Source organism: Melopsittacus undulatus, chromosome 3, assembly GCF_012275295.1.
Source record: "Melopsittacus undulatus isolate bMelUnd1 chromosome 3, bMelUnd1.mat.Z, whole genome shotgun sequence".
In the NCBI taxonomy this organism is placed as follows: Eukaryota; Metazoa; Chordata; class Aves; order Psittaciformes; family Psittaculidae; genus Melopsittacus; species Melopsittacus undulatus.
Window position 1 is genome coordinate 9,020,962 of NC_047529.1, and position 143,730 is coordinate 9,164,691.

A 143,730-nucleotide genomic window follows, 5' to 3' on the forward strand; every position below is an offset into this window, starting at 1 on the left:
GCTTTCAGCCTTAGGAACACAAGACTGCATCAACACAGGAAGAGGGAAACCAGCCCTTTTCTGCATCATTTTCTCTGTTCCTACTTCAAAGTAATTATTTCTCTTATTAGTCAACACAGTTTAGTTCTGTGCACTCAGGAAGGATAATCACATGAATGACCTTACACATTACATATAACCTTGTCAGCCTCTTTCTACAGAAGAAATTCACAGGGATTCCAACTGTATCCCAACTATAAATAAGAAAAAAATGAGCAGTTGCCAAAAATATAAATAAGTAAACTTGGACAGAAGGCATTGCTGACGGTCAGTGGTGGAGGTGCCACAGCCATTACAGTGCTGAAGAACTCAAACAATCACAAAGATTGGTTCCACTGTGCTCTAACACTCACCGAATTTCTCTGTTGAAGATATACACAAGTGAAGAACCGTTAAGTTCTCCCACTGCAATCACAGAATAGTTAGGGTTGGAAAGGACCTTAAGATCATCCAGTTCCAACCCCCCTGCCATGGGCAGGGACACCTCACACTAAACCATATCACCCAAGGCTTTATCCAACCTGGCCTTGAACACTGCCAGGGATGGAGCATTCACTACCTCCCTGGGCAACCCATTCCAGTACCTCACCACCCTACCAGTAAAGAATTTCCTCCTTATATCCAATCTAAATCTCTCCTGTTTAAGTTTCAACCCGTTACCCCTTGTCCTATCACGACAGTCCCTAATGAATAGTCCCTCCCCAGCATCCCTGTAGGCCCCCTTCAGATACTGGAGGTTGTAATCTTTTGACCTGCAGTGAGTTGCACTGCTCAGGTATCAGTATGTAGATACAAACAGATCTCCATCAGAGACAAGGCTTAAAAATAATGACAGCTTTTCCATCAATGTTGATGCCCAAAATATTCAATTAAAAATATATAATTCATAACATGTGCTGTTATTAATTAGCATTGACAAAGTGTAAGGCTTTGATACTCTGTTTTTCCTCAATGCTGCCATATATAAATGCTGCATACACTAACTGTAGTGCCTTTGTTTTCCTCCCCCAGAAAACAGACACTCCTACTCCCTTTATCCCACATAGAAGGCACAGCCCGGTATTCCATCCTGTAACTTCTGTAACCTTCAAACCACCCTGAGAGAAGCAATAAACTATCAGTTGATGATGATGAAGGCAAGAACCATATGACTGTGTTGGAGGTAAAATGGACCTTCTGCCCCTTCTCTGCATGGTAACTGCAGGGCTAGGTGCCCTCCTGCTCTTATGGGAGTGACTGTTGTAATGTCATTGGTAGATCTACATCAACCTACAGTGTATGTGCTGCCGGGACCAAATGTTCTTAGAAGCTTGAACTGAATCATTATGAATTTAATGTGAACCCCAGAGGGCCCTGTCTGCAGAGAAGTGGCAATAGCATGCAACAGTATCACAACATACACTATTTTCTGACTATGATGGCACCCTTCTGCTCAATCTAAGTTGCTATGCCAACAGATTCACCCAAGATACTTCCACATTTCAGACTTCCTATAACCAAAAAGCCCTGGCCAATTCTGTATATAGAATGTATAGTTTAAAGTTGGTGCTTTCTTTTCATTTTGTGGTTTTTGGTTTGTTTTTTTTTTTTTGTTTGCTTGCTTGTTTTTAATTAAGTGATTATTTTAGTCCATCTCCTTCTTACCTTCTGGGCTTTTATTAAAAGTCAGAGAAATGAAAGTTTAAATGAGGTAATGGTCCTTAGGATGCTTTGAAAAAGTAGGCTGGCTCTATCATATCTCAGATCAGTTATGAGTTACCTGCTGTGTAGCCCCTTAGATGCAGAATTCCTGGTGGAGGAGGAGAAGGATTTAGTGCAATCTGCACCAGGTAATTCAAACCCATGCTTTAAATTACTGCAAAAGTACCAGACCATTTCTCTGCAATTATTTTATCCATGGTCTACAGATTTTCATACAAGACTTCATTTTAAGTGAGCAGGTACAAATTATTAGCCATTACAGTCAAGAATAAATGCCCAGCTCTGGTAAATTTCTCTTCTATATTTTAATTATTATTTCAATTCCCACTGCTCCAGTAAAGGAAAACTAACTGCTGAGGATTCAGGGGTTTGAAGCAATGTTCTTTCAGCTCACAACTGTTTCACAAAAATCACTGCCCTGTGAATATGAAAAACAAAGTAAAACTTTTACTTTGCCTTTGTTCTCAGTAGCATATCACAGTGAACTGTGGAACTTGCAGTGGACTGTGGACTAATTTCCTGTCCATCTCCTGTGGATTTTCTGGTGTTTTAATACTATGGTTCAACACATATTGCAGCCCCTCTGTCATTATGGACACCCTGTTCCAATACATAGTTTCATAAAATTCAAAGCAACTCAGTTACAGGACCTTAGCCTCTCTTTCAATTTCCATGAAAAAACATGTAACATCGAGAGTGGAGACAAAATGTGCTCAACACTAGCTTCAGTTTCTTAAGAAACAAGAATAGCACTGCCAGTATGAAAAAAAGCTGCAATCAAAAATACTCCAGGCAATCACTAGATGGTGCTACTTAGAGGAAACATGTTGCACGAAGGAACCTTAAGATCCAAGATCCATCTCTAAACTGGAAGCCACATCAAAAAGACTCCCCCACACCCTGTGTAACTTCGTAGGCCACTTTTCCCCACACAAACACACTACAAACTTGAAGAACCTGGTGAAACTTCCTAAATGCAAACGCAACTCCCTTTCACTTGCTCAGTTTAATTCAAACTGGCACCTGAAGAGCAGCAGCGAGAGCTCTGTGGTCCAAATGGAGATCAGAGACAGACTGAGGTCCAGGGAGCTCACACAGAACTGAACCTCTTGAATAGGGCACTTCTACCAGCATCCCTCATCACCATGACTTGAGCCTTCGGTGCTTGCAGCCTCATGAGCAGTTTCTGCTTTCCCTCAAGTTCAGCAGCATTTCTTAACATGCACTATCATACAGACTATCCACTAAAGCTACAGAAGCTTCGCAGTTCTTATAAATGAAGATAACCAAACCTGACTTCTCCATTACATGTCACAAAGAATTTGCCAAATCACGTTTCTTTAACCAAAGTTACATCCATGTTGCTGTGTGGCACAAGCTAGAACCCAGCTAGCTCTGAACAAGATTGTAATTCGGCATTTTGCAACACCTAACGTCATTTTTCTGCAGTGGGTCAGCACACTCTGTGCTGTCTCAGTCCTCTACCTGGCAATGAATCTGAGTTGGTAAATTTAATCTCCACTGCAAGGTTAAATAATCTATCTTCCCCTCCTCTATCCTACCTCTCTCTCCCCCTCCCTTCCCTCTCCCCATGCTTCATTCTTGGGGGATAATATTAGCATTTATGGAAGTAAACACCTCAGGGTTCTGCTAATGTGCTAATGAGCTACAGCCTTCCACCTTCAGATCACAAGCATGAATCATATTCAGCTCAAAGGTAAAAATACTGTTTCTAGCAGAAATTTGATATCAAGATGAATTCTAGTTCCAGCTCCTCCACAAATTCATCTTTATGCTTCTTGTGCAGTTGCATTTTTCAAGTCAGACAGGCCTTTGAGTTCAGCTTTGACCCCCAATTGCAGCAATATTGAAAATAATTTTGATACAGATTGTCAGGATATACAGAACAAACTATTACATTTAGAAAAGAGAAATTTTTTTAAGTTATGTAAATTCTATGACTCTTAATTCACAGAAGTGCCAAAAATACTTAGGTTTTTCAGCAAAGAGCTACAGAAAGCAAAATCTGTATGGAGCCATAATGGTTTGGGTTGGAGGAGACCTTGAAGATCACCTAGTTCCAATCCCCCTGCCATGGACAGAACAACTTCCATTAGACGAGGTTGCTCCAAGTCCTGTCCAACCTGCCCTTGAACACTGCCAGGGATGGGGCAGCCACATCTCCTCTGGGCAACCTGTGCCAGTGCCTCACAACCTTCACAATGAAGACTTTTTTCCTCATGTCTAATCTAAATCTCCCCTCCATCAGCTTCAAGCCATTCCCCCTTGTCCTGTCACTAAAGCACCCTCGTGCTTTAGACACCTTTGACACCAAAGGTTCCACTGTGGCCACATATTATTTAAATGATCCAATTTTACTTACAGACCACAAACAGCTACAACGGACACATATTAGAAATAAGTCATGCAAAATCTGAAGAACTTGCTTTGGGAACAATAACAGGGAACACGCTTTTAAATTCCAGCCTCTGCAAACCCCTACAGGGCTTGTGCTCTTTTTTCTTGCTAATAAAAAATCACAGTCTTACGCCCCAACGTTGCTCAGAGTCACTGCAGAGGTTGCTCTCTTCCACACGAGGGAGCTTTTCTCTTGCAAAGTTGACCAAATCTTTTGTAGTTCTCATTTTGGAAATGTGTAGGAGCCCTAAACAGTTCTGGAGTGCCCCACGCCTGACAGCTTCCACACAGCATCAGCAAAGTAGATTCAGAAAATGAAGAACACCCCCAGAAAACAAAAGATCAAGCACTTATATAAGATAAACCATTCTTGAACCTTTGTGCTACATCACACTATTACTCCTCCTCCTCATGCAATTACTTACATAGAAGAAACTGAGACTGTCAAGTCCAACACCGTTTATATCCAGACAAATCTGACATATATAAACTTCACTCATGTGACTGAAGGTAACAGCTACCCAGACAGTACAAGAAAAGAAACAATAAACCACGGCAATTCAGAGAACAGAACATCTTGAGAAGAGATCTGGCCTAACAGATGAAACAACTGAATACAAATTTGAAAACATATTTTAAAGGACACAAATGAAAACAATCCTCTATCTGGATAACCATTTATTAATGCAGCAAGTGACATAAGCTTTACACTAGGGTCAGCCTGGATGGCTGCTCCTTCCTGAAGAAACAGATCACTTCCATCATTCAAAATCCTTAAAGGGCCACACTTGGTGTGCAGCTCTGAGTTGCAATTTCTATCAAGGTAGCACTGTGCTAGCATCACATTTCACAGCTGCTACTTCCATTACAATTTCCTTAGCAAAAAATCACAAAATGCAGAGGTGACAAGCCAAGTGGGAGCAATGCTGAAGCTGTGCTGTTCTTGTCATCTAATAGCTGGAGGATTTCATACTCCCTACTGTTTAAGTTCTAGTCCAGGGGGTATATTGTCCTCCTGATGTGTATAGCTAATTCCCATCATCAACAGTGGGAATAACACATGTACACAAAGGGGACAAGGAGCCCGTGAGGCCTGTTGTAAGTAGCAATTTCAAAATATCAGGGTAAACATATTTTGCATGTGACAGCTAATAAGCCTGGGCATTAGTTTCTGTATTTAAGAACACATTATGGGTTTGTACACTCAAAGCGCTACAGATACCCTACTTGCCTCATTTCCAGCTTTGTACTAGGTTCAAGAATTGGTTCTGCTATGAGTAAGTAAAAGCTACATATACAGATTTATACACATAGATCTAATCACAGATCAAAGCTCTGTGGAGAAAACGAGGTAGAAAGGATTACGCAAACTATATCTTCTGCTCCAAAGATCTTACAATCTTGATGTATGACTAGCCACATAAAAAATAGAACATGCTGCTCCTAACTCCTTCCTCCTATTAAAGTCATAACTAAAAAAAAAATATTACAAGGCTTTCCTGTCTTCAGTACTTGCTCTATTACTGCAAAGCCAACTATGGTATAAGCATGCAAGCTGGGTTTTGGCTTACACATAACCAACACTAGTAAAGACAGATTCAGCCGCAGGCCATGGTCAGCTAAACAGAAGGCTAAATGTTGAGTCAGAGAAGTCAGCTCTGGTCTGGTAACTTAGTGGTGTTAACTTTTCTTTAATCAAAGCCCAAGCTAATATTTTATTAAAAAAAACATACATCCAAACAAGCTGTAGACCATGTCAGATCACACTCTATGTTCAGGGTAGTTTTACAGAACAAAACTTTTCCTGTTCACAGATAATTAACCCTGCAAAATGATCACGCTATATGGTAAATGAAAATTGCTAAATATCAATAATGAAACAAAACAGGCCAGACAACATAGTTTGATAAAAGATTGCAAGTCCCTACACAAGCAAAGGGAACCAGAGAGTTTTGTTTGTGTAACACTTAATGAGTCCCAGAGGGAAAAGGGACAGCTGTGTAAAGCTGCCTTAGCTGTCCCTTTTATTTTTTTCATCACGATTATATCTGTTGCCGATGTTTCATAAACTGAAATGTCCAGAGAGTCTCCTGAAAGCTCAGTGTGAATAGTGATAAAGCTTGAACACAGAAAGTAGGGAAAAAAGCATCCTCAGTGATACATTTTGGAAGGTAGCCGAGACCTTCTTGGAAGGTTCAATCTCCTTAGGTCAAGTAAAAATCTTTACTGAGGAACACTGCATTTCAGCACTCATTTGACTTAAGTACAAGGACTTAAAGTGACTGACATCAAGTTTCACAGTAGGACATTGTGCTTCAAAGTCAGTATGTCAATATATACGCTCATTCCATGACTCCTGTTTCTCTAAGTAGATTTTTCCCCCCTACATTTGACAAGAAATTATGGACTTTTTAAAGATCCTGAAAATAATCACTCTCTCACAACTGTAAATTGCCACTGAGAAATACGAAACACTGGAGTAGATCATACTTAAGATAAAGAAGGGCAGAGTACAAGGCATGTAATTAAGAGTTCAAGTCTGGGCAACAGGATTACTTGGTTTCACTCCAGTTCCAATGATCACTCTTATAAACAGACCCAGAATGTTTCAACCAAAGCTAGATACCTAGTTACATAGCTTGATTTTCAGAAATCCTAAGCATCTATCTGCTTTACTTGCTTTGAAAGAAAATGGGACATCAGAAGCATTAAATCTCAGACAATTCTGAAAACGGAACAAATGCCCCTTGTCATGAGAAGCATTTCCTGATAAAGATTAGAAAAACACATGCCAACTAACACCTCACCAAAACCTTTTCATTTTCAAGCATATTTAGTGGCAGTGAAATATTTACACACAAAAAGTTCTCTGGAAGTTTTGGATACTTAATTTGTTTGATCTATAGCTTGAAATTTTGTAACAGTGAATTTACTACAAAACCTGGTTTGGTGAGAAGAGCTTCACAGTTAGTATGTCATAACTAAGACTCTATATAACTAAATTATAGGCTACTCTGTATCATGCCTGTAAAATTACCATGGATCATAGACATAAAACTGAAACATCAAGTATGGGGTTGTTGCTTTCTTTCTAAGTACTGCTTTCTAACAAGATGAAGGTTTAAAATAATTATTTGCCTCCCTAAGGTCCTCTTGGCCTCAACTCTTTCTCTAGAAAAAAAGACATGGTAGGGTAGGATTCCTTATCAAGCTACATATCTGCTTATCCCTGAACATTGAGTACCAGATCTTTTATCCCAATATGGTTCCTTTTTGTGCCACTCTTGCAGAAGAGGCATACTACAATATTAACTAAAGAAAAGGGGATGTGACTGAGGAGTCCAACCACAGTCTCAAGAGGGCATAATTTAACTCCTGCCTGTCACAGCAAGAACACGAAGCAAGTGTAGAAAACCAGAACAGTTATCAGGATGTTTCTCCTTCAATGAGACAGCTATTTGATCGTGAAACTTGAACTTTGGCAACTACAGCACCTCTAGCTTAGGAGCAAAGACAATACATTGATTTGGACACACACTTTTATGGAACATGGAATACTCACAGGATGCCTGGATATCATTACAACATGCATGAAGCATTTACAGAAAGCATTAAATACTTTTAAAAGAAGTTTTATGATCCAGAGTGGCTTTAAGGTATTTGACCTGCTCGATAAAAGAGAACATTGCAAACATTCTAGGTGATGAACTGCAATTTCTGAGTAATGTGCATCTGTGAAATACCAATGGACACAAAAACGTTCTTGTTTTCCATACTCTGAATACAGTAAGAGCAGGAGCCTGTAAAAGTACTTGGATTGAAGCAGAAGTGTCAACAGCTAAAAATTAGAATTCTCCACAAAAATATCTGATATTTAAGAAAAAAAATCATTTAGAAAGCATATGGACATCTTCACTGAGATTTGAGACATACTGCTCCAAAGTGGAGCAGACTTGCTGGCAGGACTTCTGACCCTGCGGGGGACCCACACTGGAGCAGTCTGTTCCTGGACTGTGCCCTGTAGAAGGAACGCACGGTGGAGCAGGGAAGAACTGCAGCCTGTGGGAAGAACTCACACTGGGGAAGTTCATGAAGGACTGTTTCCTCTGGGAGTGATCTGGGAGCAGGGGAAGAGTGTGAGGAGTTCTCCCCTGAGGACAAACAAGCAATAGAGACAATTTAGGATGAACTGACCATAAGCCACATCATCTGTCCCCCTGCACTGCTGGGGTGGAGACAGTAGAGAAATCGGGAGTAAACCCATGAAGAAGGGAGGGGTGGGGGAAAGGTGTTTAAAGATTTGATTGGTAATAAATTAAACTAATTTCCCCAAGAGGAGTCTCTTTTGTCCATGGTGGTAGTTGGCCAGTGATCTCTTCCGGTCCTTGTTTCAACCCACAAGTATTTCATTGTATTTTCTTTTCCCTGTTCAGATGAGGAGGGGGAGTGACAGAACAGCTTTGGTGGGCACCTACCATCCACTCAGGATCAACCCACCACAATAAGTACTGGAATTATTCCAAATTGCTTTTAATCATGTCTACAACAGGAAAAAAACTAAAACAAAAATAGGTGAGCAAAAGTAATTGACAGTAGAAAAAAGGGCTGAGTCAAGTTGTGGCAAGACTTCAGACCCCATCAGGTTCACACAAATCATGCTGAGTCAGGCCATAACTCTACTGTATCTCCCAATTCCAATACTGTTCTGTAAACTTCTCACATGTACTTGTAGCACACCATTCTCCTAAATACCAGAAACAATGAAGTTTGGTTTTCTGGGCACTAATATTTGGTTGACTGGTCTTTAAGAAGTTGAAACCTTTTAACACAATTGAAGCTTTTAATACAAATGGGACAATAAGGTGTCAGGCCTCTATGACATTTTGGTGTTTAACAAAAATTAGGTGGATGTATCTTCCCTCCTGTAAGGATAATACAGAAATTTTTCTTCTCTGCTCTATAGTCTATTTTCACACAGGGATCTTACTATTTTGGAAAATTTTGCTGGTCAAATGCAGCTGATGATCACTGCATACACCTTGTTCCTTAAAGCTAGCTAAAAATGCTTCTCAAGATGTTAACACAGTAATACTACTTCCCTTGGCCACACTTTTTTTAAAGCTCAAGCAGTTACCGGTGTTCACACCAAAAAAGATGCAGCTGTCTACAAGATTTTAAAACAAAAAGGGGTGTGTGGGTGTGGATGTCTAATACAAAACAGTTACAATGGAAGCTCCACTGCAGCTCACTGTCAACATACCTTAACCCTCATCTGGAAGGATCACATTTAGCGTTTGTATCCATTCCTGAAGGAGTAACAGGACCCCAATGTTCCAGAAGCATTCTTTTCCACAACAGTGCCAGAAACGTAAAGTGCACAGTCCTTTTAGGAGGCTATCAGATCACTCAACCTGGGTAATAGATGAAAACCTTGCACAATACAAACACCACATACTGAGAGCTGCAGACTCCAGTTTTCTTACATCGATGTTCTTTTTTAAACAGTACTTGGAACACTCACAAGATGTTTTTATTAGAACTGCAGTCAAGGACACATCAGCTATAATGAAACAGTAAAATTTAACTGCTGCCAACAACATTCTGCTTTGGTCTACCGTCAGTTTGAGCTTCTGCCCAACATTCACTTGCCATCAGACTCCTATAGTGACATAAGCTTCTTTGTCAAGAGTCTTAAGAGTTTATTTTGCATTTACTGCAACTCTTCACTATGCAGTTGCTCAGTAGTACACATACCCTTAACATCGAGTGGAAGTTTGGCAACAACTTGATTGCAAATGTCATCTACAACAGCTACAAAAGTTAACCAAGCCAAAAGTAGAGTTACAGCTCTTAAAAACTCAGACTATAAATGGTTATACAAAAATCACATTTCATGCTGGAGCCTGCTAGCATGATTAGCAGTGCTGTTGTACACCTGCAATCATTTCTCTTTGCAAATACTGTGGAAGTAGTGTGGACCCCCCACTACTGGACTATCTTCAGATCAGGTAACAGTACAAGAAGAGTAATAAATCAGTGGTACCACTTCAAACATGCATTGTTAAACAAGTGAGCACATCTCCATGGGATCAGGACCTTGGATGGTGAAGTGATGATCTAAAGTGTGCTGCAAAATAAAATGGCACCATAATTTTAAAAGCTCAACATGAAAGCCTGGTTAATGTAGTAAATAAAAAGTAAAAGCTTCCATCAAGTTTTAAGAGAAATGTTTTAAAAGCTGAGTCAGTAAAGTTTTATAGTTATAGAACACATTCTATTGCAGTGTTTTATAAGACAGAGAGAGCAGCTGAAAAAGGAATATGTCTGAGATTTATTTACAAATAGACTACAAAAATAGCCAGCTACTCCCCTTGCTGCTATTAAAAGGAAAGCTGAAGTAAAAAGATGAGGCTTCTCTGAATGCAATTATCAAGACAGAGATGGAAAGAAGATAAAACTGAAAACAGAGATGCAGTAAATTGATTATAACAGAGCTCCTGAAGTGAACATTCTGATAAATGACTGTGGCCACTTTTCAGAGGTGAGCATATGAGAAGAGACATCAAATTCCCACTCTTTTTAGCATTTTCTTTTTTTACAACAGCACTTGGGTATAAGCAGTAGATACACTTGCCTCAGGAATATGCTCCTAAAGCCACAAAACCACTTCAAAATTAATACAGGTTAGGTAATTTTCTCACTTAAAATGGCTTAACTCCCAACCCAATACCTGGTTTTCAGTGATTTTAGCTACAACACAGACCCTAAACAAGTAGCTTCAGCAGCAGTTTTGTAATCAGATTAATTTGCAGCTATGTCTCCCCATGCTTATCACAATCACACATTATCTACTCTCCCCAGTTCCTCATTAATGTTCATGCAATCACATGGTCAGCCAGATCAGAAGAACCATTTGGTGTACACTCATTTTTTTTTGGGGGGAGGGGTATTTTTTCAGTTGCATTAGCTCCCTGTTTCCACAACACCTGCAGACACTGGAATACAAGAGTGGCACAAGGGGGAGGTCAAGAAGGTGTAACAAGGACTAGCTGTGTCTCAATCAGATGTGAAGCTGCACTCTGACACAGAAGTTCAGGCCTTGGCTCACTACAGTATTTGCAACCCTCTTCAGCAAAGCACACAGACTTGAGGCCTCAGTTACTATGGTGATGAGCATGGAATAAATGTTTATATATAATTTAATTCTCCCTGCAAGAAAGCAGTTGTCCCTCTCACAGACAGCTACTCTTTAACTAAACTGATGCAGAAAAAGCATTAAAATTTAAAGCTTAATATTCACTATTTTTCATTAGCAAGTTAACACTGATTTAAACCTATGGCAAGAACTAAAATAAAAGCACATGAAAAATTAGTCAATGACTTCTAACATCTTCTTCTAACATCTAAACTGCTAAACTCCCTAGAGATGAAGTTAAGGCTTGGTTTTATACATTTTAGGGCTTGCTTAAGAAAAACAGGAATTATTAATAAAACTCACTGTTTAACAAAGCTTAAGAAATACTTACTGAATAAAAAATTAAAGTGCAAGTACTTTTCTTCTATACAATCACTAAACTAAATCACCCCTACTTGTAAAATATAAACAGTATTTGTTAACAATAAGCTTACTGTAAAAGCAGTAAGCCAATATAAACAAGTTTAGTCAAAATGCTTAGTTCATAAACTCATGAGTAGCTTACTTCCTTTTCAAAAGATTATGAATCACTAATTACTGTAAAACCATCTGCCACAAAGATGAATATTCTGCTTAGGGTTTTGGGGAACCCTTTGTCATAACACTTATATATAACTTGGACTTTTTTTTTTGATTAAGCAAATCTAGTCCTAAAATATGATCACTAGTCATACTCCTTAGCATCTAATATTGCTTTAGATTTTAGGAATACTAAATTCAGAGTAGACAAGATGATTGCTTAGGATCAATGACTATAAAAAACAATGACAAAACTTAACCAAAAACTGGATTCCTCCCTGAAGAAAAACAAATAATTGGCAAAATGCAGCAGAAACATTGCCAGATGATGAGCTGCCTCATTCTTTCCACTATGATGCCATCTGTTGCCAGCTCTTTCCTGTCCACATGCACTACACTCCAACTCTCAGCCTGACCCAGATCCATCCCTGGTCTCAAGTCTGATAATGAAATCCAGCTTTACTCACCCATTGGGTGTCAATAACTACACCTGTGGCTGGAGATGGTGCACTGGGAACAGTGGGAAATAAAAGAGGCTTCTACTCCCAGCCATCTATTACAGCACTCTTCACCCACTTAAGTTTTTCTCTCTTCTCCCCAGCCCACCAATACAACTACACATTATTCACTCCCCAGCCCAACTGCCAGAACAATTAACTTCAGTAAAACTTTAAGTACATGAAACATTTAAGCTAAGAGGGATAATAATTTAAGAACTGAGTTAGGAAGCAGCCACATGCAGATTCATGCAAGTAGATCATATGTGGGAAACCTCCAGTATGAAGGGCAAAGCCAACAGCATATACTCTTCTTTTACAGCAGCATGGAAGGAGCCAATGTACACACCTGGTATCTACCCACACTCTTAAACCTAATGGTGAATCTTAACCCTAATAAAATCGTTGAGTAACATTTAGCTATCCTTTACAGTTAGGCTGTAAATTCCCATAAGGCAAAGACTTTTCTCTATGCCTTGCACATACTGTTGATAACACAAGAGATAATAGGAAGATGTACAGCTGATCATGAAGAAGCAGAGTGTAATTTTGACTTGCTCTAAGAATAGGCCAAACACCTTCCTACAGTTCACATGCAAATCTATTACTGAAGACAATGCAGGTATTTGAGGGAAGAAACACAGTTTATAATCTGAGTAGCTATTCAGGGATCATCCAAATCAAACCCAGATCTTCTCAAACACCAAGGTTTACAGCTTTATGATCTTCTATCAAAGGATTTTTAAGTTACAAGCATTTACATATTTATAGAAGGGATCTCTGTTTCAATGAGTATGTAGCTGTATTGCAGAAGGCAGTAACTAGATAATGAGGTCAAACTAAATCCCCTTTTATCCTTTAAAAAAATATGTGTCACTATTAATTCATAAAACATTCATTTATATTTACAAGATAATCTGTGGCAAGGGACCAGATGCCCCAAACACTGGCACAAGAGCATCAGTTGTGCTGAAAGCCACGTAAATGGTTTATTGTACAGCTCAAAGTGCATATTTTTATTAATACCTTTAATATTTTGAGTTGTTTTCAAACTTTTAGAGTTCAGAGTCTTAGGAATCCTGTTTTCATTTAAACATGAAAGAGTAAAGACTTTAGTTGAGTATTACTTAAACTGAATTCACCATGTATTTAGACCATAATACTGAAACAAATATGCAGCTTGTAAGATTTTTTCTCCCTTTTAATACCTGACATTTTATTAATGAGCTATGCTGCTTACCTCTTTTATGCAGATAATAAAAATAAAAATCCCCTAACACTGTTGCTATTACGTTTTGAAATTATTTTCAGTCAAGAAGAACTTAAGTTTTTTTTTTCCCCTTCTACGACAAAGTACTTAGGCTGGACATGTCAAGCAATGATGAATTTACCACATTTGAATATCATATACTTTTAAAAAGTAAGTATGGATTATACTTCACGAATATAAATGCACACGTAAATGCATTATGTGTTTGTATAATAATTTCCTAAACTTCCACCTAATAGTGCTATTGCCTTTGGAAAAGAACATTTCAAAAGAGGTCTTGAAGTTTACATGCCCACCTCAGATACTGAGTGTGTAAAGTCACACAGCAAATGAATGACAAATCTGGTTGCAAAAAATCCTCTATTTAAACTCGGTGATGTGAACAGTGTATTAGTGGAGGTGTTCCCAAAGTGACATCCAGAAAAAGCATGTACACTAGAAAACTTGTCTTAAACTTTGACGTTAACACTTACCCACCTCACAGATATTAAAGTGATCAATTTGTTAATACTGGTAGCAATGAATCACTGAGGTCCTGATCAAGACTTGTTATCCCCAATTCTACAAGAAGCTTAATACTGAAGTGCTTAGTAATCCCTTAAAACAGAACAGAAATAACAGGGTGTAAGCTAAACCTGATGCAGGCAAGAATGTCTGGACCTGGTCCGTGGTCTGCATCAGAACAGCACATTACTACAGATAAGCACACATTTGACTAAGGTGTGGTTCCTGAACAGAACCACACACCATATGCGGACATCAAGGATGCTGGAGAGCGTATATGCTAGCTCCAAGGGAGTGAGCAACTGGAGCTGCCCACAGCAACAGCCTTTCATTGGTCTGCTCAGGGATTCAGCATGCTTCCACCTCAGTCTCATAGCTCAGTGGAACCAAGACAATCCCTGGAAAGCTATTTTCATCTCATAACTGCTAGTTATTTGCAGAGTTATCCCAACACAAATTCTCTCAAAGTACAATTTTCATAGAATGGTTTGGGTTGAAAGGGACCTTAAAGATCATACAGTTCCAACCCCCCTGCCACAGGCAGTGCTATCTTCCACTACATCAGGCTGCTCAAAGCCCCATCTAACCTGGCCTTAAACTCTTCCAGGGATAGGGCATCCACAATTCCTCTGGAACAACCTGTTCCAGTACCTCACCACCCTCACAATAAAAACCAAAACTGTCCTGAAATATACAGAATACTGAAAGCTGGCTACTCATGAATGGAGAAATTGAGCAAACACGCTTGTTAATATAATGCCAAGAATTCAGTATTTTAAGCTTCTGTTATGTTCTATAGCATACATCTACAGATGTATGCTTTCAGTTAGAACAAACACCCACATATTCAAAACAGAATACATGTTCACTAACAAATTAACCATTTGAGCAGTAAAATATGCAGTGATTGTTACTAAAATACCAATAAATTAAAGGACCTGCCACTGGAGAGGCAAATTCTTCCTTAACAATTATACAAACCAGATACCTAATTGAGCACTGTACAAACAAGATGCACTCCCAAACCTAGAGTTACAGTACTGGAAGTTCTATAGTTTTTGTTCTTTTGTTTTCTTAATTCTTATACATTTCACTCCACATTAACATGAGTTAAAAGATGGCATAGTCCCTGCTTAAGTTTTATTTCTGTTCAGTGAAAGAACTCCCAAGAATCTAGTGCTTTATCAACAGATCCCAAATGCTTTAGAAGCTTCCAGCTCTGACTGCTTCAATGATGAATGTTTTTTATCTTAGTACCAAAAGCTTTACTGGCTTTAAACACTCTCTGTTCTTTTTTAGAACCCTTAGGGTCCTTGATCATGTAGCAACATTTCCTCTTTACAAAGACCATTTGAAGGGTCACTCAGATTTTGCAGGAACTGGGAGGCTTGAAAGGAACCCAGCTCAGATCTGAGGAAGTTTTTTATTTTTAAAACACTGCGTAGTCCACGCAACCATTTCAAAGGCTCTGACCTCCCAAGGTTTGCAATAAACAATTTTGGGCTATATCCAAAGGCCTAAAACCTGGTTGTTGACAACCAGGTTATACTGAAAATTATTTCCCTGGAGCATTAATCTAAAATATGTTCTATTTATTGCACTCAGCACAGCAGCAGTTAAAAAAAATACCAAACTAACAGCCCACACAAGAAGGGCTGCAGGTTGTTCAACATGAAAGGTAGATCTCCATTCATGTGTCTGAGAAAAAGGGGAAGCCTCCACATACACTGGACAAATTCTCTCACCGTCCCAGATGCAGGTACATCTTGCATGCTATCAATCAGGACTGTCCTGGTCAGCAGAGGAAGAAAGGGGTTCACTCCCAAAAGGATTACATACATCTCCTACTCCCTAACAGCAGTCCTTCTCTCTTCCCTGACCCTAAGCTAAATCCAGCAGAAGACTGGGTATGTATTTCCTGGTACTGAGGCATTAGTCCCTTTTATTCCATGGTACGATTGCAGGATGCAGATACAGGGAATGAAAGCCTTCAGCTGCTTGCTACTGAAGTGTTGCTCGAGCTGAAGAGTTCATATCCAGAAGGGCAAGATAGTATTGATGACCTGTATTTATTTTTTACTACATATGCCAAAATCAGCAAGCAGCATGCTGCCTCACCATGCCATGAGGGGTGTTTCTCAGAATAGTTTCTATTTGTAAGAGGGGCAGAACATCAACATTTCCCAGACATGTCCTACGCTTTTAGCTCTGCTGGTTAGCAACAGGAAGGTAGCAAAATACTCCTGTGAGCACCAGTCAGGCAAAAAACTGCAAATTACGTCGACCAAAAAGCCACTACAGTGTTGTTTATTCTAGTCCAAAATTGGTGTGAGCTATAACAAGACAGACATTGACTGCAACTACACTAAGGAGGTTTGTTAGACTGTCAGTACTGTCTCATCCACAGTCTCTACTGTTACCTTGGGAATAATGAGCCCAACAGGACAGTATACACCTCAGTAAATCTTCATTCGCTTTCAACCCATGCAGTTGTAACATTACTCATAACATGCTTATTACAACTCTAAACAAGTTGCCACCTTTTTTTAATGCTGAGATTTATATACATTACAGAGGTCTCATGACATTATGAAGTTAATTTACCTACCAGTGCACTAATTCTCCATTGCAATTTTACCAGCTATCCCCAAATCTGCAGAAAGGGTCATGTAATAACGTCAGCTGAATGGGAAAAGACATAAAGTTAAAGTCCTTTAAATCATAGCATGAATTTTTCAACACAAATAGTTTTGTCTCTTTAGTATTACCCTGATAAGAATAATCTGAACTACTCCTTTTTATGTGACGATATTTTCTTAAACCTCTGTTTGGTTATTTACATATAAGCACATGCATGAAAGCCACAAAATGTTCTGCTGAGTTCTCCACCAGCTGAAAACCATTAGAATCACTATTGGTCTTACACTTCCTGCCACAGACAAGGCTTACAGGAGCAGGTTTTTGAAAGTAAATTTCACGTTAAGGACAGGCTGGAGTATCTCTTATATGATGTAAATGCTGCCTACCTGAACAAGGGACAGCACATTTAAGTAAATTGTCATCCAGTGGAAAAACTGTTTGGGCTGTTATAGAATTCCAATGGTGGTGGGACATTTTCCAGAGAGCAGAATTCTTCCCTATTGACAGAGGGAATAAAATTGTATGACTAAGTCACCCAATATTTGATGGTATTTACTTAGGAATTTCACTTTCATTATGCATATCTATCTGCAGAGAGACAGAACTAGTGGGGCATAAGTCCAGTATGAAAATATGAGCAAATGTCTTTATTCTGATTTTTGAAATATCCTCTGGGAACTCTGCAAACCCCTCTGGAAAAGGAAAATCTCTTTTTTTCCTTGTGGGAGAGTTCAGCAACAGCATGATTGATCAGAAGCTAATGTAAAATCCACTGAAGTTACAAATCCATCCCACATCAGAAAGTAGATGGTACTTTGCCAAGTAAGTAGGAGGCAGAAGCATGACTTACAGCTTACCACAGTTACAAGCTGCACCCCATCCCTGGCAAATACCCCCTTTAATTAGGCAGCCTCTTGCAACATGGAGGCCCAAAGACTTAAATAACACAAGATCATCAGATTAACACAGATTAACATCAAGTCCAGCCAAGTTATAATTCCTGTAAGGAATTCTTTAACCTCTGTGGAAAGCAAGAGCTCCCAGCAGCTGTAATAACTCTGTAAAAAAAACAAAAAAAAAAAAGTTGCGGTCTTTTAACCACTCTTTCTCTAAGGAGGAAGAGGATGCCAGTAAACTAAATCCTTTTATGATTCCTTAGGTGACCATACTATGTTAAAAGTGCAAAGATCAAGCATTCATTGGCAGAGTCTATCCCTTCCAGCATCAGGTTGAAAGGTTTAGTGTGAGGTGTCCCTGCCCATGGCAGGGGGGTTGGAACTAGATGATCTTAAGGTTCTTTCCAACCCTAATGATTCTATGATTGTATGATAAAACCTAGAATGTCAAAACACCTTGGATTCAGAACCTGAAACCTACTTTATGGGAACAAAACATAGAATCCTTATCCAACAGCATGAGAGTATCTTCACTCTTCTACTGAAAGATGTGGAGCAGGACTGAAACTTCACCCACCACCAAACAGCTGAGGTGATTTTCTAGTCCCATGCTGCAGATCCAGAATATAAGAAGACTACCCTAAGAAAAAGGCAGGATCCAGTGACGATTCTAACACTGACAGACAGGCACAGTTGACAGACAAGGTGCTTTGCCCCTCAAGAAAAGAGCATCACCAAAACCAGTTTCACCATGCAGTTCCACTACAGTAGTAAAACCTGTCACAGCTATAAAAATACAGGCAGTATTCTGTACTAGAATCACATGAATTCCTTGGGTGTTCCTAGATGCGCTTCTGAATACCTGTGGCAAAAAAAATCACAACCTATGGCAAACTGACCTAGTTGGCAATGGGGTATTCTTCCTCCTAGTTCTCAAATTGAAACTTCAAACCAGAATCCTCAATATGCAGTCCCAAGAAAGTCTCTGCATGGAACAGAGGCACAGAGTGGAGGATCACACACGCATGGTGCTTACCCCTGTATTGTCTCATCTCCTCAGCTGAGGGGGCCTTGAATATGAATACATGTGATCATGCTGCATCATGTTTCACTTGAAAGTCCTAACAAGCAGCTTAATTTTTCACACAGATGATGGCACTATAAATTAAAACAGATCACATGAGCACTGAGATCATGGTAATCAAAGCTATGGAAAAATGCACAGCTAAGATGGATGCAATCTACCATATCATAACACAGACAGCATTTTTTAATGCAATTATTTTCTCTTCCATGACAACAAAAAGGGTTAATAGACAGAGGACTTCACACTAAACACATTCATTAAACTCCCCACAACACACACAGATATGCTAAAAGGTACTCCACATGACAACACCATCAATTTTGATTAGCTTTGAGAGACTTGGGTTACTGGTATTCAAAATTTGTCTTCAACTCAAACTGTTAGAAGATCAACAATCAAGCAATTCCCCATTTTTCTCTCTGCCACAAGAGAAAGTATAAAGAGACCTTTTGTCATTGTTTCAGTTCAGACACTGCTGTTTCACTATTAAATTGTCATAGAATCATAGAATGACTTGGGTTAGAAAAGACTTTAAAGCTCATCCAGTTCCAACCCACCTGCCACGGGCAGGAACACCTCCCACTAGACCAGGCTGCTCCAAGCCCCATCCAACCTTGCCTTGAACACCATCAGAGACTGGGCAGCCACAGCTTCTCTGGGCAACCTGTACCAGTGTCTCACCACCCTCACAGTAAAGAACTTACTGGTCTAGCTTGCTGCCTGAGTTAACACCTTCAGAACTTGTACCGGCCCAAAACCTGAAACAGTCAGCCAACACATGACCAATGATAACCATCTTAAAATTATTCAAGTGATTGTTTCCACAGACTGAAGTTACATACATCAATAGCTCATTAGTATCTTGTGCAGTCCAACCTCTTCTGAAGAATCAGCCACTAAAAAAGATAAGAATTTCACAAGTCAGATAGATGTGTATCTCTAGCAAAGTTAAACAAAACCAATAACAAAACCAACTTTATAATAGTGGTAGACAAGCACATCAGTGAAAAAATCAAACACTGTGCTGGTGCTCACAGCAATTACCTCCAGTTGCTGCAAGGCCTTTGAGCAGTCAGCCCACAGCTCTTATCAGAGTTCCCCAGAACAAATGTCTTCAGAAAGAAGCTGCCAATTATACCAATCCTAGCTATAGCTGGATGCCATCAAGAAATCTTCTCAACTGCTAGGCAAATAAGATCACCATATGAAATTATCATGCAAACAGCACAGTCTCAAGAAAAATGTAACCTTTTAGTGTCAATCTTTCTTGCAAATTATTTCCATATATTTGTTCTGCACAGCACTAGTTGATACAATGATACAATTACAGGCACAGGGTCAAATATACAGAAAGCATTTTTACCTCATTTATCCAGTTTATTTTTACCAGTTTATTCTAGCCAGAACTGGTATTAAGTCCAGGAAATCACAAGATCACTCTTTATAACCCAGTTAAAAGGGAAAAAAATAGTGCCATGCAGGGATTTTCAAACTGTGGCTTCCAGTCCTTGGGGGCTGTTAATTACCACGAAGAGCTGAAAAGGGTACCTGAAGAAATAATCCTACTGTCAGGACATTTAATTCACACCACCTTGGGCAGCAGGATCCACAGATCAGAAGCATTTACAACCACTGTTTCATTAAATGCACATATGCTAGAGACAACTATACAGCTGCACTTGCTCTAGCAATTTAAAATCCAGCATTCTGCAGTGATGCAAAATAAACCGCCAGGTAGCCAAAGACCACCCTATTAACCTACAGCTTCACAAGACTTCTGTTACCTGCACCCTTCTTTTGGTCTTAAGAACAGCCCTGTTCTTCATTTTCTAGTTAAAGAGAGCAATGTTCCCCTGTGCCTCTAGCTCTTGCATTTGACTATTCATTTTTTTTTCAGCTGAGCATTACTGGATCTGAGCAGTACCATCTCCTTCCCTCTCGAATGCTGGCAATTCATACATGCTGTCACAAATATGCAAGAAAGTAAGGGCAGACTCCCTTTCATTTCTCTCAACTGAAACGACAGATGTAGGTGTAAGAGAGATAAAATAAGAGGCACTTTATCTTTCCAATCACTTGGCAGTTCTAGTCAGCATTGTATATCTTAAGATTTGCTTATTATTCTACCTGTTGTTACAAATGAAATGAAACGAATAAACACAGTGCATCAGTTTTACAGACATTAGAGTTCATTTTAGATCATTAGAGTTCAAACATGCTGAGAATGGATGGTTTTCATTTCCATCTAAAAAGGCTTCCTTTTTTGCTCACAAAATACAGTCTCCCTGTCCACTGTAGCTGAAACCACTTTACCTTCAGGACAAAAAAAGGTGGCTTTTTTCCCTTCTAGAGCATTAAAGAAGAGTAAGAGTTTATTTATTTTTAGGACACACCTACTGGAACCCACATACATATGCTTAAAAAACATGTCTTTTCAAGCTTTACTGCACTGTCCCCAGACTTCACCTGCTTTCCTGGGAAAAGCTGCTTACAGCCTGGTTAAGGGTCAGGGCAGAAGATTATTTGATTAGGTGGCAGCCCACACCCTGAGGTTAACAGAGAGATGAATGCTCCATACAAATTGCATCCAGGGATATTTACATGAGGTACAGCACAAGGCCAGACAAAGAAGGATATGCTTAGGGGATCACAGATACATGCTGTATTAAAAAATACAAAGAACTAAAAATTTAGTGACAGATAAGACACCACAAATAGCACTTTAAAAGAGGCATTCTTAGACCTGCAGCTGGAGCCCAGACACATGAGCAGGAGCATGGAAATTGTTTTCCAAGCATTAGGTCAAGCCCTATGCAAATCACATCATTATTGTTAATAACACTGAAGAACCCAAACTGGTACAGAGTTTACATATGTTTATTTATCTGTAGCTAAAACAGCTTCCAATTATATGGGTACACATATTTATCCTAGTTTGAATGGCTGTAATTATGCTGCAGAGGAGCTTTATTAAACCCAGGAGCTGACAAAACACAGAGCTGTCTGAAACTTAGTCTAAAAAAATATCCAAGTATCAGTATTTCCAAAATTACTAGTCAGAAAATAGAGCAAATTGTTAAATGCAAGTCATGGTTTTCAGCAGACTCTAATCAACACGCTAACAAATGCCATCTTGCATTTTTAACACCTTTTAGAAGTCAGATATAAAAGAAAAGCTACTTTGGCAAATATGCACAGAAGAAAGGAATTAAAAACTAATTAGCTCATATTTGTACTGCATCTAGAGGTCCAAAACTACTAGCAGTGACATACCTGCATTAGAAGGCAAAATCTGTATTTTTTTTCCAAGTTCTTGGCTGTCCGTACTTGCAACTTAAAAAGATAACAATTAAGCTATTATATTCCTCATTTCTGTTTATTTTAGTCCCATTACATTATGCAATAGAAATTCTAGCCATATTCGTTTAGCCAACTTCATTTAGCTGATTTTACTCTAGATTTGCATCAGCTAGATAAGCCTGCAGTGACACAGATGTAAGTAGCAAGATTTGTTTATATCAGAATTTACTTTCTTTTGCAGATCTTAAGTTGTTCAGGTTTAATTTTTATCTTTTTGGCTTGAGTCCAGTCAGTTTTAATACTATCTTTCAGTGAAATCTAGGAACGTTTTATTTCTAGACATCCTAGCAACTAGAATTGGGTTTTTAGTAGTTTTTTTCCCCCAAAAAAGAAAAGTTGTCCTAGCCACCTCTACCTCTTAATAAGAAAAGGCAAGAGATCCCTTCCCTGGATCAGGCCATTTTATTATGTATTACCTCCCACTGTGGCCAGGCCCAGATTCTTACAGCAAGGCCTTTTTTGCTGACTTGCTGTTAACTTAAAGCTTACAGTCATGCCTCAGTGTTTGGTTTGCTTTTTGCTGGTGCAAATTACCTTCTATTCTCCACTGCTCAGCTTCACTCATCACCATGCTCTTAATTTACTTATTTTATTGTTAGATTTTTTTCTGCACAATCTCCTCAGTTCACTCTTCGTGTTCCTTCGTTCTTCCTGGTCAAGCTCACCCCTTTCTGCAGATGTAAAGGCATGCTGGATATCAGATTCTGAACTGAGCCCTTGTCAGTCATTAACAGTTTCTAAGAACTGCACATTTATTGCTGCAATTTGCTTCAATCTGTTAAATGAGAAAATCTGTTCTTGAACTTCACAGTCACCCTTTATCATCTAGGTTCCCAATCAGGTTTCTGTACAGGAGATGCCCTATTCCTCTCAGCATTTTGCATCAGCATTTGATGTCAAGATTCCAGGTTTCTTCAGGAAATCTGAAAGTAACTTTTGCTAGCCCTTGGCTGGCTCAGACTCCCACAAACAGGGCAACAGTGATGCAGCAGTTCCTTTTCCAGAAGAAGCTGAAGGGAGAGGAAATTACGACTTTAAACTGGAAAGCTCATGCTCAGCTATGGTCCTAAAAAAGTTAACCTGGTTTCAAACTAATAACTCAGCCTTCCCATTGCCTACAAATTACGTTGTCATTCACCTTGAACTTGGCAGAATTGATGGGCATTTCTCTGGCAAAATATGTAGCTATTGTGAGCCAAGGATCAAATGCCTGAAAAAAAACCATCAACATGATACTGAATCTTCTCTTTGGCAGTACTAACACAACCATATTTTATATATAATTATTATTTTCACATCACCACTTCATTTGTCACAGTGTTACGTACTGCATCGTGATGCTCCAAAATAAACACATTCAGCAGAAGGAGCACAGAAAGAAGGGCAAAAACATCAAAAGGAATGTAAAATCAACCAATCTTTACTTTGTATTTTGCTCTGCCCTTCACAGAGGTTTTTAAAGGTGTCATCTGGCCTACTTAAAGCCTTACAATATAGAGATCACTCCCTGAGGGGCAGCCTTACTTATGCAAGCAGTTGCATTGCCCTACATCTCAAAGGGGTTACTAAGACTGCATCTTTCATCTTCATTTGTGTTCAACTGTATCAGTCTTTTTATTTTGCAAAATACAGCATAAATCATTAGCTACCAGCATCAAACTACAAATGTACACATAAACACTTTAATCACAGCACATTTCCTTTAGTTTTATGTAATTCACTATTAGCACTGCAGAAACACAATACCCCAAAATCTGTGAAGTACTGAGCATCTTCCAACCTAGACAGCCTTTTACAGCATAACGTTAAAACCCTGAGAAAACAGCCAGATGAAGACAGGAGGCACCACTCACAGCTGTGCTTTCACTGGCCACCTGTGCTCAACATTCTGCATGAGTTTTGTTATCTTCTTCCACAGGCAGCATAATTCCACACAACAGCAAAGAGGGAAGCTCGAGCATCAAGGGCTCCAACAGCCTCAGCAGGGTGTGTGTGGAGGAACACAGCCAAACAGCAGCTCTGGAGCGCCTGAAGGAACCTCTTCCTAGACAGAGACCTAAGGCAGCAAACACAGACCTATCTTACGGCAACACTCAACATCCAAGACCTTCTAAAAAGAACCACCACCCCCCTTCTTCCACTCTTATAGAGCCCAATATTAACGACTACTACTTCCTCGCACCCCTCACGACCCGCCGCCATTTTGTCCTCCCCTCCTCTCTCTTCCCTCCCCCGCCTCGCTGGCTGGCGTCACCGTGCGCCCCGCCCCCCTCTCGAGGGCGGTGCTCGGCGCGGCTGGTGCCCGGATGTGGGAGGCTCCACCCCCGCCTCCGAGCGTTAGCGCCGCTCGCGCCCCCTCCCCCGCTCCCTGTGCGCCGTTGCGGGTCAGTGCCAGCCTCTGCCGCAGTGAGGGGAGCTGAGCCGGAGCCGAGCCGAGCCAAGCCGGGCTGGGCTGAGCCAGAGCCGGCGGCAGCGTCGGGCCCGGGGCGCGGCGGCGCCGAACACGCAACAGCGACACCGGGACTCGGTGGATTCATCTGTGGGGGAGACGCCTGACACCCGCCCGCCGCCATGGTGAGGACCCTCCCTCGTTTCCCCTCCTCACAGACCCCCCGCTCCCGCCCCGCCGGAATATTCCAGACCCGGCTGTGCCGTGCTGCGGGGGTGAGGGGCGAGGCAATGGCCCCGCGGCCTGGCCCGGCCGCCGCTCCGGTTCGTTGCTGCTGCCCTGCTTCTGACCCGTCTCCTTTGCCTCCCGCCCCCGAGCAGTCCACGTCCTCCCTAAGGCGACCGCCTCGCTGGGCTTCCCCTTGCCGCTCTCCCCGCGGGCCACCGCTGTGGTAGTCCCACGCCTCTCCGGGGGGTAGGCACGGCCGCCCGCTTCCCTTCTGCCGCCTACCGCCGCCGCCTCCCCCCGCCCCGGCAGCGCTTATGGCGCTTGGTCGTTCTATTCCCCCCGCCTCGTCCTCCGGCACCCCCTCACCTCACTCCCGCCCCCAAACCCGCTCCTCCGCTCCCCCCAACCCCCCTTCCCCTTAGTCCGGGGTTCGCCCTCCCCGGCCTGCGCTTCATCTGTTTTCCAGATGTATCAGCGAGCCCGGCATTTTGGTAGCGATGTGCTGTGAGGGTTGGTTTACAGTCTCAATGGGGTTCCCTCCCACCCCCCCGCCCTTGGTGCAGCAGCGTTTCTCTGTTCATGTGCAGACCGGAAAGCTATAATGCACGTAGCCCATGGCAGGGAGACAGGCTAGATAATGTATACTTTAATTGGGGCGCGTTTAGAAAGCTGACGCTTCAAATATGATAGGCATGTGGGTTTTGAGACTGCAGGAAGAAGGTATGCGGTATGTTCAGGTGTGTGTATTGGAGTCGCTCTGGGTTTTAAATCATGACGATTTAAATTTCCCTTTTGCTGCCGTAAAATTAAACCAGAGATACAGTATGGAGTCCTGTAGTATTTTACGTCGACACTAGGGGTGTCTCCTGCTTTTCACCGCTGCCAAGAAATCAACGCCCTTTTTTAATAAACATTTATTTTAGCCTAAATTATCCAGTACCCTGGCTTCAGGAAGACTCTGGCAATATCTTGGTTTTACAGCTGGAGAAATAGAAGTGGTGTAAACTTTTTTGTTCTTAACCCGTTAAAAGCAAGGCCAGCTGTTTATCACATTTCACATTAGACCTCACAGAGTCGAAAATGGGTTTCCTTTTGTTTTTAAGCAGGGGTTTGCAGACTTCCCATTAAAAAATAAAGTTGTAGCAGAAGCTGATGCACTATGCCCAGGCTGCCTTTGCGTGTGTGCTTTAATGTCTGTTAGGTATGTGTTTGGAGAAATACTTTGAAATGTATAAAGGTTTGTTTTCAGTTGGACACTAAACCAATGTGTTTACTGAATGCCTTCATGCAGTCTGGGATTACATTAAGACTGTGAGAAAAGACAGCTTGTATTTTGAGACCAAGATATTAGTGAAATAAAGACTTAAAAAGAAAAAAGTTATGATTAAAAATTGCACCATAGTTGCAGTACTAACTACTGTGAATATACAGATGAACAGTGATCATCTTCCACACAGCACTTGTGCTCATGCTTTCATTAGTTGGGTCTTCTGTGAAAATTTTGTTCTCAAACACTTGCCTGATACACTAATGTGCATAAATGTGAAGAAAATGTTATTTAATCATGATGCCTGTGTTAGTGACCTTTGATGAACCTAACTTTCATGTATGATTATGCTTTTTCCTCCATTCCGTTGTAACTGAAGTTGTCCTAGCATATTTTGGTGGTGCAGTCATGTTGATGATTACTTTGTGACTTCTTGAACAGTATTTGTGTCTGACCAATTGCAATATGTAAATACAAATGCTGGGGGAAAAAAGGTATGCTGGATATTATCTCTGCCAGTAAAGGTGTTTGCTCATATAAGCAGTAACTACACCAGGAGAGTCTTCACTATAGCTGTATCAGTATGGTGGGTCTGATAACAGCGATCTTGGATGCCTAATAGTCTGAAAACCAAGCTTAAAACTAAGTAGCTGATAAACATTAAAAAAAACCAACAACCTTACCTTTTAGCTGTCATTGTTTTTGCTGTCACTACACTGTGGATGTTGTCACTGAAAGCATTCACTTGTCATGAAATAGACCTTGTTTCAACCTTTATTTGAAGAGAGCAATTCTTTTTCACAGTTTGAAGTAACATTTCTTTTGTATTTGTACAGGACTGGAGAGTTGTCAGTTATAGGAAAAGAAGAGGTGAATGTATTGTGTTCATAGTAGGTAGCTTACAATAAAACATAAACATCTAGTGAATCAAAGAATGTAGTGCTGAATGTTTTGCTGTAGTCAGTTCTAAAATAATCTATTGACAGAGCATAAGATGATGTGTCCATTACATAATGGTAGAAGTAATGTTGATATGCTATTTCTGTCAGAGTTGACTTAGCAAGTTTTTCCTATGAGTAGTATTTTCTAGGAAAAGGTGAATAGCACAGATAGATGCTATTAAACAGTCTTGGTTTTGGATAGGTAAATTCTGTTTTCTTTGGGTGGTGTGTATTCTGGCTTCATATCCAGATCTTGAGCTTTCTAATTGTAGGACAGAAGACACAGAATTCCTCAGGAGTCACCCCAAACCATGTTAAATGGTGCACCATCTTCTAAGCTAGATTATTCAATTGTTTTGACTCACTTCAGTAGCAGTGCTTCTGGTGCATTTTTTCTACCTGAATCTGATCTAACAGTGTTTCTAAATTACTGAAGCCTCCTGTTCCAGCAGAACATTTTTTGCAAGAAGCCAAAAAAACCCCAGAAGACTGTCTTGAATCATTGTTTACTGTTTACCAGGGATTGTATTAAATAAGTTGGTTCTTAGCTGAAAAAAACCCTAGTTACTCCATTACCAAATCATTTCCCAGCTATCATTACAGACATCTGAAACGGTCAGTTCAGTTTTGTGACAGGTAGCAGGAACTCGGGGACACCCGGGTAATCCATCTTACGCATGACAGCATGACAACTGGTGGTCTTCCACCACAGGTAGAATAACTGCTCTAGGATTCAAGTGTACTTTGGTCTGAAGAAGTATTTGTTAGGCTTATTTAAGCCACTTCATTTAAAAAATATATTTTATTTTGGAAGTAATTTCTAGAGGCACAGAGGCCCAATTTAAATATGAAACTTAACCATTGTGATCACAGATCCTGTTGGTGGAGGAGGAGACATTTCAAAAACGAATTATATTTTTGTCACTGTTTCTGCAGTAGAAATAGATTTCTGCCTTTACATGGTTAAACAGTTTAACAGGGAGAGATGAAAATTGAGTAGTTGAGAGGAAAGTGGTTTGTAGTGGACATGCATCAGGATCTTCAGAATATTAATCTTCTAAGGCATCTGACTTAGCACTGAAAGGGAAGGTTTAAAGGAGTGAGTTTAATAGCATCCAATTTGTTTTTTTAATTCATATTTTAAAAGAGGTGGGACTGTCTTCTGTCAATTGGTGTCAGAAAGGGAGGTCTTAGTAATTTTGTTATTTCTGAGGAAACAAATGAGGCAGAAATACCTATGTTAGTGCCAGACCATTTCTTGGTCTGCTGTCTCCTCGTTTCACTCATTTTTGTATGTCAGAAAGGTATGTAAGAAGTTGTTAAGGTGTAGGCAAGCTGCTATAAGAAAATTATTTATCAGTTTTGATTGACATAATATATACTTTGAAGAAGCGATTAATGTAGCAGTGAAGATTTTACAGCTCGCTTGTAGCTGGGCCTTGAGTCAGTGATTACCTGGCAAAATTGCAGAAAGAATAGCTTTTTTTAATTGTGGGTATGCTTAATAGTATTCTACTGTAATTCATAAATTGCACTTGCATAATATTTTTCAACATTGCTTTGATTTCCCTGCTAGTAAAAGAAATCTTTTACTTTCCCACCCTCTTTTATTGCCTGTGTTTAGCCGAATTTAAGAAAATTGTACCCTATCCTAAAATGTTACAAATCTGAATAGGAGTTGAATATGAAACTATTAAGACTTTTGTTTAGTTATATGAAATGGTGACCAGAAATTGTGTTTGTAGGAAAAACTTTCTTGTAATTTGAGCTAATATCTGACTTCTTGAAAGCAATTTGGTCTTGATTTCCTTGCCCCTCCTCTTTCCTCTCAAGCCTGTTCTCCCTGCTCTGGATAATATCATTTGTGAACTTGTAATTGGGAGAAAAATTACACTGTGTTGTTCTTTGTTGATCATCAGCCAGTTCATTTAGTGACACATTTCCCTATTTTCTGTCCTTTTCTTCTTCTGGCCAGGATATTTTTCTCTTTTCCGAAGCTTTATTCCTGTGTGTTCCTTACAGAAAGACCATAAGGGCAAAAGGGGCTGGCTGTTCCTGTTCTTCCTACATGCTGCTGCATTGCCAGAATCATCAGCAGAAATGGGGAAGGTGCTACTGTTGTGGGCCTTGTTATGATCATACTCCTCTGCTTCTGGAGGAGCAAGCCCTAGGGGAGTCAAGATTGAAGTGATGAGGAAGGAATGATGAAAGGCATGAATCTACATCGAGAGAGGAGTGAACAGTGCTTATGCTTAAAGGTTACACAGTTGGAACCTTCTGAGTAGGGTATAGTAAGAAAATAAATACCTCATTTTACTTGCCTGCCTCTGTTAATTAAAACAGAAAAAAAATTGTAACTCCTGTGAAACTGTAAGGATTTTATTGGCTGACTTGATTATATAAATTACTTAAATATGTTCTTTCTTTCCCAAAGACCCGTAAGAGCTTATCTTGCTGTGCTCTCCTGAAGCTGGTGAATATTGTTCTTGTTTTACACATGAAAAAGTGTGAGGTCTTTGTGAGGTAATAACTTGTCTAAGGCCTTTTTTATACATGAGTATGTGATGTCAGAAATTACTGTTTGTAGCTCTGAAAATAAGTAAGTCTAAATCAGTTGCTGAAGTAAATAATTTTCGAGGTCTTGGGGCTGATTAATTATTTGAGTTAGAATGTAGCCATCAGAAAGTGTGCTGGCACTGTCCATTTGGCTTAAGACATGTGGTGATGCACAGTAATTGAAAGCTTGGGCATACACAGCCTTTTTTCAAAATCTCTGTAGCAGTGTTACCCACTTCAAGTGACTTATTTAGAGATTACACCTGGAAATGGGCCTTTTATATCCCATAAGAGCTTTTCAGTTTCTTAGATGTCAGTGGCCTAAAATAATCTTGACACCAGCAGTTTGAGAAAGATCTGCTACGAAGATTGCTTTAATGTGCTGAACGAAGTGGGACAGACTTGGATATGGACCAACATCTTTTAATCTGGGGAACAGATAAATCTTTCAGTATGCAAGTTCAAGCATTGTAGGAGTATTTTCACTGCTGTTTCCCTGGATCAATGATCAGGAAGCTTGAAGTATTTGAAATTCATGATTTCGTAGTGATTTAAATACGGGAGTAGAAGCAATATATTCTGCTTGATGTATGATGTAGCTAGATCGTTTTGGTCGCTGTGTGAAATTCTGTATTTCCTTAGTAATATCAAATATTGAGATCAGTTTAACCAGGGCTAAACTTAAGTTGTGGCTTGTTTTCCTATTTAGGACTGTTCTATGTAATTTGAATGGGGAAAAGTCTGTGGCAAGGTTATTTGTTTGTTAAAGTTTCAGGTATTTCTAAGAATAAAACCTACATCTCTCAAGTAGAGTAATTTTTGGGGTGACAGTTCTTTTAAACAGGAAAATTTAATCTTGGCATTTTAATGTAGCTTTCTAAATGTGTAGCTTGACATTTTTTATCTTGGTACCTGCTTTTTTAGGCCTTCTACACAAAGACCTTTAAAACGCTTCATATATTGCTTTTTAGATTGTACCTAGCGCAGCCACAGGCATGTTATTACTTTAACTGCTTGGGAAGCTACATAGATGGTGCAAACCAGGTTGGAGACTATATCTGACTTGTTTGTAACTTGACATTCAGTTGGCTCTGCTATTGATACTCCATTCCACAATTAAGGAAGAATCCCTAGAGATACATATAATCCTTAACTGCATTAAAGAAGTCTCAGAAACACTTTAAATGCTTTGGATTAAAGGACAGCATTGCTCATGAACTGCCAATAACAATCTTGGCTTCCAAGCTGTGAAAAGCTTGTGCGAGGAAATACGCTCAGGTGAATATGTGTGAAGTCTTGTGTTGGTGGACTTTTTTAAAGCAAACTGTTAAGGCAAAAGATCAGAACTCCCTTAGTAAGTTGATACGCCGCCTATTTTAAAAAGCTTATGCAGTTTGAAGTTCACAAGCACTTTGTATCATTGTCCAATTAGGTAAAGAATTTAAAAAATGTAGTAAGACTTTTGCTAAAGAACTTAAGTAACAAATTGGGAAGGATAGGAGAGGAGGGGATGGGGTAGCAGACAGGAAGCCTAGAAGTGAAGGCCGGGATTAATGTATTTTTGTGAGGAAGCCCAGCTACTGGAAAAATGGTTTCAGCTGTCATTCTCACAAGAATATAATCATAGGATCATCTTGAAATGCTGTGGAACTTCTTTCTGTAGTGTATTTGTGACAGATACGGAGTTTTTTTTTTTTTTGCTGTTTATTTTAAACAGCTAGAACCTTTGGGAAGGAAGACCTCAGCTGTCAGTACTTCTCTCTTTTTCTGCCCCTTTTCTGTTGTCACCCTGTGAATAGCTCCTTTTTGTACATTTGTCAGGTGTTTGGGTTTTTTTTAATAGGTAGTAAAAGACAAAACTACTGTTTCACTGCTGACTATGTAGTTTCTGAATAGCATCACTGAAGTTGAAAGAAGTCCCCTTGAACTCCCTATGCTCAAAGATGCTATGACTGACAGAACTTGAAAAGGAGTGTGAGTTTTTTGTTTTTGAGATAAACTCCATGGATATGACATTAGGCCTGAGCTTACAAAGAACTTCTTGCGTATTTCGTAGGCATAATGACAGAACAGCTCTTTTGGTGTTGTGTATGTAATGATGCCCCCTTTGGGAAGCTGAATTTACTATTGAGCCATTACTTAACAGGCTTAGCACCTTGGTGTCTGAGTAGTCATGGGTCAGCTTTGTTGATAACACTGGAGGAACATGTCACAGATTTCTCAGATAAAAGCTTGACTGCATGTAGATCTGCTAACAAGTCTAGAAAAAATAAAAGGTTAATAGCAATTCTAACCAGCAATAACAAAAAATCCCAAATGAATAAATTTGATTTTTATATTTTATTTAATGAAACTATCTTAGCACTCTAATCGTTATTCTTCATAGAGGTATCTAGTAAAATATCTGTTCCCTACATATTCTTAAAGTTTTTCAGGAATTCTTACAAAAATGGGGTTAGCTTTCCTGAAATAGCTCATTGAAAACCCTAAGGTTGGTTATTTTAGTAATAATATTAAAGCAGTTGTATTGTGCACTGCTGGGTTTAGTTTTTCATTTCATAAAGTGCATTAAAAATCAGATTAGTGACAAATATAAAACCAGAAAAGTTAGTAAGTTTGAACTGTGTGTAGTCTGGGATGTTAAGTTGCATCCCTCGTGTTGGTGCGAGTTCATTTCTTAAAAGTTTTCTTTTAAGAAGCCAAGAAAAAATGAGCAATGAGCCAGAAGGTGGTCAAATTCCCTTTCTTAGTGACAAAACAAAGTCACATGAGTAAAAGGGACTAAAATTGAGGGGGAAGTAGTAGCTGGTGGTTTAAAATTTGGCATTGTATGTAGTAGTATTGTAATGCTCAGTAGTAGGGTCAGAGCAGCTAAAGATTCCAGAAGAATTGGGAGGAGTTGGTTTAAGTGAGAGAGTGGGTGGTTTTTAGCAATAGTTACATCGTGGCTGCTTTCTCAGAGGTATTGTTTAGCATCTGTGCTGTGTCAAAAATGTTTTGTGAAGTTAATCCGTATTACCCAGCATCTTACAAGGTGCAGTTAAGACACACTAAGATTAGAAGTGTTCCTTGAGTTGCAGTTCATGCCATACTGGTGTACAAATACATATGTATTATATGGTGCCTTTAAGGTTTGCAAGCAGTAGTTTTGGAGCTACAACCTATGAAGAGAAGATGGGAAGCTGAAGAAAAACAGTAGCCTGTGGTTTTGTGGGCAGATTGTGTTTACATGTACAGTTGCATCATTCTTTGTGGAGTAGATGCACTTGTGATTTGTACTGTGCCTTGGATTAGAATGACTATATTCTTGATTGTGAGCTTCCAAAGCAACTGGTAATTATTACTGAAAGACACTGAGGCTCTGCAGGGATGCGTCTACTTGACTTATTTTGGCACTTGTGGACCCTATAAATAGCTGTATTTTTTTCTAATGCTGCTTTGCATGTACTTTCATGCTTGCTTTTATGTACATTTACAATTTATGGGAATTTACAGCTCTTCAGGACAGCTGTTTTTAATTTTATTCTTAGTTACAGCAGTTAATAAGCTTCGATTTCTAACAGGATGAAGGAATAATTTCTTTAGCAAGTGCTGTGACTGTTTACCAAAAATAATGCAAACATCATTTACAGTAATGAGTGATGTCTCTCAGGGATCAGTGTTGGGACCAGTCTTGTTCAAAGTCTTTGTGGGTGACACGGACAGTGGGATTGAGTGCACCCTCAGCACATTTGCCAATGACACCAAGCTGTGTGTTTTGTTTGATACACTGGAGGTAAGGAATGCCATCCAGAGGGACCTTGACACGCTTGTGAGGTGGGCTGATGTCAACCGTATGAAGTTCAGCCAAGCCAAGTGCAAGGTCCTATACCTGGGTCGGAGCAATCTCAGGCACAGCCACAGGTTGGGCAGAGAAGAGATTCAGAGCAGCCCTGAGGAGAAGAACTTGGGAGTATTGGTCGATGAGAAACTGAACATGAGCTGGCAGTGTGCGCTTACAGCCCAGAAAGCCGACCGTATCCTGGGCTGCATCAAAAGAAGCGTGACCCTAACTATTCTGTGATTCTGTCTATAACTGAGATTTTGGATAATTCTTCAAATATCTGATATATGATCATAGAATGGTTTGGGTTGGAAGGGACCTTAAAGAACATAGAATCATATAATAGTTATGGTTGGAAAAGACCTTAAGATCATCTAATTCCAACCTCCCTGCCATGGACAGGGACACCTTCCACTAGACTGGGTTGCTGATAGCCTCATCCAACCTGGCCTTGAACACTTCCAGGGTTGGGACATTGTTTATAAGCTACTAAAACTGGGTTGGAATTCTAATTTAATCTTTTGAGTACCCTTTTATTAGCTTATAGCTGAAGTGCTAGATGTCTCTCTTTGATACTGAATGTTAAATATTTGCATTCTTTACATAAATATGATACAAGTCAGTTCCTGCCCTGAAGAACTTGACCTAAAATAATCTGTCTTTTTAATTGCATCTGAATACTATTTCAGATGACCAACTCCTGAATTGACATCACCTCAATGTTATGATTTAAAAAAAACAAGTCAGTATTTTCTCCATGACACAGGTCATATAAAGAAAACTGTTTCAAGAGTTTGGAATAGTCCATTGCAGTGAAAACCTTAATTGAAGTCAGTGTGGTATTTTTTATATGACTTAAAATGGAAGCTGGTAATACCTGGCAAACTTGTTTAATGTTTTGTAAAATTCTTGGTATTTTAATTACAATGATTTTGATCCCTTTCTATTGGATCACAGTGTTGGTAGGGCCTGTTTTCAAACTGTGTGACTCATCTTTATTCTTTACTGAATTCTTCATGAGTCCCTGAGTGGCGTAAACTAAACCAGAGCTTGTTAAAATGTCTCAATTTAAGAGCTGACAGCTGTAAGTTCTGAAGAAGTTATGTTCCTTTTGAAAAGGGAGGGGGAAAAAAAGCCCAAACCCTAAGTATTAACATTACTGTTAACTATTAGAGATGGTTAATAATACTGGAATACAATCTGTTTTGCACATTCTGTATCTATGCAACAGGTCCCTTTCAGCATAGTCTGCTTCTTCCTTGGATTTGCAAATTTTCCCAGTTCTGCATCTTTGCTTCCTTGATTGTTTTCTGTTCTTGTCAGTTCATGAAATAAATTACTTTTTCTGTTTTCAGATACATGTCCTTCATGCAGTTCTTTGCAGTGTTCTTCAGCCTCTTTAGTGATAGATCATGAATGACAATTTTATTTATTGTTGTTTACCATTTGTGATTTTTTTTTCACTGTACTATTTTCATTTTCTCTCCTCTTGTTGGGCAGACATAAAACACTTATATCCCTTCTTCAAAATCAGATGGCCCTTTCTAGCACTAAGTGGTATTAAATTCTCCATGATTTTTTTTTAACTGGGAGGGAAGGCTGATGACAGCATCTATTTATGCAATCTGTTTCTCTGCTCTTAGACCATTTGATCAAGTAGCCTGCTGATATGTGTGACTGTCCTGAATCTGTTTTAAGTCCCTGTGTGAATATTGATTATATTCTCTGAATTGGCACTTAAACCTTCCTGATCAAGGAAGTTGGACTCTTCTAAACTCCTAGTAGACTATTGTATGCAGTACAGCTGCATCAACTTTATTTTTCCTCCGTTCCATTTAAAAAATACCCATGCAAGTCTTGACAAAGCCTTAACCCTTGCAGTTAACTCATTATTGAATACACTGTTAAAATCTAAAATTCCGGGTAGAGAAAGATGCACTGATCACATTGGCTTTAGTATTTCCAACCTCTTTCTATGAATAAGGAATTTATTCCACTCTAGTATAATCTTTTTCACCAAGGAGTATAATTCAGTTGTATGATGCAGTATAATGTTAGCTTCATTTCTAGAATGTCTTTATTTTCTTTCCCATCTACAAATACCACTTGTAGTGAAACAGTGAATCTGTGTCTAAATCTCCAGAAAAACTGAAGCCTTCTAAACTAACTGATGCTGATCTCCCTTTTATTTTTTTTTTCTCCCAAAAGTTTACAAGCTGCTTGTGTTGAGAGACCTTTGTCACATAGGTTGTGAACAAATAGATTAATTGGTCTGTTTGTCAGTTGCTGTCTAGGGATAACATGCTCTCATTTCATTTCCAGCTAGGTTCTCATCTTTCATATTTGCCACAGCCTCATACACGTGTGAGATATATCTGATCAGTTGCAAAGCAGGCCTGCAGCCATTTCTTGGAGAAGCTAGGGAGGAGGTTTGTTTTCTCTGCCTGGGATACTGTGACTATTGCTATTTTCTGACTTTTGGAAACCCCTTTCCAATGAGAAGTATTATTCCACTACCTAAAGGGGGCCTACAAGAATTCTGGAGAGAGGCCTTTTTACAAGTGACAGAACAATGGGGAATGGCTTTGAATTGAAAGAGGGAAAATTTAGATGAGATACTAGGAAGAAATTCTTTACTGTGAGAGTAGTGAGATACTGAAGTAGTTTGCTCAGCGAAGTTGTGGCTGCCCTATCCCTGGAAGTGTTTTAACCTCGACAGGGCATTGAGCAGCCTGGTCTGGTGGAAGATGTCCCGGCTCAGTGCCAGGGGGATTGGAACTACATGATCTCTAAGGTTACTCCCAGCCCAAACCAGGCTATGATTCTGTGGTCCTCCTTTTCTAATGCTCAGAGCATTGCTGAAGAGCAGTAGATTCTATTAGAATAGAATAATAAAAGTGATCTATTCTGCCTGTAGAATTAGGGTTTTCGGTGTTCTGTGTAATCATATTGGTACAAACAAAATCAGGAATTTCAGAAGCTTCTGGAGACTGAGTCACCCTTAGTTTTACTCATTTTTTTTCTGTATTTGAAGTGTCTCAAACCATATTTTTAAGAGGTATGGGGTTTGATTCTGTAGATGTTTTAATACTTGCCTCTAGCTTTTGAAAATTACCCCATGAGCAATTTTAAATTTGCAAGTATGGTAACAAGTACTGAACCTTTAAATGACAATAATTTCCACAACATACTAAAGCATGTTTACAAACCATTGCAGAGAAAAGGAAGCCCACCTTTCACACCTCTCATAACTCCAGTGGCAAGAGTGCCTGACTGGATCTATTACAGAGAATGCAACTCATTTTTTGACTATTTCTCTTAATTTTGGGGGGAGGTATCGAGCTACCCATTAATTTGGCAGAGTTCTTACTGGGATTGTTCTAGAGAGCTGTTAGCTGAAACTCTGTAGTTCTTTCTGGTTTTATATACCTGGAAGCTGAGAATTAAGTTGGTGTAATCGAAAGCAGCCGTATGGGAGCGTATCTATATATAGTAAATTATATTTCAATATGGCTTTAGGTGAAGTTAATATCTTCTTGTAAAATAGCTGTTCCTGTTTCTATGTAGGGCAGCCAGTTATTAAATCCCAGTTCTGCTGGACTACTGTTCTACTGCTTTGTGTTGGAAATTTTGAACATGGTCTTTTTTTCTTGGGGCAGAAACTGTTTTATCTCCAATTTGTTCCAGAGAAAGGGAGATGCTGAAAGCACTTTTAATTGCCCACTAAATATTTTACTTGTGGAATAGGTGTTTTGACTCTTTTGAGTAGTTCCGTCTGTATTTTAGAGATTATAAAATGCTAGATAATATCTTGAGTATGATCTAGTGTAAGTGCTGGTGAAAACTGTGACTTGGTTCACAGTCCTTCCAGGTTCTCAGGGATGCTTGTTATACTTTGGCATCATGTTTTGAGCAGAGCTTTATTATCTTTGTTCTATGTTACTTTATTTTTCCAAATCTGGAGCTGTTTTTTCACACAAGCCTGACATAATTTACTGCTTGCAGTTGCTATGTTCGTGTTTGGCGATAAAGGGAAAAATGCCTTCTTGGAAATGAAGTGATTAAATCTGAGATGTTCATAAGTGGCCAATGCCCAGTTTATATCTATCAGTATCTTGAAGAACAAGATCAATGTGATAGGTCTTTTGTTTCCCTTTAATACCCTATTGTCAGTTGATGAATTTCTTTGTTATGAAGATGTTGACCCTTAGCTCTGATAATCCCATGGCGCCTTAGTCACTGGGTATAATCAGTCACATGTTGTGCTTTCTTTCATACTGTTTGTTATAAGTTTTTGCATTATATTCTTACAAACAAAATTGCTGCCTTTGAAATGCTCTCTAGAACTCTTAAAACTCAGCTTTCATTATTCATAAGGACTTACGGTTGGGATTTTTTAATTTATATAATTTTTCATTGATATGTCTGTTGCCTTGCAGTCTTTGTATCTTCTAACTTGTGTTGTACTTGGATTCCAGATTTTTTGGTTGGACAGCATAGTTTTGTTTTCATTTTCACTGGTGTGGTCTTTGTCTGTGTAACAACACAGTCATGGGGTGGATTGATTGGGAAACTTCATTGTAATTATCTTTAAAGTTGAGAAAGAAGGCTGCTGTGGTCTTTGCTTTAGCTAAGGGAGTTGAAAAAACTTCAGTGAAGAGTCTCCTGTAGTAAACCTAGGAAGAGGTTTTGAAGGTGAAACCAATGTGTCAGCATAAGTGGAACAAGAAAATTAGCATCTTGCCAACTTTTTTGTGACTCCTCCATAAGCAGTGGAGGACCAGCTTGTCATGTGAACTCCTGATTGCATCAGATCATACTCTGATCTAGTGATGGCAGAACTTTATTGTTCCTCTACTAAAGGTTGAGTTGCTCCAGAATCTTTCAGGGAAACTCCTTTCCTTGGCTTTTGGAGAGTTCATTATTCATTTATACACTTAAAATTACAGGCTTCTGAGAATTTTTAAGAGTGATGCAAGCTTTAGAAATGCCAGCTCTATAGTGATTGCATAAGTAGATTGGGTTGTTGCCTCTAAAGAGCAGTAGCTGGGAACTGCCAAAAGTGAAATTGTCTAATACCACAGAGGAATCGTATGTTAGCTCATAAAGTTAACGCTTTTGTTCCTGTGACTGGTTTTCTCTCAAGTTGTATTTACAGATTGCAGTGCTTATGCAAGGTTTTGCTGTGAGAGTTCTGAGCTGTTCTGCTGTGAGAGTTCTGAGCTGTTCTGTTGTGAGAGCTTATGGTTTCTTGTACAAATGAGATTTTGCTTTTCTCCTCTATATAACAAAATTTGTTAATTTTCTAGAAATGTGGCAGTCTTTTTTTCTGCCTCGCCTTGTTTTAAAAACTGTAGTATGTTTGGGTTTAGTACTGTTAATTTTCTACTTGACATTGCAAACTGAGGGAAATCATAGAAGAGAACTTTATTATTCACACATTAGAGATGCAGGAATCAAATTATGCAAAGTTTAAAGCAATTCAGTTATCTTTTAGATTTTTATGATGTGTACATCAAACTTGGGGAAGATGATTTGAGCACACAGACTCATATCCAGTGAATGGTTTTACCAGTATACAGTCTGACTTTATGGCTTCTTTTCTCCTTCAAATTCAGGACAAGGACTTTGGAGTAAAACTCCTTTCCATCTTTGATCCTGCTTTCATCTTACGCAGTTTTACAAACTCTCTTTGGTGTTTCTACTTGGTCCTTATGTCTCATTCTGTTTTGGGAGGCAATTTTTCTTCAAGACACCATTTATCTGCAGCTAAGTAATAATGTTGTATGTATGTATGTGTAGACACACAATTAAAACAAGTACTTCATACCTTCAAGACCATGTAAGTTTAGATTTTTGCTAGAAGCTCTGCAATTGTAATTGAGTTCAGATAGGAAATGCAGTGGCATTTATGTATATGAATAGAAATGATCCTTGCTATAACTGAACACATTATGGATTGCTTTTCAGTCCTGAACACTTGAGATTGAAAACATGAAAGTTTAAAAAGACTCTTTATTGCATTTCAATAGATGCACTTTTTATTTCTATGTTTCTTTTAATATTAATAAAGCCAAAGTTGTATTAAAGGCTGAATCCTCTTACAGTTACACTTTTGATTCCTTTAGTTTTTCTGCTTAGTAGAAGCTTTGGCAACAGTAGCTATCTCTAATTCCGGGTTTGCTTCTTGGTTTAGGGCTTCCCTGTGATATCCTAGAATAGCTACTGTGATGGCCTTAAGCCATTAATATCTCATATTGGAGGAGACCTGTGGACAGTGGAGGATTTAAATAAAGCATAGCAGAAGTGACTGGCCAACTGCCAGCTAGAGGACAAGTGGCTTCCCTTAAAATGACTGACAGAGTTTGAGCAGTCTGGATTAGATGGTGACTAAGGAGTAAATTGCAGGCTTTCCCTAAGGCTTTGTATGGTCTTGCCTCCTGCATCCTGAGAGGGGATGTGGTGGAACCTGATGTACACCCAAGAGGGAAGTATATTCTACAGAATTGTCGCTTCTTTTGTTATGAACAAATTGAATAAATGTATCCAAAATAAGGGGTTTGTGGTAAGACTTTTTTATTTTTATTTCTTTTTTTGACATGTGGCAAGGGGAATTAAAACACTTTGTGTACTTGCAAAGAACAACAGTGCCAGAATGCTGTAACAGCTTTAACCTGACTTGATCTCTACTGTAATCCCAAATCCAGCAATCCCCTTTGCTGTGGTTCATTATCTCTGATGTTGGCAATGTAAATGCCATGTTGATGAATTAGGTATTAATCTTTTTTTGAGTTACTTCAGTACTAAAGGTCACAGAGTGCTGCCTCTCAAGACAACATTAACAAATCTAGGCTGCTTTGGGGTTAACACATTTAAAACTTGAAATCTTCTCCTTCCAAAGGTAAGTTAAAATAAGCTGTGGGGGATTTTGATTTTTTTATCAGTGCCCTTTTTTGTCTATGGAATACCTGTAGCTTTCCTTGATATTTACTGTTGATTTGCATTGAGGTGAGGAACTCGGGGTATTCACAGCAGCTGTAAGACCTGTCCCTTGTACCTTTGTAGTTTCACCTTTGAGTTAAGATCACACATCAGAAGTGAACACTGACACAAGTTCAGTGGTTTATCAGAATTCTAGTAAACGTTCTAAGAAGTGTAACTGAAAGTGTTGGAGAAAAAGTTACTATCGATTCAAGGGTTGATGATTACACTCGTCAGCAGGTACAGAGGAGAGAACAGTTTATGCTGCAGTCACAGAGCAGAGGCCGTAACCAAAGAGGAAGGTGGAATATAAGAGTATGTTGGCAGGCTTATGTCACTAGTCTTAAACAGCTAGCTGGAATTGTAACAGAGATGCTGAGGAGTTACGATGTATCATGTTAGATAGTTGCATAATCTTGAAAATTGTGGCTGCCAGAAAATAAAATACCTCTAATCAAAGGAAACCATAAATTGGTTGGACAGCAATGTATTAAATAAATATAACTGTTTTTTTTTAATCCTAAATGAAACCTGTTAATTACCTCTGCATCTTTCAGATTTTTTTTTTAACAGAAAATATTACTAGACCTTCTACAGCATTTGACATTTGTGTAACTACATTATCTGGGCCTTTAAAACATGCTTCTCAGTTTCTTCAACTCTTGTAGAATCAATATTTGGATAATGCTTGTGTATGTGAATAGCAGATAGAGGAAAACATATTAGCAATCTCTTTGTAAATCTAGAGTTGTAAAGTAACATACATCTTTCCATAAGGGTGCAAGAATTACATTATAGCAGTTTCTAGTTTTTCTCTGTGTGTTGGACAAGTTCGGCTTAGTGTCTTCAGCTTGAGAAGCTTCAAGTATTGTGTTACAGCTGAGTCAGAGAAATTAAAAATCATTAGAGAAATTCCTAAATAAATTGAACTTTTGCAGTAGAATAAATAGCCTTCCTGCAAGGCTTTTTTTTTTCCCCTCACAGTTTATGGGTTTTCCCAATAACCAACAGTCATAGTTAGCAAAGCGATTGTGTCCCCAAAGTACTTGGAATAACTTTAAAAGCAAGCTCAAATGTGGTTTGTGTGGTGGTTTTTCTTTATATATATATATAGGGTGCATCTTAAAATTTGGTGCATGTTGAATCCAGTCCTTATCTCTGTATGTGCCAGGAACCCTTAACAGATCATAGGAAGCACAAACTAAATAAATACCAAGATTAAAGGTCAATACAGAAATTTCATAGTTTACTTCTGCGGATGGACTTGTGTTCAGAGGTGCAGGAGTAAGTAACTATAATCTGTTGCTGTAATATTCACCTGTTTTCTGGTTGAGTAAAGAATTAAACATAATGGGTATTCATAAAAAAAATACAGTATTTTTATGGAAAAGGCACTATTGCAAGAATTCTTTGGTAAAGACCATGTTCTGTGTTTCTTCCAAGACCTGTGCCGTTCTATAAATTCAGTACATGAAGCCATTAAAGTTTGGTTAATAATAAAAATTACTAATTTTAATGGGAATCTTTACTCACTAAAGAGTAGGAGAGCACAATTCTGAATGAACTAGCTGAATGCCAGACTCTTTTACAAGTCACATTTGTGGTCTGTGCTACTTATATGGTACCATTACTGTTACTTCTGTGTTTTTCTTCCTTGCATTTGCCCATGTAATCCCTTGCTTTTCTGGATAACCTGCAAAAATTCCTTGCTTGTAACCTGTTCAGTTCCTTCTGTTGAATATATGGACAACTGAATATTCACTCCAAAGGATAACAAGGTGCCCAGATTTGATGCTCCAAATACCAGAAGTGTAATGAGATGGTTTCCAGCTTCCAAATACTATATTGGCCTTGTGGACAGACAAGGTGATAGCCATGAAATATGCAGTGGGACACCTGCACAGATTTGGTTGCAAGAAGGAGTGGGGCGTAAGCAGAACTGAAGCTGTGAAAATTGTAATTGTTGAAGGTTCAGTAAACTCTTGTTTTGGTTGGGTTTGGCTTTCAAATCTTGCACCTTAAACTGCTCTCATACTATGTCAGCTTCAGGGTTAGAGGGACAAGGAATTAGGCTGCCCTTTGAAGAGTGAGTGGGTTTGTTAATGGCCTGGGAAACTAATGTAATATTGGGAAATATAGTGCAGCATATTGCTAGAAGATACTTAATTTTGGAACTTACTGAATTTGAGGTGGGTATCAGGTTTTTTTATGTATTTCTTTAATTCCTTCTGTCTGCCATGTTCATAGACCCTAGATTGACCATATGGAGTCAGCAGTGAAACTGTCACTGCTCTGAAGTTGCTTGAACTTCTACATGCCTTCTAATTTAATGCTTTTGATTTTTTTTTTGGCTTCACTTAATTCTTTCGCATCACAGTATCTGACTCAACATTAGTATAAGAACCTCAGAGGTAGATTTATTCTCTTAGTATTTGAGTAGAACATTGTGCCTCAGAGAGCTGCTAATTCCGAGGAGATGATTTGGGGGAGTTGCACTCTATGCTTGGAATACTCTTATACAAAGCGAGTACTTGGTAGTTGCTTTGCATGAAACAGTAAGACACCAAGCTTGTGGTGGGTTGTTTTTTTGTGGGTTTTTTTTCATTTGTTCTGGGTTTTGGCTGTTAGTCTGCACTATTACCAGTTTGTATTTTAAGTCCAGTCTTAGTTTTGGGTAACTGTGTTGTGATATCCTAGCTGTAAGTAGATTTTTTTCCAGTGACTGCAATGAAAAGCCTAAAAGGTGACTGAATTACTCCAAGTCAAACACAAATGCCAAATTCCCTGATACTATCTATAACATCTCCTTTACAAGTTTCCTTCTGTAGTGTACAGATGAGGTATTCCTGTTAAGTATATTGGAAGGTAACTGGTAACATGTTTTCCTTGATTCACATGCTCCTCTCCAGCTTCTCTGTATTGAGTAATTTGTTTGAGGGTGTTACAGTGGTGGTTTTGTTGTTTTGATTTGCTTCCCCCCCCCCCACACACACTGTTTCTGAATGTGGTAGATGAAGGTGTTTCTCTTGCTGCTTTTTTCCACTCACACTTTGTTCTTGTTTGTCTCATTTTAAGCCGTTTTATGTGGTGCCTGCAGAAACTGTGGGCACATCTTTCATCTGTGCTCTGGTAAACTCCTTTTAGGCTTTAATTGCTCCAGTAAGTCACATGAAATATACCGTAGGTGAGATCTTGCATGTTTCTGTGACCAACATCTGATTCAGAAATTGAAATATTGAAATGGCTTAAAGCTTCCTGGGCTTCATCTGATATTAATTTTAATACATATTTAAAGCACTGTGGATGTGCGTGTGGTATGTTCTATTAGTGCAAAAGTTTTTGGATCCTTGATAACAAATACCATCCTTTTTAGTTTGCCAACTTGTCTGGTGTTTGAAGAACATGGTGCTGACCCATGACAACCAAAGCTTTAGTAACTTGTTAAACAGCAGTCACTGTCACCAAAACCCAAACTTCTCTTCACCAAGCTGGCAGTTATTCATTGTTAAAGCTGTATGAAAATGGCAAAGCATGGAAAATGAACTCAAAGAAGGATGAGGAGGAGGAAGAATTCGCTGCAACAGGTAATTTCCATAAGTGCTTGTTATGGGGAAGAATGTGAAAAGATAGAGAAGCAGTTTTGTCTGTGGAAGAGGAAGAAAGGTCTTTTGAGTAGGTTCTTTTTAAATGCTGTCACCTTCTGCCATCTTTTTTCTTACCACTCCCATTCATTTCTAGTTGTAGTAGTGAATGATGCAAAACAACGTTTTGTCTAAGTTGAGAACTGAAGTTGATTATATTGATGATCCCTAGTTCTTCTCCCCAGCTGACATGGTTTGGTTAACTGTTTCACTTGCACACTGTAATTTCTTTCTTATGATAACAAAGATAATTAATAGTGTAGAAGGTTCAAGAACAAATATAGGAAGAACGACATAAAATGTCTTGACAACACCCTGTGAGATGTGCATGTACATAAACACGAATGCAGAAACGTTAGTAATCGTAGAATGATTCAGGTTGGAAGGACCTTAAAGCTCTTCTAGTTCCAGCACTCTGCCACAGGCAGGGACTCCTTCCAGTAGACCAGATTGCTCCAAGCCCCATCCAACCTGGCCTTGAACATTGACAGGGATGGGGCAGCCACAGCTTCTCTGGGCAACCTGTACCAGTGTCTCACCACCCTCATAGTGAAGACTTCCTTTCTAGCATTTAGTCTAAGTCTGCCCTCTATTATCTTAAAGCAGATTTGTTTCTCTGTGAAGCTTTGGTGCATAGGTCTGACAGCCATGGGTGTAACAACCAACTGCACTGTCAGGGCAGTTTGCATGTTTATGACCATTTACAAGGATGAACTTATTATGCTTTTTTGTATGTTGCTTCAGAGATAGTAAATCTCTTGACAGCTACTCCTGTACATGTACTAAACAGATCTTAGGAGACCATTCTTGCCACTTGTCCCACTAATTTGTTCTCTTCCTATAAAAACAAAAGCTGTGAAGCGTGTAACTTTTAAACTGTTCCAGGAGTTCATTTATATTTGTAGTCCCTCACATACCACCTTTTGAGGACTGCATTGCTGACATTATGGCTTTCTGGCCTTTAAACACAGTTTCTGTTTTTATAGAAGCAGAAAACGAATTAAAGGCTGATACTGTAATTTAAGTCTCAGCTATTTAAAAAAGCTGTAGATAATGCAGAAAGGTAGCATGCAGTCAAACTGTTTTAGAAGGTGTATTCTGCTAATATGTGCCAAAGAACTGTTTTCAGTCTGATGTCTTAATGAGTACAAGGTGTTTTGTAAAATGCTTTCAACTAAGAATTTAGATTCTGTTCCTAATTTTGCTAATTGCAGATTTCCTTTTTTTATTTTCTATCCACAGCTCTTCATGTCTTTCACTAAGAGGAAACTTGTTGAAATAATTGCACTTAACTATCCTACCTTGGAGGAGCATGTACAAAACTGATTTTAAGAGATTAGTATTTGAAGTAACTACCAAAGAAAGATAAATCAAGAAACACATATTTATGGGTAATATACAGAAGAAATACAGACTGAAGTCCAGTAAGAGGTTATCCTTACTGGCTTATCGAGTCCTATCAGTAAAAAGGCACAGCTGCTGAAAGGAGCAAAAGAGGATAATTGGAGAATAAAATTGAAAAGAACACTTTTTCTTAAAGGAACAAACAACGTGTTATATAAACCTCTGGAGTACTTTAGTGACATGCTTTAACTTCTCTCTAGTAAACTGGTACTTCTGCAGTATTCAGTGTTTGGTCAACATTCTGTTGGTAGACTCTGGACTGTTCCTTCATCTGTAATTGTTTTTGTGTATACATAATGATTTTGCTGCTGTTTAACCAGGAATAACTTGAAGGGATCTGGCAGCATTCAAGAAAATGTCAGGACTATTCTAAAATAATAAGGCTATTCAGAGTATTTGTAGTATTCCAGACACTTGCTCTAATTGTGTGACTCAAGAGAAGCTACTGCCACTCCAGCAGTGTGATAGTACTGCTGTCTAGATGCAGCTGAGGAAAACATGGTTAATACTAGGCTTAGGTGCCAAGTAAATCTAAATCTGCTGTTGGGTGTTGATACTGTAAAAGGTATGTTTCTTCAGCAAACCATGTGTCAGTCATTTCTAAATGTGTTAATATGGTGTATACAAAAAGATACTCTTCATGGTGAGATGTTCTAAATACAGATTTGGCAGGAAATATGTTATAATAATTTTTTAAAGTTGGCAATCTTGAGTTGTATTAGAACCTTGTTACTCTACAGTCATTTGCATAAGCTGACTTCTCTGCATCAGAGGTGAAATGACATGCTGTTTGGAGATTTTACAGTGACTTTTGTCTGTATAAATTAATATAGTTTTAAAACTATAAATACATCTCTGAAGTGCTGTTTTGCTGAACTACTGCTTACCTGTTCTTAAACAGCAAGAAAATACTTGACCTATTTAGCGCTTGTGTTTCAGGGCTTATATTGTATTTGTATTTCATAGAACGTGTACATGTACTGATTGTACTTGGGAACAAACAGGTGACATTTTTGTATTGCTGTTCAGAACATGATGAAAAATGCCTGCCCCATAGACCCAAATTGTTAATCTTCATCTTTAAGGATCAGGTCTTTGGTATAGAGGAACACTTTTGTGTTTGTCCAGGTCACAGCTGTGCAAACAGGAATCTTGGCATGAGTAGCTTTGACATTTATTTATACAAAAGGAAAAAAAAGAGATGAAAATCTTTAAAACTTAGACTTTTGGATTCGTCTGTGAAGATGAACACCTGGCACATCATACCAGGTAACTACGTTTTAACTACCTTATTTGAATACATGTAACAAATACTGAATAATTGTGTGGTTTTTACATTTTCACTTACTAGATTTTTCTGTGTTTTTGTAGATATCCAAGTTCCAGTCCTGGATAGGTAAGTATTCTTAACACTTTTAGCAGTAATTTACACAGAAAAATTAAGCTGAGGTTTATTCACTTTTTTCTTTGTTCTCAATATATTTTTGTTACTCCCTTTAGATAATTCGGTTATGGCATCTAGATGCATAGTAAGACTTCTTATAAACATTACACTTAGCTTGTGAACAGAAAAAAGTTACTTCTGTGTTTTAATTTTTGCTGCTCAGTTTTCAGAAGCATTTTATGCTTCTAGGCAGATTGCTTCTAGCAGCTTTTACTAGAAATTAACTGTCTGCCAACACTTGAACAAGGATGCAAGTGCCCTGAACAGTCTTCTAATGTAACGATTGTATATTTATGTGTGTATGTGCATAAGTGCACTGGTTTTAATTCAACTTTCTCCTTTAATTTGCAGCTTTCCAGTCTGGTGTTTTTCTTGCCTCTTCATGACCTCGTGTCTTGAGCAGCCTAGCTGGATCCCCTGGTTCCTGTTTCTTCTTGTTTCAAAATTCTGCTTTCCCCCGTTTATACCCCCTACCCTTTTATATTCGTATACATACACTAGGCTTTTACTACCTGTTTTGGTCTTCACTGGTTTTTCTGAGGCTTTGGGTTCCATCCAGTATTTTCCACATGGCACTGTTGTCCTGGATTCCGTGCCACAGTGGAATAAGTTTCTCTTGTAAATATCTCAGTTATGCTTTGGAGATTTCAGGAACCTGATGGTCCTCCTCTGTGTTTTTATTCTGCTACTTTGTCTCCCTGTAAGTAGACATTGGAGAAGTGAAGGCTGTAACTTCTCCTGCTCCACTTACAAAGCACGTGTATTGACTCTTTTAAAGAAGCAAGAGTGCTTGTGGATTGTGGGGGATAAGTGAAGTGAATGTGTTATGGAGGTAAAAAAAGCAAACAGTCCCCCCCATCAACACATCTCTTGGACATGTTTAGATTCATGAGATGTTCTGCTCCTTCCTGTCCTTATTAGGAAATGCAGACGCGTGCTTCCAGGCTAAATGTAGTTCCTCTTTTTTTTTTTTTTTTTTAATTCCCCCCTCTTCTGTCAAGTAATCTTTGTATTTTTGTTCAATTTTGTATATTTTTTGAGAAGTCTTCCTGTGCAAGTGCTCACCTATGGAATCCTTGCGCTCCACGTTGCAAAGAGAATCACTGCTGGATAGAATGTGTCTTAGACTCATCTTAAATATGTTTTGCTTTCTTGTTTAAAACACTCCCTGAAAAATAATCTTTTGAAGATGTTTGGTTATGAATCTCTTCAGTTACCTGTTCACCTCTTTGCTGACTGATTATGAAAAAACATTAAGCATGTGTGTACTGTGTTCTTCTCTGGTTCAAAGGGAGGCATTTGGGGCAAAATGCCACTTTTAATTTTAGTGTATTTTGGCGTTTGTGTTGCAATAGTTGCAGATTAAAGGATGTGTGAATTCAAAGTGACTGTACCCTCAAAGTTTGAACTTTTCTTCCTATGACTGTGTTGTAGTGCAGCAAGGATTTAAAATCTTAGTTTAACTTCCCATTCAGTTACAAAACAGGAACATACTAACATAGTGCATTACAAAAACATTTAAGTGTATTTAAGTGTATGTCTGAATTTCTGCTCATGTAAACTGCTTGTTTGCATCATTCTTGGTGAATCCTATGGGGGGGGCATGGGCAGTTGGCTGAGAGGAGAAAATATCCTAGTTTTCTTATTCTTACTGAGTAACATTTGTCATCATGATTCATAAGGACATGACTGTTTCTGTGAATCAAATAAAATGGTAAAGCACATTATGCGAAGTTTTGAAATTAAATATTATTCTGACATGAAAAGTAGCTCTTGCAAAACATACAAGCTGTGAGTTTGGGTTTGGGAGTGTAGAATATGGAATTGGAATTCTTACTGTGTGGACTGCTGATATTTTCATGGGAACTCTCATCAGAGGAGACCTCTCAATGGTTTTACATTTCTTTGTATGTTTTGATAACGTAGACCTATCCAAGTAAAACACTGTCCATGGTTGTTGGATTTAAAATACACATACACATTTAAATAACTATGTAACTTGTATTGCTTGAGATCTTCACAGTGCTGAAACTTAAAATAGTTCCTCTAAGCTAATTCAGGAATAACAGCAGCTTTGTTCTTTTTTTGTGTTTCAGGGAAATGAGGCAAGCTACCCCTTGGAAATGTGCTCTCACTGTAAGTGTAATTGCTACTTTATATTCTTAGGTTAATCTTATTTGGAGACAGATATATACAACTTTCATGTATCAATTTCCTGCTTGAAATGTTACACAGTTTATATACTAACCAAAAGAGTAAAATTAAAAAGTGAAATACTATCTCTAGAAATAATACAGCTTTTGCTGTTGGTTTGTAAAATCAAGAAACAGTACATCTTAAGAAAAAAAAAGAATATAATGATAGTTTTCATGTCTGATCATAGAACAATGAAGTGTTACAACTAGTAGCTGAACTGGTGGGGCTTCTCCACCAGCCCTGGTTCCACAGAGATGTGGAACAGTAGCTGGTGGTGTGGTACGTGCTGCGATAAGAGTGAACTGTATTGCCTGAGCTGTCTTTGCACCCTCAGAGGAAAGAGATGGAGGCTAAAGGAGCATTTCTTTCTGTGTGTGTGCTTGCAGCCAGGCATTTAGGTGAGAAGCCTCTTGGTGTTACTTGCTTTTGGCCATATGAGTCTAAAATTCATTGCTCTGTCTCGTGGGGTTATTCTACCCTATAAAAATAACCAAGTATTGCTTGCTGAAAGCTGCCCAAAGAAAGGGCTGTCTTGTGAAATGTCCCTGTGGCGTTATGCTGAGTATGCTTATTTTTAACTGCTTTTTTCCCTTGAATGTTTTTCTTCAGCACTAAGTCATGTGTAGACCTATGTATGTATGTATGGGCTACCTGATAAAATTCCTCATCCTTGGTGAATCAGATCTTGTTTATAAACAAGATAATACTTCAAGATAAGGACTGTTTTCTAAATTATTTTCACAACATTAATCATAACTGAATTCCAGCTCTCAGAGGTCAAATGGTAATAGAAAATAAATAATCATGGAGGAATGTTTTTCTAAATATGCTTTTCAGGGAAATGAGGCTTTAGTAATTTGCAGGTCCTCTCTGCCAATACACATGTCCACATGAATTATAATTTTGAGTCATCAGTTTGAAAACACTTGAAACTTATCCACAGCACTGCATTGCTGTGTTATGCTCTCAGTGTATATTTAGTAGATAAATATGGACATGTGGGTGGAAGTTGTGTACTTGATGAAGATTTTGGTAGTCTTTTCCAGAATCATGTGTATCAGTCTTGGGTTACTGCACTATTGGCCAGTTTTTCTTTAGGGACAAACTGGCTTCTCAGGATTTTGGTTCTTAAACTAGATACATCTCTGCCAGAGTTGTAAGCAGTGTGTTGCCATCCTTAACTTCTGATTCTAGGAAAAGCTATGGTCATTGGTAGCAACTGCCAACGTAAAGGTTTATTAACTGAGCTTGTTTTCCCCCTCTTATTGCAGAGAGAGATAAGTTTTCATCATCATTTTCTGTGGTTAAACTGTATGTAGAGGATATTGTTGTGTAAATCTGAGATTTCACGTGATTTTTCTGCTTTGGTGACCCTTCTCACAGAAAGTGAGCTGCTGCTTTGAGCAACCCAACTGCACACACTAGGGAAGGTGTAGTTATCACAGGCGTTTGCTTTGCTTGATTGTGCCTTATCACTGCAATGTGTGACCAGCAGGTCAAAGGAGGTGTTCCTGCCCCTCTGCTCTGCTCTCGTGAGTCCCCGCTTGGAGTATTGTGTGCAGTTCTGGTGTCCTCAACATCAAAAGGACATGGAACTGTTGGAACAAGTCCAGAGGAGGCCACAAGGATGATCAGGGGACTAGAGCACCTCCTGTATGAAGACAGGCTGAGAAAGTTGGGGCTGTTCAGCCTGGAGAAGAGAAGGCTGCGTGGAGACCTCATAGCAGCCTTCCAGTAACTGAAGGGGACTTACAAGGATACTAGGGAGGGACTTTTCACTAGAGACTGTAGTGATAGGACAGGGGTAATGGGTTCAAACTTAAACAGAGGAAGTTTAGATTGAGTATAAGGAGGAAGTTCCTTACTTTAAGGGTGGTGAGGCACTGGAATGGGTTGCCCAGGGAGGTAGTGAATGCTCCGTCTCTGGCGATGCTCAAGGCCAGGCTGGACAGAGCCTTGGGTGACATGATTTAGATGGCAGGGGGATTGGAACCAGATGGTCTTAAGGTCTTTTCGAACCCTATTCTATGATCACACTGTGCTTAAAAGATTTTGCGTGCCAGCAAAGCTTAATAAGAGCTGGTTTGTTTTGGGACACAGATGTGTACAGTAGCATGTCCGTAAGTTCACTCAGTATGTATTCAGCTGGTTCTTCAAATATTAAATGTTTGTGCTGTTTCCAAGTACTTGTTATTGACAGGGGAGATGCTTTCCAGGGCAAAACCAATCAATGTTTTTTTAAGATCATTTGATAGAGTTTTAATGATTAGCCTTTGGGGAAGCTGTCAGTAATACTGTCTTTATGCTGTCAGCACGGTGGCGTCAGGACATAACCTCTGCTTGGTGGTGCAGTTGCTATTTTGGTATCTTTGTTTTATAAGAATAATTTTGTTTTAAAGTTGGTAATTCCAGGAAGCAAATTCAGGATACTATGCAGAGGATGCACGCTATTAAATAGTGGAGAATATTCTTTTTGCCCTTCATTTTAGAACGTTAGTTCTCTTCAGTGGGTGAATTATGATTGCTGGAGTCCTTAAACAATAGGGACTTGCTTCTTGGCTGTGCTGCATCTAAGAAATCACTGAAAATCTAATGCTGTTTTTACCTGGTGATAATTTGATGTCAACCAAGCATTATCAAATTATCCATGAGACAATTTTATCATAGCAAAGAACTGTGAAGAAAACTGTTTCATAGTAAACAGTATTTTACAGTACAGTATCTTGTAACGGAAAACAGTTTATAGTATAGTATTTGTAGTATAAAGAGTATTTTATAGTATGTTTTGGTTTTAGGATAAGGAGCCTAGTATCTCTTCTCTAACTTAGGAAATTGTAATTGACACATCTGAAGTCATGAAAAGGGTGAGGCCAGCTGCATGTAAGCATATACAAGACAAGTGGTGGAGTGTGTTCTCAAGGGCGTCATCTTTTTGAAATCTGATCTCCAAGACTGAAATGGCTGTCTTGGTTGAGCTCTGAAACAGTATATTACTGAATCAGACCAGACTCTAGATAGAGGTGAGAGCTTTTGCTGAAGGTCTCTTTTATTTTGAGATCTCTGCAATCCATTTTTTATGGAGGGGAGGAAAATACTCATTTTAGTTTTTAACCTGGGAACATTTAAAACCTATTTCAGAGCATGTTTTATTTACAGAAATCTTCTAATACCTTAGCAATAATCTTGTTTATAATGACCTCATATTTGAAAAATATGTGGAAACTCGTCTGTCTGTGACCACACTTTGGTCTGGTTTTTGTTATTTATAACTTTCAGCCAATAAGCCAGTATTTTAAGATTATCTGAAAACCAGCCTCTTAAATACAAGTTTAAAAGCTTAGGTAACTACTTAGATTTCAGAAGTGCTCAGCACCTCTGCCAAGAGATACCCAGCTCTGATGGTTTGTACGCTTCACAGATGCCTGTTAAAGTGTTGTGCATTCTGCAGTGATGGATGTACAGTGGAGAGATTCTTTGCTTTGGGTTATGATGTTAATGGAAAAATAACCATGTACCTTAACACTGAGTAGAAAATATGATTACATTTTTTTGACATTACTTTTTTTTTTCAGTGTAGAGCACTTGCTGCACTCCAGAAATTTGTTTTTAATGAAGCTTTTTGAGTTGTCACTTGAACACTTTTTACAATGCTATCTGAGCATCAATTATGTAAATAACAGCTTGAAACTAATAGTTATTTTAAAACATAGCATGGCAGGGGAGTTGGAACTAGATGACTTAAGGTCCTTTCCAGCCCTAACTATTCCTTGATTCTATAATGGATCATCCTCTGCTGTTGTGTTGGGGGAAAGGAGAGGAGCATTCAGTTGTAGGTGTCAGTATACTAGTATCCAACTCTAAGTAAATTTCCTGTACTAAAATGGGAGCTAGACAGAGCATTTGCATGTAGTCTTTTGGAAGCATGGAGTCCTTGCATTTAAACCTGTTTGATCACGTGCTTAGATGTATGCAAATGAATGACAAAGCAGGTATTGTTTGCTGTAAAATTTTAATACTTGGATGGAAGAGGAGTCTTAAAAATATGGATAGTTCTTTAACAAATGATCCATAATATTGGAACTGCTTAAACACCCCCACCTTGTTGTGTTAGTTACAAGGTGAGTGAAATTCACAATGGGTTATGAAATAAAGTGTGCTTTAAAACAGTGAATAATTTGATGTTTCTGCAGGGCTATCAGCAAAGTCTTGTAAAGAAAAACAGTTTGCAGGTATCATTTCCAACCAGTTAGTAAATTTGTAAGCTCAGGCATCACTACCATTGGATACTTCTGATTCTGGTGAAAAGCATAAGGAAGCACAGAGCATGGTGTCAGCTGGGGGGCAAAGCACAGGAAAGGCTAACTTGAGTTTGAGGCTAGAGGAACGCCCACTGCAGCCAGAGCAGAAGGAAGGTCAGACCACTGTGGTGAGTCACAGGCAAACTCTGCATCAAATGATGTAAACAAAGCTTGAGCCTCCTTATTTTGCTCAAGGGATGTTACTGCCCTTTTTACACTATTGTGGACTTGCACCTCCTGGAGTAGAACTTCCTTGGATTTCCTAGTGTTTTCATCTGTCCTGGTCTCCTGAGCTTGTCTTGTAAAATTCTGCTTGCTACTGCCACCATCAGTCCTTCCAGCTCGGAAACCTTTACTGTATGTGAACTGTCTTGTGCCTGATGCTTCCTATATAGCTTCAGGGTGTTTGTGTGGGCATTAGGTTGTCTGTAAGGAGCCTTCAGAGAAGGAAAGAAGTGTGCTTTGTTCAGGCTCTGAAAATGTTGTTCAGTACTCTGCTTTTCAGTGTAATGTTAAGAAAGCCAGTCTGCTGCTAAACACTGAGGAAAAAGCACTCTTGTGAGAGGGGACACATCATCGTAGATGAGGGCTGTTGTATATGTATATTCAGGGAGGAGATCTGAACAAAAAATCAATAAGATATTATTGAAATCTGCTGTTACACATAAATGCTGGTTTTATTAAAAAGAAAAAAAACCAACATCAAAACAACAAATTAAACCCAAACAAAGCAAACGGAACAAGCCCCAAACCACGGAAAACCTACATGGTTTTCAGGTAAGCTTAGTCCAGGCAGAGAGTCAGTAGAAATTATGGCTGTGATTTGAAGGAGGAAAGAATAGACAAAACCAATGCAAATTGAAAGCTTATACTCAAATGCTTTCAGCCCTTATTTTATATTCTTACTTTACTTTTAAAGCTATTTCACAACGACGAAGTTGTTGCTGAAATTCTAATCTTTTCTAAGTGTATGAGCGTCTTACGTTTCTGCTTGTAGAAAGGATTTTAAAGGTAGGTGAGGTGCTTGCAGTGTATTTAAGGAAAAAATAATGAAATTCTTCTGATAGGAAATTCTCATGCAGTCAGTTATGAAACACTGATCTGCAGATGTTGTTTTCATCCATATGTTCATTATGAACAGAGGGTTTTATGCCCATGAACTGTTAAAGGAAATTTTCCTATTCCTGTAATTACTTTGCTTTTTCCTTATTTCCTCCTCCAAGTACTCTCCTCCACAGCGTGTCCACTGCCAGAAACAAAACACTGGACTAAATTTGATATTTGGTCAGCTTTTGGCAGAGATACTAAGTTTTTCTGTACTGTTCTTGACTTGTTTTTTCCCCCCAAGAGTAGAACTTCTCTCAGATCACTAGTGCAGGCAAACGCTTTGCTTCAATGTCTCAAGGTTTGAAATGAGAAATTTATAATCCCATTTCTAGTAGGAACTGCTGCTGCAGTTCTGTACCTGGACTGTGTATTGCAGTTGAATGGATTGACTGTATGAGGTATCAAATTGTGTGTATATGTGGAGAAATTAACAATTTCAAAGTATGAAGACTCTAATTTCATAATTCAGGCAGTTGTTGCTTTGTTGCCCTTCACCAAAACACAAAAGAACATTCTTGAGAAGTAGTCTTATGTGACTTTCCAACCTCTTCCCCTTCCCATCATCTGGTTCTGGTTTTTATTGTCCATAATCTCGGCCTCTTTGAATACCATCTTTAACAGAAACAAATCAGTGCTTTAGCTTCTCTTAAGCATTGCTGGTTTGCAAATTTAACTATCTGGCTAATTGTGAATGCCAGACTCTTTGAACTGTGGTTCTGATGCCCAGCAGATGATGGAAGAGTGTCTTCATTGTAGCATCCATTTTAACAGTGTGGTGGATCAGTTTCTGAATGTCCCAGTAAGTTTTTATTTTATTTTATTTTAATTCATATTGGTAGGTCCCTGCTTGAGATACAAAGTACCTTTCTGGCAAATGCTTTTGTAGCACATCTTGCATGGAAGATTTTAGCTCTCTGCTTCAGCAGGCAAATGTGATGGCATAGCTGATCTTGTTTGTCTTCTGTGCCAGCTGGAGTAATTTAAAGCTGTGGAGCAGTGTTTGACTGACTTGCATGTGCGATAATTAGCTTCAGTTAATAGCAGAACTTTGACAGAACTCTAGGTCTCACTTTCAGTCTTTGCTTATACATTTGTGAGGAAAAGTAAATGGGTTGGAACTAGATGATTTTAAGGTCCTTTCCAACCCTAACCTTGAGTTCCCAAACCAGGAGATGAACTGGAGTCATGAAACAAGGCTTTGCTTAATGCTGCTTCTGAGAAAATGATGCTGGTAATGACAGCTGGTCTTTAGTCCTGGTTTTTTACATCCTGATTTGTAAAAATGGCATTGTTGTGTTCTCATGTTAGGGTTTTCTGAAGTGTAAGTTAGAAATGTTTCCGAGCTTGCAGTTCCTTAACTCTTTAATTTGTGTGGCACGGGAGAAGAGATGCATCTGTGTTAATGCTGCTTTCATTTTTCTCCGTTCTGATTCTGTGAAATGGTAGAACTGTAATGTATTTGAAGTTGCTTAGGTGGCTTAAATTGTTCCATTTTAGTCAGTGCTAATCTTAATGTTGGAAGTGGGAGTTCACTGATCTGGTAGGAGGATGACAGCACGTTATATACACTACAGATAATACTTTCCATTTGCTGTTTAGTTCTATTAAAGTGAATTAATTTTTTTTAAAAGAAATAATTCATGCACCTTTTATTGCTCTTGTTTTTCCCACTAGGAAATAGTTCTAGTAGCCATCACAGGTCTTATTTCAGGGTTTCTCAGCATGAGTTCTAGATGTAATTGAAAACTTGTGATTTCAAAATAGATCATTCGAGGGATTTGTGTTTACAAAATAATGGCAAGTTACTTGAAAGATGTGGGCAGTCTGGATTTCTGAGTCCAGATAGGGAAGCAGGAGAGTTGTGGTTGGACCAGGACAACACATTAACCATGACTAATAAAAGTCGAGGGAGGCTGATGTGCTGGCTGGACAAGTCCTTATATGCATTATTGTAATATAGGTATAAATTATGTCTATTCAAACATCCATTTTACATTGAAAAATGCATTTACATATGTTGTGTGACCAGCCATGCTTAATGTTTTTGTGCTTTTTCAAATGCTGTGAGGATTTTTGTTTTCTTAGGACATTAACTCCTCTGGGAGTTCCATCTCTGGAATAGAGCTTGCAGTAGAAATAAGGTTCCCATGTTCACAGCTTGCAGGGTGCCGGCTTTGGATTTAACTCCAGTGGGTCCAACAGCTTTCTGGCAGCAGGGCAGGGAGTGGAGATAGATTGAGCCAACCATTTCAAAGTCTGACTCCATTTACAGTTTTAAGATTGTGAGGAAAATGGAAAGCCAAGAGTTTCTGTGGGCAGAAGCAAGAGTTGGCATATAGCTTCAGTATATTGCTAAGAAGAAGCATTTTGTGCTGGTGAACTCATAAGCAACTGTAGGGGCTAGTTGTCAGCTTTGCTTTGCCATTCTCTTTATACTGTTGCCTTTTAGTCTCATCATTATGTTCTGTTCACAGCTTACCCTGTGGTGATATGGCACCTTTTGCATGATCTGGGAGGGAAGGGGGTTCTGTGTAGTTATGCCAACAGTAATGTGCTCTTGATGCTGCAGTGCAGTGTCGTGCTGTTAAGGGCACACCTTCAATCATGTACTAACCTAGTGGAGAAAAGAATGTAGCTTTACTGTAGTCAAGAGCCTAATTAATTGAAATACCAAATTGCAGACTAAAACCCGAGGAAACGACTTGTAAGCCTCTGCAGATGCTGTTTAGCCTTATTTTTATAGCCCTAGAGGCAGAATCAGATTTGTCACTTGCTGGCACGGCAAAGGGAAGATTGTTCTGGGAGCGCTGAACCTTTTTTGCTCTCTGCCTCAGCAGTTGGCAAGGAGTTACCAAGACTGACTAACTGCAGAATGTCAGAATTTACTATTTAGGCAAAAAAAAAAAAGCCTTGACAGAAGATCATCTTGTGATTCTGGATTTCTTGCATGTTCCCTGCCTTTCATTCTGAAATAGCACAGTTGTGAACATCTGTAGGCTTGTGTATAGTTGGTTTTTCGAGAAGGATGTTGAGAAGTTTAAGTGGAAGTTTATTACTGCTTTGGTAAAGGATCAGGTCTTTGAATAGGCTACAATTTCCAAACATAAAGCTCTACATGTTGGCTTGACCTTATGTATTGGAAGGAGTAACTGCTGTTTGGTTTATGCTGCACTTTTACAAAAGGCAAGGAGGTGTTAATATGATGGAAAGTGATTCTGGTGGTCTGTATTCTTCTTGTAGAAGTTGGGAAACAATTTCTGTTCCTTTTGGAGCAGATGCACTAAATGGAGCTTGAGAAATGTTGAGGAGACTATTCATGCTGCCAAAGGCATTGGTGTGGGGAGTTGGAAATCTGCAGGTTCTATACAGTGTGTTGTTTATTGTGTGCTGGATGCTTTCTAGGACTTGCTAGGAACCTTGGTTCCTCCTTCATACCCAAATGTGGTGAGCAGTTAATGAACTAACTTTGTTGTAAATGAAGCTGCTGATAGGGAACTTTCTGGTTGTTGTGGGGAAAGCTTTTTCAGCTTTTCAGTAGTAACAGAGCACAAGATTCCTTTTAATCATTTTAATGTATTCACAGACTTAACCAAGTTCCTGGCAAAGTCTGAAATGTAAGGTAGGGTACTGGGTATATGCTTTGAGATCCTGTATAAATGGAAGAGGATAAATACGTGGTGCTGCTGCAGGATCTGAAACTGTTTGAAGTTCTGGGACAACAAAAATAGATGTGTGCAGGTGGTAGCTACAGGTATACCTGCTTCCTGCTTGAGATGGAAGAGAAAAATTATCTTGGATCTTGTCTCGGTGATGTTTTGAGTGTTAACTGGTCAACAGTGGGACTCTGTTAACCAGCTTCACTTGGCATGCAGCCCAGGAGATCCCATGTTTGGTGTGCTGAAGAATCAGTAGTTTTGCTAGTATGCTTACTAACAGATTTTCTTGTGTGTTAGTCTCAGTTAGCTGTAGTGCTACAGCCTTCAAAGAAAACTCCCTCTCTTCCTTAATTTCTTCATACCTGGTATATGTAAGAGCTTGTCTGACTAAGAACTAGCTAAGCACCCTCAATCCTTAAACATGTTGTGTCAGCATGGGGTATCCAGGGAGTCACGAGGCTAACTGTATTATGGCTGGTGCAGGGAGGAAAAAAGGTAAGGTTTATTTAAAACAAAAAATGGCAAGGCTTGTGTTTGTCTTCAATTTGATTTTATCTTTATATTCTTCCGGGAGTATCCTAATGGTTGTAGTAAACCAGGAGAAATTCTGGTAGGAAGGCAATGAAATGTGCATTGTGTTTAAATGGCAGAGGGTTTAACTGAAGCTTTTCTGAGAATAGATGTTGGGTTTTATTTTCCCTTTCAGTTGATGCTGATGAAATCAAACGGCTAGGAAAGAGATTTAAGAAGCTTGATTTGGACAATTCTGGTTCTTTGAGCGTGGAAGAGTTCATGTCTTTACCTGAATTGCAACAGAATCCATTAGTACAGCGAGTAATAGATATATTTGACACAGATGGAAATGGAGAAGTGGACTTCAAAGGTAAGACTTGGTGCTTTGTGACTGTTTATCAGAATTCCTGATAAATTGAATTTCTGGAGCTTAAGAAATCTTGCTTGTGGTGAGAAGAGAGGGGAGAAGAAAAACTTGTTAAACAAAATAAGGTCCTAATTCCTAGTGAAACTGAATTCCAGTAAAACTAGTTTCTCTGGCACATTAGAGCGCTCCTGAGCGAAATGCTTAAAAAAGCATATTGTTTAGTCATAGCTTTCCAGGGCATACTGAGTTAGGACTGCACGTTAAGTATCTCTTGAAGTGCAGTAATTCAGACTCTTCATTGTGGTGCTAATCTGAAGTATATTCTTACACTGAAGAGACTGCAAAAGTGGGTAGACTGTGAGTGGTGTGTCTATGCAGAAGCTGTATTTACCCAAATGTTAGATCTGTCTTTTCTTGGGAGTATTTTGAAAAAGCCTTCTAAATTGTGGAAGTGGTCCAGATTTTTCTGTTGACACTTCCTTTTCAGGATTATTTTAGGTAGAGCTTAGGTAGACCTTTCAAGTGAAAAGTGCAAGTTTGGTTTTAGTATGTGTTCCAAAATTTAGACTTATCTTAAATATTTGTGAATAGAAGGGCCAGCAGATGAAAAATCTTCAATATTGGTTGGTGTTAAAACAGCCTCTGACCCTTAGAAGTGATGATGTTTGTAACTTCTGTTCAAGGTAATACTTCATATCTCTCGTTGCTCATGACATATGAAGATGGGCCGAGAAAGTTGGGGCTGTTCAGCCTGGAGAAGAGAAGGCTGCGTGGAGACCTCATAGCAGCCTTCCAGTATCTGAAGGGGGCCTATAGGGATGCTGGGGAGGGACTATTCATTAGGGACTGTAGTGACAGGACAAGGGGTAACGGGTTCAAACTTAAAACAGGGGAAATTTAGATTGGATCTAAGGAGGAAGTTTTTTACTGTGAGGGTGGTGAGGCACTGGAATGGGTTGCCCAAGGAAGCTGGAACTAGATGATCTTAAGGTCCTTTCCAACCCTAATTATTCTATGATTCTATGACTAGAAAATGTTAACCAGTTTTTAAGTGTAGAAAGCTCTTCAGTCTCACTTCTATTGACAGGCTGACATTTTAAATAAAATATTAAAATATAAAAGCTACTAACCTTTCCAAAACCCATTAAGTTTCTGTAGAGAGAACTGCAATGTAACTGGAATGTGGAGGGTTTGAGACTTTCTTGGTATCCGCTTCCAACACAGTAATTGTTGCATATAATTGTTCAAAATCCCCTTGTGAAAAATAAGCAGTGATAAAAGATGATACTGTATATTGTATGTGACATTGAGATGTGATTAATATAATTATTGAGAGCTGTCCCTCTTGGGTGGGAACAGGAAATTGTCAAAACCAATTTTCCATGGTGAAATGATGCTGCTGCAGTAAGTGGCAATGCATGCTGCTGTTGTCATCTGGCCAAATTTGGTTCATTTAATTTATTTATTTCTGTCAGAGGGAGGCTTGGAGGAAAAAGATAATAAACTGGAATAGGGGAGAATTAGATCAGATATAAGGAAGAAATTCTTTACTGTGAGGGTGGTGAGACTCTGGCACAGGGTGCCCAGAGAAGCTGTGGCTGCCCCATACCTGGCAGTGCTCAGGGCCAGGTGGGATGGGGCTTTGAGCAACCTCGTCTAGCAGGAGGTGTCCCTGCCCATGGCAGGGTTTGGAAGTGGATGAGCTTTAAGGGTCCTTTCCAAGCTAAACTTTCCTATAATTCAAGAAAAGCAAAATTACGTTTTGCTTGTTGAAAGGCCTAAACATTTTATTTTTTTTAGATTAATCTTTAAGCATAATGCTAAAATAGTCATATCAGCAGTTTATTGATAAATCATACCTGAGTTGTTGATTAAATGTCACAAAACTTGTTCAAACTGGAGTAGGCCTTTCAACCTAATGCTGTATTGCTGCACCTCTGTATTCGTTCTGACCAGTTTAGCTTCTGGTTTTGCTCTGTTGTTACCTTTACTACCCAAAACTCCCAAGAAGTCTGCTTACAGGATCTTATCCAGACACAGCACATCCCAGGGTTTTATTTTCTTGGCAACTAAAGAGTTTGCCCCTGGAATGGCATCATTGTTGAACAGTGTTAATTTTCCTTTTTTTTCCTGTTTTTTTAATAGCAAAATAGATTTTTTTTTTCTAAATTTCTATTAGAGCAGTTTTAACTTTCAGTCTAATTCCTGCTTTAATTTGAGAAAATAATCTTGAGCTGTAAAATTAGAATCCCCATTGGAGTAGCTTTAGTAGAGATCATAGAGGTTTAGATCAGATTCGTATGAAAGTCTGGCAACAAAACTGCTTAAATACTGGTGTGAACAAGTCTGGTCAGTGAGCACAGTGCTGGATTTGGAGTACTTCCCACTAAAGAACATGTAATTATCAAAGTATGGACACTTAAATGTCACAAAACTTCAAAGATTTTAGGGTAATTTAGATTCTTCTCACAATTTCTATAAAGTTCTGAATGTTCATTTCCTTGGTTTATTAAAAAATACACTTTTTTGTAAATATTTTTTCTTGTACTCTCTAGAATTTATAGAGGGAGTCTCCCAGTTCAGTGTCAAAGGAGATAAGGAGCAGAAGTTGAGGTGTAAGTATGTTGAATTTTCCTTAACAAAATTTTGTTAGTTCTCCAAAATATGCTTCTGTTGGTCAACACTGAGAAATCAGCAAATCCAGTGGGAAATCATGAAGGTAGATTGTAAGCTTTTTACACACATCAGTAGAAGAATTTGCCAGTATCCTGTGGGGAAGGTTTGGTGAGGCTGCCTTCTGAATATCTTCAGTTGCTTCCCATTTATTCTTTTTACTTCACAAAACAGTGTAATAATGTGCTTTGATGTTACTCTTATGCTCCCATAAAGCAGATTTTTTTTGCTGCTGTCGTAGAACAGCACTAAATTCTTGTTTTGAGAACTATGTCTGAGGAACACAACATGACCCAGGCCTTTGGAGTGTGGAAGGGATGAGTTAATGCATGGATGTAGTTTCCCATAAGTAATAAATTCAGTGTTAATGCCAGATTTGCAGCAAAACAACCAGGTGGGATTTGATTAATCTATTTCCTGCAAGGTTGTTATTTTTTGTGCTTGTAAATGAGCTGCTACGTGTGTCCTTTACCTTGTGGTGGTGAAGAGTTTCCAGCTCAGTGTTTATAGAGTTATTTTACTGCTGGTGCTAGAACTACTTCAGTTGACAATTCTGAAGTGAGGTTTTTCTTTCAAATTCCATAGTAGCATTCATTATATTGTTTCTGATGGTTCCAAGGCTGTCAGAAACCTCACTTAAAACACGGGATTTTTTTCAGCGTGTGCAGGATTGTGTCAGTACTTAGTGCAAAGCCCATGAATGTATATTGCTCTTTTCTGGCCACATTTGTTACTGAACGTTTTACATACATCTGTCTTCTGCAGTTGCTTTTCGCATTTATGATATGGACAAAGATGGGTATATCTCAAATGGAGAGCTCTTCCAGGTGCTGAAGATGATGGTTGGGAACAATCTCAAAGACACTCAGTTACAGCAAATTGTAGATAAAACCATAATTAATGCAGATAAGGATGGTGATGGAAGAATATCCTTTGAAGAATTCTGTGCTGTAAGTAACCTCTAAAGAAAACTTCAATAACTTTGAATTCTAGAAAGAAGGAAAATGGTAAATAGTATAAAGGGCATGATTATAAAAGCAGAGTGATTTGGCAATAGTCACTCTGTGACACAGCTTTATTATAGATGGCATTTTTGTCTTACTGCTTCCAGTAGAACAGTGTCTTTAGGGTGTCTGAGCCAGTCAAAATAGGTTTCTTCAGGATGCAGACTTTCCCCTTGAATCCAGCATGCCTGAAGAGCACTCAGAGCAGAGGAGCTTTTACAGGGTAATTTGTGTGTCTTTATGCCATACTAAACACAAGACCAATCCTAAACTATTTTTGTATATAGACAAAAATGCCTGACATGAAGACAAATATTGGATTCTGGTCTCTTTAAAGATAAGTTGTGACTGATACAGGAAGCTGGTTTTCCTTATTTTCAACAGTTACTTGATTGAAAAAGAAAGAGTTCTTTTGGTTGTTTTAAATGTCTCAGGCTGCTTAATGGAATACATGGGGGGAAAAAAAAATCAGAGCACTGTGGGCAGCATGTCCTGTTTCCTGAGGGTAGGGGCGAAGTGCTTCAAACCATCTGAAACCTGTAAAACCAGAGTGCTAAAACGTGAGTGCAGCACAGCAGGTCTCTTTCAAAAAGTGTCCTGTCAGGGGAGGTGTGGGAGGGGAGAAGTGTATTCCACAGAGGTTATGTGTAGGTTAATCCCCCAGTCTCTAAACTGAGTGTCTGCTCCAAATCACCCTTCAGAAAGGTTTATCTCTGCACAGTGTGGAGAGGTCTGGGGAGATTATCACCATCTGCAGAACACAGGGGTTTTACAAGGGCCAGGGTAGTAGGATTTGGGTCAGTTACAAGCAGGGTAACCGCTCAAGTGCTGCTCTGGAAATGGACAAATGGTTGAAAGGCACATTTTAAAAACTTTGGGGTTTACTGAGCAGAGTGCTTGAATGTAGCACATGAGACTTGCACTGGTTGATTCTCACCCATGTTGTGTAGTTGTTTAATTAGTTGACAGCAAGTTTTAAATTTAAATCAAAACTTGAAGAATGAAACTTGCACACTTGAAAATGGCAATAATAAGTGTTTTCGTGTTAATTTTAAACGGTGTATTAATGGACATACACCTGGGTTAGCACTGAGTCAACCGGCACTCAAGCACTGCTTGTTTCCTACCCTTCGAATTTACAACTTCAGTTCAAACATAACTCGTTGGTACTTTCACGATCAGTGCAAGCTTGAAGGAAAAAACCTGCCCTTTCTCCAAACTATGAAAATAAAAAGGCTCTGTTGTCTGCATGGTTTTTTAGTAGTTATTTTTGTGACATCATGTGAAAACACATGGTCACTTGCAAAGAACTCAAAGACTTGCAGCCTGCAAATGCCTGCATTAGTGAAATACTTGTTTGTTTCTTGCCCTGTTGTCTTTTAACCATCCATCAGATATATTATAGCCTTTTCTTTTGTCTCCAGCTTCTGCCCAGACTCCTTGTCTTGTATTGCAGCTTGATTTTCCTATTTTATTGGGATTTTAATTTCTTCTATTTTTGTTGACCTCCTGACAAGACACCTTTCATTCTTGCATTTTAGCTTCATGAATTTTGTGCCATCTAGCTACACAAATATTTTTTCTGTTTGTCACATTTGGCAATACTATTTGGCCTTTGAGTTTTGTCTCCATTACAAGAGTTCCTCTGACCTCGCACCTTTTTCTTTCCTTTCTCTGTGCATGAATTGTGTGCCTTTTAAACACTGGTAATTCCTTTTTGGGTGCATGCAGTTTTGTCAGCCATCCTGATGCCTTCCGTAAGGCCCTTTGCTTCTCCTGTACAGAGGCACAGTTTTACAGGATGTTTCAGAAGTCAGCATTTAATTTAACATGCAGAAACATAATACAAAATCAGAGTATGAGATGGAGGAGGAAAGCCAAAATGATGTAATTTAGGCTGTTTTTCAGACCCCTGAGTGTGTAGATCATACTAATACAACTACTTCGGTACATACATAATTCATTCATGTATCTCGCAGTGCTTGAGATGCAAATGAGTTTGGGGAGGCCAGGGAATTACTGTAATTATGATCACCCTGAATGCATCTTCTGAATAGTGTATTCTTCATGTGTTGCTGATTTTTCAGTTCTTACCTACTTACAAACACTTTTTTTTCTCCTAGGTTGTAGGAGGCCTAGATATCCACAAAAAGATGGTGGTAGATGTGTGACTCTGTAGGGCACCACCCAACACTTTTGCTTTCTTCTCCATCTCTGAAGATCTGCTCAAGACGTCCAGCAATGCTCTCTGTGTATTTAAATGGAAGTATTTTCTCTGTGAAGCCACATTTTCCAACATGAGCCTCATGAAGCCAACTAAGTGTTATTGAACTTTTATTCTCTCAATAACTCAGTGTAGCACTTTAAAGTCTGAAGGACAGCAAAGATGGAAAGAGCATATCAGTGTGGTGGAGAAAGGGAAGGGGTTGGCTTTTTAATTTATTTTTCTTCATCTTTTATAACAAGGAAATATCTATCTATATATATATATGTGTGTGTGTATTTATATATAGATATATATGTAGCTTTCTATATGTAGTAGCTAGGTGGGCTTTAATTTAATATACTTGATTCAGAAACAAAACTAGAGTACAAAGTGCCAAGCAGAATATTAACAGTTCAATATATGGATATACATCCTTACTTTTATTTCACACAGTTTTATATATATAGTAGAAGAATGTAAAATTTTAACTGGGTGTTAGGTCAGCTCTTTTCCTTTTCCTGTGACTGTTCAGATGTTTCTATATATTGACTGGCTGACAAAGCATTGCTTCTTATTAATTCACCTTAATTACATTTTTTGTAACACAGGAGACTAAGTTTATTTATACCTGTTAATATATTACCAGGGACTGTGTCTCTTTGCTAAATAACTTAGTACAGTTCTACTTAATATGAGAATATAGTTTAATGCTACTGCCAAGAACTAGCCCTCGTGCATATAGTAACTGTGGAATGCTTTGATGGCCGCTAGGTTTTGTCATCTAGGAATTGGGAGCAGTTACAGCTGTCTTGAAGCAAAGGCAGATCTGCTGTTCTGGATTCATTTTAGATACAGCTGCTCAAGGTGTTAGACACATCCATGATTTTTTTCTTGTGCTTAGCTTAATGAAATTAGGATTGATGTAACTCTGCAGGATTCCCACCTACTTATTTTCTACAGTACTTAAGACTAGAAAATGTTCTTGCCATTTAAATTCTGGTTTTCAACCATGATAGTTTCCCCTCTGCATTTAAAGAATACTACAGGTAGCATAAATAACTGGTAATATTTTATATATATATATATGTATATAGGATTCATACAGGGGGAAAATCTTGTTAACCTATGCCATAGAGGAGGAAAACTTCACACTATCTAAATTTATACCTCTTGCGGTTCTCCAGTCCTTTGCCTGGGGAATTATTTTCTTTTCTAGATTTGTCCATATCATGATTTGTAACGGATGGTAACTTGATATATTTGTGTGATATAAAAGTAGTGAGCCATGTTTTACAACTTTATATCATCCCTTCCCTTTTCTGCAGTGGTACTATTGGCTGGAGGAAAAACATTTGCTAGATTTTTTTAGGACAGTTCATCTTTCCTGTATAGTAGTTTTTCTATTAAAGAGAAAAAATTGTTTTATAATCAGCAGTGGGAAGTGCAGGTTGTCTGAACCTACTTCAGTCGAGCACCTGTCTGCCATAGCTGTTCCTTCAACTGAGTGCTGCACATCATGGGCTCTGTCTGTGAGAGAGAAATCCAGGTGCTTGGTGTCCTTGCATGACATAAAGTTTTGCATGTAGATCGATTTGAAATGTTCCTCTTGTTTACATAATTTGCATAATTTAAAAGATAAATGTTGCCAAACTTTGGTAAATGTTAATGTTCAAAACGAAAATCTCCACTACATGTAACTTTTCTTCCTCTGGATCAGTACGTGGTTTATAATCCCAGCCAGTGGTTGTATCTGTTCCAGTGTCAACTGCCATGTGCTCTGCTTCGAGGGGGAACTAGTCTTTTGTGAATTTTTTGTACATAAGTATTTGTTACAAACATTTAGCAAATGCTTTTGATTTCTCTTACTTGCTTGTGCATATCTTGGCTGGCATTATAGAAATCAGTGCTAATGTTATTTCCTTAGGGGGGTTGGAAGGGGAGGGATGAGGTTGGGTTTTTTTTTTATTTTATTTTTGTTTTGGGGATTTTTGTTTTTCGGGGGTTTTTTTTCTTGTTTGGGGTTTTTTTTGTGGGTTTTTATTTTGGTGGGGTTTTTTTTCCAGTTTGTGTGGGGAAAACTGATTTATGTTGAATGTTTAGTTTTTCCTCTGCATGCTACATCATACGTTGTGGGACTATAAGAACCTTCATACTACATGAATACAAAATAAAATATTTGAACCTTGGCTGAGCTGCTTCACTGTTTACCTGGATCTTCCCTGTTCAACGTCAAGCAGTGCCGCAGCCTGCTCTAAGGAAAACAAAACTGCTGTTCAGAGTTGTTTGTTCCCTCTTCAATTATAAAGGTTTATTGGAAAAACTGCATAGGGTGCAGACAGCCCCCTGAATAATTCCAGGCTTTATTTCAGTGTTTCAGGACCACTTATGTGTGTGTTTTTACTAAAGGCACATCGGGTTCTTTTTGCTAAATGTCCAAATTAGATAAAATACCTTGGTTTAAATCCTGCTAAATTCAGAATGGTTGGGCTAAGTGGAAAGTGGTTTAAAAAACAAAGCCCTAACCTTGAATGTAGGTGGAGAATCAATGGCAGCTCCTTTCTCAAGGGAAGGTGTGAGACCTCTGCTGGTGGAATCAATCCTCGCTGTAGTAGGTACATCCTTTAGGGCAGCCGTTTGCTATTGCTCTTTGTAGTGCAGTTATCTGAGCTTCCTCTGTGTTTGACTCTTCCTTTGTGCTGCTTTTGGGGAGTATGGGCATGCAGCTGCTTTAGGATGAAGATTAGGTTACTTCTGTATGTCCTTCCCTCACTCTTCTTATCTTTTGAGCTAATTGAGATTAAAGGACATAAAGCAGGTGATGAACAAATAGAAAATGTGCTAACCCAGGTAGTGCACTTCTACCTTGAGCTGCTCAGTGGGCATGATCTCCCCTGTGTAGCTCATACTGCTGAGAGCTGTACATGTAAGTAACATGGCAAGTCTTAAACCTTATAGCAACTGAAGACTTGAATGAATCTGGCTGTAATCAATAGAATGCTTTGGGTTGAAGTGACCTTAAATATTATGTAGCTTGAACCTGTGTGCCACCTTCCACTGGAGCAGGTTCAAAGCCCTGTCCAGCTGGGCCTTGACCATGGCCAGGGATGGGGCAGCCACAGCTTCTCTTAGGCCACCTGTGCCAATGTCTCACCACTCATAGTGAAAAGATTTCTTCCTAATTAAGTGCTGCACTGGGAACTTGGACACTGAGAGAAATGTTTGCTCAATTTCCTGGTGGTTTTGGTATCTCAATCTTTTGTTTTCATTCAAAAGCCTGAACTGAAAATGTGCTAACCAGCAAGAGACTTTGTAACAAGTCTGGCTGGCAGGGTTGGGAGAAGGATCCCTGTTTAAATCAAATGGGGACTGTGACAGGTCTCTCATCTCTCCATTTCAGGCACACAGCATTTTAAAAAGGCAGAGACTCAGCACTTTCCAGTTCTTTTCCTCTGGCGCACTAGCAGGTTCTTGTACCTAACCAATGGCTCTTGGCTTCACAAAGCTGCCTTATACAGACCATTTTCAAGAAAATAAAAAAATAAATCTATAGGTGCAGAGTATAGGATTAAGCTCAAATATGGTATTTATCTCTCTCTCATCTTACCATTTTCATGTGCTGTGTTGTTCCATATGTAGCAGCGATTCACTGGGTAGCTTGCTTTTGAACTTTGTGTTCCAGTTGACTCCTCTTTCCAGGAAGATAATGAACTGATGTGTGGGTATAAACACTCAACTATGCTGATTCCCTTTAGGCTCAAAACATTAAAGGCTTTCTGAAGTTCTGACAGCAGTTTCTTGATACTTTGATATTCAGAGTCAGTAATGAAGCATGGTTTTGTTTGAGGATAAGTAAAATCAGGTATTTGTACTTCTGATAGACACGATCATTTTAAAATTACTTTTAATGACTATACAGAAATATTAGGTGTTGAAATAAGGCAGCATGTCTGAAGGAAATCAGACTGCAGGAACAGTCCCAGTTTTCTTCCAGGCTTCCACATCAAGTAGAAGATTAAATGCTTCTGTAGCTCCAGGTCTCTTGTGTGTACAGAAAACACAACTCTCAGCCCCAGTCCTTGGTGGTGCAGCTGTGCTGCAGCTCAGAACCTTTCAGCTGCTCTGCTGGCCACTGCCCTAATATTGCCATAAACTTTTGATGGAGGACTTCCTGCAGAAGAAAGCATAAACTCAGTCAGTAAACAAGGTAATGTATGTGTTACAGAAATGTATGTTTCACTGTCATGTCTGTGTTAAGAGGAAAGTAAGCCCACAGCTGGCAAGAATGGTCAAGGTTAGCCATCACCTTGCAGCCTATGGTTGGAAGTGCAGAGTTAAAACTACTGGTGCCTGTGTGGGTTGGGTTGTCTCCTCTGACATCTAGACAGTGCATTCCAAATAGCCCTGCAGGGAATGCTACATACTAGATCAAAGAGCAGAAAGTATCTTCCTCCCGCACCACAGACAGGGCTTTAGAGACAGAATCGAAGTGCTGGGCTCGCCGATTCTTACCCAAACCTTTATTTTAAGGGCAACAAGGCAACTCCTAGCAAGCTGCCTGCTCCAAATGCAGCTATGGACCACTGGGGAGAAAGTTAAGACGGAAAACACAGCAGTTTCTCAAACTGCAAGACTGCATATATCTGTATCTGTATGTAAAGGAGAAGATTAGATAACAGGACTTACCTAAAATTAGATTGCAAATTGCTGTTCGTGCCATTTTAATGTTCTGAAAAGATCCCAAAATGTGAATTTTTCTGTAAAAAACAAAGTAGCAACAGTTAATGAGGGAAAAAAACTTCTGTTACTATATAGTTTATAAAGCTGGAATTTCAGATCAGTGTACTAGTGCCTTTTCTACACTTGTAATAGAAACGACCTCAAAATCAGAAAACCTGCAGTATAAAGCCTGTGCTGTTCTAAATCCTTTTCAAAATAGATTTTTAGCTTTAGGAGGAAAAGGTTACAGGGTCAGTGGGTTCAACTTTGATTATTTCTAAGAAGTTGTTCTTGTGCTTTAGGGCATTACTCAGTTCTATGTGTACTGGTAACACCCCTCATTCTCATACCAAAAGGTCAAATACTCAAATAGCATTTGTTAAAAATAACACTCAAATAATTTGTCTTGCCACTGCTCTACAGCAGTTTCATAAAATCTAGGTTATCTTTCTTCCTGGAAAAGGACATGGGTTAGTTGAAGGATTGTGCTCTGCCCAGGAGGAATTCAGACAATACTTACGCGTCAGCGAGAACGATTCGTGTCCTGGTTACGTTTTCTATAGTGAATTTTGTTTTTCCACCTTTCCCTGCTATTCTCCCTATTGCTCTTGACAGATGATCGCCTTTCAAAGGTTTGACTAAAACGAGAATAACATGATCACTGTAACAGCAGTGGGGTACATTTCTGTAATGCTTGCCTTGCTGGAAGCAACTCAGTGTAAGTAGCACAAAAGCAATTTAAGGTGCAATATGTAAGTATCTATATTCACTAATATTACTAGAACTGATAATTGCATCTGGTGCTATGTGTAACCATGAGGTCTCTGGCATCAGAGAGAAATTCTGATACAGAACTGCAACAGAAGGAATTTCCTGTGTTACTGAGCAATCACTGTTGAGGAAAAAAAGAGCCAAAATGCACTCAGCTGGCACCAATAGAAATTAAATAGATCTGATTCAAATGCTCCAAGGAATCCCAGTAATACAAGAACTAATAGATGTTTCTGCTGTCTACTTCCTACCAGCAGCTGTTAGGATACTAAGAGGAGCAAAGCCTATTCTAGTTTAAAAATCTAATGGATGTATTCACCAAAATGCTCCATTTCACCTTTAAAACATTTACCCAGTGAGCAGAAAAATCTCTCTGATAAAGTGATGTACTTTTAAGGATGGAGGTTTGAAAGGCTTTGTTAAGACATCTTAGAAAAATTACAACCCTTTCAAGCCACCTGTACCCAGACAATAACTGTAATGAAGGTTTTCCTTAACCCTGAGAATAAGTGACATAATTGGAACAGGAGGAAAGGAATAAAAGCAATGTACTTGCAGATGGTACCCACAACTACCTGAACACCACAGCACAAACTACTTACCATCTGTAACTTCAAATGACTCTAGAAAAAGATCATCTAATCTGATGAGAGCAAGAGCATCCTAAAATAAAGAGATCTGTTATCAGCATGAGTGTTGCAGTACCACAACGGAGCTGAAAGCTCACATTTCCTTTATATAAAAGGACAGCATTGGTAGTATTTCTCCACTTAAATGTATCAAACAACAGCCAGCACAGGTCTGCGGCAAGAAGCAGCCCATACAATACTGTGAAGATTGGTTTTGTTTTGAGTTTTTAACAGAGTGCAGATTATGGGCAGCAAAGTGGAGACTCTCCTCCCATGTAGAGCCATCAGAGCCAGATTACTGCTTCATGCTTGCCTCTTGCATACAACTAAATATGCCCTCCACATTAAGTGATGTTTGAAGGTTACTTTCTTACCCTGCATTAGCTTAAGAAATGAAGACTTCCACTCTAGTCACAATTCCAAACATTTATTTCTAGAAAACCACCTGAGGATTTTCATTTCTTACTGTAATTTTCAGGGAAGCCAATGACATCCTACAAGCAAATCCAAGCACTCTCACAACCTGGGAGCTGGAAGACTCACCTCTACTTGAAACCCAAGGATAAATGCTTTCACAAAATCAGCTGCTTTTGTTAGAGCACTGAGATCCTTTGTTTCTTGGCACGTCTGCAAGACAAGAAGTTACGTTTGCAAATTAAGGCTGTGCAACAAGCAGGGTCAGGACTTGGGGGAAGAAAAGTCTTGGCGATACCTTCTAACCATAAAACCCAACATTCAGGTGACAGTGCTATATTGTGTTTTACTGAGACTAGAGTAACTAGTCTTGGTGCTGGTTTTATAACAAGAAAAAAGTATCAACTACCACTGCCTGTGTTTGGAGGGGAGGGAAAAGAGAAACTGTTAAACCCCCTCCACAGCACACATCTGACTGAGAACAAAACAACACAAGCTAAATGCAGCACAGAAGAAAAACAAGTGGATGGTGGCAGGAAACCCTGGAAGTTGCTCTAATGCCAAGATCTGAAAGATGTTTCAGCAAGTGAAAAGAAACCCAGACAGGTTCAATAAAACATATGAATTAAGATAATATTTAGAACAGGAACAAATTGACCTGGCAAAGCAGCAAGTATTGGGCTGCTTTCGTTTTTTTAATTGACCTGCCAGCACACCACAGGATTTGCTGTTAGGGGCATTTATTTTCAGTTCATGTTTTAATACCGGGCCAAAGCCATCATGGAAGAGTTTGTGCCTATCTGCATTGACAAATCTGAACAAGGCTAATTTAGGAAAGAGCAGTCTTTGCAGCTTCAACAAAAGCAAAGAACAGTAGTTAAAGAAGGTAGTTATGTTGAGATCTGGAGTATGTAAAAGCTCTTCTGCATTGTCATTTACTGCATTGTCATTCCACACCATGTCAGAGAAACGACAGAAATGGATTTTAAATTTCCAATCGTTTTATATTCCTGACAGATAGGGGCAACACTAAATGGGCTTGCGCAAGAACAAAACCACGTGGCTTTCTACCATTGCTGCATACCAAAAAGCACTGTTGAAATCCCAGGTCTTTTCTTTCACCTGCACAGTTACTCAATGGAACTGCAGGATTTCCTGCACTTCCCTCCCTTTTCCTTCAAGTCATTTCTCTAGTTGCCACCACCAAACTTGTGGTAAGATTTTAAGGTTAAGCAAAATTACTGTTGATGCCTCTGTTTTCACTCTTACATTAGAGAATCTCATACATCAACAATGCTAATACAGCAAGTTGTATGTCAAAGGCACAGTGAAGAAGTTAGAATAAAAAATGAGCAGCTACAGGAGCTACAATTCTATATTGTTAGCTCAAAATTGTCATAAGTATTTAGTAGCCTTAACAATCTAGAAAACATTACAATCCAAAATCACATCTAACACAAGCAGTAAGATTCTTGGTAATTCTTAAGCATGTAATTTTCTCCTATAGAAACTGACACCATCCCCGCCACCCCCCAGTCTTAGGCCACTTCTAGAAGGGTTTAACACTTTAAAACTTCACCTGCATGAATTACTCGCTTCTCAACAATAACCAATATGACAAGATTAACGCCCTGTGAGGTTTTTATGGTCAAATGAAAACACGTGGCTTCCATCTTTCCAAGCATTATCTGAGATTTAGAATGCTTCTCTAGTCTAATACACAGCACAGGCACACCTAGGAGCACAGGCACCGCGTTTCAGGTATCGGTGGGAAGCAGAAGTTCTCTTTACCTTGATTTCCACGTTCCTCGTTTTCAAGTTAAACCTGATTTGAAGTTGCAAGTGCTCCACGATAGGCGTGTATATTTTCATCCAGTTCTCTTTTAACGGCGTGTACCTGTTGGCCGGGACGGGAACCTTCCGTATTTCTCCTTTTCCAACCTAGCGGGAAGAGAAGGCCATGAAGCGAGGCAAGGCCGAGGACCGGACACCGCTCCATGTGCCGGAGGGCTGCAGGCCCGCACAGCCCAGGCCGCGTTTCCACACCCCGCGTACCCCGAGCGCTTCAGCCGCCACCGGCGGAAATGCCGGCCTCTTGCTGGGCCGCGGCTCCGCTGTGTCCATGGCGGTCCCCGCCGCCGCCCGCCGCTTCCTCCGGCTCCGCTTGGACACGACGCCGGTGAAGCCGCCGCCATCGCCCGCCGCCTCAGTCTCCATAACGAGGCACTGACAGGAGGGGGGTAGCCGTTAGAAGGGGTCGCGTTCCAACCGCCGCCCGCGTGCCTCCACACGGCCTGCCGGAAGAGCACTGCCGGTCACTTCCGCTCGCTGCGCCCGCCCCCTCCGGTGCCAGTGCCGGTAGCCGTGCGGTGCTGGGTCCGGTGTCCCGAGGATGTCGTCGGGCCCGGAGCGGCCGCAGGTGGTGGCGCACGTGCAGGAGCCGCTCCCCTGCACCCTGTTCGACTGCAAGTGGGTGCCCCGGAGCGCGCGCCTCCTGTGCCTGGGCAGCGCCGCGCGCGGCACCGGCCTCATCCGGCTGTACGAGCTGCGGGGCGCGCGCGTGGAGCTGCTGAGGGAGGTGAGCGGGGGGGGGGGGGGGGTCCGTGAGGGGACTGCGGGGGCTTGAGAGGGGGTCTGTGGGGAGAGGCTGTGGTACCGGGGACAGGAGCGAGGGGTGACGGGTTTGAACTGAAGGAGGGGAGGTACTGGGGGCACCCGAGGGCAATGTGGTTTACAGTGGAACACTGGCACGGGTTGCCCAGAGAGGAGGTGGATGCGCCATCCCTGGAGGGATTCAAGGCCAGGCTGGACGCGGGTCTGGGTAACCTGATCTAGATGAAGATGTCCGTGCTCATTGCAGGGGTTGGGCTGGATGAGCTTAGAAGGTCTCCTCCAGCAAAACTATTCGCTCTTTCTCTGCTTCTGCGATCCTATGATCCCTGCTGCAGGGATGAGGCCCGCCAGGCCCTGCCGTGGGGTCACAGCGCCTGCCTGATCCCGGTTGGAATGGGAGACAGGGGCGCTTGTTCAGAGCTAGCGGGTTAAAAACCTGAAGGATAAACCTCGGTACCTGACCCGGTTTGCCTGTTGAATTTGCTGTGCCTGTAATTCAGGTCGCGCTAGGCCGGCCGGCGTTTGTTTGCTTGTTGTCATGGCTTGCGTTAGAGGGAAGGCTGGAGGCTCGGCGGCGGTTGCGTTTGGTGTTGGGGGATTTCATTGTTTGGTTTTGTGGGTTTGTTTTGGGTCTTTTGGGGTGAGGTGTTGTTTAGTTGGGATTTTTTGTTGTTCTTATTGTTTTGGGGTATTTTTTCTGCTTTTTAACTAAAACTGATCTTTGTGGATTTGCTGATTTTCGGGGGTAGCAGCGCCTCAGGTCCGTAGAGACCTCCAGCACACAAGCAAATAAGCTGTGGGTCTGTAGGGACGAGGCACTGCGGGTATGTACGCGAAGCTGCTACGGATTAACTGCTTAATTCTCCCTCCCTGGTGTACCAGAGGCGCTCTGGTGTCCCTTTGCGTTGTATTTGCATATCAGCAGAGACAGCAGCCTCTAATGAGCATCACTATTGAGCTGAAGTGAGATTTGTTCTGTTTTTCTAAGACCATTAAACTGAAGTCTGTTCTTTGCACAAAGTAATAAACACCAAGCGTATTTGCCTCTGATAGCATTTCCACTGCATATTACCCCGAAAAGCCTGTGTACATGTCACCGAAATCTGTCACCTCTGGACTCGCAAGGAATTGCTGCTGCAGTCTGTGGTTGTGTTGTTTATTCACATGTGCTGACACAGAATGTATCCTTTCTTTACAAGATTGAAAAGGCTAAACCTATAAAATGTGGAACTTTTGGTGCTACATCTCTGCAGCAGCGATACTTAGCTACAGGAGATTTTGGTGGAAACCTTAATATATGGTAAGCATAGATATTCACTGGAATCTTTTTCATTTCATGTACTTGTCTGTCTGAACCGTTTCTGTGTGTGGCTTTTATGTAAGATGCTTTCTGTGCTGCGTGTGATTGAGATCTGGTCATAAGCTTTGCTGGCTACTGTGTTTGGATCATGCCTGGTTTGTAAATCAACATGAATTCTGCAGTGGTTTAATTCAGTCTGTTCCATTGGCATCTTCTGTGTGCAGCGATGAACACCTCTTAAAGTTCTGCCCGGTCCTCTTCTGAAAAGAGGCTTTGAATGGATGCATGAGTACCGATTAAGGTAACCTATACAACAACCTAACCTGTGTAAGAACCTAAATCTGATGTCTAGATTAAATACAGATTTTTAATTTTGAATCTTCAAATGTTTTTTTCAGGTCCCTGAATTATTTGTATATTTTATTTGATAATCAATGTGCCTATACAAATTTAAGATATGGGGTCAAAAAGGGGGTGTTCTTTGTATTGTTATTTTATTGATGATAATAGTAATAATATCTTTAACTTGACAAGGAATTATTGGTTCTATTTTGTTGGAATAGCAGCATGGATTAGTCCCTAGCTGAAATTTAGAATAAAATTCCAAAGGATTCTCAAAGGATGGGAATTGTTGGCAAAGAACCGTGAAACCCCAGTTGGATGCAACTTGCATTTGAAGAGCAGGAGTTAGAGCTAGGTGGGGATCAGTGAACAAGGTCATTTTATGTACTTAGAGAGTACAGCTAATTGGAGTGTTTTGATCTGTGGCATTATTCATTTAAAGCCCAGCATAAAAACTGGTTCTTGCTGTGCTGAATCCCACAACTGCCTTTACAAACAGGGAAGTCCAGAACTGAGCAAAAACATTCAGACCAGTCTAAAGCCATAGCCAAAGAAGGAATCAGAGACTCTTGGTTCTTAATGGTGATACCCATATTTTGTTCCCACTGTTAATCTGATTTTATAGAATTTGTGCTCAATTTCCTCTCATTTTTATACAAAACCCAAGTGTCAAGGAAAATGCTGTATTATCTGTTCTTTTTCTTTCTTGCCTAGGAATTTAGAAGCTCCTGAAATACCAGTGTATTCTGTGAAAGGTCATAAGGAAATCATAAACAGTATAGATGGTGTAGGTGGCTTAGGAATTGGGGAAGGTGCACCAGAAATTGTCACTGGCAGTCGAGATGGTGAGTTAGTGAACTCTGAAAGCCTTTTCAGTTGGTCTGAGAACTCTGATGGCAGGGCACAGTCTGCCATCTGAACTAGTTACAAACCTGTTGCAACTAGTTCCTAGCTCTCCCTATGCTGTCCTATGAATCTTGCCTGGGACAAATTTCTTCATCATTCTTTTAGAAGCTGCAGATAAGCAAAAGAAACTGTTGTCACTGAGGCAGTAATAATACAATGTAGACTAAATGCAAAATGATAGCTAGAGAAAATACATCCTGAACAACCACTTTCGCTTTATTATTTTGTTTGTTGGGTTTGGGTTTTGTTTGGTTGGGTTTTTTGTATCCACTAAATGCAGTCAGGCTTTCTTTATGGAGAGAAATGCTCCTGTGTTTTGAATTATCAGACTCAAAAGCAAAGGCCTTCCCTGGGAAGATTAACACAATGTGTCAGTGTATCCATAACACAAAATCCATTGTCCTTCTTTCCCAGGAACTGTGAAGGTGTGGGACCCGAGACAGAAAGATACGCCTGTCGCTAATATGGAACCTGTGCAGGGGGAGAGCAAAAGAGACTGCTGGACCGTAGCATTTGGTAATGTATGAGACTATAGCCATTCCTTCCTCTAATATGACTTGATGTTTATCACAGCATTTCAGGATGCTATGGAATAGCTTTTTTTGTATGGGCACACAAGTAGCACATTTTGCTTTTCAGCATTGTCAAATTTATGTATTTTTAATTTTTTCTTCTTCCCAAAAGGAGCTGATTTTGTGATAGGTGGGTTTTGGATTCTTTTTCCTACCGCCTTTGGTCATAGTTTGTGGTTGGTCTTGATGATCTTGAAGGTCTTTTCCAACCCAAATGATTCTATGATTTCACTGAGAAGCTGTGCAAGCTTTATTTCTATGCCTAGGAATGTTAAAAACAGTACCTTCAGCTGCATGGTCCTGAAGGAGTGTAAATGCTTTGTTGATGAGAGTGTGTTTTGGTCAATGAGAAACTTAACATGAGCTGGCACTGGAATGGGTTGCCCAGGAAGGTTGTGAACGCTCCATCCCTGGCAGTGTTCAAGGCCAGGTTGGACTTGGGTGACATGGTTTAGTGTGAGGTGTCCCTGCCCATGGCAGGGGGTTGGAACTTGATGATCTTAAGGTCCTTTCCAACCCTAACCTATGATTCTATGAACTGTTGCAGCACACAGGGAACCAGTCGCTGTTGCGGCTATCGTTCTAATTATCAAACATTAAAACATTAATTTAAGAGAAGATCTATGAAGCTAAGAACTAATTAAAGATAACAGTGATGCTTTATCTGTGCTCTGCATTTTTCTTCTGGAGAGAACAAGCTGCTTGTGTTCTAAACCAGCTGGTGTTTCTGGATTAGCTCCATTTTCATCTCCAGAGTGTTTAACAAGCTGCTAATAAGTGCATGGATTGTAATTACAAAATTGATAGTAAGGCCATGACCTTCCCTAGCAAGAAGGTGCAACTCTAATGCTCATTGCTGTTGTTATCTTTGTCTTCTGCTTTGATGAATGGAGAAAAAAGTGCCCTCAAATTTTTTCAATTTATTTCAAGTTGCTGAAGCTTGAGCCAAGGCTGAGTTCATCTTGAACTACCTGCTTTGGGCTAACTTCTTTCAGACACTGCTATGTTTCCTGGATCCTGTCAGCGGAGAGTTTTTTGCTTGCAGGCTTCTGTGTTTGTCTAGTGATGCCTTGGTAACACCCAGGGCTTCTCGACAAGTCTGTGTCTGCTCTAATAGCTCATGCTTGAGAGGCTGGCTAAGGAACTGCTGAACCACTTTCTGCTCCAGTGCTGCAGTGCTGTCTGGGGAGCATGCTTTAGAGCAGATAAAGTTCTAAGAGAAGGAATGTATTTAATGTAGGTTTACACGTGCAGAACTTTTTGTGGTTCAGGCAGTTTTTGGCAAGGGGAATAAGAATTTCGTTAATATTTTAAAAGAAACAGACTGTCAGGTCTGAAGCTGTATTTTCCCCTACCCCTAAGGTTTGAAAACCAGATAATTCATTAAATCTTAGTATCCCAATTATAATATTTTGCTGATGTAACTCTTAAGTTGAAATTGTAGGTTTAGGAGGTCTGAAATTTTCAGATTAAAAAAGGTTTGTGTATGCTGATGAATTCTTTCTCCATGTCCAGGCAATGCTTACAATCAAGAGGAGCGTGTTGTATGTGCTGGATATGACAATGGGGACATTAAATTGTTTGACTTAAAAACCATGTCACTAAGATGGGAGACCAACATTAAGAATGGGGTAAGGAAACTATAAAAATATATTTCCTCCCAGGTGCTATGCAAGTTCATCAAATTGTACCCCTCACATTTTTGGTCTGGATAGCATGGGCTATTTTTCAGTGGATTTGTGTTTTCAGGTGATTGTTATTTCCAAATTGGTGATGCAGTCATTGTAAAAAGAACCAATGATGAATACATATTTACAAATAACAAAACTTTCTCCCATTTTTTTTTTGCAGTGGCTAAATTTCAAGGCTGAATGTGTTTTTATATATTTCCAGGTTTGCAGTTTGGAGTTTGACAGAAAAGATGTAAATATGAACAAGCTGGTGGCCACGTCGCTTGAGGGCAAATTTCATGTTTTCGATATGAGAACTCAGCATCCAACCAAAGGTTTTGCTTCTGTTTCAGAGAAGGTATGGGGAGACAGGATTTCTTAGTAAGAGACAAGCATTTTGAGTATCTGCTGTTGAAGAACTGCAGGTCTAAAACTATTGTCCTTAATAATGCTCCTGTATGGGTGCGGCAGCATGGTTGATGTGGCCCCTGGTGCAGCAGTGAAAGGGCTTGTGTGCATCAGCTGCCAGCACTCACCCAGGTTTCCTCCCTTTTATAACCTGATACTTGGGTGTCTCTGGGTTCTGTTGCAGTTGCACCTCTGTGCACTCAGCTCTGCCCTTAATCTGGGAGTCATGTTTATTAGAGGCCATATTAAATTGTGATGAGCATGCAGATTCAAATCTTAAAATATATCCCCCAAAACATGAGCCCTCTGCAAGCACTTTTCTTCCTGCAGTCACCAGACCTCATATGAGACACAGGAGAAATTTCTTTCTTTTTCTTCAGAACCAAGCATTTTTGGATTGGGATATTGAGGGTGAGTGAAAGAGTTTATTGGAGAGACTTAGTGGCCTGCAGGCTGTTAAATATAGAGAACTCTTGTAACCTTTTTCCTCCTTCTGTGACCACTGCATTGATTAGTTTCTTTATAAAACAGATTGATTTTTCTTCTCTTTTGTTGAGGTGGGGTTTTTTTGTTGTTTTGTTTTGTGAACACGATCTGGTGATAATAAATCTGGAGAAAAGGAACTTTTCTGGTGAAGTTCTTCTCCAGGAATGCCTAAATTGGAAAAAGAATCATAGAATCATAGAATAGTGAGGGTTGGAAACGATCTTAAACTCATCCAGTTCCAAGCCCCCTGCCATGGGCAGGGACACCTCACACTAAACCATGGCACCCAAGGCTCTGTCCAGCCTGGCCTTGAACACCGCCAGGGATGGAGCATTCACAACCTCCCTGGGCAAAAAGCTGAATTCCAACTTAACATCTTTATTATTTTCCATACCACCATTCAAAGCAGATAAGACACTGGAAGTACTATCATTAGATGACACAAAAGTATTTACTGAATTAGTGTTTGTGATAATCAAAGTGTGAAAATGGCATTTCTTTCATTCACTGCATTTAAGCTTTTCCTTTTGGATATTTGCAGACAGATATGCCATAAGTCAGAGTATGCATGTTGGATTTATTTCCCTAAGTGTTTTCTGTTGCTATGTGATCTTGCTGTGCCCTGGCTAAGATGTAAATTGGAATTGTAGATTGCTTGCACTATATTGCCTTCTAGTAATGATTTTAAGAGATGTCAGAGAGTGAAATTAACCTTGTGGTGACTGTGTCCCCTAAGAGCCTGGCAATCCTGTAGTTCCACAGCAGTTTCAAAAGACATGCTTACACAGCCACTTCTCTCTAACCTTGTTCATGTGGCCAATCCCAAATAAGCTGAAGTATCAGTGAACGGTGGCCTTGGTAGGGATGCTGCCTTATCCCTGTGGAAGACCAGGGTGTGTTGGAGGCCTGACTTGGCTTCTCCTTTATGGAAACTGGCTGTTCATGTGGCAGCAGGTCAGGAGGCGTGTTTCAGTATCCATGAGAAGACCAGGTTCTCTTCATACAAGTGATTGCTATTTTAACTGCATCTGTGACTTCTATACAACGATTTTTCTTTTATTAGGTGCAAAAATCTACCATCTGGCAGGTTCGACACCTACCACAGAACAGAGATATATTTATGACAAGTGGAGGAGCTGGGAGCCTTCATCTCTGGAAATAGTAAGTGATTACCCTCCAGTCTGCAACAGGGGGAATAAGAAACCAGCTATTTAATGTTTTAAGAAAGAATCTTCCTAAAAATGATGAGTTAGGGTCCTGCTTCCAACCTCAGAACATCTAGTTAAGATTATTGCTTACAAATGCCATAGAAAAGGTAATTTTGGGGTCAGTACTTGATCTGGAAGTTGAATTTTTGGTTTAGTGCAAGGTGTCCCTGCCCATGGCAGGGGGGTTGGAACTTGATGATCTTGAGGTCCTTTACAACCCCTATCTATTCTACGATTCTCTGGTTCTGTAATTAATCCCTAAAATAATGTGACAACTGCACAGGTGAATTTTATCCTTGTCAGTTTTCTTACCATAATCAAGATCTAATTATATCCTTGGTTAACAAGGTGATAAATGGAAGAAAATTGATTTCTTAAAATTCTTTCATGGTATTCCTTATGTCTGAGAAGAGCATTGAAAGCCTGGACTTTAAATGATTCTTAGGTTTGCGTCTTCTTATGTTACATGGCAAAATTATTCAGTCATCCTAAATGCAGTGAAATAGTTGTGTGCTGTGTCAGAGGGATAGTTGAGAGAAAATTTTCTTACCTGTGGCAAAAGCCAAACCATTAAAAAATGAAGGGCTGTAGGAAAGAGCTGTCAGGATTCAATTCAAATGAGGCTTCCTGCTCCAGTTTTTCTTTCATGAAATATTTACTAAGTATGCAGTGTGGATATAGCTGGATATGAGGAACCTGTCTAGTGGAAGGTGTCCCTGCCCATGGCAAGAGGGTTGTAAGTGGATGAGCTTTAGGGTCCATTCCAACACAAACCGTTCTGTGATTATTCATTATTGTTAAGGCATTTGTTTGCATTATCTACAGAACAGAGAAAACCTTTCTCTTAAAAATAAAGAGGATAATGATGTGTTTGTATCAGTGAATTCTAAGTGCAAGTTTTTGTTTTCCTTATTGTCAGCGAGTACCCAGCTCAGCGCTCGAAGAAGGATTCTGAAGGAGCCGAGATGGGGGTGGCAGGTTCCGTCAGTCTCTTGCAGAATGTGACTCTGTCAACGCAGCCGATTTCCAGCCTAGACTGGAGCCCTGACAAAAAGGGACTGTGTGTTTGTGGTGCCTTTGACCAGACTCTGAGGGTGCTGATAGTGACAAAGCTTAACAAAGTTTGACAGGAAAACTTGAATTTCTGATGAGAAAGCAGAATAATCTGCAGCCTGTAAATATGGGAGGGAGAGCCCTCCTCTTCCTAATTTAATTTCTCCCTTACTAAAAACTGGATTAAAGAAATAGATACTAGATCTTTCTATTGAAAGTTGAGATACATGCAGTGAGAGCTGTCTGACTGATTGTGCCCCAATGACTTGAAGTTGCCTGGGCACAAAGCTTTTACCTTCTAGAAATGTGAATTTACCTTTAAAATAAAAGGTGCCTTTGTGTTAGCTCAACCTGTAATTTCAGAAATCACTTTAAATTGTTTGTGTTCGGTTTAATCATAGTGTAAATCTGTTCAGACTTGTTGAATAGTTTGGCTTTTTTATATATAGTATTGTCCATATGCATTCATGCTATGGACACTGTTATATACTTCCTCACAGAAAGTCTTTATGTGACTGGCTATATTAACTAGAGCATTTGTTAGATGACATAGTACTGTATGAAAGAATCCTATAATGAATGCTGAAATATTCAGGTTCAATAGAGTAAGCTTTTTATTGAAGATCATATTGAAATTAAACTGTTGAGCAAAATGCACCTTTTTATTATTTTAGTTTGGTTTTATAACAAGTTTTTATGTTCTGTTGTTTTTGTATCTGTTCACAACTTGGTATTCTGCAAATAAAATTACATGAGGTGTTGTCTTAATATGACCAAAAAGTATATTATTCAAACATCAGGAGATTTAGAGAATGTGCTTGTATAGGTTTACAAGAACAGAACTTAGATAAAACTGAACTTATTTTGCAGCAAGTCTCTAAAACTTACCTCCATCGGGAAAAAACAGCCTATCTTTTTTAAATGGACTCAATATTTCTTCAAAACCTGATGTCCCTGAGTAGCTTTGTTACCATAGTTTCACCTGAACTTCACTTTGTAATTCCCCTTATCTCCAGTGTGTTTCTTTCCTGATTTTTACCAGTGTGTGCTGCTGCCAGTTCTTGTTAGCAGGCATGTCCAGTTACTGTCCTCCATTTGTGGGTGTATGTTGAGGACTTTCTTTCAGTAAGCTCTAATGATTTCACTTGTCACATCTTTGTCTGGTATTAGCTTTCTGCTGACTTACTATGTGCATATGCAAGTTTCAGGTAAAAGTATTTCACTATTCCTGAAACCAGATGGTGATGGCTTTGTCCAGGTTAACAACAAAAAAGCCCTGTGGGGCCATTTGCGAAGATGCTCTGTTTTCTTCGACTTTGGAATGAGGAATTGCTATCTGACAAGTTCAGGTGAGTTTGCATTAATCCTCATCTAGGGACTGCTCCTGAAAACTAGAGACTGGTTTGCAGAGACGTGCTAACACCTTACGGCCTTACTGGTTCTGCCACCAACTGATGTCCAAGCAAGGTGCACGAGGAAGAGGAAACAGCCAAAGACGTGTTAAAGCAGGGAGGCAGTGTGGAAGCCAGAGACTACTGAAAGTAGAAAGAGAACCTGGGCTTAAAGGAGAGGTGAGGTGCGACACTACGGCTGGGATGAGATAGTGAGAGATGGCAAATATGCAGAGCCGGCACCTTTACCAAAGTTTATCTGCCTCTTCAGTGTACTGGGGACTGCTGAGTACTGCTGCAAGTCCCATGCTGGGGGGGGGGGGAACAGGTCTAAAAGGTCCACATGGATCCAAACTGGACCTTGCTATACTTCTATGCTACTACAGTGTTACAGTTATTTATAATAAGAAATTACAGCTTCCCAAAATCCAGAAGCACAGCCCTCCAAATAACAGTTTGTGTCAGAAAAATGATACTTGGGAGAGCTTAATCACAAACGTGAAAGGGAAATGAAATGCAAATTTGCCTGTTATTGTCAAGCAGCTCTGTTTCAAAGCATATGAAGTGACAAAGTTTGGGCTGAGAGAGTTTGGACTTTTTCTGTCATCCAAGATTCCAGCTAAATACAAGTGAGAAAATATTGTCGTTACTGACTCCTGGGTATCTGAATTGATTAAACCAGCTAAGGACAAAGAGAGGGCACCTGTGGGTACAATAGGCTCACAGGCTATTAAACCTTAACCTTTGTGGAATGGAGAAATCATTACTGCCTTGTAGCAGGGCAGGGCCAGCAGGAAAATTGCAATTGACCATAACCTCAATGTGTCTGCAGAAGTCTGTGGTTTTAATAGGTCACTGATCCTCAGCTCTAGACTCCCTTCAAATTTAGCCTTCTATCTCAGGTTTAGCAATGACAAGCAGGGATGAAAGCACAGTAACCAATAGTAATAAACTGGAAGGTACATGAAACTTAAAAAGCTCACCTGCAGTAAAGCAGCCCATAGGTCTGACCAGTGTGAATCTGTCTCCCTGTGAAGGAGAGGTTGGCAGCTTGGCACAGGGAAGGTGCCCCAGCATGGCCAGAGCCATGGGGATGCCCCAGTGAAGGGGGTTCCCAGGGCTGTGAGCTGGCACCAAAGCTGCTGAGCCCAAGATATCAAGATCCCCGAGCAAGGGCTAATGAGAACTGACCATCTGTCAAGAACGTGCCATACTAACCTCTGGCACAGGTGTACGTGCAAGTTACACTTGGCTTGGCAAGCAAATGACAGGTTATGTAGCATCTTAGATGTACATAGGTCTGCCAGTGTTCTTCCAAGGGATGTAGGCTACATATGTGGTGGAAGGCAAAGATTTATGAGATCCAGCTGTCTTCCTTAAGACTTGACGCTTTGCTTTCAAGTGTAATATTTAGTATATGATTTTTTTTGACACAAGTAATCCCATCTGCCTGTGTGCATAGCACAATGCTGAGAGCATTTCTGAGCTAATTTTAAATGTTGTCCCTCTTAGGGCGCATCCCAGCAGGAGGGAACGGGGGAACTACTGCTCTGCAGGCTTGGCTGCAGCTTTGAAAAGCTGGCGGTGTGCAGTTCAAAGAATCAATTCAAGTGCTTTGAGTCTAAAATCACTGTTCAAAGATGGCCTCTATTAGTTTTGTGCTGTAAATAAAATATACCCACCACAAGGTATGTTGGGCAGCAGAAATCTGTGGAAATACGGTTTCTTTCTGTGTCAATCACAGTGTAAGGGCAGAAAAAGCTCTCCATAGAGGCACCTGTGAGGGAAAACAAAGAATTCCTGAGTGCAGCACTGAGCTCTTGGTGGTATTTCTATTATGTACTTGGCCTGCAGCAAAAATGTCCATTACACCAAGAACTCCAGCTCTAGTGAGCCTGCATGATAGGGATACAAATTAGAGCAAGAATTAATAAACAACACTTCTTAAAGCTCTATGGACTTCAAGAAGCTGAAATGTGCGTTACATCTGGGTACCTAATGTTGGGATTCACACTATTTGTTGTTTTGAAAATCAAGGAATGCATCTCCCTCATGAGTAGCTGGTCTGATGAAAATACATGATGGTTTTCAAAGCAGGAGTTTGCAAAAAGCAAAGAGCCAGAGGGAAGCACAGGTGAAGGGCAGTGCTGCCCTTGTTCTGCTGTTCTTGTTCAGGGAAGGTGGGTGGCTGTATCTGTGTACCTAGGAAATGAAAGACAGTTTGTGGCTGGAGAGGAAAGCTGCTGCTAGTGCCTGTACTATGCTGTGTCTCCTCAGCAGATTGGATTTCTGCTTCTCCCAGGCTAAACAAGAAACTTAATCAGACCAAAAGCTGCCTGTGGCAACCTAGCCTGCTCTATTTATAGGCCTTACCCCTCTTGCTCAAGACTGACACCTTGCCTCTGCAGGCTGAAGAAGCGTGCTCTAAATAAAATCATAATGCACGGGGCCAAATCCTCTGACGCAGCATGGGGGAGCGCTCTGGAAAACCCCTGCCTTGCCCAGGGCCAGGGAATGGAATGTGCTACTGAGTTTAGTGGCTCTACTGTGAGTGACCACATTCAGCCAGTATATCTGCTTGACAGCTACTGCTTGTTTCCTGTGCAAACCATCCCTGTTTATGGGCATGAGTGCAGCCAGAATACAGGTACGTGTGACACAGCTGTGGTGGTGGTTTGGTTTTTACCAGGTGTTGCCCAAATCCCCAGCTATTACAAATCAGGTGGGTTTTCTTTCTTTCACATCAATATAGTGAAATATTTGACTGTCACCATTTGTAGGGCTCCTTGGAGATTACAGCCCTCCAAGGTTTCTGTGCAGGTAGTCTGTATTTGGGAACTGTCAGCGCAGAGGCAGGGAAGTTTTGCAGGATCCTGCAGCAAAAGGGATCACAACAAGAGTATCTTTTCCCTGTAATCCTCTTCAGTGTTACACTCTATACTAGTTGTTCTAGACCAGCTAGCAACTAGCTCAGTAACCTGCTGATGGGATTCAGGACTATAGCATGAGCAGGAGGTGTTCCTAATAGGCAGCCTGTGTGTGGCAGCCCTGCTTTGGAGACCATCTCCATTGAACAGTGTGGTCACAAGCTTTGCCAATTGGTCTCTGAGCCAAAGAACAAGCCTGGTTAGCTTAGTATTAAAGCTACAGCCTCCGGGACAGATGTGTCTGCTTCAGCTTCCTCTACTTCCAGGAGATCTCCTTCCCTCCTGCCCATTACACAATGGTAGTAAATCTTTGGTCACCATCTCTACATCTGGGGATGTGCAGAGAGAGCTGGGCTGCAGAACAGCATGGAGGTACCTCTAAGTTCCCTCCTCTATTGAGCATGGCAGTAAAAACAGCCTGTGCAGAAGGCACAAACTGGGGTTCCCATCCCAGACCAATGGCTTCTTGATCTCTTGTCAGCGTGCAAGAGGCCACCCAAGCTGCCAGCCTCTCGGGGTGATTCCTGATCAGAACATTACACCCTGACCTTCTTAAACACAGCAGTGAAGCTGAAAGTTTTGCATCACTGTGAAAAGCCCACCAGCAACATAAATAATGCAAGCACAGGCAAGCTCTCCTGAGTTGCTTGGGATTTGAAGGTTATGAAACATTTAAGATATTCTCTGAAGCCAGAGGACGTGTGGGTTGCAGAAGGCATTAAGGCCCTCAGAACTGCAGAGCAATTGAGACCTAATGGGACCTTTTTGTGTGGCAGTGATTCAGAAGCAGTAGCTCAGCCTGATTACCAGATTGCATTATAGCAGTTGCCCACTCTTTGACTGATCCAGTCTTGCAGTTGAAACTATTTTGTTTCAAGTAAATTACTGGGTAAGTCTGCAAGTCCCAGTTGCTTCCAGTTCCTTCTCTTACAAGTGCAGGCTGCTTGAAATACATGAATACATGAAAACCCATCATGGACAATACTTTTGTTTCGTAACATATTGAGGACCTGATTTTTTGTGTGAACATTTCTATCAGCACAGAAATGCTCCTTTATCCTCACTTAGCACAGATGTGAGGCAGAAAGCCCTGAGTTGTTCTTATTTGTAGATATGCTGGGAGCACTAAAGGACCTGCGCCCTCTTGCCCCCTTCCTTGTGTCATGGAGCATAATGGAACCATGCACCTCTTATACTACAGTTGTAGCTGTTTCTGGCTCTGGCTGAAGTACCTCTCCTATAAAGACAGCCTGAGAGAGCTGGAATTGTTCAGCCTGGAAAAGAGAAGGTTCCAGGAGACCTTACAGTGGCCTTCCAATACCTAAAGGGGGCCTACAAGAAATCTGAGAGGGACTTTTTACAAGGACATGTGGTGACAGGACAAGGAGGAATGGCTTTAAACTGATAGAGAGGAGATTTAGATTAGATATAAGGAAGAAGTTCATTACTGTGAGGGTGCTGAGGCGCTAGCACAGGGTGCCCAGAGAAGCTGTGGCTGCTCCATCCCTGGCAGTGTTCAAGACCAGGTTGGATGTGGCTTACAACAACTTGCTGTAGTGGAAGGTGCCCCTGCCTATGGCAGGGGGCTGGAACTGGATGAACTTTAAGGTCCCTTCCAACCCAAACCAGTCTGGAATTATGCTGGGATGTTGCTCCAGCCCATCCTGCATCTGTCTGCCAGAAATAATCCAACACTAGTGATGTCCTCTGTATACTAAAGGCTTTTCCCTCCTATTCTCTCAATTTTTTGTCTTTTGCTTATTGATTTCTGAGGCAGAGACAATCTTCTTAGGAGTATTTCCAGCCTGAAGCACTGTGATCCTCAGGTTTCTAGGCAGCACTGCAGCAATAATGAAAAAATACCAATGAAAGGTAGGTGCAGCTAATGGAATCTGTTCAGTTCAGTTGCATCCCATGCTAAACCTTTCATTTTCTGAGTCATCAATCTTACTGCAGAGATGACAGAATCTCTCCTTTGTGTTTCTTTCTGGCACAGCTCAACCAGACAGGACTTTGTGGCCTGTTCAGCAGATGTGGAGGATAGACCCTGCTGCCTTACCGAAGTACACACTGGCATGGGCCTGTGGCATCTTCATATCCAGTAGTGGTTTCACTTCCTGACATTCACATTCCCTTCCTCCCACATCCTGCTGTTGCAGTGTATGAGAAACATAAGAGCAGCCATACTGGGTTAGACCAGAGAGCTTTCCAGTCTCATAGCCTGCCTCTTCAGGGGCTACGTCAAGATAAACAGATGTAAAAAACCCTTTAAGATGACAACTGCAATATGGGTCCTAAATTTAATTCACTCCCAAAGTTGTCCTAGGCTTCCCACTAAAATTAAGTTGGAATATGAAATATATGGCTCTATTGAATTTATGCACAGAAGCTAACAAGTAAGAATGGTGGAATGCTAATGCATTTAGAAATAAACCTCAGCTTCTAGTGCAATTTACTTCAACAATCTTAGGGAGAGAGACAGCTATAAAAAATTACAGCTTTCCATACTAATTGGAAGAAATGCAATCCTAGAACAGCATCAGAACAAATACTCTACACATGGTAGATTGCTTTCAATTTATTTCTACAGTTTCCATATATAAATGCATATGACCTAATAGATATATCTACATTCAGCAAATAAAGCTTTGTATGTAAAGTAACTAGATATGGTGGCCAGCACTTCACCACATCCTGTCATTTAATCTAGTTGGCATGAACACAAGCTCTTTTGATCTGTACTAACTATCTTTATCTCAGTGTAGATCTCACCCTCCCTATCTGTTATGTCAAAAAAGCTTTAATCAGAGGGTTTAAGCTAGTCTTATTGAATTATATTATTTTTCCTCCCTAAAACAAAGCTACATCAAGCTCAGTTTCCTTCTTTCCATGCACTTTCACATCTGTATTTTGATCAGAAATGTTCTGTTTTCAAAAGGGCAAACAGTCTGTGTTTAGTAGGTTTAAAGCCCTTCTAATTTAATTTGAGTGCAGAAAAAAAGACATTTCCAGAGCACTTTAACTGAGAGGTGAGTCTAAGTTCACTTGGGCTTACGCTGCCACATATGCTGTCCCCAGATCCAGCAAACTATCACAAGATGGAAAATTCTGGAGGTTACTCTTCTTTTCCATTGTCCTAAGCGTCACTGCTACAGGCTTGTCAGTTCCTGAAGATGTGAGACATTCCTGTGAGTTAGCCTCAAGACTATTTCCCTTCTTACCCTATCTAGTGGTAGGACACAAACCTGGCAGCCAGATATCTTGGGCTCTCATTCTGGACTCACCATCTGCCTTGTAATAAATCACTGTAAAATGTCTATTCCTGAGCTGACTCCCTGTTCCCTGCATATGTCTGGTCTCTGTAGAATACAGGCAGAGGCATAACTTACAGTGAACATGCCATTGAGCCATGAAACTACCTGTAACTGTCCTTTTGTGAATGTCTTGTCTTCTGATATACCAAAGGAAACATCAGATACTCACCCCTCTTCCATGAGCGGCAAGTGCACGTAGGCAAGCAGGTACTGGCCAACAGATGGATATTCATGCTTCAGCTTACTCCTGCTGCACCCTCTTCTGGTAACTTCCTGGTCTGCCCACACTTTGGAGCAAAATTCATTAGATTACATTGCAAAGAAACAGGCCTCAATCACAAAATGCCTAGCTCAGAAATGTCCAGTGTGGCTGAGATCCTCCAGACACAAGTGTACTGTATGTACTACATCTCCCAGACTGCTCTGCTCACTCCGACTTGGGATTTTGAAAGGTACTGTCTCATATTCTGCTTTTTAATGATTTTGGCTATAACTTGACTTTAAATATGCCTGCCCAGGAACTGCTGTGAAGCGGTCTGCAGCTCAGGTAACACTGGTGCAGACTAATTCACTCCTGAAATAGTTTCAAATGTGACGCTGCACAAGTTTAGACAAATACATTTTTAAATGCAAGCTACAGACAGAGGTTTTAGTTGCATCACAATGTAGCTGTACTTTGACTGACTTGATCTCATTTAAGTCGCTTTGGTTTAGCATTTTCACTATCGTTGCTGAATCTCTAGAGGTTTAAGGCAGAGACTGACAGGATAAAAGGCAATGTTCTCTGTGCTTGGATGTACCGGCTTTCCAGTAATTGCCAGAAAGGGCTTATGGTGGACACCTGATAAAAGTGTCTACTTAGAAAGGCTGAATTATTTAATGAAGTAGCTCTGCTGCTCCCATTAAAGCTCACATTAAAAGGCTAAAACGAGTGGTTAGTGTCAGAAGAAGCCAGACTAGCAGACAAAGCAATTCTACTGCTTCATTTTCTCCCTTAGGATGACTATAGATGCCTATTACAACCACCTTTTGCTTTTGGTCTGATTTTAGTGTCTGTATTTTTATTTTGCCAATGATTTATTAACCCTTTTGTTACAAGTAGGTTCTAGCATCCTTCTTTGATTCATAGCAGATTCACAGCAGAACAATGTAGGCTCTTTGGTTTATCTTCTGAGTATATACAAAAGCTTTTTCAGTGGTATTGTTTCTGGGAGTTGGAGTTGCCACAGCTGATCTGTAAGGCAGGCTGTGGTGCTTTGCATGACCCAGGCTGTAGGGCACAGTGATTCCACTGAGGTCCAGAATACATGATTTGGCCTCCACATCTACTCCACAAAGAACATTGACTCTGCAGGAGTCAATATATAGTATGTACAATGAAGAAGATACATAATAACAAAGGAGTAATTACATTAAAGACACCTGTCACTTCGACTACTTTGGAGAAAATATTCAGGATTGTTTTCTGTTGTTTTGGGAATAACAGAGAAAAATCAATAATCATTCATAGGCCTCTCAAATGAAATGGCTTCCATTAAATGCCAGATGGCAGTAGAGCTTTTCTGGGATAGATTTTTTTATAGATAACCATACATAAAATCATAATATATTTTCAGAGTGGCACCAACACAAAACAGTTGAATTACATGAACTGTATCTCAATCAGGTTTTGGCTGGGATAAATGTAAATCCTTAACTCCTCACTCTTTGCTCTTGGAAACCGAACAAGCAACGAAGCCATTTTAAGGAGAAAAGGAATGCTTCAAGCAATTCCAAGGCTTACAGCTCTCGGTATAGGAACTCCAATTAACTGGCGTATAAATCTGTTTTACTTTGCAGTCAGTAGCCTATCTATAACAAACGTAAACCACTAGAAGGAGACAGAGAGCCACATTGTACGATCATGAAATTCTGCGAGTACAACGTGTACTGCATTAATGTTCTACGTGGTTACAATCTTCTACAAACAGTTGGCTGATTGTGAACGTTGATCAGCATGTGTCACATTCTCCTTTGATCTTGTAATTGAAACAAAATATTTGGTTTAGGAAATAAGACTCTGGCAGAAACTTCTACCTAACAGTTGGTAAATCAATTAGTCTATTAATCAACTTCCCTCTCTGTATTTCCCAACCTATGACATGTGAACACCGAGGTAAGAATGAGCTAAACATACGTCAAGTGTTCTGAGGTCCTTGTTGCACTGGAAGTGGGAAGGGTTGTTTTCCTTAGGAGTGCAGGTCTTGCTATTTCTCTGCTTCCCTTCAGGCTGTTGCATTTCTTTATTTTTTGAAACTACAATCTCTCCTAAATTCCCTTTAACCTCCGGTGCATAATTCTGTGGTTGTTCTAGTAAAAATGAACAAGAAAAAATCATGAAGACTGGTTTTTGAAAGAAATGGTTATGAAAATTCAGAGAAACATTTTATTATTACACTAAAATATTAACAGTAAGCATACCCCTGCCTACCCCAATGGTTCTACTATGCATACGCGCATCCCACAGACAGCTGAAAAGACTCTTACAGAATCCCCATGTTTGCTGCTTTCAGAAACACTCTGTTATGGAAAAAAAACTGTAGTATTTTTGCAGCCATTTTTGGTTGAAATTGAAACCCTAAACCTCTGCATCTCCTGGAGGAAAAGGAGACGACAAGATGTAAACAAGTAACTACTCCATCTGAAGATCTTTAGATATGCTTCCAACCGGGAGGAGGGAGACCCTCATTTGCAGTTCATACGGATTTAATTAGAAGAGACATAGGATAGCACTCAGATGTAAACCAACTTATTAAAAGGAAGCTCACTCTTGCAATTATTTTGAATTGCACAGGGAGGTGCACTCAAGCTAGATAAGACCCCAGACTTTTAGTCCTGCTCTCCCTATGAGTACATTCTTCCCCCTTCTCCACCCTTGATCTCGTCCTTCTTCAGTCTGGACCTGTTTTCCTCTAGAAACCCTGATGCTGAATAAGCCAGCTCTGCACATTCCCTCCAGGCAACAGCCAGCCACAGTTTAATCACCCACATGCACTCCTGAATAACCTGCAGCTGAGAACAGGCCCCCTCCAACCACACTGAACAGTTCCAGTGATCCTATCAATCTGCCTTGAAGGGGAGAGGCTGCAGGCTTGGTTTACAACAATGTTCAGCTGGAGCTCTGAACAGAAAGGAGGCAAAAGAGGCCTTTGGCTAGTAATACCAATACTTTTGATGTGGATACTGACTTGTTTTACTATTTATCAGAATGTAAATCTGTAAAACGTAGGTCTTATCTTTGGGAGCCACATCTGTGTTTCTACAGTCTTCCACTCAGCAAGCTCCTGCAGTGCACAACTATTAATCCACTGCATTTTGAACCCAGATTCGTTTGCTGAAATCTTGAGGAGAAACAGGGCACGAATCACAGCCAATAACGCTGTTAGAAGCCAACCCTCATCTGAGGACTAGGCGAAGACGTGCAACCTGTCAGCAACTGCTGAGATGCCTCCCTGTAAACAGGGAATCTCCAGCCTTAAGGGACCACCTCTAAAACCATTTTGTGCCTTCCTTTTCCCAGGAAGCAACTGGAAACGTTTGTGAACAGCTGGGACACCAGCTGTTTACCTCCTCCACTTAAGCGACCTGCGAGCCGAAAAGCATGTTTTCTGCCTTAAAACAGCGGGCCCAATTCTCGCTCTTATGGACAGAAGTCATTCCCATCAGCAGCATTCCAGCTACTCGCACTTAACATCCACCAGTACCGGCCCTCCCCGTTTTCCGGGGCCGCCCCACGGCGCCGGCAGTTACGTCACCGCTGTGCGCCGGAGGAGGCCCCGCCTACTTATCGCTCTCCGCGCTCTCAGAGGTAAGAGCGGCTCTTTCCGCTGCCCCCACCCGCGCGTGGGGTTGCGTGGGCACCCCCCCCCCCCGCCACTCCCCAGGGTGGGCCTGCCCGCCCCCCCCCCGCCACTCCCCAAAGTGGGCCTGCCCGCTCTCCCCCCACCCCACCGCCGGGTGGTTCGGCTTGGGGCCCGGGGTAATGGCGGCGCAGGGAGTGAAGGCCTACGTTGGGGAAGGGGCTGTTCGCAGTCCGTCCTGTGGCTTGAGGGGCGTTTCAGAGGCGTTTGGAGAGCGGGGAGTGCCCTGTCGGGAGGCATGGCCTGTGGTGGCTGTTGGCGGGTGGGTTATCCCCGCTCTGAGTTCCTCAGAGCAGCCTTCCAGTATCTGAAGGGGGTCTACAGGGATGCTGGGGAGGGACTGTTCATTAGGGACTGTAGTGACAGGACAAGGGGTAACGGGTTGAAACTTACACAGCAGAGGTTTAGACTGGATATAAGAAAGAAATTCTTTAAGGGTGGTGAGGCACTGGAATGGGTTGCCCAGGGAGGTAGTGAATGCTCCATCCCTGGCAGTGTTCAAGGCCAGGTTGGATGAAGCCTTGGGTGATATGGTTTGTGTGAGGTGACCCTGCCCATGGCAGGGGGGTTGGAACTGGATGATCTTAAGGCCCTTTCCAACCCTAACTATTCTATGATTCAGTCTGTTGAGAGCCACGGAAGTGAGGGAGGGGAACACGGTTCGTGTCGGACCACGGCAACCGAATGCATTCGGGGAGTTGGGCCAGGTGCTAAAATCCATTATGTCGTGGCCCTGAAGGATCAGTGAGGTGCCTCATCTTTCACAGAAAAGGGGGGGTTTGGTTATAAACTGTTGAGAAGGCCTCGGTTTGCACACATACCTATTTCACCTTCAGAGCATGTGATCAAGGAACCCATGTGTGACCTAAGAGCTGAGTCAGGCTTCCAGGGGAGACCTAAGTCAATGTGACACAGCCCAAGTTGTTCTCTTTTCACTGTCCCAAACACGTGGATGATCCTCTGTGCCTTCCCAGAACTGAGAGTCAAGTTGTATGCTGTACTAATTTTGCTAGTGAGCATAAAATCAATTTAACACATCACTTATTTAGTTATCCATAAAAACGAGATAAAGGCTTTGCAGCTGGGGTCATGGTTTGAGGATGGTTGTACTTAGGCTGTACCATAGGCAGTAAGTGGTTAGGTTCCCATTAAAGCTCATTAAAACAGTGTTGCATCTTGAGCACAGCAAGAGCTTAGAAATTATAAGAAGAGTGTGCTTTTCAAAGAGAAGATAGAGTTTGTACATATAGGCTGTAATTAAAATGGTTAGTATTTTTCCCCTTAATTGAAAGGCAGGTGATGCTTTAGGTTCTTAAGCTCAAGTGTTCTGTGAAAAGGTAGATCTCATTATGGTTCTCTTACATTGCTGCAAAGGCAAAGATGTCCCCTTCCGTAGTCTTTGTTCACAGCTGACTGCAAGCTCAGCTGCTAGCAACTTAAAAGGGACTTTCACTTCCAAATTAAACTTTAGGTTATGCTAATTTATAGACTTAATTTCTGAAGCAATAATTGAAAGACTTGATTGTAAAATAAATCAAAATTGAGGGGTGTCTGGCACATTTCTTGATTTTAAAATATAAAGGAACACTGCCAATCTAAAATACTTGGATAATCCTAATCCTGGTGGGGTGTGACCCTTGCCAAAGAAATCAGAAAGCACTTAACACAAGGCCGTACCCCAGAATGTGAGAAACCTGGAAGAGATTGAGAAATCTTAGGCTTCCTATCAGAAATGTTGTGCAGGAGTCACACAAACCTTTTTGCTGAGTGTGTTTCTTTACAAAGTGGTTTAAGATTTTTAAAATAAATTCTTCATGGGTGTAATTGGTTTGCTTTTCATATGAGCTGCCTGCATTTAGTAAAGATTATTTGCTTGGAATGACAGCAGTAGAAAATGGTAAGATATATATGCAGTGGTGAACTGAGCAGAACATCAGTGTCTTTAAATAAACAGTGCACTGGGATGGTACTGGTCACCACAGCTCCAGGCATGTGTACAGAACTAAGTTGGAAAAGGAAGCACAGAAAAGAAGAAAGGGGTGACTGAGTGACATTTAGTTACCTCTTCCCACAGGCAGTGCTCCCCATGCCTGCTGTTCTGCATAAACTCAGTTTTTCTGTGCTGGGAAATTGCTCAGGCTCCTTTTCCCAGCTGCCTCTGTTATCCTGGTGCTTTGTTCTCCCTTCTGTGCCAGGCTGTGGTTACTGCCATACCTCTCTTCCTGTGCCAGACCAGGGTGCACTGTTGTTCTCCATCCTACAATGTTTTATTTCATCTCTTTCAATCCCTGTGAAAATGACATGTCCCCAAGTAGTTTTCCCTAGTACTCCCTCACTTCTGTGATTTTGCACATCCTTTTTGTTCATGGATAGTAACTGGTTTCCTATTTTGTTAGGTTACCACCTCTTAAGTTGTCTTTAGGGGACAGGCAGAAGAGATTTTCCCTATTTTTCTCCTGCATCAGTAAGATTGGTGCTTAGAACACAACATCCCACAGTTACTGTTCAACAACAAGAACAAAAAAGGATAAATACACTTCTCATAGCTGTACAGAGTCTTGTTAGCACAGTCAAATAATGAACAGCCAAAAATAGACTGGGGTTGCTAAAAGTAGAGAAAGGTACTGCTGCATCAGGTACAAAGGAGGTTAGCAGCTTAAAAAGATGACAAAATTCCTTGGTTTTAATTCTGGATATTCATGGTGCTGATATGAGTGGAGAGCAGCAGCAGATTTTAGAAGAGGTACATTTAGAAGAGGTACATGGTTTAGAGGACACAGGCGCTGTAGACTGGAGGTGGGTTATTTTGTGTTCCCTGCAAATTTGGTAGGACAGAAGTATTCAGTATTAGTTGCTGTCTTGAACAAAAACCCACTGTGTGTGAACTGTTTTGTGCAAGGAGAGAGTATTTTGCTGTATAAGTTCTGACTAGGTTCAGTGCAACCAAAAGTGTGTGTTTCAAAGACCAGTTTAGATGTACAAATATAAAATCACTTTAAAGCCCGAGTCTTGAACTAAGCTTTGGTGGCATAGACTGAGTGTGCGAGCTTTTATGAAGATTTCTCCCTAAGAAGTGTTCTGGACATACCTGAAGAAAGCTAGTTTTATCATTGTACTTACTGATGAGTGTACTGACAGGCTGGAGCTGAGCAAGAGCCAGGGGATACTGGACTTGTCAGAAGAGGAAGTGGCTGTCATCAAGTTGTGGAGTCTAGGACAGCTGAATACAGAGAATAAAAATGTTTTACGAATCATGCAGACTGAGTTGAAGGTTTACATGAAAGCTGGTTTGTGTGGATATTGATGGGGCTGTAGTGAATCTGGGTGGTTTAAGCCAAGCTGAGATACCTGTTTTCTCACGATACCCACCATGGGCTGAAGTGTAAGTCAGGCTGAAGTGTAAGTGAGCCTGAAAAATAGTTTCCCCTCCCTTTAAATTTTAATCTTAGAATCATAAAATCAGCTAGGTTGGAAAAGACCTTTAAGGATCACCAAGTCCGACCTTACCCCAGGACTTGCCAAGTCCACCACTAAACCATGTCACTAAGGCTCTCTTTTTCTATCAGAATATCAGAATAACTTTGTAAATCCTTTGAGGCTCAAAAGGCATGATCTCGGTGGCATCAGCAGGAGCCTGATGGCTATGAGCTGTGCACGCTGAGATGCTGATGAGCAGAGCTTTGAAAACTGGGTTATAAATGATTGCTCAGCTGTTGCACATTTGTAATACAGTGCAAATTTGGGTGACTACTGTGGCTTAAGTTGCGATATTTTTAAGGGGATCAAGATAAGCCTGTTGGTGCATACTTGGTATTTCATGGTATGCTTAATTACTTTTGCTACGGAAATCTTTCTTGCAGACAAGGTTGTGAGTTGCAAGCATGCTCTTACTAATTGTAGTAGCTTTGCTCTCCAGCTGCCCCAAGCTGACTTGAGAAGCATTACTAGCAAAACAGATCTGTGGATGCAGAGATGACTAGTGGGCAGCTAATTATTTATTAAGCAGCAATAATGCTGAGGAGCATCTGTCACAGAGTAGAGCCTATTATATTTAAACCTTTGCAAACATGGAATAAAGTGGATTTCTCTGCCCAAAAGAGGTTTGTCATCAAATAATTTAGTCACGATTGCTGGTAGAATTAAGATGCCTGTTGCTCTGTTGTCCTGTAGCCACAGCAGTGAACTAAAGGGTTAGAGCAAGGAATCTCTGCTGTGCTTACACATCAGCTACATTCACTACAGGTTGTGAGTCAGAGCTCAGGAGAGGGAGGACAGCGTCAATTTTCAGTAGCTGACAGAGATGGTTTGTCACGCTGATGTTGTTAGTGCATTTGTTTTGAATTTGAGAGTGTTTTTATATGCTCCAACCAAAAGGGTTTGTGTTTGCTTTGGTTTTCTCTGTATAATCTGTAAAATATGCATGAAAAGGAACGTCTAATCTGAGTTTTGCTAGATGAATTATATGAAAAAAATATGAGCTCAGTGTAAAGACAAAGACTTCTACTGCTTAAGTAGATAAGAATTAATGTGAAGTGTGAAGCAAGTTGCAATATTAAGCAGAATGAAGGATGCCAAATTACTTTTTCTCCTGTTTGCATGTACAAAATATTTAGAATACGCTGTATTTATCCTGAACTTGCAGTTTTAATTCCAGTTGAAAGCCATGTGTATAATATTAACACTGAGCACTTTTAAATGATGTCTTCTGGGCTTTCCTGTTGCCTTGTTGATATATGTATGTGGCTTCCATTACTTTCACCATGCATCTTCAGCAAAATCTCTCATAGGGGTACCCAGGGCCTAATTAGAGTTTATATCTTTCAGCGTGACAGACACAGCTTTGCTGTGGGGGTGGGCAGGAAAGGAGGTTTGGTTTTGCTTTTTAAGCCAGCTGGCAATTACTTTCTAAGGCTTGTGTTAAAACACCAGATGTATTCAAAAATAATTCATAAAAGTCACCTGCAAATTGTCTGCAGTTTCCCTTTTTCCTTTTCTTACCTTCATATGCCAGTCATGGGTGTGAAAGGAGTTTGCAGAGTTCTCTTCATTCTCCTGAAGATAAATGTGAAGATGGAGGATTTTGCTAGTTGTATTGTGCATAATCATCTGCATTTTGTTTGGTTTTATTTAAACGTCCTCTATACAGCATTTAACTCACTTGGATCTTACATCAAATGCCAGATTAGCGAATGGCAAACAGCTTCTGATTTGTCACTTGTTTAGACTTTCTACAGTCTGCGGAAGATAATGTATTTTCTCTTGCTTTCTCTTTTTCGTATTTGTGTATTTTCTGTGCTTTGTAATGTCTGATATTTCCCACCCCTCTTTGCAGGTTGAGTGTGTTACTTGCTGTAGTTTATACTATATTGACTGGAGGGGAAACAAGGTGTTCCTTGCTTTCTAAGTAGAAGTTTACATAAACGTAGTTATGTTTCTGAATGAACAAGAATTTATTCAGAAACTGTCAGAAATTTTGGGATGTTCAGATGTGGAAACTCGTGACAGTTTTTGATCAGACTTAAATAAGATGAATAAATTTTCCCATTAAAATTGTTTACATTTGTGATTTAAAGTCCTTTTCTTCATCAAAGATACTTCTCTTTTATACTGTTTTCCCAAAAACTACATGGCAGTTTTTGTGGTTGGGGTTAACAGGGATAATTGTTTCTGGTAGATTGATGTTATGAAGTCATACCACATTTTTCATCACTATTTGTTTGCCTTGGTGTCCTTAATCAAAGTGAGCCTTTTCTGTTTTATGTTTATGGGTTGTGAACTTTCCTTTGCAGTCTCAAAATTACAGATCTTAGAAAGTATTATCATTGTGCACACCACCACGTGTTCTGCATTGTTATTACTTGATAATGAAAATGCTGTCTTATCCTTATTTCCTTTAGCTTTCCCCATTATTCACATGCTTACCCAGCAAGCATTTTTGTAACTTCTCTGAATATTCTTCTGAATATTTGTTCTGTCTTTAATTTTTTAAGTGGGGTCTCCTTGCCAAACAAAATTGGTTGAAAGCAAATTCATCAGAGAAATCCTGTGTGTTAAACATCGACTTCAGGAACTGAATTAAATTTCTGCTTGTTCAAAATATATGAACACTTGCAAAACTTTGAGGAAAAACTTGTTTGTGACTTAATAACCAAGACAGAACTATTGAGGGCAGTACAGCCTTTACGTGTGTTTAGAGAATTACTGATGTGGTCTTAGTTCCTCCCATCCTTGGCTTTGTCATTCTGCAGGTGGACTGTGCAGTCTTGTGTGTTGATTTTGGCAGGCACAGTTTTGTAGAGTTTCCGGTGTACACGTCTCCTAATGTAGTGTAAGTTTGCTCTTGCTGATTTAATGTTATCAAAACTATTTTAGGCTGTTGACTGCTGCCTTATTGTTGGCATGCGCCAACACTGTAACATATCCTGCTTGGAGATTAGTAATGCTGAAACAACAGTCTAATGAAAAGAGAGAGGTCCCTACGCAGCAGGAGTAGGAACTTGCTAGTTCCTGTTGAAATGAAAACACAAGTTCAACAAATTCTTCCCCCTCCTTGGGAAGAAAGAGCTGATTTATCAATGAAGGGCACTGTACACAGGCTAATGGGCAGCTTTGTTCCATTGAAGGCTGATGTTCCATTGAAGGGTTTTTTTTCCCCCTTTCCTTGCCAATTGACAGTGTCAAGTAAATACTTCATGACACAACAATCATAGCAAAATATATTTTGGACTGTATCTGTTACTGTTCCTTCTATCTTCCTATTCTTTCTCTGCCTCATTCTTTAGGTCTAGCTTGGGATACTGGAAAGACTATAATATATTTCTAGTGACTGTTTATCCTTGCAACTGCTGTAAAATAGGTCAAGTTAGTTTTGATTGATAACACATTGCTGCTAAAGGTTTTTGTTCTTGTTTTTAATATTCCTGCTGCAGTTGCTGGTGTTGATTCTCTGATAAAGGGAGAGAGAAAAGTTGGAATTTATCACTGTGTTCATGCCTGTCCCTCAAATTAAGACCATAGTAGATTAAGTATTGCAGTGATAGGAAACTGTAGAGGACTGGACTGGATTGCACCTCTCTCCCTGTATGTGCGAGTATAGTAAATGTGTATTGACAGACACCTTCTAACCAAGCTTAACTTAATATTAACACCAGGGAAAATCTAGTTTCTTCTGTTGCTTTGAATTATTTTTTATGTTGTGTTCTATGACTAAAATTTAACAACATTGTTTCCACACTTGAATCAACCTAAGAAGGGCTGATTATATCTTATTTAGGACAGAATGCAACATGAACAATACTATCATAAATGACAGAAATAATTGTATTGCCTTTTTGCCTTTTTGTGGGTAGCATTTTGTATGTCCAGCTCAGCTTTCTTGCTTGGATCCTTTCCAGCTGACTGAAGCAGTATTTACATGTGTGAGTTCCATGCTGGGGTAGTGAGGGACCTTCAAAATGTCATGGTTAGCATTATCATTTTGTACTTGATCTGAAAAACACCTCTGACCAGGATGAAAAGTCGTGCAGCTGAGTGGGATTATAATTTTTAACTATGCAAACAGCAACAGTGAAACTGGCCTTGTTAACTGGCTGATCTTATTTCTGGAATCACGCTGCTGTGATTAAAACTGGAGTTGCAGAAAAGCTTGAGTAGTTTCACATTGGTTTTCCTCCCAATATTCTTCCTGTTTGACCTCTAGGAGACAACATAAATAAAAAGAAACCTCTTTCACGCATACCATGCTCTTGCCAGGAAAAGAGAATGATCAAGTCATTATCTAGAACAAACTCCAGTGATGCGACAGTTGTTTGCTCTTTCTTTGGTGTTTGCACTGAGTGTGTGGCTTGGTGTTCATAATTGAAGTGCAAGGTCTCCAACTTAATTCCCCCTGTACTCAATGGCAGGGTAGTGGGATTACACTGAAGCTAAATAGGAAGGACTGCAGTGATCCAGGTGCTCCCACTGTCCTGATATAGCTCACCAATGGGCATGAAAATTATGCTCTCTTTTCTGACAACATTTGCAAAGTTGTTGCTCAGTCAGTAGAAGTTGTAGGAAATAATATATAAGTAGCATTGACTCCTCATGATATGGGATTTATGATTTGAGAGGAATTCAATGTATCAGTTAAGCCAGCAGCCAGATGGCTTGGCAGTAGCCATAACACGTTACCATAAATGCTGGGATCAAAAAGGCGTGCTTTGGGATTTTTCACCTCTTTGCTTATCTTACAGTTGCTGTGCATAGATGACTCTACAAGATTTCCAGAGTATTCTGAAATCTCCAAATCAACTCATCTTTGTTACCAATAGAGTTAAATTGCAGATTATAATACCCCATCGAGAATTAAGAAAACTGGATGCAGTTTCACAGGAAGAGTTTCTTGGACCAACTCCTAAATTTAGCACTGGAAGATGTTAACTGACCTTGACATAAGTGGTGCTGCATAACCGCTTTAAAGCTGAAGTAATGTCTGTTCCTAAGACAGGCTGAAGCCGTATCTCTGTTGGTTTTGTCTTTGTTTAGTGTTCCTGCCTGTTGCTTGCTATAGCTCTTTATATACTGTGATTTATAGAATGCTTCTTTTAAACAAGCAAATAATTTCTTTTATCACAGACCATAAAAGCTTAATACTGGTTTGGGACTATTACAAGAGTAGATAATACAGTCATGTCATTTGTAATACTCCTTCATGCCATTTCGCACAGCATTTAGGCGATACCCATGAAATTATAGGACCTTTAACTGTGTCACTATTGACATTACCTGCTAGAACTCTTCAGAAGTATGCATTTCTTACAATGTTTAATGAATGTATAATAATTTTTTGTATTGTAAAACACAGTCTTTTGACTCCACAGAGACTTAGAGAAAAGGATTATTAGTTTTGTTTCCTCCTTCCAGATGGAAGCATCAGATCATACCAATCCAGAAGAATACCCCACTGAAATTCATGATTATCTGGCAACATTTGAACAATCTCTTGGTTCTGTAGAAGAGATGCTGAAAGCAATGATGTTGGTTTCTAGGAGTGACCTCCAAAAGGTAGGTAATGTTGCTTTTGACAACCTTTTTGTTACTAATACAAGAATATCTGGGAACCCCAACTGAAATATAAAGGGTCTGTTAGGCCTGGCCACTGCACATATAAATATGACACTTTCTATGCTTGATACCCAGTATTTGAAAATCTTACATTTCTAAGATACCCAGATGATCTTACAAACTAAACAGTGAAATACATGCTTTTCCAAGCTGAAAACTGATGATTTTACCAGCGAGTCATTTAAATAGAGGACATTTTAGCTTATTCCTGACCTTCCTTAAAGTGCATGCTGAGTGCTCTTTCATAATGGAGAGGTTATTCACACTTTTTTTTCTGAGATGTTTTCACAACAGACTTAATGGAACTTTGTATATGCAGTAGGATATAAAGGTGAATTGACAGCAGTGAGAATTGATCTGATTCTAGAAGTCTAGACTTGCAGAACCTGGTGCTTAAAAAAAACCCAGCTGTCTCCTGTAGCTGTGTTATAAGCCTGAGTCTGTAAAATGTGGTTTTTGCTCAGGGCATAAAGGCAGAGCAAGGTACAGACCGAAGACTTCATACAAGCTTCTCTACCTTTTAACATTTAAAGCCTAATATGTAATTTCTTTCTCTAGGGCAAGAAAAAGCTAGCACATGAGTGAACTTCTTTATCCTCTGAGGATTTCTAACACAAATAAATCATGGAGAAAACAGTCTTGACAACACTGATCTTTTGACAGTATCCATGTTAGAAGTAGTGAGCCGTACAATGATGTTATCAGAGGTTCTGGAAATCCTATAGGACTAAAATAATAAATTGATTTTGACAGTCAAGGAAAAAAACCCTCATTACCTTTATTCTTCCTTTGCTTTACAGCCCTAAGTATTCCAGCATGCATTGAACACACAGTCTATCATGTATAGTGTTAATGTTCATTGACTGTAGCATAGCATATTCACATCTGGGCTTCAGCAATCTTAAGACTTCTTTTTCCCTTCATAGAATAGAATCATAGAATAGTTAGGGTTTGAAAGGACCTTAAGATCATCCAGTTCCAACCCCCCTGCCATGGGCAGGGACACCTCCCACTAAACCATGTCACCCAAGGCTTTGTCCAGCCTGGCCTTGAACACTGCCAGGGATGGAGCATTCACAACCTCCCTGGACAACCCATTCCAGTGCCTCACCACCCTAAACAGTAAAGAATTTCTTCCTTATACCAAATCTAAACTTCCCTTGTTTAAGTTTTAACCTGTTACCCCTTGTCCTATCACTACAGTCCTTAATGAGCAGTCCATCCCCAGCATCCCTATAGCCCCCCTTCAGATACTGGAAGGCTGCTATGAGGTCTCCATGCAGCCTTCTCTTCTCCAGGCTGAACAGCCCCAACTTTCTCTTCCACTGATAGCAATAATTACTTTGAGTTAAGCTTCTATGGACAAACAGGAACTTCTTTCTGACTATGGGAATAGTAGTCTAACAGCTACGTGCCAACAGATATTTGTGCTTTTGGCCACTTGGGACTGTGGCATCAGACTGGGAAAATTACTTAAGTACTTGGGAGAGAATGATTCTGTGATGGCACAGAAATAGGTATAACGTGGTCTTAGTGAACTTGTGGTGCAAAAATATCCTCCTTCAGTGTGTATTTCTTTTATGAATACATTCAGAATTATAAAATGTGCAAATGTGTTGTTTTGGGTTTTGTTTTTTTTTTTTTTTTGCATTCTAGTTAGAGCCTCTGGAGCAAGCAAAGCTGGATTTGGTTTCAGTGTACGCGTTAAATTCATTGTTCTGGGGTAAGTATGTGGTAGGAGGAAAAAAGTACTATTTATGATGCTATTTGAACACCTTTTAGACAGCTGCAAACATTAAATAATCATATTTCATAGGAGAATAATTAGAAACCAGTAATTACCCCAAGGATCCAAATTATTGCCATTTGTAGAGTAAATGATGTTGAAACTCCAAATCAAAAATAGGAATTTACAGAAGCTGACTTTGTACCTGCCTGAAGATGTTTGTTTTCTTCATAGCAACATTAACTATGTTAGATTTTTTTTAATTTAGCTGCAATATTGATGATAATCGTTTGTCAGATACTTTACACCATTAACTCTAATTGTTACTAATGTGTTTATGTGGAAATTAGTTTTCCTGTGTGACTGATTCATAGGGTCCTCAGTCATGACAGCCTTCAGATTTAAAAACTTCATGTTTTTTATCTTGTAGTATACTTGACTATCCAGGGAGTCAATCCAAAGGAACATTCAGTGAAACAAGAACTGGTAAGATTCTCACACTGCAAGCACTGCAATTTCTTACTTGCCCAGGACACTTAATTCATATAAAAGTAAAAAAAATATTTGTATCGATGGTTAAAATTGATGTTGCCATAATAGCATGCATATGCTACATAGTGTTATATAACTGTTCATGTGCCCTGCTGTGCTCTCTAAATTAAGAAAGTCATATTTTTAGTTCCAAATGGCACTGTTTAAAGCAAAGTTGTAGAGTCTGCTGAAATTAGAACAAGAAGATAAATGATGTCATCTTTTCTTTTCTCCACCTTTCTTTGAGAATTGGATTCTGAAGAGAGCAGCTTTTCACTTGTAAATGCTAAATGGAAAAATGTTACATGTCTGATAATAATTTATAACTTCCAGTATGGCATTTTTTTCTTATAAATACTTGGAATCATGTTAATCTCTGAGGCTGTCTTTTCTTACTTTTGTATGACTCTGAAAGTGTAGTGTGGTTGATTTACTAGCGAAGACGGGAAAGAGTCCCCCCCCTCTTTCCAAGTCTTCCATTAATTCATTTTCTCAGCAGTAAAGAATTCAGTTCAGCAACAAAGCTAAAAGCTTTTTTGGCACCAGTTGTATGTGTATTGTCCAGTAATTCTGCATTAGTGACATATTTACAACCTACAATAAATCTCTTAGGTTTGTCTTTATATTCCATTTAGATGCATGACTACAGTATAGAAGGCCGCTATCTTGAAAATTCTGCTGACTTAAAAATATCAGATCATTTAGCCTGAAGAAAAAATAGAAATCAAAACTTACAACTCCTTATTTTAATTCCTGTATGAATAAAACTACTAAATCTGGGCAATTGTAAAATACTTAGCTTAAATATAATCCTTGCCTAGGCAGTGGAACAGAAGATGGGACTGAAACTTGCAGAAAGTTCCTCATGTATTATATAGTGTCTGAATATGTGTTAATTTAGTGATACTAAAAATAAATTCTATCTATTTTGCCGTGGATATTTTATGCTGGTATTTTACTTCACAGTTACCAGTCATTTTAAGTCTGAAGAATGAGTGAATTACCACAGCCTAGATTCTTATCCAGTTGTTTTTTCCTTTTACAAGTATCAAGGTGAATGAATGCATGTTCCTTCCTTCCAAGAGCATTGTGATGTTCTCATTCATGTGGAAAGGGAGTAAAAAAAAACCACTCTGTGGTCATTGTTTTGTTTTTAGAATTGCTCTCCTCGTGTACATACATGGAATATGCAGACATTAAAACTGTATTAATAAACTCACATTCAAGCTATCAGAGTTAATTTCTTTTGTCACATTGACATTTGTCAGCTCCTTCTTCCCAGGTTGATACATGTAGGTTTGCCATCTGTTCTCATTACTCAGTCACCAGAGAAATATTACAGCTTATCATGATTTCAGACCCTGTAAAGCTCTCCTTTTAAAGCTATGTTTTTGATACAGAAAGAGTGGCCAATTTTTTGACAACACTTGCTTATAATGGTCATTTGAAGAACTGAAAATCAGTTCTGTTCTGTAGGTCATGTCACTTGTTCCAGATTCAAGGAGCTGTCAATGGTTGTGTGAGAAATGTGTGAGCTGCATAGTATCAACATTTATTTAGTTAGCAGTATCCATAAATGTTCTGCTAATGCACATTTATAATTCAGGTATCGGGTAGAGCGATATATATATATATATATATATATGTATGTATGTATGTATACATATGTTACTGTTTGCATTACAGAAACACCTAGAGTTGAAGGCCATACTAAACAAAATACGTAGTCATGAAATATATCAACCAAACTTATGTATTTTACACAGTACTGTAAGCGTCCTCTCTAGTCAGTGAAGAGAAGCAGACACTTAACAGAGGATAATTCCCATGTTAGAGGTTCAGTTATGCAATTCCCTTTACTGACTGCAGAAGTAGATGAGGAAGAGTAGGTACATAAATGAGATTGTAAGCTGGGTGGGTATGCTTAGGTGGGGTGAATCCAAGTCATGCTTTGTTCAAAAAATCCTTAGACACCAAATGACTGTGGGGAGGCTAACATGGCAAGAGAGTATCCGCTTTATGGAATGGCAGTGGAAACAGGTATTATTATTATTATTTATGGTCATAAAAAGAAACTTCTGGTACAGCTGGAAATCCATCAGGCTGCCTTAAATAGGTTCAGTCATAAGCTCCCTAGACCATTTCAGGATCTTAACCACTAGAGTTCGGTGTAGTTGCATATGTAATGCTTGTGACATCTTTGATTTTGAGTTAGATGCTTTGTGGCTTTGCTTGGACATGCTGAGTTTTTGGTTTTGTTTTTTGTTTTTTTTTATTAGACAGTAGTCAGGGAGTATAATTTATATAATGGCATTTCTGTAAGTATGTCAAATCTAAATACTATTTTGCCATCTTTATGTAGGCCAAATTCCAAATTGAGTTCAGTACTTTGTTTTCTAACTTTGCTTGCAGAAACAATTCTCATCTCACTGTCAATTAGATGCAGTCTTCATCTCTGTAGGTCTTCATGTTCCTATGACAGTGGATGTCATGCAGATATTAGTGTAGTAGGTACCTGTGATGGAAATTCTGCTAAAGGAGAAACCTCAAGTTTGCAAGAAGGCATTTGCAAAGAAAAGCCTTGTACATATATTTAAATAATAATTTTTTTCTAGGTATTATAGAATTGTAAAGTGTGGAGAGCTTCTACTCATTGATTTCATTTTCACAGCAATTTTGGGAGAATAGTGTGAAATATACTTTTCCTTTTTTTCTTTCCCCTCCAGGAGAGAGTAAGAACGTACATGAACAGGGTCAAAGAAATAGCAGAAAAGAAAAAGGCATCCAAACTTGATAAAGGAGCTGCTTCTAGATTTGTAAGAAATGCACTCTGGGAACCAAGCCCTGAAAATGAAAAGAAAAACAAAGGACCTGGCAAAGGAAAAAAGAGAAAGATGGACTAAATTTTTGCCTCCCCTTATATAAATTAGAGACGCCTAGGAACTTACCTTGAAATGTGTTGTGCATACTGCATGCACTTTGTGGAGGTGCTGTACAGCAACATCTTGCTTAAGTTATAGGTAAGAATTTTTATAGGATTGTATTTTGTTCAGAACACTTGTCACTCACTTGATCACATTGTATGTGTTATCTAAAAGTGCCATTTGATGCAAGAGAGGTAACATTTCATTATTGAAATGACAATGACCTGGCATAGGCTTGCTGGTAATACATACTAGTGATTTTTTTACTGTTGGATGATTAACACTTTTTTTTACATGTTCTTAATGTGAATATTAAAATATTAAATTGAATATTAAAAAGTCTCAACCAGTGCTATCTAGTCTGTGGTGTTTATGCCATGTTTTCTTTCTCATTACTTCATCACATCATTATGTGAAATGCTGTATTTGAAGTTTTGCAAGGTTTATTCACTCTGTTAAACTGTTCCTTTTTCAGCTTCTGAACTTGAAGGTTGGCCATATTCCTTTACTTCCTGTTGCCTCTGAGAAAACTGAGTTTCAGGGGCCACAAGCAAACAGTTTGTATTCCACTTTAAGCCATGGTGTCTAGTCAGTGAAAAAGAAAAGATATCCCCAAAGGGCAATTTGTGGGGTCCAAAAAAAAAGGAGCAGGCTGGGGAGAGCTATTAAAAAACAGCATATGCGAGAACTTGATTAGAATTTTGGCTGCAGTGCTCATCCTTTGCTGCTGATACAGTGAGAGAGAGAGGTATGCTCTGAGGTGGTAGGAGTGTGGTCATCCATTGGTATTTCTCAGATGTTCATCAGGGAAAGCACTCTGTGGTGCAATAAATACTACCACTGTGTCTTACAAGTATTCTGTTTATTTTCCTCAATAGGTGAAGTTTAGTCATTTAGGAGATGAGGCGTCTTAAGTTTCCTCAGAAGAACCTCAGTTATTGATTTTTTTCAGTATACTGCAAAGCAAAACTCAATGATCTGCCCAAAACCTATTTAACAATTAGCAGCAACTCTCTACTTAGGAAAGGAAATACAGGAAAAGGAAGGAAAAAAACCCCAATTAATTCACCAAAATGTAGTTTGGGTAGCAGTCTACAAAAGTGGTTGAGATTGTGGTGTGGTGATACTGTTAGTGTGAAAGACTAAATGACAAAACCAAATTAATCCAGTATATCTATAGCTGAATGATGTATAGTGGATGGTTACTGTCATTATAGAATTGTACTACATCATACAGTGTAGAATGTGGACTAAATTGAATCAGGTGCTAAAATGAAGCTTCTTTTGTCACTGACTACCTAAAAATATGCATTTGAAGGTAAAAGTTCAATATATTGACAAGTTTATTAAAGTGAAATGATTGATGCATATCTCTAGAAACTTTTTTCAGTGACTGGTATGAATTTACTCATTTTCGTTTATGATAAACTCTTTGAATAAATACCAGTTCTTTCAGTCCACCTAACAAGAATCTGCTTGTATATATGTTCATGTACATATGGCACTTTTCTGCCTTAGAGCTATGCTTAGAGCTGCTCATATAAGTATGCATGTCGAAGACCCATACACATTTGCCAGCTGAAAGCTAAAATTAGAATGCTTTATTTCTACAGGTTAATGTCATAGTTACGCCAAATGAAAAAGCTGTTGGACTCAGGAGGCTTTTTTTTTTTGTGCAAGTATGATTAAAAATGCAAAAGACCTGAAGTGTGTTCTAGGCCAAAGATAGGAATACATGTGTAAAGCAGTTCTTGGTGTGCTCCATAGGTTTGGACAGAGATTATTTGGAAGTCTGTGTGTGTCTGTCTTGCACATCTTTGATACTGAAAATGAGAGCTATAGGCTATTATAAGCAGACTTCTGGACTTTGTGTGGATATAGAGGTCTGCATTGAGGTTCAAAATGTTAATCTCAAAAATATCAATGTAAAAAAAGGCCAGGTGTCCTATGAACTATTTGGGAAGACAAAAGGATAGAAGCAATCTGAAGTGGCACAAGCCAGAGCACTTTAATATAGAATTTTTTTCTGGGAAACAGTGTCTTATGCTTTGAGAAGCATTGTCTCGAGGAAATGAGTAGCTCAGGTTGTATTTACAGTGCTGTTAATTAAAAGGGGATTGAAGAACACTTCCATTACATGGTTTTCCTCTTAAGCTTCAATTACAACTTTTGTTTTAAAAGGATAATTTCTAAAAAGGATCATAATTTAGTGTCCAGTAAAGTACACAGGTTTCGTAAGTAAATGTTTAAACAAGAATAATGCAAGTCTATTAGCAAAGACTTACTGACATAGAAGTCCATCTGGTATAATTAATTATATACAGGTATTTGGCACTTGTCATAGGGCAGTTTAAATAGATTTAACAAATGCAACTTTGTAATTTTTTTTTTAAGGTTTGTATCCTTTAGTATGGCTGTTCACAGCCTGGGTTTGTGGCTTTGCTTTTCTAGAAAACAACCCAGACAAATGCCCCACAAACTAAGAAGTGTCACTGCCTGTTATTTGTTAACAGTTCTATTAGAGGCTTAAAATACAAGATCATGAATGCTAAGTGGTTTTTATGTCAAGTATTCTTGGAACATCTAGACTGAGGTCTCCAATGTGAAATCACTGAACATTGTTTATGGAAGTTCCTGCCTCAAAATAGGATGCTGACAAGAACATTTATTGCAGTATCTGTGTGCATTAAATCTATACAAGCCAGTTTGTAGAATGGTTTGACAGGGCATGAAAGGAAAACATCTGGGAGACTTCTAGTCCCATTGGTGTAAGTGCTGAATATGGTGCAGAAGTATCAATTCTGGGTTAGTTAATGCCAATGTAATGCAAAGCGTTGCTATAATAGTAAGTTGTTAGTATCACTGAAGTAAAGTAATAATGAATTCAGATATTTAAAGAAAATAATAAAGTAGGTGTGACATTTCCCTGCTTCGTCTTGCTTTTACTATATTATGGGCTAACTACTATTAGACATACCAGCTAAGAGGAGCACTAAAACTGCTGTTTCTAAGAATGTTTTTAACTAATCAGTAAGAAAATGATGTAAAACTCTTTAAGCTGTGGTAGAAATATACGTGTAGTTGGAAGTCTGTGTGTCCTATCTTGCACCTTGCTATTCAATGATGCCAAAATTCAAAGGTTTTGTGTTCAGGTGTTTAAGTCAGAAGTGAAAATAGTTTTCATTTTGTTAAAGATTGTGCTTTGATACATGCGTTTAATGTGTTACCTGTTCCTGGAACTTTTCTTGCTTTCTGGTCTTGCACCAAGAAAGTGATGAGGTTGGCAAGAGCACGTGAAGGTAGCAGCTGTAACTAGAATTTGATATAAGGCTGCATAAGGAATTTTCCAAGCTTACCAAAAGAATATTTCAAAAAGTAAGTGAAAACACAACTCAAGATTTTAAGCCCCAGTAGTTTAGAAGACCTGCCAGATTTTACTGTGGCTGCAAACAAAAGAGGAATTTTACTAGAATTTAAATTCCCACTCTTACAAATGGTAGCCATGAGTTGGGAAGTCAGCACATCACTGATGCTCATTTCTACTCCGTAAGTATTTTTATTAATGAACAACTGCATCCTCAAAAGTGGATATTTGATTAAGTAATCTTATTTTTTCCTGGCCTTGAAAATCAATAATAGCATGAAGTTTTGTCAGAAAGTATTAGTGTTGCGGATTTATTGGAAATCTTCTCAAAACACAGTAATTTGGAATGATAAAAGTTAAATTTAATTCTCACATAATTAAGAATCTTATTGGATTTAAGAAAGTAGACCAAAAGTAACTTTTTAACTGTGGGGCTGGGACCATTACAAATGTAAAGGGAAATCCTAGCTTCCATAGTAAATGACATACTTTGCCCACGGATTGATGAAGACCTGGTTCTTCAGCCCCAGAAGAGACCTTGGTTACTTGGATTAAGGCTTCTATCACCTGTTGGCCACAGGAAAACTTTTGAGAGTTGTGAACAGCAAACTCCAGTCTATAACTGGAAAAACTTATTGGTTTGACATTCTATGGCATAGGGTTCCTTCTAGAAAGATCTCACTGAACTTTTAACTCTATTCATTAAGTTTCTCCTCTACTGCAAGTAACAGCAAAACCCCTTATACCTAGAAGGACACAACTTTCCTGTTTGACGTTGCTACAACCTGGGATATGTGAAACATTAACCATAAAAAAACCTGAAACAACTTGATCGGAATGTCATTCCTTTCTTCTTTCAGACATGGCTGTCTAGTAATGTATAGCTGCTTTAGAGAATTAAAGTGTAAGGAAACAACAGCAAACTATTGTTGATGCAAATCGCAAGTTGGACCAAGAAGTAACTTCAGCTAAACAGTGACATGCAAATGAGGATGTAATTTGAAAATAATGTGATTTACAAAAATGTTCTTCAAGAGTAAGTGTGATGAACTTCAAGCCAAAGAAACTTTCCAGCTTAGAGGGCCAAACTAACTGGGTTGCATCCCAAATGTGGGCAGGTTATGCGTTTGTCATAAACTGATATGTAAAGATGTCAAAACAGGGCGTTAGTTAAAAAGACTACATTTGTGTTTCTTAGTTAGAAGTTTACTTGCCAGTGATTAAAAGAAGTGTTAGGCTACAGCAATGTAGGGGACATAATATAAAAAGTACATAATGCAATCTGTCATTTTAGAATCATATGTGATGTATTAGCAAAAAATGCAGTAAAGTTCTGCAGTGTGACAGCGTAATTTTTCTTTTTGCTAATTTGCTTTAAGTGATATTCCTTGCAGAGAGTTCCAGAAAGTTCACATGAATGCTCTTGTTTTGCAGATCACTCTTAATATCCCTAACATTAGGGCATTAGTGGTAGTTTGGGGTTTTTCTTCCTTCAATTTCTGCTTTTCAAGATGATGTACTACTTGTAATATTTTACTGATAGAACTAACAGTTTGCCTTTTTGCTGACTTTTAACCTTCCCTGTAGGAGAAGACTAAAGATCTATGGAATACTTAGTGCTGGTGATCTAAGAAGCAGACCTTGAACTGCTTGGTTTTCATCAGCTGTACCAAAGGGAAAAGAGCAAAAGCTTGTTTTTACTACTAAGCTGAGTGAATATGGCGTGGAAATCTTGTAATGGCAAGGTATCAATTTTGTAAAGTGATATATTTCAGAGGGGATACTAAATTCGACTGTGAATAAAAAGCTTTATAAATGGAACATTTAAGAGGCTATCTTTTACTTTTCAGCGTAGGGTTGCCTTGACATGCATCATTTCAATTTGGCAGCTCCAGTAAATGGATGGAAGCAAGTCAGAATGATAATTCAGTATTGCCAAGAGGCTTCTTCTTAGACTAGTGTAGACACATTCCTTGGACAAATGTAAAGGCTATATTAAGTGATAGAAAATGGGTCTAATTCAGCACTATGTTATTCCAGCTTAACATCATGACAGTCTTGCTATTTAAGGTACCTAGATGTTATATCCAAAGAGTACATGAACAACTAGATAATTTTCAAGCTAAGGATCACCTCAGATGCATGGTGATATACCTTATATAGCAATAATCCAGAATAGGCAAAAAAAAAATAACCAAAACTCAGCTGTGCTTGCACATAAACTTTTATAGTAGTAATGCTAGGGGCAAAGGCTTAGTTGCTATTTACCAGCAGTCAGTTAAAGTAAATGATCAGCTGCTGAGTTATGCAAGTGAAAAACTTACCTGAAAACAAAGTAGTTGTTGATTTTACCTCATTAGATATGAATGTTCATTTATATGAATGTTGTAGTCTTAGTTTCCTAGAATGTTTATTTTTTGTCACTTGAGTGTTTTTTGGCCTCATGGGAACAAATCAGTATTGTTTAAAGCCACAAAGGTGAGAAGGAGAAATACCTTGTAACAAGTACTGTCAAGTTGGATAGCATAAACAATCTTTTAAAGTTGTTGCCTTGGACGGACAAGCCTACTCCCCAGCTCACACACAAGATAAAACGTGTTTTCTTGGGCAAAGTTTCCATGGAGAGAGCATTTCCTCAAGGCAGTTAATCTCACGAGGTGCTGTCTGTATGTGCACACACTGCACATCCACCTGTATGTTATCTATCTCCTGAGTGGCAGTAAGTTCTTCTCTTTGTGTGTAACAGAATACAAAGTGTATATTAGTGAAATGCTATTGCTGGAGACTATATATAGCATCACGAGCTTATTTCTCTATTGCTTTAAGTCAGTTTAACTCTTGATTTCATTAGGGCTGCAGCAGCAAAAAATCCAATGCAAAAGAACTAAGAATTTGGCTTTATGTAAGCATTAATGTCTTCATGCAGCAAAAACAACACTAAATTGATTCTAAGTCATTGACTTCCAGTTAAATTACTTGTCTGTTTGTTGAAGTCTGCTTCCTGGATGCTTTGTTTACATTTTATTTTTGTGGTTTGTGCTTGTTAATCTTTGTTAACCTATTGTTATACATAGGGCTTACCACTGATAAATCCACATAGTGCCTCAGCTTTTTATGGTAATGCTCTTTTTCCTAGATGTTCATAATTTTGCCAGTTTTTAACTACTTGTACTGGACTTTTTCATGTTTGGTCTCTGCCATGGCTGAATGCCCAACCACCTCCTTCCCCCCTGCGTCCAAAGGTTGAACTGTTATTCTTACAGTTGTTCAAGAAGATGGTTTGCAAAGTCTAGGCCATGTTGGCAGTGTTAGCTAAACTTCTGACCATATTTTTTCTAAAGGTTGTAACTCTCTTTCATTGAGGTAAAAAATTGAAATGCTTTGTCAGGAGATTAAAAAGAAAAGTTATCCCAGATAATCCCAGAAAATTTATCCAGATTAGGCCTCTAGAGGAACCTCAGAGAACTGCATCATAGATACTGGCCATTAATTTGCTTGTGTTCCAGTTTTCCCATGCATGGCCACCAACATTAGTGAGCTCCCAGCACAGTTTTGAAGCCACAAATAGCTTAAGTAGGAATATGGGATCTGCAGTTAAAGTCCAGTTTATCTCGATGATGACAGGGCTCTGTAACATACTGTATTTGCAGAACTGCAAATGTACTACAACTTTTAACAGCAGTGGTTTAATGTAGCTCTATATGGATTTCAGATTTTAAAAACTTAATGTGGACAAAGGATGCTCTCATATGTATCTGATTAATTTACATTATGATCATACTGGAATTCAACTTCATACCAGTTTAACTAAAATGGAATTAGTACATGTGCCACTTTCCTAAGAAGTAACTCCAGTAAGAGTATATTTCATTTAAGTGTTTAAGTATGCTGAATATATTAGAAATCTGAAACAATTTTTTTCTCAACTAAAACCATAATGAAAAGAAGGGTTACAGTTGTTATACTGGGTTTGTTTGTTTTTTCCTCCCCCCCTGCCCCTATGTGTTCATTTGTTAAGCTGTGGAGCTGTTCCAGGTTTGAGCTGGTAAAATGAAGTCTGGTCCATTTAATCTTTTTAGCAGGCATTCTTGGGGTGTGTAGAATGAAGTATCCTATTTTCTGGAAGGTACTCAGATCATTAAAGACTTAAGAACTTGATCTCATCCCTTAAATATGGAATTACACAGAAGAATTTTGGTAGGTGAGACGTCTCTGGATATAGGTTAGCATTTCTGGATGTACCTGGACCTTAGAGAACAAAATAAGCATGGAAAAACTTTTTTGTCTTCTGGCATCTAGGTGAGGTTGTATTATCAGAAAAATTAATGGCCAGTTTGCCCTTGGATTTGCTTGCACGGGTTTTCATAAGACAAACGGGACAGATTCTGATAGTCTGATACAGTGACTTCTGCCTTGCAGAGTTTACTGACAAGATGGAACTTCCATTCCCATAGCAAAACACCAAGATATAATTGAGCCAAGCCTGCAGTAAACGCACAGTGGTAAATCTGCGTCCAAAAAGAATTTGAGGTTCTAAGTCATTTAAGGCAAAGCCTGTATTGGGTAGCATGCTAGCCTCAGGAACCTCAGTGGCCATTACCTCAGCTGGCAAAGATTAGTAATGATTTTCTCTATTAAAGCATCTGAGCCAAAGTCTCAGCAACAGCAGGGGAAGGGAGAGGGGGGGGGGAACCCAATAAACAAAACTACCCAAAACCCCCACAAGCTCATTTCCAGCTGGTGTTTACTGGAGGGACTTTGCTGACAGTGTGTGTGTGTTAACCCATCTGTGGCCCCCATGTTGTTAAGATATCTGAATATTTTTGTGAGGTAACTGAAGACACATCTTAAAGCTTAGGTTTTGAAAAGCATCTGGAAAGTGAGCCAGCCAACCATGACCTTAGAAGTTTGCCATTTTTCCCTCTTTGATGAATCTGATAGCTCTTTATTTTAGCAGGTTAGCTTACTTGCACAAGTTTGAGAGGAAAGCATTTTTCAGTTTGATTACTACACAACGGAGAAGGCACGTGAATGCTTGTGTTTAATTACCTTTATGCTTAAAGGTGATTTCATCTGTACTTCAGTCTTTCAGCTGCTTTTCCTATGTCTGCCTTCAAGATAATTCAACTGGCTGGCTCCTTCTGCCTCTGAAATTAGATTGAATGAAAGAAATGCTGCCAGAAATTCTTCAGTGTTTCTCACAAGTTTGTGTTCCTTGAGCACATCTGTGTGATATTACCTAAATGACAGTAATTGCTAGAAAAACAAGATCTATTAAAGCAGGGAGAACATCTTATAGTAGGTTAAATTAGTTTAAATTAAAAGGGAAGGTGAACAGCATATATATATCCCTTGAAACCAATATGTACTGTTGAATTCCTTTGCAGCATCTGCACAGAAGTGTCTCAACACTGCAGTCCTCTGCACTCCTGCCCCCAAACCATCCATTCCTCCATCTATAAAACGGGTATTTGTTGCTTTAACCACTTGATATGTATCAGCAAGAAGTGGTTGACTCATCAAAGTTGGAATACTACAACTAGATTTTATCCTTCATGGAAGATAATTGCTGGTGGTGTGTGGTTTGGCATGGGTTACCTTGTTTAAATACAAAGGTGCATCATGCATAGTTTAACCAAACCCAGCAGCCAGGTTAAATGGTTCACCAAAGACTTACTTGCCTCCCCATCTCCCACCTATTCTTTATTTTTATATTAGTGTAACAAAATTCCTCCCCCGAGTGAGGCTGTTACTTGCTTCAATCACTACTGTGCTTCCAGGATCAGGAGCTGAAGGGAAGCCATTTACCTGTACCTCACAAAACCCCACCCAAATGTTATGGCCAACACCTGAGCTCTGCCCCTTCCTCACCCAGTAAAACCCTTTGGAAAGAGATACACATGTCTCTTGCACATACTAAAGGCATGCACAGCTCACCCTGAACTTGGTAGTGTGTGTAGGTTTTCCCCCTTTATCTGTATTGACCCAGAGAGCCAAAAATTGTAGCTCACCTTCCAGCCTTGTCCCTAAGCGCCGTTTGGTGGTCGATCACTGCCTAGCCCCAGAGCTAAAATGGCGCCGCCTGGGGAGCCTCACCTCAGGTGAGCAGGGCTGTCAGATCATCGCGTTTGCCTCCTAGCGTTGTTTTGACGTGTCCTTCTGTCCCTCTACAGGAAAAAGGTAGGATTTACTCTATCTTGCACTTTTAAAATCTATGGAGTGAACCTGTGTCACACAGTGGTTGGAGCAAGGAGGTAAAGTGTGGGTATGTTACTGAGGAAATGTGTTTGGTGCTTGAGGAAAGCTTTCTTTACAAGGTCTGTTTGAGGTGTTGTGTGATGATACTGCATATTTGTTATTTCTCCACTAATCTTTTTATGTTTCCCCGGTATATGCTATGGATGGGAGTGCTGTGGCAGGCTGCTCAGGATGGCTTTGCTGCACAGGACCCTGTCGTTACTTAATATGGCAGTGGCTGTGCCTTTTATCTCTCTGCAGTCAGCCCGGGAGGAGGTAGAGGCCGAAGTTAAAACTGAGAGAGAAAAGCGGGAAAGCAAATTTAGATGAGGCCTTTGCCACATGGTGTCAGCTACAGGCTCTTCTCGCAAATTTTAGCTTTATTGCTTCTTTTCCACTTGGTGGCAGCAAAGGAACATCAAATAGGCCGGAGGCAGCAGCAAGAAATGCTGGGGGGTTTTAAACCCTAGAAAGCAGCTCCAGAAGTTCAGGGGCAAAACCACTAAACAGCAACAACAAAACCGAAAGGAAAAAGTTCCTCAGCTCTCAAAATCTTAAAAAATACAAAAATGTTGTATTTCTAAGATAAGTGAAACTGCTGTTCCATCCATCAGGTAGTTGTAGTTAAAAATGCTGCTTTTCTTAGAATAGAATCATAGAATAGTTATGGTTGGAAAGGAACCTTAAGATCATCCAGTTCCAACCCCCCTGCCATGGGCAGGGACACCTCACACTAAACCATGTCACCCAAGGCTTCATCCAACCTGGCCTTGAACACTGCCAGGGATGGAGCATTCACAACCTCCCTGGGCAACCCATTCCAGTGCCTCACCACCCTAACAGTAAAGAATTTCTTCCTTATATCCAGTCTAAACGTCTGCTGTATAAGTTTCAACCCGTTACCCCTTGTAACAAGCCTGTGTAGTGGACTGCACTGCGTCTTTTGACTTTGGCACATATTAACAGCTTTTTATGAGCAACCAGTTAAATTTCCATATGCTCTGCTTAGCTTCTGTTGGATTTCTTGGAGAGGTTTTAAAAATGCTGTATATATGTATGTGTGTATATATATAATGTAATGTAATCTCTGCATGATTGGAAAGTAATACATTGCCTTCTAAATTCATCTGAGTTTATAGGCTTGTTTCTACTCTCACACCTGTTTTATACTCATGTGAGGCTGCTCATGCTGATGGGTTTGTTTCTAATTTACAATGGTGTAAGCAAAGGTCCTTTATTCTTCATCTTAGGATCCTGATAGATTACAAATATGGAGTGGAAAAGGGCAGCACTCTCTCAACTGCAGACTGGAGGACAGGACCCCAGGTGGTGCAGTGAGCCATGTCCCGAGGACTCGAAAGGCTTTGCACTTCTTTAGGAATGAAGTGATGCAGATTTACCAGAAGGGCTAAGCAGGTGTTGACTTGTCTTCCTTGCTTACTGCCTGTCAATCCTAGCTGGCATAATAAGTCATGCTAGGCATGTTGTATGAGGTGAGCACATCTGTGCTGTGCCCCATTCAGAAAGATGCTCAAGCAGTGGCTGGTGGCCAGCAGGAATGATTGTTCTTTGTTAATGAAATGATGCTTGTGTTCACCAGCACAGGATGAGAGTCTCAAATACCTACTTTTTTTTTTTTAAGTAACTTTATCTGCAAATTTTTTTTTGAGGCAAGGTCTAATTTTCACGGTGTTTTTTTCCTCTGCTTGGCATCTGGTCACTGATGATTTTTATGCCTGTGCTTAAACTAGCAAATGAGCATATCACAGATCCAAGAAACTTGTATGTTAAGTTTTGAATCTTGCTTTCACTTATACTACTGTAAATCTTGGATAGCCTGACTGTTTCCTATGGATTTACACCATTAAAATAATAAGGCATTAGTAAAGACTCATTTTAAGGGCTTCCTTAGGCCTAAGGTTTGATTCTGGTTTTTAATAAATCAGGGTTGGCTCTAATGAAATCACCAGCATTATAAAGTTGTAAAATCCCAATGGGGCCATAGACCTTGTGTTCTGTTTTACATTCCTTGAGCAAAACTTCTGGTGATTCACCTCTCCTGCCCCAGTTTCCCCACTGAATTTAGGAGGAATGCAAAGTCAAGTCCTTTAGTTTCAGTCACAGCCCATTGACTCATGTAGTTACTTGCATATTGGTTCTTCCTTTTCTCTCTCCAGAATTTCAGCAGCATGAGTCTCTTTGAAGATTTTTGCTTCTGAATCAACCCATTGGTATAACATTACACTGGCTGAGTCCCAAGATTAATTCCCTGTTTGTATCCCAGAATGTGAATGCAAACTACTCAGCTCCCAGAAGAAGCCTGGTAGAGAATGAATACTAGCTGCCAAACCACTTAGCTTTTTTTTTTAATTTTTTTAGATGGAAACCAGGTTATTATGCACATCCATTGAGGAAAAAAGGATTTTTACTCTTTTCCCTCTCCCCTTTTCTTCATAAACTGTGTGTCTGTGCCTCTGGTGCCTCCTGAGTATCACAGGGAGGGCATCAGTGTAACGAGTTAAGTTGGATTCTTGGATATGGACATCAGCCCTTCACTAGACAATGATGTTGCCTAGTCCTGTTAAAAAATCCTGTCAACAGCCTTAACTACTTAGGTTTGTTGGCCCCAATAATGTTGATCCAGAATTGTATTTAAGTTGTTGTTTTAATGATCTTTCTTATTTCAAGCCAAAATATGCCCATAGCAACTTAAAAGCCATTTGTTTGTGTGTCTAAGTACTGCTTTAGTTTAAATAGAAACAGTACTTTTGCTCCAACTGAAGTGAATTTTCTCTGGTTTTGATTCATTTCACTCTCTGTTAAACTTGGGTTTGCTTTGTGATTAAAAGACTGTGACTAAAGCTGGTAGAAACTGGTCTGTAGGTGCTGAAAATACCATACTAATACTCCTTTGATGCTGAGACCCAAGCAAAATTCCCAGTGACTTTGGCAGAGGTTTTGCCATTGTAAGTTTCAAAATCCCTCAGTCTCCTGAATCTGGAGGTGAGTCTCTGCCTTGACTGCTGAACTTAATTCACCTTTCTGCTTTGTACTGGTGCTATTTTCATCTAGTGAAAGAAGTAATTGTATTTTTGAAGCTTAGCAGAAAAGCCCAGAACTTCAGTAATCGTTGAATTGGTCTCATCTTCATGAATGAGTGGAAGAAAGGGGAAATCAAAGAGCAAAACTTTTTTGAATGAGGCAAGTATGTGAAGGGAAATAGCAATTTGCCATCTCATGAATGTTACAGTAAGACTTTGCAATGTTACCTGTGGAGACCTAACCCTCCTAAACCCCCAGACCCTCCTGAAACAACAGCAAACAACCCACCTGATTGGATTCCAGCCAGTGGCAAAGAAAATAGAATTGGGAAAAGATTAACTCTTTTCACTCAATTTCCCCAAAAGGGCAGTTAAGCTTAATTCTGCCTTGTGAGGGCAAGTCTCTCCAGCCCTGCGGTGCTGCAGTAACATGTGGTAGGCAGAGCACTTTGCCAGTGTGGAATAGGTTGGGTTTTTTCCACAGTCCCTATGAGGCCATTGTTACTATTGTTGTCTACTGTAGACACACATGGAAACTTATGCTTTTAAAAAATTTATTAAATTAAATCCATTAAGGAAAGATTGGCAGCAACAGTTGAAGTGATATAATTTTGATTATAAGTTTATTATGTCTTGATGATGGATGAGTCAAGGAAACAGACATTTTTCATGACAGCACCAGGTTAACTTGCTGGTTGTAGCTAAATATAATTTTCCAGCTGTCTTCAGTGGTTATGGTGGTAAGACTAGTGAGTTTGAAGCTGTGAGTTCTGCTAGTATCATTGCTGGCTAAAGTAGCATTATTTTGAATTATGCCAGTTGCAGGTAGGGACCTTCACATGTGGGGCCATGTTGCAGATGGAGCAATCTTAAATGGCAAAATTATATTTTATAGCACTGTTTCAGCTGTAAAACTAAACCACTTTAAACTTAAGACCAGTGCTTTAAGAAACCTAAATCTTCTGGCCCAGAAGACAAGACATCTCCCTGCATAGATCTGTCCTCTGAGGGGACAATGAGGAGACATGGTATTAGATGTTCCCTTATGTGAGGGGAGGGGAAAAGATGGTTTGTGTCAGAGGTGGTGTTTCTGGTAAGGTGGCCTTGCTGATACTGTGATTTTAGGGGAACGCTCTTAAACTATGGTTTTAATGATGTCAGGCAAGGTAATCCAGGTTTTAGCATTGTCCCTGTGAGTGTAGCCAAGGCAAAGGCTTTTACCTGTGATAGGTCTCATTCACATTGTGTATCTTAATGTTTATGTAGTCAGTGTATGTTACAGGCTCTTCCCCTTATGTACAAGCTTGAAGCACTCTCTTTTTGAAGGAATGAGAGCTGTTTGGCTTTGCTTCAGCTTTGATTAAGGACTCTCAAATCACATGTCAGAAAAAGGTGCGAAGGTAATGCTTACACATGCTACTAGACCACCTAGAGTTGCCTTCTAGGTGCTATTGCTTCTTGTGCTGTGCTGCAAGCCTTAACTGGCCTCTTGTACTGTCTGTGGATATTATTTCATTGTCTGAGGGTATATCTTCTCACCAGCAGTCACCAGACCATCAGAGTACTTCTCTGTAAAACTGAAAGTTATGAAGTTCTTTGTGTCCCTTCAGGCTCCCACATTTTGTTTCTATTCTTCAGATGTGTCTTACTCTGTTGGGCTTTTGACTGTGATTATAAAAATTACACTGATCTACTTCTTTTTCTTGTGTCTTTAGTTGGTGCAAGTGTGAGCATGGAAAATAATTTGCTCCCATAAATGTCATTGTAAGGCTTTGAGTTTTTTTCCATGTATTTTTTAGTGTGAATCCTTGCAACTTAATTAAGACTAACTAGAATTATCTGAATAACTCCTCCCTTCTTTCACTTTGAGGGGGTTTGCTTTCTGCAGTGATGCAGGCAGGGATAGATGGTTGCCAGAGCAGTGTCTTGAAACAAGATATTGTATTTCCTTAGACTATGCAAATAACAGAACAGCTATCTTAAGTTTTAATTTAATTGGCTACCAAATGTGACCCACAGAGCTTCTTACTGTTACCCACTGAAGGGATCCATATGTCATTTTGTCTGTATGTCATGAGAGAAAATTCTGGACTTGTGCTTAGTCTGGGAGGTTTATCTATCTTAATGTGTATTTTTCCTCTTTTTGTTTCCCTTTATTCTTACTAACAAACACAAACACAAACACATGATCTTAACAAGGTAAATATGATTGATATTTTCTGGGAATGGGGATGAAGGACAATAGTCTTGTTCTTATGTAATCACTAGAGATGAGGCAAAGAGGTTTATCCAGAGCTCCTCAATGACTCCCTGTCAAGGGGGGACCCCACTGCAGAGCAAGCAGTCAAAGTTTCACCAAGACTGTAATGCAGACAAAGAGTCTCTGGGTTTTTCCAGATTCAGCCAAGTGGTCTTCTTCTGTAAAGGCTGACCGTTTAGAGAGGACTCCTTTTCAGAAATGATCGTCTAAAGATCACAAAAGATATTGCAATACTCATACGAACATTAGAAAAAGTAAAGAATAAGGCAAGAAATACAAAAGAATGGAATGCATAACCACTCCTTTCTCTCAGTATTTACCCTGGAGCGTTCCCCTCAGATCATCCTATAATGTCAGTTCTGTTTATTTCTTGAGTAAATGTCTGGTGTCACTTTAATAAATCAGATGAACTCTGCTCAGAGAGATACGAAGCCTGTCATTTTATCATTAAGATTATTTACTATAGGGTATGTAGTTGAAATACAATAGTAATACAGACACACACAAACTTCAACTCCTAAACAGGAAAAATTATGGATGAAACCTGCCATAGTGTGTTTTAAGGTAAAAGAATGTTGACATAAATCAATCAATACCTAGTTTAGATCATTGTAGTGGTGTTTGGTTCAGAACCTTCTGAGTCAGTCTAAAATAGTATAGTCTGCTTTAGGTGGATCAACACACTAGATAGGGGTAATTATTATGGGCCATTTGTACGTGCCAGGCTTCTTTCAGATACTTTTTCCTCTACCAAATGCTGTAAGATGTAGCTTCCAGCTCACAGAGCAGTGTGGGCAGTATAAAGTTGGTTGTAAGCATGTATACAATAGCAAAGCTGTAGTTTTATCCATGGAGTTTGCTTTCCTTAGGGAATAGCTACATGATGTTGCCACATTATCACCTGAATTTCTTCATTTCTCTTCATGGGTGCTTTACATTTTGTCAAGTTCATTTACATCTTTGCAGTTAAAGTGCTCCTAATAGAGGTGCATCTTCAGCTGGCTCCACAGGTTGTAGTTAATGAATATTAAAATTTTGTGTGCATCTTGCTTTCAAGCTGCCAATAGTTTTCCAGTTAGGTATAAATGTTACCAGCATGATTTTTGAAAGGCCAACAAACACCAACAGAGGTCTGGAAGCTCTAGAACTTTGCAGTTCGTGCAGTTTAATCCTGATTGAATTACTTCATGGATGAGCAAGGCTCAGAGCAAGAGGAAGGCTCTGATATCTGAATGTGTAATGAGATGGCATAGAGGGCCGCCCTCATTCTGAGGGGGGATTTGTGCGTGTTTTCTGACAGTGATGTGTGTAAGCTGTGATCTGATGTGCACTCTGATACTGTTCAGAGAGGACAGTTTAACTGTGAAGGTTTGTAATGTTCCTGATATCTTCTTCAGGGTAAGCCTGAGCGGAGATTGGTGAACTAGTGTGTGCACATTAAAGAGCCAGACTCTTGCCTCTTGCTTTAGGCAGGCTCTGCCTTTGGCCAGGCAGAAGGGGGACCTGCTGGTTTATCGCAGTGTGTGTTTTCCCACTTGCTTTCTGCAGGAATACTATAGGACTTTAACCCTGTGATCCTCAGGTTCTCTGAAACAGCCTGGAGAAGTAACCACAGAGCTGGGATGAATGCTCTCCTGCTCCCTAGATTTCTGTGAGGCCACTGGGGTGCAGTTAATGCTCTCAAGCTGAATTATGCCATGGATCTGTTGTCTGCAGAACCTTGCATACTTGTGGGATCCAATTGCAGGCCTCAGTCTAAGCTGTATTAAGTTTCACAAGGAAGCCTTGTTCAAAGTCTTGAGCCCTGGTGCAGCTAAGATGTTAAAAATGTACTTAGCTTTATATATGTGAGTAATCCCCATCTCTCCTTCCACAGGAGAGAAGTGCTATTACTAAGGGCAACAGAAGTCACAGTGAGCAAAACATTGACATATGTTGTAGAAGGAACTGTTTTGTAAGCCCTCTATCAGCAGCACAGACTAATGTCCTACTATATCTTTAACATGTATGATTTAGACAGGCTTTGGTTGTTGGAACTAAGTTAAGGCAGAGTGAGGAGAAAAGGATCCTTCTATTTGGAAAGAAAGCAGCTAAGGTGCTATAATATCCTGTGTTCTTCTGTTGACATTTTCATGTTTGTAAAACCTTACAGTTTGATTTGTTTATCCTGTGAAATCATCAAGGGAATGACATAAAATACCCGGAAAGATTGTTTGACATGAAAGCACACTGTGCAAAATGTACTGGACCACTCTCTGCTAGTCACTTGAAATAGTAAAAAATTAAATAAATAGAAGAGAGAGAAAGGGAGGTGGGGAAGTGACACAGGGAGCAATGGGAAATACCATTCTAAATTTGTGTGGCCTGGGATCTCTAATGATAGGCTTTTATCCCATTACATCTAATTGACACAGAACTTTATCATTAACAAATTGAGAAGTATTTACTCCCTGAAATATTTGAGACATTATAGTGACTTTCTTTTCATGATAGGCTGTTGAAAGGACTATTATGGCCTGGCTCACGTGTAACCTGGGAAAATGATCCAGCAGTCTTCAAAGTTAATGAAATGTCATTTGTCATAGACTTTGCAGGTGTGACTCTGTTTCTGCATTATAATACATGATGGAAGTAAGTGGCTGGATTGCAGGCCAGTTGCCAAGCATAATGCACATTCTGTGAGTGTCACTGGTGCAGCATTGCATAAATCTTACTAATAGTGAGAAGTCTTGAAATGCATGATCTTTTCTTCTAAGGTCAAGCAAGACTATGCCGCAACTTAATTTTAGCTTTGCTATCTCTGCAGTCATAATGATAACATTCAACATTTGCTTTTCACTGTTCTCTTTTGAAGGGTTAATTTTGAAGAGCTTGATTTTTTTTAAATTTTTTTTTTCCTCCCCCTCCCCCACTTCCCTCTTTGTTTCCCTCCTCCCAAGAGTAGAGTGAACTAGCTCTGGACAAGGGTTTCTTGAATATGAAATTTCTTGGTTTTCTCCCAAGCAAAGCACCATGTCGGAGCAGAAGAGGTGGCATTTATTCTAGCTGCGTGACTGGGGAAGGGAAAAATTTCCATATGGCCAATAGTAGCTGTACTAGGATTTTTGCTGTGATACTGCTAAGGTTGAGATCTGAAAGTTGCTGAAATAACCTGCATACAGCAATGTCCTGGTTGCCAGAGCAATAATTACAGCCAATAGTGGTATGTTCCTTTTATGGGCCAGATATTTAGCTGGTGCAAAAGAAAAATCTAGCTCCCTTCAGTTTGTCTTGTGAAAAATCTAGTGTGTTATTTCTTGAAAATGATGTTTCTACATGGTTACTGTTTGGGTTTCATGCCTGTACTTGTTCTATCTGATGGAGCAAGAAAGCAAAACAATGGAGAAAGGTAGGCTCGATTCATTGCATTGCTGGTGCACAAGGTTGTGCATCATTTTCTGAATTGTTTAGACAATTATGCCCAAGCCTTAAAATCTTCCAAGCTTGAAGTACTTAAAATACTGCTTTAAACATCCAGTCTGAGGTACCTGGCACAAGCCAGTTCATAGAGAAACCTGGAAATGCTCCTTACTCTTGTGTCTGCTACTGCACATTTATGACCCTCTGTGTGATGCTGAATCTCACAAATATGACAGGAACAGCTTGCTTAATAACGTTTTTTGAAGGAACAAGCTAAGTACAGGTTTTTCCTCCCTTTTTTTTAAATTTATTTTTGGGGTGTTGCTTATTGAAGTATTGCACAGGGATGAAGCCAGTCTGTACTTCTGAAGTTTCTCATATGACTGTAAATGCATAGAAGTTTAATTTTGCTGAAGGTTTAAGCATTAAGCTTTGTACTAGTGGGAGTACAGGAGTACCTGGTTGCACACACTTTACTTTCTAAGTAATCTAAGATGAAATTGTTCTTGGTGTTAATGGCCAGTTTTAAGGATTAAAATTAGGATTTTAGGTGTTAAGGGCTGATTTTGGAGGTATGTTTAGCAGGATCAGGTCTTGTGTTGAAATCTAGTTCTTACAATCATTGATCAGTTATATTGTGGGTGCCCTATCCAGCCAGTGTTCAAGGTCACTGTGGACAGGCTTTGAGCAACCTGGTCTAGTGGAAGGTGTCCCTGCCCATGGCAGAAGGGTTGGAACTAGGTGATCTTTAAGGTTCCTTCCAACCTAAACCATTCTCGATTCTATGTTGTTATTTTGGTAACATTAAAAATATTTTTTTCAATGATATTTCTTTGTGTATGTTCACTAATAAATATACCTTTTAAACATTCTTTTCTAGTTCAAGAAGGCCACAGATTCTGTGGTCCTGAATTTTGTTTTCCTCCAGAGTGGCTGAAAGGATCTTCTGGGGCTGTGTGGATGCTCTACTTTGGAAGAGTGATGGAGAGACACCTTGCTATGTAGCCTTATTCTAGCTTGTACACTCCATGAGCCTAATTCACATTTTTTAAAAGTTTATAGTCACAGTAAGCTCTTAAGTAATATGGTGTGTACCTTACAGGGAGACAAGTGAACAAAAATACTCTTTTTTGCTTTCCAGTCCTGTTTGCCTCATCTTTAAGAATCTTAGGTTGGAAAGAAAATGAAAAAGTTACAAAATCTGTCCCCTGTGGCCCCTCACCTTCCTCCCTCATTGGAGCTGAGATCAAATTTCAAAAGAATTCTAGAAGGATATTGAATTTCAGGTTTTGTTTTCCCATAGCAGTGATTCTGGCCAAAAAGCTTTTTAATCAAAAGGACCAACTGTAACCTTGTTAATAACTAAGAAAACAATGGCCAAAGGGAAAAGACCTGCCAAAAGCTACAAGTCATTTCTGTTGGCAGAATAATTGGGAGATCGTTATTTTGGTTGAAAACAATGTGATTTGTATTTCTAATTTTGTAAAATTACTTAATTAATAACACATGGTTAGCAATGCTGATTGCAGAATGGCTTCTGACAGAGGACACATTTAAAGCAACATTACAGGGGCAAAGGTAGGATTGTGCAATTCTCCAGCAAATAAGGCCATTACTGCTGCTCAACAGATGATTCTGTTTGTCTTAGGAAGGCATGAATTGCTATGGTGTCCTTGACATTGAAACAGAAGTCATTGATATGATGATAGTGGGATATATCTCTGACCATGGAATCATCAGTGGCTGCAAACTGGGTTAATTCCACTTATGATGACAAGTAGATTGTTAAAGGAGAATGCTACTGCATGGTTGTGCATGGGAACTTTCAGGTATTGAGAAAGTACTTGGAAGGGAACTTACAGCCAAAGAAAAGAAGTTTAGGGAATAATGCTGATTCTGCATGAGCTGTGTTCTTGTCCATGTTGTGTAAATATTTAGGTTGGTTTAGGCTTTAGTATTTGTTTGTGTGCATGTTTGTAGGTGGAGAATGTGGGAACATTAGGGGAGAAGGAAAGCTAGAGTTCCCATGCTTGCCTGTAAGGAGCATATGGTTCACAGACAAAAGAGCCTTTGTTACAGTCCAGAAATGGCAGTCCTTGAGATTGTCTTTGTTGCGTCTCAACGAATGCCTGTCTAGCACTGGTTACTGACTGCCATGGGACTGAACTTGGGAAGCACAACTTCCCCCTTGCTTGTTGTTTCTTTTGTACAGCCTACCTCCATTTCTTCCCCAGAGAAAACCAGCTCTCTGTGAGTGTTGGGAGGAAAGGATGGGAGAGAAGGAAGCAGGGCACTGGAGTTTTACTTCTGCTGAAACCATACAATCACCAAGAAACTTGCTGCAGTTATCCAGAACATTGTGGCTCTTGGAATGCCTGCGATTGCTTGTCTGCGATGTTATGTACAGTACTTGATTAACTATTGTTTCTCACTGATGAAGAAGGTTGTTCTCTCCATGATTCAGATCCTCTTCACAAACCCTTTTCTGTAAACCTCTTCTTTTTTCATTATACGATAATAATTATTTCCTTTTTGTAGAGTGCGTAGCCTAACACCTATGTACATTGAGTGCCAGGGCTTGAAACCATAATAAGCCAAATGTTCACCTTAAAAGCCATTATTTCAGTCATTACAACACAGTTTATTCCTCTAGAGGACATTAACATTTGAAAATGTGTCAACTAGAGTATGGAATTTATCATGATCATGAACCACCTGCCAACTAATTAGAATACAACATTCTGATTTCCTTACTCCAGTATTAATCTAACTTTCTACAGCCATTTCTATTTTTATGTTGTTTTAGTTTCTAGCAGACTTCTTTTGGAGGCCTAAGCAGTATATTCTGTTATGGGAAAGATCACATAAGCAGGAGGTGAATATGTGGTCCAAGCGCTGCTTAGAAAGGCTCAATCAACAACACCAGCAATGGCAAAACCACTGAAACTGGGGCAAAAGGAGAGGAAGAGATCTTAAAAACTTCTTTATATAGCTAAGAAATTGTTCTCTCTCTTACTTTAAAAATGTACCAGAAGATGAATTCTTCTGCAAGAATGAAAGTGGGTTAAAGCTGGAAAGAATTTTGGAGTATCACCTTGCTGAAAATTCCTGATAACTTTTCCTGTAAGTGAGGGTTCACACCTTGAACTGTAATATAGCAGGTTGTGCTTCTGCCTATTTTTTCAGCAAAACATTTCTTGTAATAGCAACCCTTCTGGTATTGGAGTGAAGAGCTTTCTTGGGATTTGAATAAATGCCATATATGAAAATGACTAAAGGATGCAATGACTTTCACTGGCAAAGTCAGACTCCCTGAAGACATGTTATAAAGTTTTTGTTAGTATCTGAAGATCCACTCAATAGATGGTGTTGCAAAATTGTCTTTTAGGGTGTTTCAGTTGATTTAAAAAGTGCTATGTGATGTTACAAGGCTGAGAGAAAGTGTTCCTCAATTTGAAATTGGAATTGACATCTCAACTGAATTCTCTTTCCCCTGCCTTGCACTGACCAAGCTCATTTTGCTGTATGATTTACCGTACTTCCCAATTTGCAAAAGGCCTTAATATGAGAGAAACATTTGCAGAGATGTATATTAAATTTTGAGTGGTTGATTATTTACTGTAATAGTGCTGGTAGCTGTATGCTTTGCTCTTCATCCCAGTAATTATTAGTAAAAAAATAAATATGCACAGCACTAGGATGAAAATGAATGCTTGGGCTTGCCATCAGTTGGTCTGCTCTATGGAGTTAAAATAAGTCTTAGGCAAATAACTTCAAACTGATGGTTAGGGAGTTGCATGATCCCAGACTAGTGCTTATCTGTTGACTTCTGCTAAACGCCATGGTTTTCTCCAAAACACCTTTTTAATTCTTCAGGAAGAGAGAGAGATTGAGAGAATAATTAATACAAGCAGAGCTGTGTAGAAGACTTAATGGAAAGCCAGTGGCAGGAAGAAGGGGAGAGGGAAAATACTTCCTTTCTTCACTGTGTGAAAATGCAAGACTTCAAAACCTCTTAGAGAAAAGGATCATGCTTTAGAATAACTTCTCAAGCAGGACTGTGTAATAAAAGCTTTATTTATAAAGGGTGACTAGATGTTATATGTGTATTACAGATGTGAGTACATCATTACAACCCCTGTCGAAGGGGCAGCATTTCATTGCGTCAGTGCCACTGGAGATGCCAGCACCTTCTGGAAGTGTTACGTGGCCTGCAGGCCAGCTACAGGCTTCTGTGCTGGTCCATCTGGCCTGCTGGTCCCTTCCCTGGAGGAGATGGGAACAGCTGTTTTGAGCTACAGCTGTTCACTCCAGCAGCTAACTATGTCCTACAACAAAGCCAAAATGCTGCTGCTGTTGACAGGAGGTGTGTGTATTTCAGAAGAGATGGTGCTGAGGGGCAGATGTCTGGGAGTTTTTACCCAACATCATGGGCTCCATCAGATGGCAGACTGTGGCAGTGCCTTGTTGCTGGCATTGGGTGGATGGTCTTGAGCCTATGCTTGGCAGATACTGCTGTGTTGGAGAAGGGAGAGGGGAGGATGCAACCCATGGTGTGGAAGTCAGGAGGGGGAAATGTAAACCCAAATCCATTCCCTACAGCTGTTGAGGTTAGACCACCCTGTACTATCTACAATAGCACGGTTTAGCAGGCATCCATTAGAGATACTATGGCATTGCATTCCCTGAGAAAGAGAGCAAGTCTGCCTGAGAGAAGCACAATTTTGTCCTCAGAAGAACCATCCTGCCTGGCTTTTACAAGAGAGGGACATGTGCTACCCCAGCTGGTTCAGCATCCCTGAACCCTTCCTTTGGAGAGCTTGTGCCCCACTGAATTCCAGCAGAAAGGTGTTTGGAGATTCTTTGGGTGGAAAACCTGCAGGTGTGGGTGGGGCCAGACAATGAGAGGGAACTCCTCCCCAGCCATTCTGCCAAGATGTGAACCAGCAATGAGCCAGCCTTGTGAAGGGTGTATGAGGAAGGACAATGATAAAGAGATCTGTTTCCATGAGGGTAAACGCAGCCATAACTCATGACAGAATCTGAATTAAGAAGTCAAAGAGGTAATTTGTTTTCTTCCTTGCTTTGTATGCCCATATCTGGACATACAGAGAACAGAACAGGAAACCTTTTTCCCTGAGCTCCCCCACCTATCCATGCAGGCAATCTGTGCTTTGTCCAGGGATGTTACTGGCTGTTGATTTCTTTCTTGCTCAGTATGTTGCAAGACCAAGCCACAGGTATAAATGTGCATCTGCTTCAGGATATGTTTGTATTATTACCAATTTATTTTTTGTTTTTACTGTATGTGAGCTTATTCTCTGTTCATCACCAAAGATACTAAATTTTGCAGTCTGCCATCTATCAGTTTTATAGCAGATAAGACATAATGGCTGGAGCTGGCCTCCTTGCCAGCACATTGAGGACTCTATCTAACACAGTAAGTAGCAAAAGGAGGAGATGACAGTGCTTGATCCTACTCTCAGCTGTGTTGCTGTGAGCTAGAGCTAATCCCTTAGTGAAGTTACACTTGTAGTATAAGCTGTTCATGAAGATCAGATCTCCTGCATCCTATAGGGAGACAGTTTGTGAAGGGGTTTCTGGTTTCCCTGTTTTGGAAATGGAGAAGGAATCCTGCTGTTAACGACTGCTGTCTGAGCCCTACTAAATTAGAGCTACTTATCTAAGTACAGAACAGATCTTGGCTGGTGCAATAACTGGAAATGAATGATCTAAGTTGCATATGCTTATTTGTGGGATCATTTGTCTTCATACAAAAAAGCCTTCTGCTGTATCCAAAACCTTTTTTCCCAACATTGCTATACAACAGAGGTTCTGATTTTTCTCCTTGCATAGTGCCATATGTGGGCCACTAGCAAGGAGGAGCGAAGCACAATGCTAGATGTGCTCCTCACATGTGCACAGCAATGCAGTGAAGAGGCTGAAGTTGTGGAGAAAACAGCTTGCTCAATTTCTGAGGCATTTTTTTTCCATGATTTGCTCAGTTCCATGAAAGTTTGGGGGACATGATCACAGTGGGTGACACTTGAAGGTCACAGCATGTCAGGTAATATCAGAGCTGGTACTTCTTGTCTGAGTTTATGCAGAATACATTGGTGTGTACCTACCAGATCCTATTCTCAGGAGCTAACATAGGGCACATCATGTACCCCATAAGCCCCCCACAAACAGGTTTACAAACAAGCCTTGTAAACAAGGAGTTGGAAGAGATGCATGCTGATGTCACCACTGCAGCTCCACCAACGACCTCTCTTGGCTCCATCCCAGTGGAGTAAACTCAAACAGAAGAATCCCACCAATATATCTGGAAGGGAGTTCTGACGTTACGCTTTCACTCCTGCTAAGTCTATTGGGGTGTGTGGAAAATTTCTTCAGCTCAGAAGAATGGTGTAGTGTAATGCAATATCAAGCCCTGTGAAGGTTATCAGCAATATAATCAAATCTATCAGTGGGACAAAGACCCTCACTGTACAGCTAATTAAAAGTTGTTTCTTCTCCCCCTGTTCCTGTTTGGTGGCCATTATTTAGAACTGAGCTGCAAGGCACTGGAGCGGAAAGTTACCTCTCAATATTTTATGACTAGCTCTGTCCAAACCCTTATAATAAAAGAAACCACATATTCTTTTTTTTTCTTGTGGGCTACATGAATGACAGATCATGAAGCTATTTGCAGTTAATTTCTTTCTGCCCATAAGGTCAGTTGTAAGATGATTAGTTAAAGAAACCAACCAAATAAACACCCAAAATGACAACTCCCTTCCCACACCCCTCCCAAGCCCCCAAACTTGTCCTTTTTAATGTTCTTCAAGCTGGTCTGATTATTGCAATGGAAGTAGTTAAACTCTGTCTTGTCCCATAATAGATTATGCAGCTGGATTTTAAATCTGTCTTCAGCATAGTTTTCTTGCTTATTACAGTAATATTTTTTCCCTCCTCCTCTTAGTGTCCATTCATCTACTTCAAAAAAGGGCCATATATAGGGATGGGAAATTGGTCAGTTTTGAGGCCAAACTCCGTGAATGCAATGCCTGTGATTTCAGTGGCGTCACGGAACAGCATATAGGGTTTAATGTTCTTCCATGTTTGGTACAAAGAAGAGATCAACACCTGTCACCAGCATGTGAGCAATCCTTCCTGGTACAGCAGTGCTGTGACTTTTGTTCCCAAAAGCAGGGGTCGGGTAGCCCAGTGAGGTGAGCCAGCTACATGCGATTGCTGGAGTAGGATTGGTCTGTGAATGGTGTTAGTAATAGCATTTGTACTGTGGAAATGCCAAGGACCTCTGGCCCTGAAATGCTAAGCACTGCACATATGTAGAGAAGGAGTCACATGATGCTCCCTGAAGCATGCAAAGTCTGAGGGAGAGTCATGGGGAAGTGAAGGGCCATACAAGGTCATGCAGCAGGCTAGTGCTTCAGCTGCAAGTATAATTTGGAGGGGAAACTGCAGCTATGGCAGCTCCCCTGTTGAATTTCTTAAAACCAGGATTTTTCCTCTACACCTAGAGATTGTTCTGCTTATTAAAGTGCCTGAGCAAGACAGCTTTGTCAGGATACCTGCTCAGCACTTTCCGTTCCCTATGAAAGGCAGGTGTAAAGCATTTTCTACATGTATGGATAGTACCTGCTAATTCCTGGTTTGTACCTCAGTGATGCATTCCCAAGACTGTGTGGTTGTCAAAGATGATAGTATTGTTGACGCTCTCCTTCACAGTGTAATTTCAGGGAATGGTGTATGGAATTCTTCCTTCCTCAGCTGATAGGAGGGGAATCTGGTGTACATGTGTTTTTGTTTTTTTCAGCTGCTGTCAGTGTTAGAAACATCAAGTTCTGTTGGCATGATATTTTTTGACGGAGCCCTACATTGTTTTCACTCCCTGCTGCTTTTTCCTTTGCATGGTTTAACACCAGCAGCTGTTGATGGCACCTTTCTCTTGTCTAACTTTTGGTGTGTTTTCAGTGGTTACGTGATCTCCGAGAGGAAGTAGCTGAGATGAAAGGTTGGAATTTGAGAGCTTGCTCTTGCCTTGGTTTAAAGCCAGAAGAGTTTGACATTGAATATGACCACAGTCTGTGCAATACGAGCAGTGATTCTTGCATGAGGCCTGCGACTTCTGGGATACAGCATCTCTGCCTTTTTAGGCAGACAGCTCTATTTCAGTGCCTTCAGGAGCTGGAGAAGGCACTGTGTCCTACGTACCAATGTCGCAACTCTAATGGCCTACTTTCCGTTTTTAGAAATGGTCACCCTTCATGTCTCTGAATTTGCCTAGCTTTGGCTCGTGGCCATTAGATTTTGTCATGCTTTTTCCACTAGATTAATGAGACTTTTAGTACCAGAAATATTCCCTTTGTAAGCAATGATCATCTTATGATAGAGTTTAATAGAGTCCAGTGGCTTAACTCTTTACGACTTCCAGCAGTCTGCATCTCCAGACTTTTGAAGGTGGGATAGTGATACTCAGGGTCTTACCTCCCCTTTTTCCATTGTGTGTTTATTTTGCAAGCTATTTTATGCCAGGGACATTTTCTTTATAATGGTGTTGCAGAGTTCCTGGCCCATGAGATCTTGACCTGGTCTGGACTTCGACGTGGGATACCAATAACAAAATCAAAATAAATACGTTCTAATTTGGAGCTTGCTGTGTTCCCCTCAAGTTTTCATTCTCAGTTAAGAAAATAGCACATTTCCACAGTGCTACTCAACTCGAATTAAAAAAATCATACTGTAAATCATATTTGTATGAATAATTTAATCTCTAGGAAATGCATTAAGGAAGCCCTTTCAGATAAGGTTCCAAATTTGCAATAGTAATGATCTAAGAGGAAGAGATTGTTTGCTATGAAGTAAATTATGCATTAGAGGAGCCTTTTAATATTCTTATTTAACACCTACTATTGATATATTCATTGATCTGCAGAAGCTGCAGTACTGTAGTATGCAAATCAATTAAAACTATAATTAAAATGAATATTATATACAAGACCCAGGATCTGTGGCGATATATATGTATATATACATAGTCTTCAATTTCTTTGTGTCTCCATTCTGCAGTGACTGATGCTATTTTAAGAACAAAAGAAACTTCTCTGGGCATAGAGGTTACAGTAAACAGAGTCATTTGGCTGTTGGCCTGTGTGAGCTGTGCTTGATGCATAGCTTCCATTAGCTCTTTTTAAATAAGTCTGCTTATGATTTGGCCAAGCATGTAGGGAAGGGCCTGGAAGGAAGGGCATCCTTCATACCTTTCACATTCTCTACCTAAATGAGGTCAGGATTGAAAAAGAAGCTGGTGGTGCTGTATAGGATACAGGCAGCTGGATTTTTATCAGAGTTTGATAGCCAGCAGTTCCCATGGAATTGTTAGCTCTGTATGTTTGCTGTGTGTCATTTTGCAGTATTATTTTTCAGGCAGGCAAAGGCCAAGGACTTCTTTGCTCAAAAAGCCATTATCGGCTAGAATAGTTGGATGCTGAAGATTGTGGAGGTTTTGCTCTTTTGCTGAGGTACCTAAACAGGAGCCATTCTCCAGAAAATATTGCTCTGCTTCCTGTCCTGTTGAAGGTTCAGTTTTGTTTTGAAGGTGAAGCCAGGTACCTGATCTATGTAGGTGGCAGCTCAAAAAATGGTAAAATCCTTCTCAGTGGTTTGAAACAATTGCAAAGTGATTCTGACTGCTTCAGCTTCCCCAGAATCACAGCACTAATGTCTAACACAGGTACAGCATGGTGTCAGGGTCTCTGAGCTGGCTGTAATCCTGGAAGCATCCAGCAGGAAAAGAAGGAAACTGCAGCATGCACTGCAGGCCCTTAGGTGGAGAGAGTCCCCGTACACCCACATTTTGTACCCTCAGAGGAAGTGGTTTTCCTTTGAATCTTTACCCTTATTAATTTACAGACAGGAGTGTGATCTTCCTGCCCTTCTGGAATAGCACTGTACAATGAGAAGACATGGGAAGAGCACCAGTACCTCAGCCTGAGTGGTTGCCTTCTATACTTTACACAGTGTATCAGAGAGGCTTCCCAGAAGTATGCTTTTTCTTGTCAACACAAGTGCTTTTCTCCATTTCCTACTGTAATATTGTGCTTATAGTAACACTGGTGTAACTTGTATAGCAATTTTATGTTCCTCATTGTCTCAGTGGACCTAGGGTGTTTGTAGGTAATTTTCCACTTAGAAGCTTAGGTACTGGAGGTTCTTCAGCAAACAGAATCCTTGCCGGACAAGTCATTAGACTATGGTAGGTATTTTGAAACGTTGCAAAATGATTGTCACAAGGATCGGCCACTTTTGTCTTTCTCTTGGTTTATATCAGAACCACATTGAATGCTTGTGGAACTGCTTCCTCGCCAGTTCCTGTCTGGTGGAAAGATTTTTTTTCTCCCGATTACTGTTAAGCTAACTTTGAGAATCCAAGTAGAGTCATACTTTGCTCTAAAGCAATAGATAGGTCTGGTCATATTCCACTTCAATATTTATATACTCTACATGTGTGTGTATTTACAAAGGGATATACTTCTTAAAAATGTGTGTATACACATCCATTCAAAAAGAAAAGTTTCCAGTGAAACGTTAGTAAGACCAAATAAAGCTTATTTTAAAGTGGGATTATGGTTTTGACCCATTTGTGGGTAGGAAATCTGAAGAACTGCAGATTTGGTGGTGATGGTATCAGCTGATTAAGGTTAAATGGTTTGAGGCCATTTAAACAGTTTAAGTTATTGAGTCCCAGCTCCATGGGAGAAGTAAGAGATGTACACCTCAGTGGGTGGTGTGTAAATATATGCTGATAAATACTTGTGTCTGTCCCACTGGTCAGGTTGTATTGTAGGGACAAGTATGTGTGTGTAGAGAAATGCATTCCAGGTTGCCCAGATCTCTTGGACAATGTTGGTATGGCTGTAGCAGTGGGCCCAGGACAACCCTGTGTGGCTTTGTGCCATTGCCAAAACTTTACAGCTTTCCTTGCCATTCCTTGCCCCAGCATTTTAGGAGAACTTCTATAATTGTCCATCCCCAGCATTACATAACTCTTGATGAACCCTCAGCTATGTTGGCTCCCAGTTCAGATTTTTCCACTTTTTCACTGGCCTGTTGCAAGTGGGGGCAGGAAACCAGAGAAGGTGCAGGGAATCTCAGGTTTATGGGCAGGAGTGGTTTGTATGGGTGAAATCTATTTTAATGTAGTGTGGAAGAGAGCATAGGAAGGTGAGGTTTTGCTGGCTTCTTGTGTTTTGAACTGCAAAATCAGAGCACTAATTCTAGGACCCTCTGAACCTCATTCCTCTCACAGCTCCCCCAGCATAACCCAGGGATGTTGTGTGTGCTGTGCCTGCATTCTGCTCTGTAATGATTGATGGCAAAAGTTCAAGAGATCCTGCTTTTGGTTCTTGGTTCAAATACAACATTTATGGCTGAGTTTGCTTGTAAAAAAGCTATGCCTTTAAAGGTTATTTAGGGGACTTTTTTTAAAGTAGAGATATTACAATAGTATCTTGGAGAGTTTCAGGACTCTCATTCAGAGTGAGTTGATTGCAAAGTAAACAATAAATGAGTTTGGATCTGAGGGATAGTTTTCAGTTTGTTTCTGAATTGAAACCAATGAGCTACCTCAGTGAAATTAAATACAGATCCCTTTCTTGACCCAACTTCTGTTATAAAGGAATCTGATTAAAAACAAATGAAGTAAAATCAGAAAGAAAAGGATGTCTTTGTCACTACATTTGCCCAGAGCTCAGGTCCACTTGGGCTGTTAGTTAACCTCAGAGCTGGAATATTTGGTCACAAGTACAGAGTTTAGGTGGAATTTCCTTTCATTTGTCATTTGGTGTTAGTCATTCATGCTCTTTAAAGGTTGCACAGACTATGTATAATCCCTAGGGTCCTGTTTTATGAGTTCACTAAATTAAGCTTGGGGAGTTTTCCGGCCAAAAACTAAAGCTGAAAGCCAGGGTCCCTTGAAGGAACATGATAACAAATTGTGAAGGATAACATTTCATCTGCAGCTTACATTTCTAGTCTGTGATTTTTAGTTTTGTTTTTTTTTTTTCCTTTAACTTTCCTCCTTCCCCCTCATACTCCCTCATGAGGCCTGGTTTGAAGTCATCTGTATGAACTACAGACCACAGTCGCTCTTCCAGATGCAACATACCTGTGGTTCAGATTTTGGGGTGGGAGGGAGGTGAAGGAAGTAAGCGAAAACAGAACAAAATGCAGCAGTGTTGGAAAGCGGCTTTCTCTGCTTATTTCCTTTGTGATTGCCTAACATTCCCTCAGTAAACAAGGCAAAGGAAAGCTGTTGCGTGTGTGCAAGCTATGTTGGGAGCTCCATGCTAAGTGCTTCTCCTGGGTTCAGCAGTAGCAGTCACTTATCTCCTGCTTAGTAGCTGGTGCAGTGCTGTGTTTTTGACTTTCAGCCTGGGAGCAGCACTGAAGGTAGATAGTGAAATAACAAGTGTTTCTGGAGACAGAAATGAATTCAGCTTGACTTACTTAGCTAGCTGGTGCATGGAAGAGAGAATGTGGAAGTTGCACTGTTAACAAGGTGACCTATTTTTAGTTTTTAGGTCTGCCAGACCTATTTCTAGCAGAAGTATTTAAGCCAGAGGCACCTAGAGCTGAAAGTATGAAGAGCTGTTGCTTAAGGTAGATGCTGGCTGGTGGAAGTAGAAACAACCCTCTCATCTCCTCTACTTTTGAACTCTACCTTAGGGATAGCTGCTAAGAAGCAGAGTAGGTGACCATCCACAGAATGGGATTAATAACTAGTCCTTGTAAGGGCTTGCACATTTCTGAGTGAATTTCTGTTTAACTTTTTTTTTAATTACTTAGTGAACCATCGTAAGATGGTTGATGTAGTGACAGATGTGAAGCAGGAGAAATGGTTGAGGTCATTAGACTTGTTGTGGAAAGAGAAAGACTATCGCTAGGAGGTTTGGCTGTATGAGGCATAATGAGAAATCTAGAGACATAAGAACATCTACATCTTTAGTAATCACTGTGTTGGGAAGTTTTAGTTTTCGGACTGATATTTTGAAGGTCACTTGTAGACTGAGGATTGGGGCTGAGAGGTCGATAGTGGATAGGCTGTAGTATGTGAAGCCAGTGGTACTGTTAGCTAATTGGGTTTTGTTTTCTGGTTCACTGGGATTCCATCCTGATAGATTCTGCGTGTTTACTATTACACATATGCTTCCCTTTTTCAACAATAATGAAAACTTCTCTGTGCAGAGAATATTATTACCAAAAATGACTTTTATGTGAAAATGTATTTTAGCTTTTAGTGGGAGGATTGATTAGTAAATTTTAAAATGAAGACAGTTTTGTATAGGTGGTAACATGAATCACTGTATGTGAGAGAAATGAGAACGTGCCTAGGTATTTTATAGCACGATTTCCAGTGAACATTGCTGTACCTCTTTCTTATTATGAGAATTTCTAACTTGCAGTTTGGTTCTTCTGGCCCCAGAAGACTCCAGGCTGTGGAGAGATCTTTCTCCAGAAGCAGAAGATGGTGGTAAAAGAGATGAGTGTTTTCACCAGTCTGTGAGTTTTGTGTGAGCTGTTAGCTGTCTCCTTTAGCCTCAGGCATGACAATATAACCTCACAGAGTTGCTGTTTAGTGGCTTAGTCACCCTGTTTACTGAACAGGGAATGGTAATGGAAGCACAGGGGGGAAAAAAATGAGTGTCTGGAGATAAGAGACTCCTTCCTTGGCACAGCTGGGTAAGAAACATGTTTGTGGCTGAAGAGCACAGCAAGGCAGTGGTGGCAGGTGTAGTTGCAATCTCTTCTGGCCTACAATGCTGGAGACTTGAGACATAATGAGGGGGAAGGAGCAATTAATTTAAAAGGGAGTGGGGAAAACCACCAGTACAGGAAGGAAAATCCTTCAGTGTACTGTTAGCACAACAAATAGGTTAGATCTTGTTTTGCATTAATTTTTTTTCAGATTGTCTTTTTTTAGAACAAAAGTTTTGTCTGTTTCGGGGTATTCTTTTTCTGGAAAATATTATTTATTGACTGTTCCGTGTTTTGCTTCTTAGATGTTTATTTGTGAGGATTGTGGTCTCGTGGTATGTTCCTGGTAGATGATAAGGTCTGTAGTGGTGGAATGACAACTGAAATGCATTTCACTCCTTGAGTTTAGTATCACTGGGGTAGCAGTGTTTTCAAGTGCTGACTTTAACATGGCTGAAGAAGTGAAAATTAAAGGCGTATCATACTCTTGTCAAAATCTGAGGGGAAAATGAACATTCTCACTGAAGTCTTGTATGCTTATGGTACATCAGCAGTTTTGTTTGGTTCTCCTTGTCTAGCCTTTTATTATCACTATTCTATACCATGAATGTGGTATGAGCAGACTTTTTGTCCATCCTGGTTAATTTTCACAATGACTTTGCAAGGCTGAACAAGTATAATTATAGGCTTTTAAAAGCTCCTTTTCAGGTTAGACACTGGAACAGCGTCAGCCCTAGCGTTCATACTGTGAGAAGAGGTCTGGGTTGGAAATGGTCCCAGAACACCCACGCCTCAAGCTGATGGGAGTCAGACCTGTTATTCTGGTGCCAGTATTGGTCACCTGGGGCACTCTCTAAACTAGCATAAATAATAAATTACTTTCTTAGTGCTGTGCTGCATGACCATCTTAAAAGAATGAGTAAATTTAGTGGAGTACAAAGTAATAATCCAGTCTATTAGAACAAAATTGCCTAAAAGAAAATAATGAAGTCTGGGGGATGGATCTGAATTCTTCTCATGATACGACATATGATCACAGCTAAAACTCTCAGCTTAATAATATCCTATTCAGTTGTTTACTGCAGAACTCCCAGATGCTTAGATTTTAGGTCTAGTATTGTATGCTGTAAGCAAATTACACTGCTATCCAGGATTCTGGGTCAGTATGGACTCTCTTTGATAGAAGAAAATGTTTTTCTCATGGCCCCCTCTGCTTCTGAAAGCTTAGAACACATAGCTCTGTTTTTCTCAGGAATTTGGCCATGGGAGTAACGTATAGGTCATACATTTGAAGCAAAGCTTTGTGTTCTTCCCAGCTGTGAGAATAACTTGTGTGTTAACAACCTGAAGTGTGGAAGGAAGAAGGTGAAAATGAGATTCTTGGTCTGGACTTCAGGGTCTTTGTTTATAACCTTACAAGGTGTTGTGAATTTAATTGTTAGCACTGTGGATGCTATTTCATGTAAATGTGTGTTTATTTTGATTTATAGTCCACTTTGTGTTGACAACTGGAATAAGCTGTACTTGGATTAAAAACTAAATTATACTAGAGGAAAGTACCTTGAACTTCACATAGCAGTATCCATGTTAGAGCTCTTAGTAGCATACTGTGATGGTGGAAAGAGAAGGGAATATGCTTATCTTGGTAAGTAGGATTGCACCAATTTGCAACGCTTGATGCTGAACTTCAGTATTTATCCTGTGCCTCCACCCAAAAAATAGCAGCGTGTATAAGTGCACCAGCAGTAGATTTTGCTAGCAATGAACCTGGTGTGGTTATCTGTGAAAACCAGGCTGGAATTCTGGGTTTTGCTCAATAGTTTAAAAAACATACTGCAGTTCTTTGCCCTCAGTAGTATCTGACATGGCTAGGTTTGTGCTAGCACAGATGTGGCTGATCACCACACCTGCAGTTGCAGCATGGCCCCTACATGTGCGAACATGGGTAATCCTGTTAAAGTCAGGAAGGCCATCTACCAGTTTGATGAGAGCTTGTGTGTGGCACTGCAGGAGGCAATAGAAAATTCTTGTTGCTTCTGCAGGAAAAGGTTCTTTTTCAAGAATAAAGTGAAAAATGTCTGTAATTTTTTTTTTTTGCAGATTAGACTTCTGTTGTACTCTGCAATGAATGTTTTTCTATTATTGCTACATGAAAACATAGATTATTAGACTGCAGATATCTGAATTGCTTCAGAAGCACAAATCTTGTTGCCTTATATGTTAAAATATTTTTTTTTCTTTAAGAACATTTCAAATATTGGGAGTGAATAACAGGGACAGTGTTGATGAGTGATTTATGAACTACTGTGCCTAGGGAGCTTTGACTTATTACTCCGTAATAAAGCTGAAATCTTTCAGATACTAAACAGGCCAGGAAACTAGCTTTGCAGTGATTTAAACTTGCTATTTTCTTCCTTTTTTAGCATTTTCTAGTATTGTTCTTTGAACACTCCTATGCATTATACAGGTAGTTAAAATATATTTTTATATGTGAGCAAATGATCTTTCCTGCAAAGAGGGAAAAGGGGAAAAAATGTTCCGAAGAGCGACAATTTGCCCATAAAGGACAAACAAATGAGTGTTTTTACTAAATCTTTTGAGGTGAGAATCTGTGTCTTCAAAAATACTATGACAACAAGACAATACAGCCCAAGCAGACTTTATATCCAAGCTTAGCACACAGCAGAATTAAGTCAGGGCAAATGTATGAGTAGCAGAATATACTTTCATGAACTTCCAGTGCACTCAGATGCACATACACCTATTTTATTTATGTATTAACTTGAGACAATGGAAGCATAAAGACTGCTAGCTAGAAGGAATTTTCTTTTTTAATCCAACATCATGAGGTGCAGTAAATGCACCTAAATATTTAAGTACCTATTTAATACCTTAGCTCCCGGTCAGTTATACTGGGCCTACACTCTGTGGAGGTGATATGTTTTTCAGGACTGGGTGTGAGAGGAAAAGTGAGAAGACCTGCTTTCTGTTCCTCGCTCATACAGAGCTGTTTGGTGAGCTTGGAGCAGTTGCTAAATTTCCTCATGCTTCTGAGACTTTTAGGGGAAAATCTTGTATGTTAGAGACTTGTAATCCCTCTTTAACATTTGTGCATGCAAATTTATCCAGAGCTGCCATTTGCTTGCTTCTGCGGTACTTAAATAGGTTTTTCTGGGTAACTGGGGTCAAGTGTGTTTAATGCTAGTGCTGACACCAAATTTCTGTAAACAAGAGTCTTTGCAAGGAACTCTGCCTGCAACTGCTCTCATGGAATAAGTGAGTCCTGTCACAGCTATTTAATAGTATGTACAGAACAGTTCTGGGAAAACAGTTAAAATGTAGTAATCTGAAATGAGGTTAGGATTTAGATTTGTAGGTCAGAAGCTTGCATTCTAGATTTGGATTTGTTGCCAGCAATCAGGCAACTCTCTTGAAAGTGCAAGTGGATCCCAAGGATCCCTGTGAGGGAGGAATTTGGTTTGACATCTCTTGTCAGAGATAGTGGCTGTGCATCCCCCACCATTCTTTTGATGTGGCTGATCAGAAAAAGAGAGCACCATGTACAGAACAAATGACCCTTTCCCCCTACCCTTCCATGCTTATTTTCTCAGCTGACACTTGACCAGACCTGAACCTGTGTGGCTTGTGAGCTTTGGAGGGATAAAAGGACAAATAATGCTGTAGGGAGAGGAGAAGGAACCAGGTCAGATTTTTTTATTTTTAACTCTTAACATTGCTGTTACTTTACTGGTTTTGAATTCTCAGCCTAATGGAAGAAGAGTGAATCCCTTCTTTGTCTCAGTTCTATAATGGCTTTACAGCTGGAGGTGAAGCAAATGCAGAACATAAGGAACTTCAGTGCAAAGTCTGCCAAACAGATCTACAGTTCTTTCCAAGGTGTTTTTATATAGTGCGGTTCCTTTGGCCCTTTGATCTGATGGGA

General features: G+C 39.8%; 4 protein-coding genes across 8 annotated transcripts; 3 read left to right on the forward strand and 1 right to left on the reverse strand.

Annotated features, from left to right (window-relative positions):
• Positions 1 to 24,458: 24,458 nt before the first annotated feature.
• PPP3R1 (protein phosphatase 3 regulatory subunit B, alpha) lies at positions 24,459 to 67,006 on the forward strand. 3 transcript variants are annotated; one of them, XM_034060338.1, is made up of 7 exons: positions 24,459 to 24,700; positions 46,485 to 46,752; positions 48,897 to 48,936; positions 58,764 to 58,940; positions 61,493 to 61,552; positions 62,376 to 62,560; positions 64,738 to 67,006. In XM_034060338.1, exons 3-7 carry the CDS (start codon positions 48,924 to 48,926, stop codon positions 64,783 to 64,785), a joined length of 483 nt encoding a protein of 160 aa, XP_033916229.1. In that variant the 5' UTR covers positions 24,459 to 24,700; positions 46,485 to 46,752; positions 48,897 to 48,923; the 3' UTR covers positions 64,786 to 67,006. The 3 variants fall into 3 exon arrangements, with proteins under 3 accessions (XP_033916229.1, XP_030903372.1, XP_033916228.1); XM_034060337.1 differs by lacking the exon at positions 24,459 to 24,700 and having other exon boundaries at positions 46,485 to 46,625; positions 46,728 to 46,752; XM_031047512.2 differs by lacking the exon at positions 46,485 to 46,752.
• A 1,694-nt stretch (positions 67,007 to 68,700) lies between these two features.
• PNO1 (partner of NOB1 homolog) lies at positions 68,701 to 73,653 on the reverse strand. Its single transcript, XM_005147453.3, has 7 exons — positions 73,406 to 73,653; positions 73,142 to 73,291; positions 71,480 to 71,563; positions 70,910 to 70,970; positions 70,057 to 70,174; positions 69,504 to 69,574; positions 68,701 to 68,988 (listed from the first exon to the last, which is right to left on the reverse strand). Exons 1-7 carry the CDS (start codon positions 73,565 to 73,567, stop codon positions 68,921 to 68,923), a joined length of 714 nt encoding a protein of 237 aa, XP_005147510.2. The 5' UTR covers positions 73,568 to 73,653; the 3' UTR covers positions 68,701 to 68,920.
• Positions 73,654 to 73,691: 38 nt separating this feature from the next.
• Positions 73,692 to 82,676, forward strand: DNAAF10 (dynein axonemal assembly factor 10). The gene is made up of 8 exons (XM_034060858.1): positions 73,692 to 73,928; positions 75,163 to 75,263; positions 76,320 to 76,450; positions 76,926 to 77,027; positions 78,599 to 78,714; positions 78,977 to 79,111; positions 80,711 to 80,808; positions 81,775 to 82,676. Exons 1-8 carry the CDS (start codon positions 73,743 to 73,745, stop codon positions 81,980 to 81,982), a joined length of 1,077 nt encoding a protein of 358 aa, XP_033916749.1. The 5' UTR covers positions 73,692 to 73,742; the 3' UTR covers positions 81,983 to 82,676.
• Positions 82,677 to 93,340: 10,664 nt separating this feature from the next.
• Positions 93,341 to 108,071, forward strand: C1D (C1D nuclear receptor corepressor). Of its 3 annotated transcripts, none has more exons than XM_005147452.3 (5): positions 93,341 to 93,387; positions 102,344 to 102,484; positions 104,201 to 104,267; positions 104,701 to 104,756; positions 107,528 to 108,071. In XM_005147452.3, the coding sequence occupies exons 2-5, from the start codon at positions 102,344 to 102,346 to the stop codon at positions 107,702 to 107,704; spliced, it is 441 nt and encodes a 146-aa protein (XP_005147509.1). In that variant the 5' UTR covers positions 93,341 to 93,387; the 3' UTR covers positions 107,705 to 108,071. The 3 variants fall into 3 exon arrangements, with proteins under 3 accessions (XP_005147509.1, XP_030903447.1, XP_030903448.1); XM_031047587.2 differs by lacking the exon at positions 93,341 to 93,387 and adding an exon at positions 99,686 to 99,767; XM_031047588.2 differs by lacking the exon at positions 93,341 to 93,387 and adding an exon at positions 101,672 to 101,905.
• Positions 108,072 to 143,730: the final 35,659 nt, after the last annotated feature.

What these genes read in the sequence shown, in the direction of transcription:
- PNO1 (XM_005147453.3), bottom strand. Translation starts at nt 73,567, where the DNA reads ATGGAGACTGAGGCGGCGGGCGATGGCGGCGGCTTCACCGGCGTCGTG. An exon ending in TGGCGGCTGAAGCGCTCGGG is followed by an intron (nt 73,292 to 73,405) that starts GTACGCGGGGTG and finishes TCTTCCCGCTAG; the next exon opens with GTTGGAAAAGGAGAAATACG. An exon ending in CGAGGAACGTGGAAATCAAG is followed by an intron (nt 71,564 to 73,141) that starts GTAAAGAGAACT and finishes CTTGTCTTGCAG; the next exon opens with ACGTGCCAAGAAACAAAGGA.
- PPP3R1 (XM_031047512.2), top strand. An exon ending in CTTGGAAATGTGCTCTCACT is followed by an intron (nt 48,937 to 58,763) that starts GTAAGTGTAATT and finishes TTTCCCTTTCAG; the next exon opens with TTGATGCTGATGAAATCAAA. An exon ending in CCTTTGAAGAATTCTGTGCT is followed by an intron (nt 62,561 to 64,737) that starts GTAAGTAACCTC and finishes TTTTTCTCCTAG; the next exon opens with GTTGTAGGAGGCCTAGATAT.
- DNAAF10 (XM_034060858.1), top strand. Translation starts at nt 73,743, where the DNA reads ATGTCGTCGGGCCCGGAGCGGCCGCAGGTGGTGGCGCACGTGCAGGAG. An exon ending in GGTGGAAACCTTAATATATG is followed by an intron (nt 75,264 to 76,319) that starts GTAAGCATAGAT and finishes TTTCTTGCCTAG; the next exon opens with GAATTTAGAAGCTCCTGAAA. An exon ending in TGTCACTGGCAGTCGAGATG is followed by an intron (nt 76,451 to 76,925) that starts GTGAGTTAGTGA and finishes CTTCTTTCCCAG; the next exon opens with GAACTGTGAAGGTGTGGGAC.
- C1D (XM_005147452.3), top strand. Translation starts at nt 102,344, where the DNA reads ATGGAAGCATCAGATCATACCAATCCAGAAGAATACCCCACTGAAATT. An exon ending in CTAGGAGTGACCTCCAAAAG is followed by an intron (nt 102,485 to 104,200) that starts GTAGGTAATGTT and finishes TTTGCATTCTAG; the next exon opens with TTAGAGCCTCTGGAGCAAGC. An exon ending in GTTAAATTCATTGTTCTGGG is followed by an intron (nt 104,268 to 104,700) that starts GTAAGTATGTGG and finishes TTTATCTTGTAG; the next exon opens with TATACTTGACTATCCAGGGA.